General features: G+C 44.8%; 1 protein-coding gene across 3 annotated transcripts; it reads right to left on the minus strand.

Annotated features, from left to right (window-relative positions):
- Positions 1 to 47,033: 47,033 nt before the first annotated feature.
- Positions 47,034 to 107,564, minus strand: LOC138497865 (zinc finger MYM-type protein 1-like). Of its 3 annotated transcripts, none has more exons than XR_011278655.1 (3): positions 107,448 to 107,564; positions 47,841 to 51,210; positions 47,034 to 47,391 (listed from the first exon to the last, which is right to left on the minus strand). XR_011278655.1 is itself a non-coding variant. In XM_069621567.1 (2 exons), exon 2 carries the CDS (start codon positions 50,003 to 50,005, stop codon positions 48,506 to 48,508), a length of 1,500 nt encoding a protein of 499 aa, XP_069477668.1. In that variant the 5' UTR covers positions 50,006 to 51,210; positions 107,448 to 107,564; the 3' UTR covers positions 47,034 to 48,505. The 3 variants fall into 2 exon arrangements, 1 of the variants encoding a protein (XP_069477668.1); XM_069621567.1 differs by having other exon boundaries at positions 47,034 to 51,210.
- Between the last annotated feature and the right edge of the window lie 36,615 nt (positions 107,565 to 144,179).

The raw sequence follows: 144,179 nt of genomic DNA on the forward strand, positions 1-144,179 counted from the left end.
TTTGAACTTTAAAATTTCAAATCTGAAAAACGACCTTTATTTAATCGCTCATATCTCCGTGACCGTTTGTGCTAGAGACTTGCGGTAACTTTCCTCAGAAAGCTGGGAATCGTGGATTTTCTAGGAACCTACCCCATATAGTTTTGCCGCAATCGTGAAAAACGCACTCGCAAATTTTGCCGCGATTTGCAAATTTCTCAACGTGTGAAACAGCAGTTTTCTTGCTTTCATTTGCCAAAAATTCGTTTAACCTACCAATTACTCCTAGATCCTTGCTAAAGTGAGCCTGGACTAATATTAACTTGATTTCACTCACCCTGAACCTCCTAGAGGGAATTAAAAGCATTTTAGCATATTTTTTTCTACATTGCCAGCACATTTAAAAGCATTTGGGCCTGTGTTTTCAACGTCTGTAGTCTAAGTTGCTGGGTGAACTGAATCACATTTGATTGCATTTCTGAGAACTGTGTGCCTTCCTTCCATTTCCTTGCATAGCATAAAAGGGGGGGGGGGTGAATTGTCCAAGAAAGTGATTACATTGTCTTTTGCTGAAATCCTATCAAGTTATTTTCTGTACTGCATTTCATTCCACATTGCATCCATTTGAAACCATAAAAGTATTGTTGCTATCTTATCCATTTCATGTCAACTCCTTAGTGATTATCAAGAAGTATGCTAGTGCCAGATTCTCCGTTGTTAATCTTTATCATATCAGATTAAGTGTGCTATTCAATTATTAATTTATTCTAAAGTGTGATATATATACCTATTGTTGAAACTATCAATTAAACCTTTTAACTTGCAAAACAGAACTACTTCTTGGCTCAGTGGGGTCAGGAGGATTCCAAGAGATGGATGTTATATAGGGGTAGTCATCCAGAACGCATGAACTGGACATAAAGATATATCAATAAGGGTTTCCATTCAGTATTCTAGACTAGGCGTTGACTTGGCTGTAGTGCTGAATTGAATCCTCTTACAGCCCTAAGGGTTCAGAGTCCTCCTGCAGAAGCAGCTGTCCAAGCCTCAAGGGTCCAGAGACATGCAGTGGAAACAGCTGTTGCAGGCCCAAGGGTCAAGATATGTGGAACAAAAGCAGCTGTCCCAGCCCAGAAGGGTAGGGACCATGCAACAGAAGCAGCTGTCCCAGCCCAAAAGGGTAAGCGAGGTGCAGCAGAAGCAGCTGCCCCAGTCCCAGGGTGTAATGCTATAACCCTGACCACTAGTGGTCTGGCATCTGGAGCCCAGAGTGGTCCTTGCCACACAGGGGCAACACCAACACCTCATGGCAAGAAGGCAAAGCCTGCACAGCAGGAACAGGATCAACCCCATGACACATCACTGGACACTGGCATGTTGAGGAACAGAAACTTCCATGATGAAGAACTCCAGATCCTCATGGACTACGTGATATGACCATGCACCACCGTGACATGTGCCAGCAACCGGGAAGCCCACATAGACCTGCTCATCATATGGTGCATTAGCAGCATGTCACGGATGAGATCAACACCTTAGGGTTTGAGAAGCGCACTGCTGCACAGGTAGTGAAGCGATAGAATTACCTCACCCATTGCACCAAGTCCAAGCTGGGTGCCAACCTGGGCTCTGCTCTGGCAACTGGAGGGGCGTTAACAGAGGAGGAGGAGCTGACCCAGCATGAAGAGGCTATGAGCTAATGCATTCTAATGGAGCAGGTGCAAGGCGTGGGAGGCCTGGAAAATTACAAGGACAAGTCCAGGTAGTTGCCAAGATTGTGCATCCTGAGTATGTGTAATAAAGCATCATCAAGATGTATGATTGCGGTGCACATCTGACTGCATTTGAATGACTGCCCATGTCGTGGTGTACTGAATCCTTTCCAGTGTACACGAGAGTGGATACAACCCATCTGTTGTCCATCAGTTGAACATGGCCGTGTGACAGTACTCATCCCCCACTAGCATACCCACCCGTCTGCAACATGATACTACAACGTGCCCTCTTGTTAGCTGCATCCTTGATGTCAGTGACTCTGCTCTGCTAGACATGTGCTTGTGTCTGAAATAAGAGTTACACTTCATGCCCTACAGGGTATAGATTCTCTTCTCACACATGCACTTACGTGCTTCCATGCTACATAGAACATCCAACATCCAACATCCAAGATGAAAACCAACATGCCTTACGCGTGCCCTGAGTGAGTGTGAATATGTCTAGACTGTGCACATCCATGCTGACGCTATGGCAATGACTCCTGAGTCAAATCGTTGTGAGGCCTGATCCCTGTTACCCTCCCACTCTCAGCATACACTCCATGCATCCATGCCCCTCTCCCTCTTGCGGATCACTGTACCTTGTTTCTATCAACAACTCCAACTTTACTTACTCTCTCCAATTCACAGACCTTGGCTAGGTGGTACTCTTACAGTCATACATCAACAGAGACTGTTTCCTTGTTCACACAATTACAGCATGGTCCCATTGTGTACAGTCCCTGTACCATGTCAACACTGGTGCTAATGGTGTGGCATGTGATGGATGCAGACTTGGATGTGGATAGGTGTGTCTGCCTGTTGCCATGTCATGTAATTGCACATCATAGAGCCACATGGCCATGACCATTTCTTTGGTATTAGTCAAAGGTTAGATGTGCCATGTGTCATAGCGTGCTTGTTAACGACCCTGTTTGTTGACAATGTGTCCACTGGCAGCATGGCCTTGAGTAGGGAATGTTGTTGCCAGTCTGCATACATCATGATCAGATAGCTTCCTGTAAATGGTGTGTGGATTCTGTTTCCCTTATGATGACATGATCTTGTTGCATGGCAGCAATGTGATACACATGTTTACTGTAGACACGTTGCACATTACTCCACATGTCTTTTTCTGTGCAGGTGAGGAGGAACCAGATGGAGTGGAGGAGGAGCAAGAGGAGGAAGAAGAGTCTGTGGTGCTTCAGACCAGCAGCGGCAGGCTGTGAGAATCCACTGGTGCTACAGACCCTCCTGAGCCTTGCTGCAGACAATTCAGTCTCTTTGGACTCCAGTAGCTCTGATGCTGAACAGCATGTGCAGTCCTCAATGCTGGTGGAGGTGAGTGCACAAATGGGTGGAGCAGTTGGGGCCTGTGAGTCTGCAGGGCGTCAGGGACCTTCACAAGTCCAGTCAGTGGTGTCATGCCCATCTGTGGTGGTTACGGCTGCAAGGCCACTCTCCCATGTATTGGGTTCTGGTCCTGGGGCAGATGTCCAAGGGATGGTTGCAGTACTGCAGCCAGAGACAGTGGCATTACAGCAAGGTCCTTGCTCCATTGGGCCAGGTAGAGGTGGGTCCGGCACACGTGGGGGACATGTGCAGGCTGGGCAGACAGTGTGGGATCAGCAAATGTTGCGTTCTGCACACTGAAAGAGTGCTGCCTGTGAGAGTTTGGCTGAGGGCATGGATAGGGTGGCCAGTTCCATGAACCACCAGCAAGACAGGTAGAGCAACAGCTGCAGGTCATGCGGTCCACATGTTGCTCCCACAGGCTGCACATGGAGGCAAACATCAGGGGCCAATGGGCAGATCTGCAGTCTCTGCATGCATCCCTGCTTGCAGAAGGTTGGGCACACAGGGAAAACCGGAGGCATGAGTTGTTGGCCCACACAGTTGCAATTGGTGAGGAAGAGGCAGCCACCTGAAGGCTGTCTGCCAGGAGATGCTATCATTGAGGCAGACTATCGCAGTCGGCTGGTGCATTCATCATTGTCACGCAATTCTGCTGCCACTGAGGACCAGGCAAGGGCCTCCAGTAACAATTCCACCTTTTCGGATTCAATGCATGATGGTGGTGCCAGAAGAGACATGCCTCCCGGTCCACTGTAGCTGTGCGGTCTGCGAGCCCATGGAGGGGAATATATATATAGATACATTTTTTTTAACACCCACCCATTGGAAGATGACATGTACCCTACCACTTCCCCCTCCTGAGTGGACCCACCCAGGTCCGTAATGGACATTTTTGTTACATTTTTGATACTTTAGCTGACCCAGGCCTGGATATTGGGATTTTATTTTTGAGTTGCCCTTTCCAGGTTTTATTTTTATTATTTTACTTATTTTTTCCTTGAGTTGTGCTGTTAACCTCTCACGTGCATGACGTTTGCATTGGTGGACATGTAGGCATGCATAGTGAGGTCAACTTTCATGTTTGCATGCTGGTGTTTAGGATGGCATGTGCAGGTAACTATGGGTTCAGTGTTTCCTCGCACGTGTGCTGTGTGAATGGTACTTCACTATACCTTCTGTAATGTCTTCTCCAATGTTGTTTCAGTAATACAGGATCTGGCTGTAACTGCTGTCCCGGGCGAGACACCCTGCACCCTTTGACATCCATGCTCCCCATATCCTCCACCAGGCATTGTCCCTCCTGTCCACAATTTGGAGACACAGTTCCGGGTGAAGGTGATGCAGGATTCACCCCATGCCGGTGCAGTCAGCGGGTAAGCATGATCACTGTCTTGCATTGTGAGCATTCATTATTGGTCACCATGTTTGCTGCATGTGTAACTTAACTTATATGTGCTTTGCATGCTACCATGCCGGCATGGTTATTTAAGTTGTACTCATGTCACAGTTTTACCTCCCTCGGTCAATTAATCAATGGCTTTGCCTACTGTTCTGTAGTGCATGTCATTGGCCATCTCCAATCCAGGCAGTGTACTCCTTGATGTGGCTTTTACTTTCCCTTCCCTCTCAGTGTCACTTTCTCACCCTCTCTCTGTTATGCTGCACTCATGGGCAGATCACAATCTATGTGTTGTCACCCTATTGCACCCAGTGGTGCTTCTGCAGTGGGTGCTCTCTGTATACTTTGTGATCAATTCATGTGTTGTCTTGGATGTTCATGTTCTTTCTTTTGTTACTTTTCATGTCATTGATTTAGGGGATGTGTCTCGCAATGGGGTGCATTGTGTACACTGTGCAGGTAGGTGAAGGGCATTTCAAGACGCTTGTGTGGTGTTTAGCTGGGAGTCTTTCACTGTGTGTGATCACTTTGGATTTACTTGTCTGGTGGGGCACCGGTACTACTACATGGGTGCATGTTTCACAGGGTGTGGTTCTGTTGATAAGTCTGGGCATGGTATTGTTTGTATGGATTGGTGGGGAAACTTTTTGTTTGCATCCTACATTTAGCATGCTTTTATCCTTGCTTGCTTTATCACATTGCTTTGTGTTGTATGCTTATGTCTTCCATGGCAGTTGCTTCGGTGGCCAGCCTTCCATTCTGACATCGCTCTCTGTCAATTGATGTGTCAAGCATGATCCTGCCACGAGTGCAAGAAGTGAGTATTCGTGTACTTGGATTTGTGTGCTTTGCATCACGGCTAACTCTATAAAATGTGCAGGGAACTTGCCATCTCATCCACAGTATGTTCTGCCCCTACTCATTCACATTACCTTTGAAATGCACTCGCCTCTCACTTCTTTTAAAAAACCCTGGACAAACTGAACATCTGTGTCACACACTCTTCCAACACAACCCTCACCCTTATCCCTCCTACCACTCACCCTCCTCCTTCTTCCTTCACCTTCTTTGCTCCTGTCTCCCCTGAGGAAGTCACCAGAGTTGTCAACTCCATGAGGGTCTCTTCCAAACAGGTTGGCCCATAATACTCCAGGACATCAAGGTCAACATCTCCTCTCTCGCCCCTGCTCTTGATGATCTCTGCAACCACTCCTTTGCTAGTGGTTCTTTTCCATCCTCCCTCAAGCACTCCCTTGTGCACCCCATCCTTAAAATACCATTTGCAGGCCCTTCCTACCCAGCCAACTACTGCCCCATTTCCATCACCCCCTTCCTGGCAAAACTGTTCAAGAAGTTGGCCCTCCCCCAACTCAACACTCATACCAAACATGTTGGCGGTCTACATGGCCATCAGTGTGGATTCCAAGCTTCCTGAGCCATGGACACTGCTCTCCTGAACACCTCTGAAGAACAGCTCACATCCCTCAAATCAAAATCCCCTGCTCTCCTCATCCTCCTTGAGCTCTCTTCTGCATTTCACACAGTGAACCATTCCATACTCATAAAAATGCTCCTTGATACACTTGGTATCTTGGAGTGGGCACTGGGCTGTCTTAGCTCATTCCTAACCAATCACTCCTCCCAAACCATTCTGGGCCCTTTCTCCTCCCCTACTTCCTCCTCTACCTGTGACGACCCCGGGCCCCATTCTTTGGACCTGCCTTTTTAACATATACAATTCCCTGCTGGAACATGTAATTGCCTCCTTCTCTCACAACTTCCAGTGCTATGCGGACGGCACACAACTCTTCTTCAAACCTCCTACTGATGAACTTGCACCTTCATTCATCCCTGACTCCCTCTCCACCATCCAGGCCTCATGCACAACAAATGACCTCTGCTTCTACGCCAGCAAATCTGAGAGTCTCCCCATTGGATCCTCTGCACCCTACTTCTTCCCTTCCCTATAGCCTTCCTCCATGGGAACCCCCCCTGCACCTACTCTGAAGCCAGGAATCTTGGAGTCATCTTCGACTCCACCCTTTCCTTCATCCATCATATTCATGACTTTTTGAAGTAGCTGTACCCTTCCACACCTTTCCCTAGAGACTCAATGTTACCTGTGTTCTGGTTCTCTCCAGGCTAGACTACTGCAATAGCCTGCTCCTTAATCTTCATTTGTCCACCCTGTGACCCCTCCAGCTCACCGAGAATAGGGCAGCAAGACTTATCCTTGGCCTCAGGCCTAGGGACTGCAGCTCTCCTGCCCTACAAAGCCTTCACTGTCTCAGCACAGATTACATTCAAATCCCTCTGTATCATCCACAAGACTATCTGGGGCAAGGGACCACTGTATCTTCAATGCTTCCTGACCAAATACTCCCCTTGTAGATTCCTGCATTCCTCTGGCACCAACTGCCTGTGTGTGAAGCGGTTTGCTAAACAGAGGGCTGGTGTTCGATTAGTTTCCTCTGCTGGCTGTCTTCTGGGTAATAGCCTCCCTCTCGCTCTGCGTCTTGAGAAGGACCACCTTATGTTCCGAAAAAGCCTCACAACCTTTCTCTTCTCCTCCTCTCTTCCCTGCTAATCATACAGTAGCATGACTGATATGCAGGGCCCTTATGTATTCTCAGGCCCCTACCCCCCACATCTCTCATCCAAGCCACTGTCTATATAATGCACTTGGTCAGGCTCAGCCTCACCACGGGAGGTTGGACTTAAGTTTTTCATTTCTTTTCTTAACACTTCACCCCGTGCACTTCTCCATGTGCACGTCAGCACCTTTTCCCTTACCCCCTCCCCTCTACACTTGCACTTTCTGAACACACACAAGGCATACTAGGTGTGTCTCCCCTCCCAGTCAATCTCATGATTTTTTTGTATGATATGTTTGTACATATGATGCACGATTGGAAAAGCGCCAGGTAGTCATTTTATTATGTTTACGAATCGGGGGTGACCGAGGCAGTCCTCTTTCATTTTCCATGAAAACGCAAGTTTAAATAAAGAAGCGACGCACGATGGACAAAGCTCCGGAAGGCAACGCAGGGACGGTGTACAGACGGGCTTCTGAAAGAAAGCAAAATAAGGTAAGTAAGAGATGCCGGTGTGATGCGTGGGAAATAAAGAGGAATAGGAGGAAAGAAAAAGACTAGGCTCAGGGTTCGAGCTAGAAGAACCAGTGCTAATACACTTTGAAATAAGGCAAAATGTACTATGATAACTATGTTTGCGCTATGGGGTACAGAGTGAAATGGAAACATCTATAGGAAGGTAGACGATCGTGATATAGGGTAAACCATTAATGATAATTTCGGAGAGGAAAGTTGTAAGGAAAGAGGGTGAGATTTATCAGGTATGATGTGAATTTGGAGGCTTATATTTTTTAGCCTTTTTCCTAATCTGTTTACAGATATGGTTTAAGGAAATCCATTACGGCTGAATTATACGGCTGCAGGCTGACATTAAGAAAACATTATATGTAGGATACCATCAGATACAGATGTAAGTATTTGGTCAGCTTCCCCCGAAATAGATCCCCTTTATATATATATTTCTTATATGTCTTATTTAAGGTGTTCTGATGAAAGGTGTTCCCCTCTTCCTAGGAGGTAATCTGAACCACTGGTGCCTTGAAAGTGCATTTATTGAAGAACTTCTCTTGAAGAAATAGATTGAGCGTCCTACAAAAATTCACTTATTTATTTATTCGAATTCGGTTAAGTATTATGTTGAAATGATTTATTAGGCATGTTGGTTTGCATCTTGGGTGTGGGCAGATGGAGGTGGCCACAATTTAGAGATGGAGACAGGATTAATCCAAAAAGCAATGGGAAATGGATGTGAAATATGATCACTCATGAACATTGATATAATGATTACTGTTAAGAATCATTCTTTCACATTGACTGTGGTATTAAATAAAAGGGAATGGCTAATGGTTATAGATGTTAATCATTGAGTTATATTGAGAGCTTTCTGATATATTTGTATTGTGTTCTAGGTGGTATGACTCACCCTACTTGGTGCTTAGAGGAGTAAGGAACTCCCTACATTTTGTCCTGAAGAAGGTTGTATAAACAAAGGGCGATGAGTGTTGACGTCCCGCAGAGACAACCGAAACACGTGTAGACTTAGGTCTATGTGATTAGGAGCAAATAGACGGAATCATCAGACAATTTGAGGGAGGACTTTTTTTCATTGTGTTAATAGAATTGGAGGCTGATTAAGATGAGGCCATGAAGATATATATGCCATTGATGTGGTTGATAAAGAAGCAAAAAGTGGAATGAATGATAGGAGTGAATCGGTATGCGTGAAATTGGTAGATAATTTGTATTTTATGAGTATTTTATATGAATTTTGATATGAAAATAAAAGTTTTTATAAAATGTTAATTGAGCATTTATTGGTATTTATAAATAGATAAATGTGTTGAGCGGCTATTCCCGGTTCCGTTGGTCCAATTTATATTGATTACTGAGTTGTTTTTAGCACATAGACTGAGTTCCAACAGGTTGTAAGCCTATTACAATAGGCTTACCACCTTAGAATAGGCCCATAGGGGTTTCTGTATTTTCGCATGGTTTTTCGTGTGCCAGTGTTCCCTGTTCAATTCCATGAATACATTTGTTTTACACGCAGATGGGCTGTGCAATTGTTTGATGATGGAATGTCCCTCATAATGCCCACATTTTTGCTTGTTCTTCCTCATTCCATGTGTTCCGTCCCCTTTTTAGGTGGCTGTGCAGGCCTGGCAAGCCCTTCTCTTGGAGCCTTGTGCAAGGCATTCGTCGGGTCGCAGTGACATGGTGGACCGGACCCGGCTAAGCCAAACGCATTGTGTTCCATGAATCGACGAACACAGACTTGCGAGCGATTTCGTGAGCAAGACCTGTTTTTTCACTGCAGAATATTCCATGAATCGGACCCTGTGTTCTCTGATGGACGTGTAGTTGCTTTTGAACTAGAGGGTTTTGGCGTTGTACTATTTGATGGAGCATCAGTGGTTCTTTGTTTTTTAGTGGTATTTCTGGGAGAAATGGTATTGTTTCTGTTTGTATTCGTTTTATTTTTAAAGGTTTTATTTTTTGAGGTATAGGGTACATATCTAGAAGGTGGGTTTACAGTACACATAGCCTGTTGTTTTCTTGGATGCAAGGAATGTCTGCATTGACTTTGTTTGCGTCAATTAACTAGGAATAGACCATTAAGTGTATGAAGACGTGAACGTACTATGTAAATCATACCTTCTTTGAAGACTGTACTGCCAATGTCAATCAATGCATGAACTAGTGAACTAGAGTTAGAGCCTGTTATTTGTGAATAGTGACAGCATATGCAAGAGATAGAGAGAATTGATCTATGAAGACATACATGTTTTGGAAAAGAAGGAAACATGCTGTTGTGTGGCCTAATTCGTTAACTTCTGCAAGTTTGTCAAAGTGGATGCAGACAAACTGAATTTTGTTGCCATGTGGATATGTTTGGAAGCCAACAACTCTACCAATTGCTCCATTGACTAATCTGTGTTCTATGTCAAGGTTAAGTTTTAGAATTACTCTGCAGTTTAGCCAGTTTTTCTAATCCAGCTGTCTTGGAGATACATTTTGCTAAGCTATTTAGTCATGCTCTTGCTTGTTGACACATATGACATCCAGTTCTAGTTTGTCTGTGGTGGTGATATGCACTATGGGCTGCATTTCATTTTTCAACATTGTATTGTTGAATTGACTACAGCTTGCAAGGGTTGGCATTAAGGACATGCATTTTATATTTGTATGCAGTAAATGTTGCATGACATCAGAGGAAGATGTATTTTGCCCATATAGCTCATTGATTAGTCTAGTTTTTAAGATGGATTTTGCATCTTTAGTAAGCAGACCAGTTTGAATGCTTTTTGAAATGTTGGCATAGGTGATATCTGCAAACTGATGCATGTTTAGTGTTAGTTCTGTGTAGCGAAAATGTTGCCAGAGATTTACATTTACAATGCTGCAAGTGTGTTACAGCATTGTTTATGTCCTAATGTTTTGAAAATAGGTTGACCTTTTGCTGGTGTTAACTATAGGATGTCTCCAAAAACAATAATGTGTTTCCCTAACTGTGTTTTCCTAATGATAATTAACAGTTTTAGAAAGATGTTTTTTTTAGCACTTCTTGCATTCTGAGATAAATGAAAGCCAACATGAGGTTGGAAAACATCTTACTTCATCTATCAGGATGACTTCCATTTGTTCAGAATTCTGAATACTTCAGTGGCAGCTTCTGTTGATAATTTGTATTATTCAGTGCAGTGTTACACCTTCCATGTTGCAGGCAGCTAGGCCAGTGGGGGTTGTTACAACAGCTGAACAGTTGTTGTTTGTTTGGTCTTGTAGAAATGTGGTGATTATTTTAAGTAAGATAGTTTTCCCAGAACCAACTTCATCATGTTTACAGCTACATGTTTTGGTTGCATGTTTAAAACCATGTTCAATTTCTTTAGTGACGTCTAAATAAATGGTGAGTTGTTCATCATTTAGCTCTGATTTGAGCACTGACAAATCTTCTTCAGATTGTTCAGAGTGATACATTGTATTTTCTACGTCAGTCATGACTATTTCTGCTTCATTTAGAGTTAGTGGTTTCGGCTTCCTTTAAAAGAATGTTGATTGTCTTCAGGAGTGTCTTTATCTAGTAGAAGTTCAATTTCTTCTTCTTGATGGCATTCATTGTCCAACATTTGTTTAAATTTACATTTGTTATACTGATTTCAGTTGCATTGAATTCGGTTTCAAATTAGTCATGGTCACCTAATAATTCTTCTTCTTTACTCCAAGGTCTGAAAAGTTGATGTTGGGCCTTGTAATATAGTTCTCTATGATGCAGAGATTTACATGATAACTTTATTTGATTTATTAGGCTGGGTTTCATAGGTTTTTCTAGGCTTCCTTCAGAAGTTCAGACTGAATATTTGCCGGTTGTCTCATCTGGCTTGACACTGTTTTTGTAGGAGTTCTCTTTGGCTATGTAGTACAGGTGCATATTTTCCAAAGCAGTACTTCTGTTTGGTTAGTATGCATCAATTAAATTGTTTTTTAAAATGTCCTATCTGTTGGGATAATTTGTGGCCATTGTTTCTATCTCTTGGTAGGATTTTAGTACCCTTTTTTCGTAATGATGTTAGACCCAGGTTTACATATCCCATATAAGGGTGTTGTTAAACGGTCTGCATCTTTGTAGCACTCACATTCACTATGTGAGAGGATGTTTATACTGAAGCTGTACACGTTTCTGAGAGTGTTTAGTCAGATAATATGTCATCCCAGAGGTCTTTTATGTGTCTTCTCAACTTTGGTAAGATAGGCTGTGACATATCTAGCAACTGCTGTGAAATTGTCTGCAATGTATTGTATGTCTATATATGCATTACACAAGTTGACAATGATTGTACGGCAGTCATTGATTTACTTGCAGGCATTGTCAGTTTTATTGTTGTATGTGTTTTTAGGCTATTTACTTCTCTTTTTGTGCAAACTGGTCTAGCGAAGCCAAAGTGACATTTGGTATAGTATATACCTTTGATATTATATCAGTGTCAGCAGTATTTCCCACACTTGGTTTTTGGAACTGTAAGATTTGTGTACGTAGGTCACTATGTGTGGTTTCTGAAGGGATGTCACAGGTAATGTCTTTTTCAATAATCTGTAAAACAGTGGTATCACTGTCAGGGCCAAATTTGGGAGCATCTTCTATACACAAAAGCATGAAAGCATGTGGATGTGTGGTGCTCCTATAGATTGATATTCTTTTCTCCAAAAGAAGTGTTCCTCTTCTCTGAGTGGTGGGGTAGTTTTATTGTAGATGAGTGCAACCTGGCAATGAAGAGATGGTAAAGGTAACATAATACATTCACAGGGTCAAATGAACAGAGGTCTCCTGGTGTGTTTATTTCTATTCCTTCTTTATTTTGGTTTGCAGGGCATAAGAAGTCATACAGGTCACACCATGCATATTCTGCTCAAATTAAAGTAACAAGCCGTGTTGGTGAGCCAAGGTTCTCAGCATACAATGTATATCAGCATGATGTTGGAACCAGTAATCTTTTGTACCACGCATGTTTGCCAAGAGCTTTGTGATACTTTACTGCAAAACTTCATTTTTGTCTTTTATCTTTTGAAGCAGTTGGGTAGCGGATATGTTCAAGAAATGAGAGCCTGTTTTTAATGTGTGTGCAACTCCAGAACATAGAGTTAATAGTTAACTTTCGAAGAGGAGGAGAAAATATATTCTACATCTTGGTTATTGAGAATACATTCTAAAACGCGATATTCTGATACACTAATTTGTGTGGATCTTTCATCATATCTTCCTCCTTTTCCTGTAGGAAAGAGTAGAGGAAAAGAATGTGCTTCTACACTTTTATCCAATGTGCTCATTGGGGATCCTTTGTCTTGATGCATTTGATATATTTCTAATTATAATTGTTCTTTTATAACGCGATTAATACAAGCGAGTGGTGGCTAAACGCGGGATCGCAATACAAAGCTGTTTTGCACTGTGTTTACTTGCTTCCAAGACAAGCACATTGCTCCTGAGCTATCCTTCCTCACCAATGCATCTTCTATCGTTTCCTTGGAATGTAGTGGGTGAATTGTACACTGGTCTAAAATGTTGGCTGCAGTAACAGGATATACACCTTTAAATTGGCCAGTTTGCAGTGAATCTTCAATTATTTGTGTGGTTTCTCTCGGGAGATTACAACTCTGGCATCCCAGAAATTCAGGCGCTGGTAAAATGTAAGTCCCCATTCCCATTGAGTCCCATAGGACGATGCTTCCGTAACCAGTCTGCCTAGCATGGCCGCTGCCCCTGGCAGGGTCAGACCTGTTAGGCATAGCAGCCATGGCAGGCAGACTTGGAGTTTGCCGATCCGGAAAAAAGGGTGCCTTTGAGATTACAGACACCCTTGTTTCCGGACTGGCAAACTCCTAATTAAATCCATTGTTTTCTTTGAGATATTGTAGGACTTTTCTAACTTTGTTAAATGTTTCCACATGTATTTGTCTTTTGTTGGTACACCATTAAGTAGTACAATCACAGATTGTTCTATTGGCTGTTATACTCCTAGAGTTTCTACATTTTCTTTAAGATCTATTGGCAAATATACTACTTTGCCATGAATGCCTTTTAGTAGTTTTTGGTTATATGCACATTATAGCTTGACATAGGTGTTCTGTTTGGATTATAATGCTCTTATACAAGTTAAGTTGGTGGAAGTGGGAAGATTTTTAAGTTATTAGTAATAGCACATGATGGCATTTAGTTATTGTCAAGCTTTGTTTTGCATTATGTGCAATCTATTGAAGAGTCAGTTACTTTGTATTTATTTTCTGCTGTTAGATATAAAGCTAGTTGGAGCCATTGGGAGTCCTCATTGTCCTCTATTTTGTAGGCCATATCTTCTATTTGTGTGCTCTTTTTATAACAAGTTATGCAACAACAGACACAGACTTTGGTATTTCAGCAGATGTGTTTTGAAACTTTACTAACAATTGTTTGTATGTGTTTGTAAGGAGGTTGGTGTTTGGGAGGTTTTTGCTATTGTTTTCTAAAGTTACTGAATTAACTTCAGTTCCAAAATATTTTCTTTGGATGTGCTCTATTTCTTGAAATAGTTTGTTGGCTGTTCCATGTAGGAGAATGTTATTTACATTTGGCATTTCTAGAGCAGGACTTTTTGCATAGTAGAGTCTATGCACAAGATTTTGTATAGCGGAACGGTGTGTTGCTAACATTTTGATGTGGTGGAAGGTGCTTTTTCAAGCGGTTCCTGAAATGATGGCTAATGCATGTCCTTGCAGTGCACATTGGATGCGCACTGGGCAGGAGTCTCTGGTTTGTCAAGTTTTAATTCTACCTTTGTCTTTTATTTTCACATAGTGATTGAGGAATTGTTGTAAAGATATTAAGGATTGTTGGTGTATGTTACATATTGAGCTACACAGCCATTTGTACACTGGACAGTTTGCTTGGGAAAAAGGATCATTTGGTTGAAAGTGTGCTGGTAAAGTATTTTTCTATGAGGGTGTCTTGTCCATAATGGTGTCTCCTACCAGTTGAGAGCCTCGGCTATTAACGTCTCTGGCAATCGTTTTTTGTTCTTGTTTATAAGCCTCTTCATTGAAATATGGTTCTGTGCTATTGTTGTGAATCCTTTCACCTTAACAGAATCTTGAAAATGTATCTATATTGACATTGCATGTTTCGAAGTACTTTCTGCAATGTACCAATTAATTTAGTTAATGGTTTGAGTCTGTTTAAATTAATATAAACAACTTTTTTTCTTTAGTAGAAGTGCCCTGTCAATTAGAGCTTTGAGGATTCATTTTCTGCAGTAATTTTTTAAGAGAAGATCATGACTTTTTAAGCTGTCTTCATAAGATTTTTAAGAACTCACAGTGACATCTTTTTGTAAAATTTATTTTTTTAATGCTTTACTGTGGCTATGTTAACATTGATAGATATAGTGTTATGAAGATTAGCAGGGCTGCTTTTGTTTGCACATCTTTTTTAACTTTTAGTTTTTGCAAGAGGGGCCTGGTTGGTTTCGTTTTGTTGAGTGAGGTTACTAGCTGCTATGTTTTAATGCTTTCTATACATTTATTTAGAAGTGGAATATGGCTTGTTTTTATTTTTATCTGCTCTATATTTTCTTTGTTTTCTACAGAGTTTGTTTTAGTAAGCATTCTGTTCTGTCTTTTTGGGAAAATAGAAAGTTTGAGTTTTAACATTTTTGAATGTGTATGCATGTATTATGCATGGGTGTGTGGGTGTTATTATACAGATGAATAGAGTAGTGTGCAATTGTGTAGTGGGATTATAGGTGTGGTTGGAAAGGTTGTACGAGTAAGCGGCTGTAGAGGTTTGATGGGCTTGGGTAAATATGAGATTAAAATCGAGTGGTGTTGTATAAAGTGAGCATATTTATGTGATGGGGAATGGGTTATAAACTATTGATAGTAGAATGTGTTGAGCATTACTGTGTTATTGAGTAAGTGAATCATGGTGTGATTGAATAAGTACGAATATTATGAGGTTTTGAGGAAAAGTGTAATGGTGTGAATTAGTGCATAGGTATTTAGGGTTGAGTGGGTATAATTGAAAAGGCGTGAGAAGTGTATGTATGTGTGCAAATGTGTGTTACTGATTTGGAATGCAATGAGTGTGAGCGTTGTTGGGCTGGAATTAAGGACCTCACATGGGTAGGGGCATGGAGGAGTAAGGAAAGAAATGTGATATAGAAGTTGATGAGAGATGGATGTGTTTTTAGCCAGTAAGGGATTGTGTATTGAATAAAGAAAAATGTTTAGATATGAAAAGAAACAGTGTGAATGCCGCAATAGGATGAGTAAGAGTGAAATAAAATATTGTTGAGCAGAAAAGAATACTCTAGGCTAATATATTGTGGAAGTACAATTTTACAATTAGAGAGAATATACATGGTATATTAATCATCTTATTTTGTAGGATGTGAAGAGTGTTCTTTCTTCGGTAGCTGTCTTTGTCAATCTTCTTTTTTCCTGTAATTGTAAAATAAAGTTATGTTGAAGTAGTTTTACTAAGAGAGCTTATTCATTAAGGTAGGAGGAGTTGTTGGGAAAATGAGTAAATAAAGTTGTGTAATGGGTGTAGAAGCCAAGCATGTTAACAATGTTTTTATAACAACTGGACTATGACTTCTGCTGTTAGGGACATTATAAGGAACAGGGAAAACAATTGTGTGTAGTAAAGATGCATATCTAGGTTATTTTTGCAGCACAGGAAAGTTATGTAGGGATAACATGTAATGGTATTAGTTGCACAGCAAAGTGTGGCTTCATGTAAACATGCATGAAAAGTGTTTGGTTTTGTTGTAAGGCAACTTTTGTGTTGGTGCTTTTAATGAGAAAAGTGCTGTGTTTGTGTTGCAATGTGTTTGTACTGTGCTGTCGTGTTTTTAAAGAATATGGAAACAGTGCCCTAGTGGTAATGCAATGGCAGTCTGTAGTTGGAGCAGTGCATGGTATCTTATAGTAGTGGTTGGAAAAGAACAGTATTTTGTATGTATGGAGAAGTGTTGCATATAGAAACTTTGGCAGTGTACACATATGTGTGATCAGGTGAAGAATGGTGGCCCTGTAAATGATGTGATGAGAAAGGTTGGACATATGACATTTATACATAAAGAAAAATGCTAAATATTGTTTGTTTAAAAATGATTCTTTTTAGGAGCATTCTGTTGGAAGTTAAAATATGCATATGTACAATTACAGCAGCACTCTGTGAAACGTGTTTCTATAAGTAATGGAAATGCAGTTGCAAGATAGTTGTAGAAGACTGTTAATTGGCAGTTTGTGTGTCGAAGTTTGATATGTTGGCAGTACAGGTAAGTTACTGTAACTTGAAGTGATAAGGTGCAGAATGTTGCAATACATGTCATTTGATAGCAGTGGTTAAAAGAGAGAATATGCTTATTGAGATGCGTATTACAGGGTTTGTGGTAGCTACCCTGTAAATATATTTATAGAGGTGTTTTAAAAAATGACTTTAAAAATAAAGCGTCTGAATCACATCCCAAGTCTTCTTCTTTTTTTTTATAATGATTTTTTTCTCTTCTCCTCACACTTTCATATCACAACAAAGCCAATTGAAAGTGATTAAAACGTTTGTAACCAAACTAAAACATCCAAATAAATAAATAAATAATCATACTATGTACTATGTTTTGTTAGATGTTGATATTGTTGAATATGCAAATAGAAATCTCGGAGTTTACCAAAGTAGTTTGTGATGCAGGAGGCTGTGAGTAACAGGAGACATTAACTCTCAGAGTTGAAATGCACATCAGAAGTGTTGAAGTGGGGTGACAGGGTTAGATGGAGAGTTTTTGGATGTCATTGGTGGCCATATGTGTTACTGTTTGAAAATAGCCATAAAAGTAAAAAGGCTATAAGGGCTGCCCTGTGTTATGCTATCCACAGAAATCTGCAATAGCTCACAGACCCGAGACCTGCTGTCTGGGTCTTTTAAGGATGGAGCAAAAACAAAGAGGTGATAGCTGGAAGGTTTAGAATGAATCTTAATGACTGGCATTGTTCTGGGCAACCCTCCGGACCATCGTTCTTCGCCTGCCAAGCCATTACAGAAGGGGAAAGGCCATATGCAAATCAGGCTTGATCCCACCGAAAAGGGGCAGTCCAGCCCGAACTGCTAGGTCACATCCCTTCTGCATGAGAACACAAGCATCCCCAAACATGTTGATGCCTTGTCATTTAAGGATGGGACTGTGGAGACTGCAGGCAGTTGCGAACGGCGGTGGACTTTGGGGGATTAGCCAATCAGGTGTTGTGGTTGTTGTGTACAGGAATACAGATAGCAAGTGTTTTCTTTGTTGTGTGTAGTGAAGATGGCTATTGCTATGGCTATGAAGAAGCAGAATGTCTGGATCATGGGACATTCTTGGATCGTTTGGTTAAAGATGTACTCAGAGCAGTGTGGATTATATGTGAATCTTGCATTAGAAGAATTTGATGTTTCTTAGTATGCAGTTCGAGGATTGAAACGGGAGGAATTTCTACCATTTTGCGAGAGTATGGTTACTTTGAAGCATCAAGACCTCCTTATAGCTTACTGTGGAGGCAACAGTTTGGTCTATATGACTGGAATATCATTACAGTTTGCCATGAATGATACATTTACAAAGTTAAAGGTACTGATTTCAGGTTCAGAGATTATTTGTTCTCAGACAGCTCAAAGGCAAATGTGGAAACATTCTAACTTGTTTTGTCCACAAATCTAAAAAGCCAACCAGAATGTAAATAAAGCTGTATGTGTTTTTTTACAGGATGTTGGAATTACATCTTTCCACAAGTTTGATGGCGTGAATATTTTTCTAAGCAATGGAGTTCGTTTGAGTGATGTTGTAAATCAGATTTTTCATTTGAATTTTTAGAATGCATTGAAACAGTGTATGTGAATGCGTATAATATATTTTGAAGTATTTTTTGGTATCTGTAGTAAATAAAAGCACAAACAGAAAAAAAGTTAGAAGCAGTTCTTGTGAAAGTTTCAAAAACAATATAGTACATTAGAACATTCATATGTAAACATCCCTAGAATTTGTTTTAAAACATATTTTTTTAAGAGCCACCATTTTTGAACCAAAAGCAAGTTCATTGATTTTAACCCCCTTCCCCTGTAATTTTGCAGGGGTCTGCTGGCTCTTTTACTGTCCGTGGACTATGCAGGCTTCGAAAGGTGCTTAGGAAGTTATGGTCCTTATTGTATGCTAGAGAAAAGTATTTGGGAAAGAATATTGTTATCCTTTTTTTCTTTATCTCGAGTATACAATTGTGCATTATTTACATTAGCATAGAACAAAAAGCTAACAGAAATGCTGTGGAATCTTATTGAGTCTAACCACTTTACCAAAAAATGTAAAGCAGATGGAGTCTATTAGAATATTTGATTTTAGTTCTATTTTTTAACTATGAAAGGTGGCTCTAAATTGAACCTTTTTTGTTATTTTTTAATTTTGTATTGTTTTCTTTTTTTTCCAGGAGAGACAAGGAGGTAAGATGGGGGAGGGAAGGGAGTAGAGGAGCATCAACCACAGATATGGAGGGGAACGTGGACAGGGGAAGATGTTGGGACTGCCTTAAATCTAATGTAGGGGGCCGTGTTTCTCATGTTCCTTGACCGCAGCCTCAAACGCACTTCGAAACTGATCCCCCCTAACAGAGTACTGCTGTTCTAGAAAGGTAAGGATCAACAGCCTCTAGTATGGCCTGCGAGGCAGCCATTGAAATCTTCTTCCCCACAGGCGTGGAGTGTGTGGTGGCAGGAGCGGTTGAGAAAGATGGGGTAAAGTAGGACAGCCTACTCCCTGAGAAAGGAACATCCTTTCTTATAGCACCCTGGTGGTTTGAACGCGTGTGGCGGTGCATGAAGGTGGTACCGAAGGAGCACTGCCCATGGAGTCCATGACTGATTTTGACTCCACACCCAGTACATTTAACATCGGCAGCCAGAGCCTTTGGTACCCCTCCACAAGTTGTAAAAAGGTAGGTATTTCCTCTACCTCCTCTTCCTCGTCTTCTTGAACTTCCTCTGCATCAGCATGCTTGTTCCCCTGTCCAGGCCCTCCTGCTGGTGGTAGTGGTACCTGGGGAAGAGGGATGGCCATGAGTGATACCAGTTCAAGGTAAATAGTAGTGTTGTTAATAGTCTATAAGAAGTTGTTTCTGCAGATGCTCTCTGCTGGATTGCCAGAATGAGAATGACTAAAAGTAATGGGTGGGTCCCTTCAGAGGAACCGTCTGCAGACCGTTTTTCTGCTGGCAGACTACTGAGTTCAAAATAGGTCTTGGAAAGTTGTGAAAACTTGAGAGATCAACTGAGAAAGGGTGTAGGAGCTCTGTAAGGGTATTTTTTCAACTTCAAACTTCCAAGATCGTCCGAAAATGCAGTTTCAAAATGTCTGAGGAGCACAGACAGTGATCGCTGACACGTCATCACGTCGCATGGGTGTGGTCACATGACACTGTCCGAGGACACACGCGATGCCATCAGATGATCATGAAGGTCGGCGACCAAAATACACTGTAAACAGTTGTATAAAGTTGATTGAAGTGCTAAGGATGTTGTTGGGAGGTAGGGAATGGCAACGTTTTCACTTGAAATTTCATAGATCAGCTGAAATGCAGTTTCAAAATGTCTGAAAAGCATGGGTGCAGTCACATGGTGACGTCTGTGGACTTCTGCGACGCTGCAGTGATGGCGATGGGAATAGCCAGGTGCATGCGCAGTGACATCCGCGACGGGCATGTTCATTCACAGACTAATTAAAAGTGAGCCATGTGTGAGCGGACTTGCCCAGACTAGGTGCGACATTCATTTTGTAAGTGGTCCCAGACATTCGTATAGTCAGCGGACAATCAATCAGAGTTTAAAAACAAATGTATGACACAATATAAAAGTTATTCAAAGTATAGAAAACACATGTATTCATCAAAGGGATGGGTATCGGAATGGGAAACACAAATGGGAGAATTTGGAGGTTCTATAAAGTCATGATCAGGAGAGGGAGGGAGAGAAGTTTAATCAAATCATCTCTGATTTATGTTTTCTGAATTTGGGGGAAAGGGTGACTGGTACAAGTAGGGCAGTGAAAATCAAGATAACTGATGCCATGATGTTTAACATAAATTAGCAGTTCTTTCAAATCATTGCTAAGTTCATCCAATTTTGAAGACACGTTCATGATTTTACTCTGTACATTTGGGGATTGGGATTGTGTTTCTGATTGTTGGGATTCTCCATAATGAATCTGTGGTGTAGTTTCTTTGTGTAGACTATGTACTACAAGTTAAGAAGAAATTATTAGTTAAATGAGCTCTGTATTAGTTACATTATTTGTTTGTATTGAAAGATGTATTGTTTACCATTAGAGATTGCCTCATCACTCATTATTTCTTTGGGATTGTTTTCTTCTGGCCAATCAAGTGTGTTTTCCATTTCTGTCAACATAAAAAAGTGACATTTGCTTATGAGAAATGTTTATCTTGAAAATTGGTACAATCACAGCTCTCTTCCAGGAATTCAGACAAACAGCACTCTTAACAGTCTGTGAAAACAACCTAAACAATGTATCAGCCCACAAAGTCGGATTTTCTTTATAGATACTGTTGGAGACCCCCTCCAGACCACTAGCTTTTTTGATGGTTATCTACGGGCGATGCCTCACCATCCATGTCCGCTTTCAATTTTGTAGTCAGGTAATCAACCCAATGTTTCTCAGAAACACAACAGCTCTGAGTGGTAGCTTAATTCTCTCCTATTCTATTTAAGGTTTTCCATATTTCATGTGTATATATTGATAATATTGTTAAAGAGGGCCTGATTTTTCTAATGCATGCGTCCAATCTGTAGACTGTCAACCATCTTCTATAAGATTGTCTGAGGAACTTTGATTTGTGTATCACTCATCTCTTGATTGAGTCTTTTTGTTACTTACAAGTGCTTTAATTGCCTTCCACAGTATATTTTTATTCTCATTTATTATCTTATCAAACGGATTACAATGGCAACGTATCAGTGCCCCCTTAAGTTTAATTTTTCCCTGTTCTGCTTTATCAGTCTTCCCAGCACCAATTTGAATTTAGTTGGATTTGTGACATCCTCCTTGTGCTCATCAAATAAAGAAGACCACCACTTTGCCAAATTCTTGGTAGCTCCTCAGAATCAGCCAACATGACAGATAAAAAATGACTGCATGCGTGATTTGGCCGAATTTCGGGCGTTTGAAAATTCAGAACGGCCGAAAAGTTTGACCAGATCACGCATTTGGTGCTATATTGTGAGCTGGGGTTGCAGGGGTGCTATATTGTGAGCTGGGGTTTCAGGGGTGTCCCCTGCAGCCATCCTGAAAAATGAAGAAGGAAAGGACCCTGTTGCGCCGGTTCCCAATCACAGAAGTGAAAGGGAACAGGCATTGCAGGGACACAGCGAGTCGGAAGCAAGGTAAGTAGGGGGTTGGGGTGTGTTGGGGGTGTGGGTAGGTGTTCGGGGGTGGGCAAGTCAGAAATGTTCTGGGGAGAAAAGACCAAAGGTTATTCAGAAAAATTATCTTCGCTCTTTTCTCCCTCAAACATTTGTACCTCGGTCTTTCAACCCCGATCCAGCTGCTCTGCCGTTTTCCACTTGCCCAACTCCGTTTTTCTTTCCCTTTACAGCAAGTTTAGTTGGACCACCCTGAACTTCATTCTTGTGCTTTTCCAGATCAAGTAATAGTTGGAGCATTTTATGGTCACTCTACTTGAGTGGACTATTTCAAATATTTTTGAAACAGACACATTACACACAGATAGTCAATAATAGAAGCTCTACCTTCATTATGCCATTTTGGTGTGATTATACATTTCTCATCAAATAGTCCAGTCTCTCTCAGTCGCTCTATGAGTTGGTCGCAGTAATGGATTGTGCTTGCCTACGTGCTTCAGGAGATCACTGTGTTATTAAGCCTTGCTGCTTTAAGAGACTAAGGAGAAAAACAACTGCAGCCTCCTATATCAACCACCAGGGGGTGTGTAGCGCTGGTGCGTGAGTCCAGTGAGAATCCAGTCCCTCCCAGTCCCCCTACGAGTTGGTCACAGTACTGGATTGTGCTTGCCTACCTGCTGGAGGAGAACGCTGTGTTATTAAACCTTGCTACTTTAAGAGGCTTTGGAGAAAAACAACTACAGCCTCCTATATCTACCACCAGGGGAAGTGTAGCGCGGGCATGTGAGTCCGGCGAGAGTCCAGTCTCTCCAGTCCACCTACTAGTTGGTCACAGTATTGGATTGTGCTTGCCTATCTGCTGGAGGAGAACTCTTGTGTTATTCCGCCTTTCTGCTTTAAGAGACTTTGGAGAAAAACAATTGCAGCCTCCTATATCCACCACCAGGGGGCGTGTAGCACTGGCGTGTGAGTCCGGCATGAGTCCAGTCTCTCCCAGTCCCCATACGAGTTGGTCACAGTATTGGATTGTGCTTGCCTAGCTGCTGGAGGAGAATGCTGTGTTACTAAGACTTGCTGCTTTAAAAGACTTTGGAGAAAAAAAAAACTGCAGCCTGCTGTATCTACCACCAGGGGGCATGTAGAACTCTCCCAGTCCCCATATGAGTTGGTTGCAGTATTGGATTGTGCTTGCCTACTTGCTGGAGGAGAACACTGTGTTTTTAAGCCTTGCTGCTTTAATAGACTTTGGAGAAAAACAACTGCAGCCTCCTATATCTACCACCAGGGGGCATGTAGCACCGGTGTGTGAGTCCGGCGAGAGTCCAGTCTCTCCCAGTCCCCCTACGAGTTGGTTGCAGTATTGGATTGTGCTTGCCTAGCTGCCGGAGGAGAACAAAGTGTTATTAAGCATTGCTGCTTTAAGAGACTGGGGAAACACAACTGCACCCTCCTATATCTACCACCAGGGGGTGCATAGCACTGGTGCGTGAGTCCGGCAAGAGTCCAGTCCCTCCCAGTCCCACCTTGAGTTGGTTGCAGCATTGGAATGTGCTTGCCCAGCTGCTGGAGAACACTGTGTTATTAAGACTTGCTGCTTAAAGAGACTTTGGAGAAACACAACTGCACCCTCCTATATCTACCACCAGGGGGTGCGTAGCACTGGTGCATGAGTCCAACAAGAGCCCGGTCTCTCCCAGTCTCTCCTGAGTCACGACTGGATCTCTGTGTGTAGAGATGGCTGTCCTCTCTGCTTCGCCAAGCTGTGTTCATGGGCGACTCAACGCCTGTCAGAAACAACAGTTGCTTGATGTAAGTGTCATCTCCTATGAGGAACGTCTCACTGCATCCACAACGGTTTTACAAGTGAGTGATGCAAGCGAGGCAAGTCATGTTACTACCATAGCAAACATATTCAATAAACGCAATTGTGTTCCCAGATGCCAGCTGCAAGCAGCGACACAAATTCTTAATCTAGACCTAACAGACGCTGAACTGCTCGAGGCAGAGACGCCGTGAGCGGAGCTTGCCTACGGAAAGTCAGCATCTGAGTCAGAAGCTACGATTGAGCAGGTGCCTATGGAGGTTGAGATGGCCGGGCACACTGCAGACTGCGAGATGCGATCAGGTCTTTGGTGAAACAGATGAATTATACTCAGTTACTATTACGGCATGATGCGTGGGCTGAAGTGTCCACCAATCCTTCGGATGTGAACATACAGCGGCCAGACAATCAAAATGATCCCTTCAGTGAGGTACCGGCAGCAACAGCGAGGTCTCCATGGAGACTCCACTTGAAATCAACTGTAAACATGGCTTCCCAAAAACAGGCAGTGTTGCAGGCCTAGAAGCAATGTGAGATTGAATGTGAGACCGAATGCACACACCTGACGCAGTCATTGGTATCTGACCTAATAATTAATCCGATATCTAGAAAAATGTCTAAGCCATCTTTGGATGAAAATAAAAAGGGGCGGCGCAACAATCATAACGAATTGTCACTCACAGACGCGTTCAAAGAGTACGAATTCCGTACTAACTTCATTGAGAGTATGAAAGCCGCGTGTGTTTGACAACAAAAAGCAACGCCGAAGAAAGACATTAATTATAACAAGCAGAAAGTGAATGATATGGATACTTTTGCGAAGGGTAATGTCAACAACGAAAATCAATAGTTTCAGGCTTTGCACAAGGTCACTCAGCTGGCCCTACAAGTAAGTCAGGAAAAACATGCGCCGGCATGCGACACAGCTACTGAAAAACCTATAAACCTGGGGAAAACCAAAGTCTTCCGGGTGACAATGGGCAGGATGAGGACTAACATTTGCAAAGTCTGGCATGCAAATACATAACAACATGATGCAGCACTGACAATATCAATGGCCCCATTCACCAAGTTGTATGAGCATAAAGGATAATGCCACACTGCTGGCTATGATACAGTGCTTACATCGAATCCGATATGGTAAATACACATACCTCGAGTATTCTATAACGAAAACCTTTATAGTGAATGCGTTTTGGGGTGGGGTAAAGGGGTTACATTTTTTCGGGAAACGTTTTGGGTGGGTTTTTAGGGGTGGTAAACAGGGGTTTTGGGGGAATCCGCCCAAAAAATTACAAAAATTAAATAAAAGCATTCCATATAAAGGTTTTTTTTATAAAATATTCGAGAAATGTGCATTCACTAACAGGGATTTCAAAATAAAGACAAGTAACCATTCAAAACTAGTATATTTGGAAGCCTTTATAATGAAAGTACAAGAGAGCCTGAACCATGAAGCTGAAAGTTCCGCAACATGGCAACGATGGTTGTGTGAGTTAGCGAGTGGAGAACAAGTGGAAAAATCCACAATGATGTCAGCTCTCTTGGAAACAACAAAGTGGATGAGAACCTTGGTAAATGACAGAGAGAGAGAATCTGCAAAGAACAGAAAGGAACGCATGGCTAGGGGGTGCACAGCAACAGAGAGAGGTGGTATTCATTACAAGGACCGTTAAGCTGAGTGCAGGTGGATGTCTGTTATAAACTAAAAACTAGAGTCACAGGAATCAAGCGCCAGGGAGGCACAGATTATTATCACAAAAGTTGCCCCTATCAACAAGACTGGCAGTAGGAGACTCTGACCCAAACAAATCTCCTGCAGAAAGACAAATGATAAAGGAGCCAACACGAGCAAGTCAAGAGCAAAGACAGCGGGGACCAGTGACAGGTAAAACGATCATCTTAATAGACGTTTGTCAAGGTCACGACATACAAAAGGAAAACTTATACCCAATATTTCAACACAATACCAGACCTGCAGATGAAGTCCAAATAGCGGACCTAGAAAACTGTGCAACACACCCAAAAGAAAAAACAAGGAGAAAACGCATAGTGATAAGAAAACACAAAACATCAAAAACAAAGAAAATGGGTTGCATGCCTTTTTACGAAACTTAACAACACTGCTGCAGTGAGTAACAACAAAAACTGAGAGGCAGGGTGGCACGGATCAGGCCACGACCCAAGGAGCGGCCTTAAACCATCACAAAACGAGGGTAAGTGAAGCTTTAAGTAGCACAGTGACACAACATGATATATCGACGGCCTCTAGCGGAGTGGACATCGAAGCTGAGTCAGACTGTGATGGGCCGGATCTAATTGACGATATCTCATTCTACATTGACGAGAATGAGGACGTCTTGAAAAGAACGTCCAAACGGAGTTGCCAGGTTCCACATGAAAGGCAAAGTAAAGATCAGGGCAAGTTGTTGCCTGGCACCACAGTAAGAGAAGCAAGGTCAAAAAGAAACTCATCCACACCACTATTTATAACCCTGTCACAAAAATGAAGAAACAAAAAACCTCATGTTGATGTAAGGCCCCTAGAATGCAGCACTTCGATGGCCGTTAGAACATGTGAGTGGAATCCAAAAGGCCCTGGAGCCCTCAACGATGGGAGAACGACCTAACAGACCTCGGCTACACTGGAGGGAGATGAGGTCAGGAAAATGGGGAAGATTGAGCTAGAGAACATATTCTCTGATAGAAATGAGGTAAACTTGTATCGCACAAATGTGCTGCATCTAATACACTGTGTCCCTTCATTACAGACCATCACCTCACATGACATCGCAATAGTGGAGTATGTTGATGAATTTAGAGCTCATCAGGTAATCCTGCATCTAAAATCTAAAACGGTCAAGGAAACTTTACTAAAGGAAGCCCAGAGATGCTGCCACTTGGCTTTGATTCACAAGAACATGGGACAGTGAAGGCAACAAGGGACAATATCCAACAAGAGGGGTGGTCAGGGCAGGACAGAGTTAAAGAGGCGTTGAATAAAGCGAAACTTGTCAATGAGATGGACGCCGACATGTTAGCACATATAAAAGTTGCATTTGTTAAAACAAAAAAGGTGCCAAAGTAAGACAGGCATGTTTACAAAGATGCAGCCAAACCAGATCTTGTCAATGACTGGTCATAGTTAGCTCATGCCCTGACCAAATCAAGTAATGAATAGCAAGAAAACACATTAGAAAACTGAGCAAATATTCTAATGTCATGGAACACCAGGGGGTTTAAACACCTGTTTAATCAGTTGGCCCACCAATTGAAAGGAGCACAGATAATCTGCCTACCAGAGACCTGGATATGCACAATGCCACTTTGCGAGGGTTATAAAATACTCATAAATCCGGCCAGAAAAGGAATAAACGGCAGACCTCACACAGGGCTCTTAACACTGGTAAAGCTTGACAGTAATCTGAAGGTGATTAACACAGGAAACACAAACCCATATACCCAATGGTCTCTGCTACAACATGACAAGTGAGAAGTTCCTGAACCAATGCATGTGGTCATCTTAAACCATTACTGGAACTCAGCGAAAATGAGGACTAACAGCTTTTTAGGCGTTGTGGCCACCATAATAGACAACGCATATAGAAATCTTTGCAGACCACTCATTTTTAGCTGTGGCGACCTGAACATCAAGTGTCTAGACAAAGACGGCCAGTTTATCATGGATCAACCTGGTGATGGAGATTAGATGCCAACTGACCAAATTAAGTGGACACAACTGACAAAATCACGAAACATCTCTATGTTAAATGGGCAAATCCAGTGAGATATTCGAGGGAAAAAGACCTGGACAGTCATCAGCAATTGATTACACGTAGATCTCTAGAAACTATCTACATAAAAAAACGTGGCTAGACGTGATATTCCAAAAAAGTAGTGATCACAACTTGCTGAGGTTGACCTGGAACTCGAGATGTGGCAAGGAGAAAGTGCCCACCCAGCAGCTAATCGCAATAAATCAAGGAGGGAATCGACAGAAAATCAAAAAAAGACATCGGCCTTCATTCCAAGGGTGCTGCTAGTCATGGCTCCGTTAGCTGTTAGCGCCATGACTAGCACCAATACCGGTACCGCCACCGACTTGGTGGTATAGGGACTTACCAGTCTATTCCGACCTTTGCAGGACCAATAAGTCCCCATTTGAAAAGCCATTCCCCATTCCCATTTGAGCCCCCATAGGGCTCAATGGGAAGGGGGAAGGCGTCAATAACGTCAATTTGCGGTACCGTTATTGACCCCGGTATCCCTTTGCGGGTCCCATCCATAACGCCTGGTTTACCAGGCGTCAAGGGAGGGACCAGCAAAGGGACCTCGGAATAGGGCGCAAAGGGATTACCGGCACCGGTGTCATTACCAGTGCCCGCTATCCCTTTGCGCCCAGGTTTTAATGACACCATCACCTCAATAACAAATAAATATCTTCACCTGGTAGACAATGGTACGACCGACACTTCATATGACCCACCTCTGGCAATATATAGAGCAGTGAAAACAGATCTGAGACAACCTCTATTAAAACCTAGACAATTATATAGTAGAGCCGTGGTCGGGAAGCAAAACATTCTTCGACGCGACCTAGCAAAGCTCAAATAAGATCACACATTGCTCACTGATACCAATTGAAAACAAACTGGGAAAACTGGGAAACAGCGGTACAACAACTGGCTGATTAGCTTTAAAAAGGAACGCGACCAGGAACAAGGTGAAATGATGCTGAGAGCAATGTACAACTCTTCATCGCAAGACATGTGGACTATCATCAATCGCACCACCGTAAATCAGCAAAGTCAATTAAGCAGATGGGTAGAACACTACTCAAGAGTATTTGCCAGTAACGCGCCAGAAACTGCAGCCCTAAGGGATGCCCCGTCAAAGCACTGAAAACCTGGAATTCTCAGAGAGCGACATTGAAGGGATGATAAGGAAACTAAAGAACTCATCCGCAGCTGGGCCAGACGGTTTAACTAATCTAATGCTAAAAGCAGACCCAGAGGCTTGGGCAAGATTCATAGTGGCACAATTTATAAAATCATGACATGTGGAAGACTACCAATTTTGTGGACCTCGGGAATGATTGTCCGCATTTTTGAAAAAGGCCCAAGAGAAGAGCTAGCCAACTATAGACTGATAGCCCTTTTAGACGTAATTGGGGAAATATTTGCTTCCAACCTGCAAGACAGATTATCTTGATGGGCAGAATGTGTAACTACTGGTTCTCTATTTTAAGTTATCCCTCGATGTTTAATAATACTTTGTCACTGTTTATGATCATCTGGTCATTCATAGAGGAATAGATGCCAGTATGAGGTAACATTGGGACCTCGTATGCACTGTCGCGTTCTAGGGCATCTAGCCTGACTTTACAGTTACACTGGATTCTCATAATTAGATCTACTATACTATGGGCCTCATCACGACTTGGGCGGTAACGCCGGCGGTATTACCGCCAGCAGTATTAGCCCTACAGTCGAACTCCCCGGCGCTAATAGCGCCGGATCACGAGTTCGGCGGTAATGTCAATCCCCATTCCCCATTGAGCCCATTCGGGAATGCCCCATTCCCAATTGGGCTCAATGGGGAAATTTCGCGCTAATACTGCCGGCGGATTTCCCGCCGGCGGTAATAGCGCGAATTTTTGGCAGATTTCCACCCTGCTCAGAACAATCTGCCGAAGTCCTGCTTTGGCGGACCTGCTTTGGCAGACCCTTAAATCCGGCGGTAATAGCGCTACCGCCGGATTTAAGGGTTACCGCCAAAGTCGTGATGAGGCACTATGTCTAGTGTTCGTAGTATTAGTGAAGTCCCAGGCTATCCATACTTGTTTAAAGGTGAGGGTCCTAAAGATGTATCTTGCAGCACTGCACACGCACCTCACAAGAACCGGCACAAAAAGGCTTAGACACACTGGCTTAGACGTGCCGGCTTAGACGTGCCTGACAACGTCTAGAAGGGGGGACGGGACAACAAAGCGTATAGGGACGGTTGTGTAGTTGATTCATACACAATGGAAGCATAGACAGAAATCAATATTATAAATCAAATCATACAATTTAAAATTAATACAATCGAGAGGCTGACCTAAAATAGATTCTAAGAAGCTAATATATTTAAAAAAAATAGCACAGCAGTCTATCACGACTAAGCTAGTATAAGGGATGTAGCAGCAATTCTTTTTATAATGGGAATAGCAAGAAAGCAAGTTACAAAAAGCAGAATTTCTACACGATGACAAGAAAATATCGCTTTAAACTCGCCTGATGTGAGTGCTTCTGTTTATATGGTCCCATGTAATAATGTCCCCACAAAAATATCGCCATGCAAAAATATCGCCGAAAAATGGCCGTTTTTTGTGGAGACATTATTGCATGGAACATGCGGGGGACACTGCATGTTGGCTGCCCCTATCCCCATATATATGGTCACCCATATAATATCGCCACAACCTTTTCCCGGCGATATTATGTACGGCGACCATATATATGGGGATAATATTACCTGATACCGTTTATATATCACTTGCACAAACCGGCTTAGACGTGCCGGCGCTGACGCACCTGACAACATCTAAAAAGAGGTGGGGGGGCAACAAAGCTTATGGGAACTGTAGTGCAGGTGATTTACACACAATGGAAGCACAGACACAAATCAGTATTATAAATCAAATCCTATGATTTAAAATACATTAAATAGAGAGGCTGACCTCCTAAAATAGATTCTAAGAAGCTAATATATTTTTCAAAATAGCAAAGCAGTCTATCACGACTAAGCTAGTATAAGGGATGGAGCAGCAATGAATTTATAATGGTAATAGCAAAAACGCACGTTACGAAAAGCAGAGTTTGTACATGATGACAAGAAAATAGTATTCATATGATATGATAAGTCATTTATAACGTGCCTGTACTCAAGTGCTTCTAGGTGCGACAAGACAAGCAGGGGGTAACAGAGAGAGAGAACAAACAACAATCTTACTTACTAGTGTCATTCAGGTCGCGCAAGTGCCGGGTAGCAAAAAAGGTCCAGGTTGAATGTGTCAAAAACAAGAATGGTGTAAGGAGGGCCGAGTTAAGTCAGGCAAGATCCATACATAAAATGGTTATAGCAAAGAAAAAGAAAGAACATGAATATAAAATATGGGAAGAAATAATAATGGCTTCACAGGTAAAGATTCAGAAACATGTTGTAATTGGTTTCTTCAGGCCAGGGAGTTTCAGAAAACAGCATTCATGGGAGTGCCAAGTGCTGGGAGGAACACTTTAGCAAACTCTACGGAGAGAAGCGAGTGATATTGCCAGCCGATACGCTTAAGCAGGACTGTGAGGCACAGTTCCCATTAACATTTTCTCTCCAAGAAGTAACTGAAGTGATTTTGTACACTTTTGTGAACAAGGGTGCCTCTAGTTTGGACATTATTGTTCAACAGCAAGCAGCTTTTTTTTTTTTTTTTTTTACATTTATAAGCGTTCAGAAACACACAGGCATCGTTTAGAGAACTTGTCAGTACAATGGACCAGTGTTTTCCACTATTTTTTTTATTTGACAAGTCTGCAACTGTTTTCAGAATTTAGTAGTGAAAAGGTTCTTTCAATAAACAGTAATACCCAATCTATGACCTTTTAAAATAAAGGAAGCAATCTGTTTGCAGTCTGTCCATTGATGATGAGCACATAGGGTAAGTAAGGTGTCATGATTACCTGGGTGTACGGTCTACTGGTACCTGCAAATGGGGCCAATACATGTCCAAAACAGAGGGAATGCTTCATTTATATAGGGGGGCACTAAATTCTCTTATGTTTATGGAGATGGGGCAATGACCCCTCTATTGCAAGTGTAAAGGGTACAAGCCATGCAAGCTGCTCTCTATGGTGGGGAGTTCTGGGGCATGTGAATTGCAGTAAACTCAGTACAATTGAAAATGGTTTCCTAAAGAATAATCTGGGGCTCCCAATCGGGTCATCTACAATTCTGTTTCATGAGAAGATAGGAATACCACCCATAGGGGACATTGTGGTCCTTCTGCCTATTTTATACTGGTTAGGGTTTTGGAGTAATACTGAACTATACAAATTTAGAGAGGCTGCTATGGATGTATCCAGGCACCCAGGAGGGTGTTCCTTACAGTGGTTCCTCTCACATGCTAGCAATGTATTAGGTGAGATAGAGCACAATGAGTTCTGGGCAGGCCCAGGACGATTCGAGAGGTGCGCCAAACACATTCTTAAATTAGATTATTAGCTGAAGCAGGAACAGGATTTATTGTGGCAATAAGTCCCTCGGTGGCAGGCCAATACCGCCCCAGGTAATGACCCCGGGGCCCCTTAACGATGCCCCAGAGGCATTACCATGGGCGGTATTGACCTGCCGCCGAGGGTCTTATAGCCATTAGTACCCTGGCCCGCTAGACTGGGGTACTAATGGCATTTTTTTCTGTTTCGAAACGCTGCGTTTAAAATTTTAAAAAAAAATGAAGAAAGCGGCCGCCGGGAAAGGGAAAACGTAGTCCATTTTCCCTTTCCATGGTGGCCATCGGGAGCGGATGCGCTGGGAACAGAAGTGTTTCCAGCACGTTCGCTCCCAGGTAAAGAAGCAAAAAGAAGGTAAGTGGGGTTGGGAGGGTGGTGAGGGGCTAGTTTGCGGGGCAGAGATGTGGAGGAAAAATAAACGTACCTGAGTCCCCGGCGGGGGATGAAGGCAGCCTCCAGCCATGGGCAGGCTCGGAGCGGGGATTTCCCCGTTTTGAGCCTCCTCATTGGCTAAGGGGCTGCCACACCCCTCGCCGGGAACAGAGTACCCAGCAAGCACGGGACGCACAAACGTTCACAGGAATACCGTGTGGTATGGCTCAGAAAAGAGCCAATCTACACGTAGTATTCCGGGTGTACAGTGCGCGCCTGGTACAAATGAGGCTTATACCCAGCTCCTCCAAACTGCTAATATACTGGGAGAACACATGTGAAAGAGGGTGCAAACCCTATTTGGACTGTATGAAACCTAGGTATTTGCCTTGATTGTACATCAAACTGAGGTTCAATATTCCTCGGGTGGCTGAAATAAGGAACAAATGTAATGCCTCTAAAACAAATACATGTCGATATTGCCAGGATGGGGTACAATCACTTAAACATGTTTTACTAGCCTGTACTTTGTATATCCCCTATTATTTATTATTATTTTTTTTTATTTATAGTTGTTTTGGCTGATGAAAAAAATAAATAATTCCCAGCCTTTCAATATTTCACAAAATGTTTAAGTACAAATTAATTTCTTGTTTCTTATTTACAACACATTTAAATTAACATAACATGCATTATCACCACTACAAAAATGTTGTCCTTTAAAAACCAGATTCCTAAACAGTTCCTACATTACATTACCTTTTTCATAATTATAAAACTTAATCAATTTTGATTCCTAAATTAAAAATAACACAAAAAGGATTCAAAAAGTAAATCCTCCTGCACATTAAATTGTTTCATATTTACAGTATGTGACATGTCCTCTTTGTTCACTTCTCTACAATTTTAGTGCATTTAGATAATTGATTGTCGCATAGTGCACGGATTTCTTATTCGTATGGAATATAGTAAGCCATAACTGTTCATGTTTAACGTTTACATGTCCTTCGAAAAAAGGTTTGAACAATTTACATCTCAATGTCAACCACTTTGCACAATCAACTAGTAAGTGTCTCAATGTCTCTGTTACCGTGTGACAGAATTGACAACATGTTTTTTCTTGGGGCAACAGATTACGCTTGCATAATAGATCTGCAGTTAAGTATAGATGGAGGCTGAAGCGCAAAAATGCTGAACGGTGCTGTGGACCGGGTGATACTAATAAATAACGTGCCAGTTGTCCGTATTTTTTCATCTCAAAAGGATTTTCTTTACATTTCTTATACCGTAGGCACTGGGCATGTGTTAGGTTCCAATCATGCTCCCACATTTTCTGTTTGGCTTTGTCTGGATTATTAAGTAGCAGTTTTGTTGATATATCTGCTTCGTGCAGCAATTTAAGCATCTCAGCCTCCATGCTTTTATGAAATTATCATGCAGTTCATGAACCATGTATGTTGCCATCATTCGCATTAAACCATTTTTATGGTCACCCATCAACAGTTTGCGGTACACCATGCACCATTTCCATTTATATCTGCCGTGTAGCGAAATCAGGCCAAACTCATATCGAATCAGCAGAAGTGGCTCCACTTTGGGTAATTGCAGTATTTTTCTCCAATAGGCACCCTCAATATTAGCCCAGTATGTATAAGAGCACCATCTTTTAGTCTGCGTACCATATAGTAATATTGTCGTCATCTTCTGTTCGTAATAAACTATTAGAGGATGTATGGAGAATTTGCAAAATGTGGCTTTAATAATCCTAGCTTGGGATATGGCTGTGTGTAGTTTGATATATTTGCTTTCTTCATATGGTGTATCGGATGGTTGATTGTTTATTAGAACTCCTAGATAGAGGTAACTTTATACCACACTCAGATTGCCATTCTGCACTATCCATGAGTATGTACGATATCTCTGTTTTGGGTTGCCGAATTGTATGATCTGGGTCTTGGTCCTATTGATGGATATGCAATTGCTTTGTGCATAGTCATCTAGTGCTTGCAGCATTGTTTTAAGACCCTGCAGTGTTTTTTGACAAGAGGACCATATCGTCGGCATACAACAGCCAATTTATAGGAATCCCCATGAGTCTCGGCGCATCAGTTTTCAATCCCTTAAAATTGCAGCCTATATCGGAGATGAAGAGTTTAAATACTGCAGAGGCTAGTAAGCACCCTTGTTTTAAGCCTCGCTCTGTTTTTATATCTTTAGATAGTAGGCCATCTCCGCATAGTCGAATTTGGATGCTTGTATCAGTGTGCAACTGCACAATCCACTTCAATATTGACCAGGGACAACCCTTGTCCATTAGTTTTTTATAAAGTAACTCTCGAGGTACAGCATCGAACGCAGTTCGAAAATCAATAAACGCAGCAGATTGGCTGTTTGTTTTGCTTGCTCACCTCTATGACTGTGTTAAGGGTGATTAAATTAATCGTTGTGCCGAGTCCCGCTATGAATCCAGTTTGGAATTCATCCCTAAGATGTCCTTCTGTTAGCCAAGTATTGAATACAGCTAATAATAGACGTGCAAAGATTTTACCAGGGTAGTCTAGCAAGGCAATAGGTCGATAAGACCTAGATTAGTCCTAACTTCTTTTTTGTAAACTGGTACTATTATGGACTTCTTCCAGGACCAAGGAATTTAACCTATTTGTAGGATATGTTTGAAGATCTTAAACAAAATGGATGCCCATATCGAAGGGTTCTGCTTCATCATCAGGTTATGGAGGCCATCAGGCCCAGGTGCTATGGATCTGCTGAGCTTCGAAATACAGTCCATTATATCATCCTTATCAAATTCAAAATGATGGTTCATCTTTAGGGCTGACCAATCAAACTCAATTTGTGGGAAGGGAGTCTGATAGTTACCAGCGTAATACTACGACCACTTTGCTTCCGATATGGGGTTTGTTTGTAAGGCCATTTGTGTTGAAGACGTGGCCTCATTGAGTAGTGACGAAATACCACCTGATGACTTTAGTATAATGTGACTCATCATTCTCTCACTATCTAGCTGGTATTGAGCAGATTTTCATGCTTGTTGCCTTTTTCTATTTGTCTGCTTCAAACGTTTGATCCCTTCGATGTTCTTTTTGGTTAAGTCTTTCGATAACTGTCGTATGTCTTTTCTTAACTGCGTTTTTCTTGTTTTTAAGTCCAGATAAAATGCATGGGTGTGTCTGCATTTATGCTGATGGCCAGCGGACCCCCCATCAACAAACATCTGCATGGATTCTGTGAAGCAACCTCCCTGTTTAGGATTCTGACCTCCGAAATCGCTTTCTATCACACGTTCGAGCATCAATAGCTTACGATTTGTCCATTTTATGCGATTACCCACTTGATTGATTTCAATGTGTTTTAATTCCTGCTGAATGCTCGAGATATTAGAATCATAAAGGCATGGTCATCTTCATGACAAACACAATTGACTGTGAGCACTCAGCTTGGTTTCTCGCACAAATTGTGATGTAACCAGATCTAAAAATGTATCATCAGAATAGATGTAAAGTAGACGTGCAGGCAGTGATTCTCTATGCCAGGTTGCCTTAGCCGGGATGTCCCCTCTCTCTTGTGGTACAATTTAACATTACATAATTTCTTTCTCTCATCATCTCTAACCAGCATGTTTCATCATGCCAATGTCCCTTGGGCTTACACGTAAGCAGGTGAAGGCTAAGGTCGCCCATTATTACCGTATGACTTATTGTTTTATCCAAGATCAGGGAATTCAGCATATTGCTGAGGTGTGAAAAGAACTGCTCCGACGCTGGTTGTTGTTTAAGCCCAGTATAGGTTCATTATGGAGATCGTAAGCGGGGCCTTGTGAATTTTTATCAACTGAATATAAGGGGAAGGAGAGGCACATGAAGTTATGCTACGGTTTATGGATTTTCTGCCCTCTATCAAGAGACCTGCCATACGCCGACCAAACATGTTCTTGATAGCTGGTGTCATAAAGATGTAAAATGGTTCCCATATGGGTTAATTGGTGAGCCAAGATAATGTCAAAGGCATTAAATTCCTTGTTTTTCGTATTTCTGAAATGCTTATGTCCTCGGGTGTTCCAGGAGAGTAGTTTGACACTTTCATCTGCCTCGCATTGTTATGACCTATTTGCATGAGATTTCCAATCATCATGAAAATCCTTGTTCATATGGTTTCTCTGGGACATGTGAGTCGTGTTAGGATATATCATATTTGGCCTTGCCGTTGTCACCGTTGTCACCGGGTACGTCTCTCTTGATATATCTTGTGTAAATAGGAAGCCTAGACTGTAGAATTCTGTTCTTTCTTGCCAAAGAGCATTCAGTGTGATTCCAGATCTCATGAATAGTCTCACCTTAGATAGGTCATTATGATCGAGAAACTCAACTAGATCAATATCTGAACTTCTTAGGTCCTGTAAGGTTGAGATTTTGGCACATGCATTCAGAATGCTCAGGCGGTTTAGGTCATATTTTTGAAATGGGTGTTCATGACATGTCATTATCAACTGATGGCTGTGTTTGTATTCACCATGATCAAAGATCTGCCAGTCTCGTGCCATTGTATCTATGCTTCTGGCTATATTTGCAGTTTGTGGCTTTTCCACCGGTAGTATCAAACCCGTATAGTCACTAGTGGGACCCCTTAATAAAAAGGACAGATTTGGCATCAGAGGTTGCGATTTATGAGTCATTATATCAGTTCCTAAAGCACCTTTGGACTGTGCAGTGTAATGAGCTATTGATTCCCTGATCTCATCTCGTAGTTCTTGTCTGGGGAGTGTTTGCCTTTCCATTTTTTGCTGATTGCTATCTACTTGGCGCGACAGAGCTTCTTTAGCTTGTGTTGTATTAGATGTTTTTGCTTCTGCAATGTATTGACTTATGGAGTTGCTAATTTCATTTAGAAATTCCTCTATTGTAGAGCAACTTTGCTTACTTGCTTCTTATTGATCTAAATTAAAAGGTTTGATTATCTTTTTCTGTCACAGCCATTGTGTTTGTTGAATTAGATATCATCGCCACTAGGATATTTAGAGGCTCGTGATCTTGCGGAGAAGATACATTCTGTGATTGTTCACCGCTGGACTGATTAGACTGTGCTAGCTTAGCATCTTTTGTTTTTACAGTGTTTAAACAAGTTTTTGTTTCTGCCAGTTTCTTTGCCTGTGAACTTTTAGGGGCTCTTCGTTTAATTGGTATACCAGGCTTGGATCTTTTTGATTGATGACATGTCATCGTTTTCCCCCAGAAGGAGAATGGATTGACCTGTTTTGGGTTATGACATTTCCCCATTGATTGTATTTTTTCACTGTCAGAACCTGCCATATTGTTCAACCTATCTGAACTAGGGATTTCTCTAGCTTCGTCCGCATTGATGGACGTTAACAATGTTGTGATTTGGAACTTTTTGGTGACAACCCTGTCACCTTCCATGCTGACTGCCCTTAAACATGGCTTAGGTTGTGTTTTACTATTAGCTACAGTTCTTCCATTCGATATGTCATCGTTACAAGTCACTGGCTGATCTTTGGTCTGTATTATTTCAGCCTCTGAGATTCTATTAGGTGCCTTTCTGAAGTTACGGAAGATGACACACTAGGTCTCTCCGGCACTCACTGAGGATGGCATTCCTAGTAATAGCTTGGTTATGTCAGTGGTCTTCGCACTCTCTCTTATTATTTGCTCTAACATTTTCATTTGGTTATTCATTTTGCCCTCAGGGGCTTCATATAGTCTTGCTATGGGCATCAAAGCCGTGTTCATGGCACTTATAGTGTTATTCAGGGCTGGTGCCTCAGGAAAAGATGGAAGACCGTATTGGCGCCCATGTCTAAAAAATGTGTGCTCTAAAAGCGCCTCATCAAATCGAGTGCCTCGTGGTGTAGGTGCTATGAATGAAACCGAGTCATTTGGTGAATGACCTAATGACTTGTCAAACATAATCAGTGATTTAGACAGCTCATGAGATGGATTTTTTGTCTCGTTTTCCCCCACTGGTTGTCTGAAGGGAGTTACTTGTCTGACGGGTGTTCTCTTTTGCGATTCTGATGATGTATTCATTCGACTCAGCTGAGTTAGATCACCAGTGTTGGAACATATGTACAATACATCAGCAGTGTCAACACAAGTATTATTGGATGTATTCATAAAGCTTATCATGTCTTCGTCAATCTCACCTGCAACTATCAGTGCCTCATGAGCTGCACGCAACTTCTGCTGTGCAAGAACTGTGCATGGTTCGATCGGCAAGTCAGGCAATCGAGTCTCTTGTAAGGGGTATCGAGAAGATGGAGTTATGATGGGCTGCGTATTCAATAACTCACCACTATTATTTGCAGTGAGCATTGTAATATCAGATATTTCTGGGCCTGCAGTGGGTTAAAATCATTCAGATCAATCATTTGAGTGCCAGTTTGTTCTATAGAATTTGCAGGTATGACATCAACCATGTTTGATGATGCCCTATCCACCATTTCTTGTATTTCTTGTACGATTTCTGGAGCGGAACTCAGCGTCTCCTCGGATGATTTTTCAAGTTCAGGTGTTAAATTACGTACTTGGTTCGGTTGATTTGCATTTATGTTTAAACTATCAGCTGTTACCGTTAAGCTAGATGCCTCTGCCGGCTTTTGCATGATAGGATTTTGTACCCGTATATCCAACATTTTTGGGTCAGTTGACTTTAGATCACTTGTACAGAATTGTCGAATGTCGGATGCCAATGATGCTGAACGCTGGGCTATTTTTTTTAGGTATCCTATTTTAGGTTTCATTGGGAGTTTGTTTTTTTCCTCCTGTCTACACTAGATGCTTGGTTACCACAAGCTATATCCCGTTCGTATGGCATGCTTGTTTTCAGAGTGTATACATATCAAGCCGTTTCGTATTTTTACAATAAGGTTCCACACTTAACAGGGTCACCCCAATATGATATTATATAATACCAATAGCTCATTATCGCAATTATTGTTACCTGCAGCCCAAGTATGTCACTTAATACATTAGCCGACCCACATCTGGGCACATGGATTCATAAAACATCAAGCTGAAAGCCTCCTCTATTGCACTCTCATCTTTTATCCACGTGCTAATCTAGATAGATCTTCGTGCAATTATAGTTCAATGATTCCCAGTGCAATTGGATTCAAGGGGCGGGGTCACCTTCCTGGAGGAAACAGTAAGCACAAAAGAGGGACTTGACTCTCAGCTCGTAAAAACACCAGACAATCTGTACAATCCGTATTATCCACGTACTCGTTTACTTCCTTAAGGGGCCAGCTGCACTCCGGTGTTGCTGCAAATGCAGTCCTCGTTGTATGGAACCGGCTGCCTGGCTGTATCAATGTCCAACAAAAGAGCGCAAGATGACGCTCACGAAGTACGTCCAAACAGTCAACAGTACTTCAATGTACTTCCACGGTATATCCCCTACAGAAAGATGTATTGGAGGCCAAGATTTCTTTGGGCGGGCATTAACACGAGACCATGTTCTTTTGAATAGCATCGAAAGACCCCACAAATATGTGTTTGCAGTAGCAAAATATGCACATGGATGTTGGCTAAAAATAACCGTTTTTTTTAAACTTCTAACCTGAGTCATATTATTTAGAAGAGAACATGTTAACATCATATGAAGCCCTTTGATGAGATATATGTTTTTTAGTGTTAATAGATAGCAAATTAAGCATAAAAAATGCTTACAATGCACATACACTGAATATGCTCGGATACTGGAGGTTTAGACATGTAGTTAGATGTAATCATTTAGTGATCTTGTGTGATTTTAAGGTGAATCATATTTTATTCTAATACCAATAAATGGTAAAGTATGTGTCAAAATTGGGAACCCAACCCCAGATTTTATAATGCATATGTGCCTTGTATGATCTACTTCCTAGAATGTTGGAATTTTAGCATACAGTCATATGTAATTAATTCATGAATGTGTTATTTAAGGGTGTCCCTTTACAAGGTCTAAGATGTTGGATTTTTAAGCATATGGTATCAAGTTATAATATATATTACTTCTTGATCCCTGTATAATGCTGATTTTATAATGCTGATATATTTTGATTGTTGCTTTTACGGAGCTCAGCCAGAATACATTATTTTGAATTACTGGAATCATTTACTAGTAACACAGGATAAATGAAACATGAAGTGTTAATATTGTGTCTATAGTAGCCTACAGTGGTGATGCCAGTCTGTATATACTTTGATTCTGTGGCATGGCATTTTTCACTACTGGGAATCAAAGGTAAAGCAAACATGATAAGAGTTATTACTTGGCTAGACTGGCCTATATTTGTGCAGCTAGTCTGGATAACTTTTTTTATGGCAGCATCACGTTTGTTTCTGGGCCAAGATAGGTGTTATTAGGTGGCCTAAAGTGGCATATATTGGCGAAGGCAGACGGGATATATTTGTTTAGTGTGTCATGACATGTCTTACTGGGTATTTAGGGTGAATCAAACTTGATGAGTGTTATTATGTGGCTAGACTTACTGCTAAAGTTATGTAATTGCATATTAGAGAGCATTCAATTTCAGACCCCACTACCAAAGTGTAGTCCTACTTTTGTATTGGCAGCCACTGTCCATTTGTAGTTCTTTTCTTAAGTTAGTGACCGTTCCCAGTTTTTAACGGAATGCCTTGTCACCCCACATATCCAGCTCCTTCTACTCCAAGCCACCCCTTCTTCCGAAATAAATTCCACTTTCCACACAACAGATGATTACTAAAACACTGCGAGACTTTCAGGCAGAGGCCTCCTGGGGGACGGGGGCAGGGTTAGGGGGTTATAGCCCCAGGTCTTTTGTGTGTAGCCCAGGATAGAAGCTCAGGGGCTACAACCAAAAGGCTAGCTAGGCCCGAGTCTCGACAATCCTGACATTATCTTAGTCCTGGATCTTTCCAGACCTAGCAACACCCCAGGACAGTTAGAGCCCTAGTCCCATGGTCAATCCTTCGTTCCTTCTCATTTCAGAATGCCGTTTTGTAGGGGGTGGGCTCAGAGCGCTAAAGCATAGACAGTGGGAGACGTACCAATAAGGCGAATGGCTGAGAGGGAGAGAGAGAGGGAAGGGGCGAGACAGAGCAAGGAGACTATATCACTGTATGATATGCCACTAACAGCTAGTTGCTTCCTATAATTCATAATAGTACTATAACTTGACTATATGCTATATACCTATCAAATAAGAATTCCTCTCTCTAGTTCCATTATATTTAAATGATTATATTCAAATTCCACACCAGGGCTGCTCTACCCCGCCCAATGGCCCCCAGTATCCGTCATGCAGCTTGGCTGCTTCAATAAACCTCGCCACCCCTGTGACCTTACCATTTTTAGTTTGGGCTATTAGGTTGCGCTCAAGCACCACCTATAAACCGACACTATTGCATTAGAGTGTGGCTAGGGAGAATGGCATTTGAGGAGGAACACCAAGCTTTTAGTTGTTTGGTTATTTGCCCACCCATTGAAAGACCATGACATTCTAAACCCTATGGCCATTGTCACCCAGTTCCTGCCCCTCCCCACCTAAAACACCTCCACATGGGAACTCTTTGAGCTTGCTTTAAGCAAGTCTTACCATAACACTTTGCACTCGAGGGCCTGTCAGTGTTTTTACAAAGCAGTCTTCTGAAGTTAATGACTTAATGGGAGTTGTAAACATGCTACTGGTGTAATACAAACGTCTTAATCATGTCTGCCTACAGCCACTCGATTTATAAGCACAACGCGTGTCTTTTACTGAAGTCTTGACAAAAAACAAACATTGGTAGAGTCAACTGTTTTTGCTTGTGTAGAAGCCTGTTCCATGCCTACACAAAAGCCCAAACTATTGGCATTGCCAATGCTTGTTGTCATGGTTTCCTCCATGGCAATACTTTTGCAGTCATTTCATGCAATGGATGGTCCCAGTGAACTTTGTGCCATACTGTTTGGCACTGCACATAAAAAGTGAGCATCCACCTCCCTATGGTTCTCCGTATTATGTGTATACGGCATTTCTTAAAGGCGATTGGAGAGTGCGTTTAAGTTGGGACCCAGCAGGTTTTTCTTGTCTGTAAACATGGCACTTGGGTGGTCAGGCTCACTGCTGATAGCTTGCAGATGTGGGCTTCATCAGCTGGTAAATGTGGTTACCCATCACTAGCAGCCATCAAACCTTTGGAACTGCAGCTGTGGGCTATGAGAGCTGCATTACTCACGGCATCGTTGTGCAGTACTGTAGAAGAAATGCTCTATCATCGTGCTATGCTTCGAATGTTTAACAATAATGGGACAACATTTTTCTTAGGGTGATGGGGTAACATTCATGTAATAATGATTCTAATATAAATAATATTAATTGTAATAATAATAATAATCATATAGCTTAAACCACACTAATAATTCTACTGAATTCACAATATGGGAAAGTTGAATACCTACCCCAGGCTTCTCTGCGTCCAGGAACATAAGCACATGAGCCTCCCCAGAATGCTTTACACTTCAGTGCGCTAACACATACCCGATCCATCCCACAGGGATGCCACAGGATCCATGTATGCCCACCACAAAGGCATGCACCACCCCCAACCTCCCCAAACACCCTATACAGTCCCACCACCATCGATTCCCAGCAACCAAATTACCTAACATTTGGGCTAATTGTAAAATGAAACATATACATGTATTACCAGGTTTGCTCTTTAGGTAATACGGATTGGAGCAACAGATTTTGCTCCACTCTGAAAGAAATAATGATTTTTCTCCGGGGAAAAAATATAAAAATATAGCAGTTTGATTTGTTTACTATGTTTGCTATGTACTATATATGTATATATATAAAAATATGTTAATAACAATTTTCGTATTGGAAAAGTCCCTTGTTCTATAAACAGTAAACCATGAGAAATCATTCTGTGGTTTATGGCAAAGCGGTGTGCAAAAGTAAAGAGTATACGCTTTGTAAAATATACTGCTGCCTGCAAAACATGCTTTACAGAAAGCGTTACAATGTTTTCCCATGGAATACCGCTGTTTAATTTAGTTAAAGCACAGGCAGATTTCAAAAGCATCCTTTCATGCAGGCATGAAATGACGACCAACTGCTGGTGGAGCAGGAAGGACGAGGAGTAAACAGATTTTTCCTCCCATCTGCCACCCCGCAGATGTCACGACAATAACCCTCCCAGGTATAACCCTCCCCAAACCCCCTCCCCAGTCTTTAATCTGAAATAGAATCTCTGGGGGGAGGAATACTTTCGCGCCCCATGCAAAATGAATTCTCCCCCTCTCTGCGTGCTGCAGGATCCCATTCAATCCCTTGTAACTTTTTTGCTACATGAAATATCAAAGACAAATGTGGCTCCTTTTCTTCCCACATGTAATCGGTCATAACGCCACCAAGGAATCCTAGTTTGCTGTATGGGGGTGAGAGAAAATAATAAAAAAGAGAGCACATTTTGTGTTTTTTCAGAAAATGACAAATAAAATGATGTACAAAGAACTTTTTACCTTTTAAGAGCTAGGAACAAATGGTTTGCTTTTCTGAAATCACAATTTTCCAGGCTTTCAAGAACAGGTTGAGTGGAAACAAAAAAAAAACATATTTGTATAAGGTTACCATCAGTTTTGTTAGAGGTAGGCAATTTTTCTCTTTTTTGACAATAGGAAATGTGTGGACGGAATGGAAGAGGAGTGTAGGAAAGCTGAATGGGAAAACAGAAAGGCATACATTTCTGAAAAGTAGACATTTCAAGTTTAGGAAGGGGTCATTTGTGCAGGTGAGGCGGCCCGATTCGTAAAATCGGGCATAGAAATGGCGCAAGGGATGCGCGCTGAGATGGAACCTGCGCGAGCCGTGGTGCAGAAAAAATATTCCACGCCCTGTGCACGTAAAAACAAGCTGGTGAGGAACACTCACAACACGGCCACTTGCACACCAAAAAGCTAGCTAAAAGCTAAACCAGGCACACGCATCTGCATCAACCCCTGACCCACATCCAGTACCCCTGAGAGAAGGCGCGCCCTCCACTGCCAGCCCAGGCTGCACCCCAGCTAAATCGTGCACCTCACCTCGCAAGCCCAGGCTCCACAACTGGGACAATGCATGCCCTCCCTTGCAAGACCAGGCTGCATCCCTGCGAAAACACGCACCTCACCTCGCAAGCCCCTGCTGCACCCCTGCAAAAATGTGTGCTCTCCCTCGTAAGGCCAGGCTGCACCCCTGCGAAAAGGTGTGCCTCACCTCGCAAGCCCAGTCTGCACCCCTGCAAAAATGTGGGCCATCCCTCACAAGGCCGGACTGCACCGCAGCAAAATCACATGCCTCAACTCACAAGCACAGGCTGCACCCCTACAAAAAGGCGTGGCCTCCCTCGCAAGGCCAAACTGCACCCCAGCGAAATCACGCGTCTCACCCTGCAAGCTCAGGCTCCACCCCTGCAGAACCGCGGGCCCTCCCTCGCAAGGCCAGACTGCACCCCAGCACAATCGCACGCCTCACCTTGCAAGCCCAGGCTGCACCCCTGCAAAAACGCAGGCCCTCCGTAGCAAGACCAGACTGCACCCCAGGGAAATCATGCACCTCACCTCGCAAACCCGGGCTGCACCCCTGCAAAACCATGGGCCCTCCCTCGTAAGGCCACACTGCACCCCATCGAAAGCGTGTGCCTCACCTCACAAGAACCGGCTGCACCCCAGAAAAAAAGGGGCCCTCCTTCCCAAGGCCAGAATGCATCCCAGTGAAATCGCACGCCTCACCTCGCAAGGCCAGACTGCACCCCAGCACAATCGCACATCTCTTCTCGCAAGCCCAGGCTGCACTCCTGCAAAACCAATGTGCCTCTCTCGCAAGGCCAGACTGCAACCCTGCAAAAATGTTAGCCATCCCTAGCAAGACCAGACTGCACCACAGCAAAATCATGTGCCTCACCTCGCAAACCCAGGCTGCAGCCCTGCGAAAACACAGGCCCTCGTTAACAAGGCCAGACTGCACTCCAGCAAAGTCGCATGCCTCATCTCACAAGCCCAGTTTGCACCCCTGCGAAAATGTGGGCCCTCCCTCACAAGGCAAGAATGCACCCCAGCAAACTCGCGCAGCTTACCTCGCAAGCCCAGGCTGCATGCCTGCAAAAAAAAACAGCCTCTCCCTCACATGGCCAGACTGCACCCCAGCAAAATCGCCTCACCTTGCAAGCCCTGGCTGCACCCCTAGGAAAAAACAGGCTCTCCCACACAAGGCCAGACTACACACCAGCGCAATCGTGCGCCCTCCCTTGCATGGCCAGACCAAACCCCCCTATACCCTTGCCACCCATTCTGGCTGCATACCCTCGTACTGCACATCAACCACTCTAGCCCAGACACCACACACCAGGCCCCTCCAGACCGGACCCCACTCACCACCACTTCACTTGTGACACCGCCCAGGCATCCCCCTCCAGTCTGGACACCAATCACCAGCCCCCCTCACCTATGATACACCCCTCACCAGCCCCCTCAAGTCTTGACACCACCCAACAGCCCCCACCAGTCTGAACACCACCCACCAACCCCCCTCACCTGTGATACTCCCCCAGTCAGCCCCCTCCAGTCTGGATAACCCCCAGCAGCCCCCCTCACCTGTGATACCCCCCCAGTCTGCCCCCTCCAGTCTGGACACCACCCACCAGCCCCCCCTGACCTGTGATACCCCCCAGACAGCCCCCTCTAGTCTGGCCACCAGCCACCAGAGCACCTCACATGTGAACCCCCCAGACAGCCCACTCTAGTGTGGAGGCCCCCTCACCTGTGATACCCCCCCAGGCAGCCCCCTCCAGTATTGACACCACCCACCAGCCCCCTCCAGTCTGGGCACCACCCACCAACCCCTCTCACCTGTCACACCATCATATGCAAGGCAGGTGGGTACCGTGTGCAGGTAAGTGAAGGGCATTTTCAGATACTTGTGCAGTGTTTGGCTGGGAGTCTTGCACTGTGTGTGATCACTTTGGATTGACTGGTCTTGTGGACCACCGGTACTACTTCATGGGTGAATGTGTCACATGGTGTGGTTCTGGTCATAGGTCTGGGCATGGTGTGGTTTCTATGGGTTAATGGGGCCATGTGTTGCAGATTCCAAATTGTGGGCGTTCCAGCTGTGTGGGTCTTCCTTGGGTGGTGGGGAGTGGGTAGCAGTGCCAGATGTTTGTTGCCTGTTGCAGGTGTTGATGGTTGTGCTGGTGTGTGTTTCATTGCACTTTGCACATGTGTATTAAGTGGCACTTCTCATTCCATGCAATGTTTGCGGGGTGATGGTTCTATGGCACATTTGGCCTCTCTTGCTCAGGGTTCCACATATATGGTGTTCAGCCCCAGTTACGATTCACAAACATGTAATCATTGATGCACATTTTTGGGATGCTATGTTTGTGGCTTCCTCCCTTTAAGCTATAAGTCTGTCTATGGCAATTGCCTGACACATACACAAACTACCCTTTCAAAATGTTGGTAGGCACACAAGATTCTTCAAAAAATATACATATTTTAATGTCTATCAATTCATAAAACACAATCATAAAAAAGATCAAATACATTTTTTTATATAAAAAACCCTAATGGTTCACAAAAATTGCATCATTCCACTATGAACACCATTTCATTACAGTGAGTATGCATCAAAACACATTTTCGCCATGTTTGTAAATCAAAACATAACATGTACCCACAATCAATTATGTGTTTTCAGTGAAACGTTCCCTTTTCAAGGGGGACATAAGTGTGTCGACACTAGACATGTGTTTCTGGAACGGTATGTCATTTTGTAATACAATCAAATTCATTTTTCTTTGTATTTTCCATAGATTCTGTCTTCAGGACACTTTCTCTTTTCATCACGCAGTCCTATTACACGTGTTGCATACTAGGAAAAAAATGTGCTCCCAAACAGATCTAAAAAGTTAAAACAAACAGACATTCATATACATATCATGTGTGACTTTGTGTATTATGTCAACAAAGCAGAAATACCAAATACATATTCTACAATTTCTTTTAAGCCTAAGGGATATCTTTAAGTAATACTCTAGTCACAACTGAATCAGAGCAACTTAACCACCAAAACAACATGTATTCGGTGTCCATTATCACTATTTCTGTGCTAATTCAGAAATTTGCTTTTGACTTGCACACTGCACTTTATGCCAACATTTCTACGCATATTATTGGTGTATAAAGCAATTTTATATGATAATACAGTCATAGTTTATATGATTGCAGAAGACAACATTTGCTAATCTTTGGCTCCTGGATTATATTCATTATTCACTTTGGCAGCCGTGGTTGTCTCACCAATCGCAATTTCACTCACTAGCAAGCAACAAAAAGTCCTATCTAGGTACCTCTTATTTTCGTTTTTGGTGCACCCATCTGGATCATATAGAAAGGTCGAATCAGCACTGTGTTCAAAAGCCGCTATACCTCAAAGTTATGCGAGCGGCAACATGTCTAAAGTGAAACAACAGAGAAAAAACGCAGAGTTACCGACCAATAGTTCTCAACCAGGCCCGTCTCTCCTATCCCTTGTTTGATTGATTTTACCAAGAGGTGGGAAAACAAACATCCGCATCCTCTTCTAGTGGTGTTAAATACGCTGTGCTATTTCCTGCTGTTCAATTTTCACGGCAGAGTTATGTACGTTCTAGAACCTGCGGAAGCAACGTACCTCGGGTCAGTGACACTATCTGTGTTTAAAGCCAGCCCCTCCCCTCTTTCCTACAGGGCTGGCACATGGTTAGGTGAGGCCCGAGGCAAATAATTTGGTGAGGCCCCTTCCATTTTTGCACTTGGCCAGTGGAAATCTCTATTTGAGTTTATATATGGAAGAACTTGAATATGGTTTATTTTTAAGACTGCAAATCAACTAAAGCAAAGCCATGTTTCTAAGCGGAAGAATGGTTTATTCCAGACTATGTATTGTAGCATATGCATTAAATATAGATTTGCATGCATTTTATTTTTAAAAGAGACTTTCTGAAATAACTTGAATTACAATTCAATATATCTGTCAAAACTTGAATATATGAACACATGCCACCCAGCTTTCACCGCAACTTCCACTTTCGAACTTTCTTCTCTGCAAATGAAGAAATAATTCTTTTGTAGTCAATTTTGGAAGCCAGTGCATTTTCAAATGACAAAATAGATAGCTATTTAATCTCTCCTGGCCCATTGGCGACCGTAGGTAGATTTTGATTAATGACAGTTTGCTAAAGGAACGTTCCCCTGTAGCAACACTAACTGGGATTGTTAGAAAAATCCGAAGTCCTATACACAGCTGTGGAAATACATTTTCCACATTTTCCTTGTACATTGTGTTCAATACATTTAGAGGATCAGGTTCTGTACAATCTTTGAGGTTGAGAAGTGTTTTCCCCACACTGCACAGATGGTCACGTTGATCTAAGAGCTTTCCAGAAAAATCCTCCTTATAAAATTCTAGCAAATTGGTGGCTTTGCTGTGAATAGATTCTGGATCCATTTGGTCAAAGTTCCACAATACACAAAATTTGTTATCAATCTGTTCTGCTGACTTTGAGCGCTTGCTCATTTCTTCAACCAAATTATCAACCACTCTGTAGAACACATTTCTGCGGAAAGTGGTTTCTTCAAGTGTTTCAAGTCTGTCTCCAGGCGGTAATGGCTCTTCTGGTGTTTCATCAAACATTGTTTTCCGTTTCTTTATCCGTTGAGCTGGAAATTCTGGTGGGATGGTTAGATTTATTGCAATTAATGTTGCTTCATGCAGTATTTTTGGCCATGAATCATGAAGATTTCTAAGATCAGACACAAGTTGCTTACCTAGCTGCACTGACTTGGAAAGGGAGAGCTGCTTTTGCTGTAACACTCTGTTCACATGATCTATAGACAGAAGAATTTTAAACCATATGCAAGACATCAAGATTGAAGGAAATGAAGAAAAGTAAAGCTGCAGCGATTTTGCTTCAGCCTTCGCATCTTGTGTTAAATTGATTTCTGCCTGAACTCTCTCAAGTGCTTTAATAACAGATGGCAAGTGTTTGGCGACTGGTTTTACAGCATCAAGTCTTTCACTCCACCTAGTTTGAGACTGTGACTTGAAGGTAATCTTCATTTCTTCATTAACAATTTTCCATCTTGCTGGACTACAGCTGAAAAGTGTATATAACTTTTGGATGCTTCCAAAATATGTCCCACATTCAGAACATATTTCGGCAGCATGGACTCCACAGAGGTTGAGACAATGTGCTGCACAAGGAGAGAAAAGTGCACATGTGTTTTTACAAAGAATTTCAGCCTGAACGTCTTTGTAAATTCCAGCCATGTTTGACCCATTGTCATACCCCTGTGCTCTACAGTCTGCAAGACTAACTTTGTGTTTCTCTAAAACGGAGCACAAGAATGAGGCAATCTCAACACCAGTTTTCTTTTCATTCTCCAGAAACTCAATGAATCTTTCTTCAATTGTCCAACTTTTTGAGGGCATGTCAAATTCTGTGTATCTCAAAATTATGGTTGTTTGCTCCATATGGCTTATGTCTGGAGTAGCATCACAGATCAATGCATACTACTTTGCTTTTGTTACTCTTTTCATAATTTCTCTGCTGACTTGTTCACTGCACAGTGATAACAATTCATTTTGAGAAGTCCCTGAAGGATAATGTACTGTCTTTTCTCCAGCTTCCTGAGACTGCTGAATGTTTTTTAGATGGTCTCCTAATAAGTTGTCATACTTGCCTAAAAGTTCCAGAAGACCAAGAAAGTTTCCGTTTTCTGAACTACCAATTAAAGAACTACTGCCTCTAAATGACAGGTTCTTGCGTGCCAAAAACAGAGTCACATCAAGGTAACGTTCCAGCAATCCTTTCCATTTCTGGACCTCATCAACCACTGCTGTTTGCATAGCAGCATCGATGCCTTTTCCCTTTAAACTGCTCCGTCTATTTTGCCACTGTAGAAATGAAAACAAATGAGGTTTGCTTTGCTCATGTAGTTCTATTTTTTCACATTTTTTTATAAGCACCAAATCTGCGAACCATGTATCCATCTGGAAGACACAAGCTTGATCTTTGTGACGGATGTTCGTTAGAAAACAAGTGACATGGAAAAAAAATAAAGCTTGTTTCTTCTCACTCCAGCAGAGATAGTTTCTAAAACATTGTTCGCCATTGGGGAGAACACTGAAGAGTACAGGTTTAGGAAACTTTCTATTATCACCATCTCTTGGGAGACCACTAGCCTTAATCACTGGTGGTCCTTCTTTAATGAGAAAGTCAATTTCACCTTGTGTAAGAATCTCTCCCCATGTTCCTGGATCAGAAGAAATGTTTGTGGCTGTTTGTCTTACATATACAGCAGCAACAGCTATGTTAAGACATTCTTCTGTATCACTGTCAGGTTGTAATTGAGGATGAGGTTGCAATTCTGATAATTGGGCCAATGGAAGGTGATTAGTTGAACATGTAGGTTCCTGATCTTCAGCTGCAGGTTCTTTTACGCTGTCCTGGTGGATACGCTCTTCCTCATGTGATTGATCAGCTTCTGGTATCTGCTCCTCTGCTTGGGAGATGGGTGCCTTCTTTGCAGTCTTTGTGATACCAAATTCAAGTAGAGTCCTTCTTCCTTCTGTCAGGGCCTTTTCACGTTGCAATTTTCTTTGTCTTTTCACAGACCCACTTTCATGCTTTCTTCCGATATCACGTGTACGGCCCATGTCCTCCCAGGCAAATAATTCTATATAAAAGGCAAATGGAAATAGATCTTTAAAAGTAAAATATTCATCCATCCTTAGAGAAAGTACATCTTTGGTCATAGGGAAGTTGAGGTATTGGGTATTGGCTAAGCAACATTTCTGAAACAATTTCTAAGCACTGAAAGAGTAAAACTAGATATTATTGAATGGTACTTCATTTATCAACCTCAGAAAGATGAAAGGCTAATTAGCCCCGCCGACACTTGAAAAGTACAGGTATGCCATAAAATGATTAGCATTACTTTTAGTTATTGAGTAGTAATAAAAACTCAGTGCGAAGAGACAGAACTGCACTGCACCTTTCTGGGCTGGGCCAGTTTGATGAGTTACTTTACTATGCGGCTAGTAGTTTTGACCATTGTGGCTGGATAAATATTGTTTATATTGCACAATTTGCATCATATTTCATCAGAAAACTCCCTCTTGGGTTCTATTCAAACAATCTGTCACAAAATGAATGAACTGCAGTTTGCTACTATGGCCACTTTTCCATTGGTGCCCAAGACAATTACTTGCCCCAGTCCTACCCTCATGACAGCCCTGCCTGGGAGACAGGTGTACCATGTTCCCCTCCTTAAATGTTCCTCCTCCAATCGTCTAATGTTGCACAATGCTTTTTAAAATCCTACAGAGGCAGCCACTGCACAGTCTCCATGTTTGCCCTAGTGATGCGTATGGCAGGGCACCCAATCCCTATCCTTTCCCCAAGTGCCTCACTGCCTCCATTACAAACATTGCTCCAAAAGACAGAGAAAACCTCTTCAAGCCAATGTAATTTAGAATGAATTTGGTTAATGCAGCCATGATTATTCAGGCCTGCAATAAGTCCAGCAGGTGAATTGTAAAAAGATTGCATTTAAGAGAGACTTGAAAGGGGGAGCCCCAAATACAGAGCATTGTCATAGTCAAGACGCACGTGTCACAGCCAAGCATTTGCACTGTTGAAAGTAGTGAATGCATTATCTTCAAGCGCTTATTAGAAATAAATATGTATATCAACTAAACCTGTGAAGATGTGCTCAGTTGCTTAAATTGTCCACATCTCGGTTTCACCATTTAACCAAAGTGTGTGATCCTGGGCAGATCATTTAATGACACTGTGGGCCTCATTACACGGACGGCGGTAAGGGTTAACGGTCACCGTTAATGGCAACGGTGACCGTTAACCCTTACCGCCGTACTACGAGGTCCCTTTGCGGGTTGGAGGATTTAACGCCTGCTTCTTGCAGGCGTTAAAATCCAACCCGCTAAGGGACCTCGGAGCTAATTACGGCACCGCAAAATTGCGGTGCCGTAATTAGCGCCTTCCCCATTTCCATAGAGCCCTATGGGGCAGAAATGGGAATGGGGAAGGGCAATGGCGGAAAGGGGATTTACCGCCCCTCCAACCTTGGAATGGGGCAGTAAATCCCCTTTCCGCCAAGGCGGTGCCGGTATTTTACCGGCATGAGCCATGGCGCTAACAGCGCCATGCCTCACCGCCTACCGTGTAATGAGGGCCTGTGTCTTATCTGCAGCTCTCTGCTTCACTTCAGAGCTAGTTTAATGGTTTACAGCACGTGGCAGGCACCAAAGTGTGCAGGCTAGCGTTCTCACGTTTTGTTAAAGCAAATAAAAAATGTATACTGCTCCTAATATGGTGACTGGAAGCACAATGAAGTCTTATTTTATTATCTATAAACATGCATCAGGCATTAAAGCAAGTACTATGGCGTGTGTGCGTCTCACAAAACCAAAAGAAATGCCAACGCTACCAGATATTTGAACAAATTAAAAATATTTAATAGTACCTTAATAATTGCCAAACATAAGGATGTTTTTTAAAAACTTACTTCAAGATAACAAAAAGGTATATGAAGTATCTACTGCTCCTCTCCTGTTGTCCCTCTCATTTCCACTTCCTCCACTCCCGTCTTCTGCTTTCCACCCCTTTGCTCTTTCACTTTCCCACCTCCACCATTCTGGCTTTCACTTCCTTCACTCCTCACCACACCAACTTAGCCCTCTATCTATGCTGCTCGGCATTCAGTTTCCTTGCATCCACACACACCCTATCCTGCTTGCATCTTCCATGGGCCTCCCTGCACAGGTCTGCAGTGTGCCACTGTTTTGATGGGCTTCAGCTACCGGTGCAGTAGCTTGTTTAATTTCAGCACAGGGAATAAAAGCTAGAATGGGGAGTGCTAATTGGCCCACTGAGATAATGTGCAAGCTTTAACAGTGGGTATTGATTTATCAAATTCAGCAGTGGGAGGGGGACGTGTGGCCTAAAGGTTCATACATTTGCTTTGGAACCTGCTGGATTCAAAAGCAGATTTTCCAAACGTGCTGGGTCAATGGCTGTCTTAATGAGTCAAACTGGCTATTTGGTTCATAAATGAGCCAAAGGCTGCCGGGAAGAGGGAGGGATAGATCATAGATGAGACACAGGTGACTGGGGCTGTATAGCGCACAGATGCCCCCCAGCCCCTCGTGACAGCCCTGAGAAGAGAAGGAAAAAGGGATTTTGAATAAGGCAAAGGAGTGTCCCCTGTTGCAGTACACACTTGACCTCTTGGCTCCGGTGACACTGATCTAGTTACTCATCTCGTTCTGTGCTGAAACCAGGACTGCATTGTGAGAGCGGATTTGAACTGCCTTGCCAGCACCCTGGGACCATCCAAAGTCACTCACTGCACACTGGTGTGACGTCCAATCAGCACTGAGTCTGGACATGCACCCACTGGGCCCCGCCGCTTCTTGCAGGACTCAGTCCCTTCACATCAAATTGGACACTGACACCCCTCAATGACTTCTGGGCCACTGTAACAGCAGCCACCCTCGTTAAAATGGGCAGCCGTCACTGTTTTAGGGAAACAGGCGCTTCAAGTGACAGCAGACAGCAGGTCCACCCTTGATGTCTGTGTTGTCACTTGACATAGCTGTCAGAAAACGTCTGCCTAGCTGATCGCTGCCCATCTACATGCATGTCAACATGACCCATTCCAGCTGGGAGATGGTAGTCCAGTTCTGGTTTTACCATAGCACTCTTGGATTTGTAGTCGTAAATCCTTGGATTATGATGGGGTAAATCCGGGACTACAAGTCTTAGAATGCAAACTTAAAACCAGGACTAGACTAGCATCTCCCAACTGGAATAGAGACTGGAATAGGGCGTGTTGGCAGGTATGCATGTACACTGCTGTACAGCTCACTGCGAATTAGCAAGGCAAGAGCTTTGTTTTGATAAATTGCCCCTCCCTCAGGGCAGGTATCTCTCCCTGGTAGTACGGACATCACTTTGTAAAAGTTTTCATTTGTATTATTTGTAACTTAGTCATGCATATTTCTTACACGCCTGTAACTAATGCGCATAGCGAGGCGCTCAGCAGGCCAGGGCCAGGCACATCACCTTACTGAAAGGCCAGGAAAGGCTGGTAGTGGAGGAAACGGGTTGGAAAAGTCTCAACTTGGAAGCGTGCAAACTTTGAATGCAAGTTCGGCAATGCAGACGCTCCAAGAGAACTTCTTCTGATCCTACACAAGTCCTTTGGGAACAAACATATTGCTAGACTTTCAAATGCTTCCGCAGATTTCGGGACATTGCCATTCTCTGCTGCTAGTCCACCCGTGCCTGTGCTCCGACGCCGGGGTACATGGAGAAAAAAGGTACTGCAAGGGCAGGGCAAATAACAGACATTTTGGAAAGAGCCCTAACAGCTCTGTCCGTGGCTTGGGAGAAAATGTACACTGCTGATGCTTTCATGGATGTAGTGTGCTGGCAGACCCGGTGTGCAGAACTAAAGACAGCCAGGGCATTACACAGAAAGGCAGTGTGCTGAGCGCACCCAACATCAGGGCTCTGCTGTAAATGGCCTTTCACGTGCTGGCACTTTTCCTCCAGATAATGTCAGGCAGGGCCCTGCCCACAGCCTTTTACAAGTATAAGCAAGTCAACCTGTTCACAGTACGTTAATCTAAACACTACAACACACAGTTGCTGAGCCCTCATGGAACGGAAGATATAGCTATTGAGGGGCTATCGAGTATGATTAAAAATGCGTCAAAGAACTTCATTTCCTACTGCTCCAACTGATGGGAACCTGAAGAAGAAAGCATTGATTCGCTCGTCTTTATTTAGGATGTGCTTTCCCTGTGGAGCCGTGCCGTGGAGATGTGACCAACGACAGACAGGCCAAAGAAATACAATAAAGGTGTCCCAAAGAGAAACGCACCAACCAGAAAATAAATGACAGATCATGGTAAATGTGTGCCAATTGAGCTATTTGTAGGCCTGCCAGTGCCAAATTCCCTGAGGTATGCTTGCACACTTACAAAGTCTCCAGGCCGCGAGATGCTTCTTGCTATAGATCACTATAGATATAGATCACTCAAAAAAGCTGTGCATCAGCAGCGCTGCATTTCTTCCACTGCCGCGGTCATCATCACTCCTGGCCTCCTGCTCCTTCACCAACAACAGCCATGCACACCGATTCAACCACAATACATGCAAATGATAAACCAACATGCTAGACGCTACATGCATGAATCCTCTGTGATGCATCTCTTTCTGGCCACTGCTACAACGGGGGGAGGGCTTCGTTAGTTCTCCTTAAGTGTCAACTCGCACTCGCGTGGTGTTGTGTGACTGCAGAGTTGAGGGTGAGAAATTCAACACAAGACGTCACTCCTGCTAACCTAAACTCAACATATTTTATAATGGATAAGTAGAATCTAAAGCAGTGACCAGTACTACTTGCTGGTCCCTTACCTTGAGTCGACATGTATTTCAGAAGGAATATTTTCTGACTCTGACATACACAACCTTATAGAGCAGAGCTTACATGCAATGATGGTGTAGGCAAGGATTCCATAACAAGATACAATTAACTAGAGATGGGTAAATAATATTGCCGAATGCAGGAACTGAACAGAGTTCATTGGAATTAATAACAATAAATTAAGACTTCATTATTATGAAAGAACCTCAGACCCAATAGATTGCTACGTGCAAAGGCGCCAAATTGAATTTGCACCTGCAAATGGGCAAATGCAGCACCTTGTTTCAGTCTCCCGTTCACACATTCGCAGCTACGGCATAATGGATTTCTTGAATGAGTGTTTCACAGCAATACTGGTTAGACAGGAGTACATGCAGTACAGAATGACCACAGCAGCAGTCGAGGAAACACGCATGAAGACAACATTCTGTCTCTTTCTTAAGAGGGTGTACCCCCTCCCCCTTTGGTGTTTTGGTGTGGTCCGGTGTAAAAATAAAATGACTGGGCTCGCTTTAATCGAGTTAACAAGTTGGTGCTTATTCAGTCTAACCTCGCCACAAACAGGGCAAGAATGGAAGCCAATGCATGCTCAAAATAACAGTGGCAGCACTGCACTTTAGTTACTTACTTGTGCAGCAGGGGCAATCGGATGAGTCTGTCTGTCTCTCTCTGTACTCCAGCGAGTCGCAGCTCCTGCCCTCTCACGGCTCGCCTCGCCAACTAGTGCCCTGGCCTGGAGTCCAAGAAGCAAGTAGCCAGCAGCAGCAGGGCAGGCACGAGGCACCCAGCTCCAAAAACAATGGGGTGAGCCTACAGCCTCTCTACTCTCGGACCGTTCTCCGCTTGCACTATGAGGCCAGCCAGGTCCGGTACCAGTCGTCAGCCTCCCAGCCAGGCAGCATATGCCTAGTGTGGTGTAGGTGGCACCTCACCTGACCCACCCAGCCAGCTGCTGCCAGACCAATGCGCATGGGCGGCCTGGGATGGCGCCGGGTTGGCGGGACATAAAATGTCACCAATTGGCTGCTGGGCCTGGCTGGGCTGAGAGAGCTCACACATCCAGGGCAGGCGGCAGTGAGGCCAGGCCAGCCCTTTGTTCATGGTGTGATTCACACCTTGGAAATTGACTTCAGTGCTCGTTGCGGGGCCTGCACTGCAGACCCCCCACCTCCCACTTAACTTTTGTTTTGTTGTGCGTGAATGCCTGCAGGCTGGCGCTGCCTCTGCAGCCAGCAAATCATCAATGGCACAAACACCTGACCTCGCACGAATCTTTCTTTTCTCTCGTGACAACGTGACATGATGACACCCGCAACCGCTTGAGGCCCCCCTGAGCGCGAGGCCCGGGGCAGTTTGCCCCCCCTCACCCTCTCTTGTGACGGCCCTGCTTTCCTATGGGTCTCCCAGGTTTACTTCAAGCAGCCCGTTGTATCCAGCTGTCTTGCTCTCCTTCAGAGTGGGTGTCCGTTCTCTTCAAAAGTGGTCACGCATCTGCAAACTCGTCACGTGACCTTTGAAGGCCCTGTGTGCGTGCTGACGTCATTACGTTGTTATATTCTTATTGGTTGACCGCATCTGAGTCTACTCACCCGAAGATATTCATGGGTATTGCAGTGTTTTATGTAGACGTGTAATTGTATCCCCAGCGTTGTGCCGGACACTTAGGGTAAAAGCAATCCCTGATTTTTCACAATCTTATTTTTTGGACATTCATATTCAACACAGTCTGCAGCTTTAAATTTTACTGATGTACCTGAATGTCGTATATCTAGCATTTCTAAATGCGAAACTGCTGACATGGAAGAGACCAAAACGATAAAAAATTGAAAATTAAAATTTAAAATAGTTTAATTACCTATCTATATGGAGTTGTTGTATTGCCTTATTTTTAATTGCACAAGTTACAAAGTGGCAAACAGTATGTAACAGCCGCCATATTGGAATAGTGTTGGCTAATCCACAAAGTCAAATAACAGAGTACACCTAACAGGCAAAGTGGATGATGTATTTTGTCCTCAAAAAAGTACAGTTTTTCAATGTACAAACAACCCCCACTCTATGGCAATGTTGAGGCCATCTTTAACTGTGTTAAGATCAAAAATCAATTTTTGTTCTATTTGTTAGGAAAGATTTCGTAATTGTAGGTAATTTTCCTTCCATGTGGCAACCCCTAAACTTTTTGCTGTTGTTTTTCACCTTGTTCTTGACTTTGCCAGAGAAGTGCAGCCTTCTGCCGCACTCCTCTGGGCTTTCGCTCCTTTCTTATGGGGAAACTGACATGCCCTTAAGACAGTCAGTACCGGGGAACGCTGTTTCCCGTAGTTTCTTTTATCATGTTGCGGCTTTCGTGCAACATGACACAAGAGGGCACTGTAAGCTAAGTTACAGGTCTCTTGGGTCTCTAGCCTTCTACAGCGCCTAGATACTCGTTTAGGATAGTATCTGATCGGTGCAAGTGATTCAGGGACGGGAATGGTGGCAGCGATCGTTTCTTGTGTTTTGAGCTCCTTTTGCCGTTCTAAGCGCGTTTTCCGCGCTTAACCCAAAATGGTGGCCTGGCTCCCAAAATGGCCGGACCATGAGGCTCCTTTGTCCTGTCCGCTGACCGTCTTGCTCCCTTCACCTTCCCCAGGTCGAGCCGACCCGGGGCCTTCCTTATTTGAGCATGTACTTTCCCGCGAAACATGGATGCTTTCGCGGGCTTCTACATGTCTTTTGTGTGCCTCCAGGATGTGGGCTGGGATGTCTGGTCCCAATACACATCCTGGGTGCCAGAGAGTCTAGGGTGGTGTGAATGCCTGGGACCACCGTGGTCCGTGATTGGTCCACGAATGGTGTGAGTGTTGATGAGCGGATCTCCCATTGGGTCCCCTCCGTTTTGGCGCGAAGGAAACCGTGGATAAGAGGGGGCTGGAAACACCACTACCATGTCGATCTCCTGAGTTCTCACGAACGAAGGAATACAGGAGCCAAGTATCCTGCAACCAAGAGGCTGGACCGAGGAATCGCTGGTGACCCGCTGAAGGACTCCTCCTCTGCACTGCTGTCACCTTGTGAAACCCTTTTCACCTTTGATCGAACCAGAAGGCCTGTACTGGTACTTCGACCCTTGGACTAGCGGGAACAGCTATTCTCGGCATCTTCACCATCTCCTGCCAGTAAGCCTTCGGAAGCGTCTCTGGGCCATCCAGTTGACTGACCAGCTTACACGGGAGTCTTGCTCTGTAACCGCCGCCAGGTTGTGTAGTATTTCGAGTCCTTGTCACTCTCACACGCTTCGTACACTTGGCGTTCCCAGGTCTGAAGTGAGTAGTGTACATTTGGCTCAGATACACACAGCCGCTCCGTTGCCCTGCTGTGGTAACAAACTGTGCAGGTTTCTTCGATTGGGACGTCTTTTTACTCAACACTACGACGAGGCGTTCCCTGCTCTTCTGAACCTGCCAGCTGCTGAAACTGACGCGGAGAAGCCTGGGTCTGCTTGCATCGGGGACCGGTGAGTAGCATAGCTAGGATCTGGTCGCCCTCCTGCAGGAGCCCATTGCTTTTCCCCGCTGTGTTAAACAGCACCCTTTTCCGTACTCGCGCTCTGCTTCTGCCCACTGTGGAGGCTGCGCTTGAGTCGCGGAACTTGTTCTCCTTCATTTGTGCACTGAACGGAACTGCCTGATTTCCTTAGAAGAGACTCCCCTTTTGCCCGTTGTCACCAGCGTGTGCAGGTACTTTTGAGCACAAGGCTCCACTCTTCGCAGGGCTCGGACTTCCATCTAGTTAGGTGCCTCTGAAGGCGAACTGGGTCTAAGCATTGTTTTGCACTGCCTGTTTTCCTTCCCTTTTAGGTGGACTACATATTTCGTGCATATAACGCTTGATACTTGTTGTATTTGTATATATATTGTGTTGATATGGTATGTGTTGGTTTAATATTGTGATATTGTGATTTTCTCGCTACGATCATTGTTTTAAAGGCCTTAAAATAAATGTGTATATATTTTTTATATAACACCTGTTTGGAGTAGTTTGTAAGTGATCTTGCTTTGTGTGCTCATTGCGGGCTTTCAGTCACCCTCACCCCTCTTGAGACCTAGTCTTGACCGCCGCGATCGCTACCTTGATTGGTCTGGCTCGTCCAGAGGTTACCCTGTTCCAAGTAATTAGGTTGGCCTTCTGAACTTCTGCGCCACCAGGACAGAGTTCAGAAATCCGTCTTAACACTATTTTTCTCCATTTTAAATCCCTGTCCCCCCCCTCTTGGGTGGGGTCCAATTGTCTGAATAATACACCAATGGATGTCCTCATGGGTATGTTTGGCTAAATTGAAGTGTGCCACTAATGGTTTGTCGGGTACATTGTTCTTGACACAGGACCTGTGTTCGCAGATCCTTTGCCGTATGGGTATGTTTGTTTTACCAACATATAAAAGACCACACGGAAATTTGATCACATAAATGGCTCATTTTGTGTTGCAATTAGAAAGAATTCTCAATGTCCACTTCCTGCCTTCTTTCATATTCGATGTAAGACTACATACAGAACATCTGCCACATTTAATGTGGCCTACAACCGGTTGTGTATTCCATAAAGTCGACTGTGTGTGACTCATTTTGGGATCCACGGTTTTATATGTGTGGACCAATTTGTCTCGCAAGTTCATCATGCGCTTAAAAGCAAATCGTGGTTTACTTATTGTGAAATCTTCTGTATTAATCATCTCCCAATTTTTGAGTATACTACGCCGCAATGCATTACTAATGGGCGAAAAAGTTGACACACAGGCAATTTTATCTTCTTTTGTCTTTGGCTGTTTCCTAAGGCAATCCTGTCTATTAGTATTTCTGGCTCCTTTAAAAGATCTCCGTATTACATGTGGAGGATAACCCCGTGCTTTCAATCTTGGGGATAGGTCTTTACTATTTCTGTCGAAATCTTCTCTAAGGGTGCAGTTTCTTCTAATGCGCAAGAATTGGCCAAATGGCAAATTCTCACGCAGACTTGCTGGATGTTAACTTTTAAACAATAACCGACCTTACTATATGATCCAGATGGGTGCACCAAAAACGAAAATAAGAGGTACCTAGATAGGACTTTTTGTTGCTTGCTAGTGAGTGAAATTGCGATTGGTGAGACAACCACGGCTGCCAAAGTGAATAATGAATATAATCCAGGAGCCAAAGATAAGCAAATGTTGTCTTCTGCAATCATATAAACTATAACTGTATTATCATATAAAACTGCTTTATACACCAATAATATGTGTAGAAATGTCGGCATAAAGTGCAGTGTGCAAGTCAAAAGCAAATTTCTGAATTAGCACAGAAATAGTAATAATGGACACCGAATACATGTTGTTTTGGTGGTTAAGTTGCTCTGATTCAGTTGTGACTAGAGTATTACTTAAAGATATCCCTTAGGCTTAAAAGAAATAGAATATGTATTTGGTATTTCTGCTTGGTTGACATACTACACAAAGTCACACATGATATGTATATGAATGTCTGTTTGTTTTAACTTTTTAGATCTGTTTGGGAGCACATTTTGTTCCTAGTATGCAACACGTGTAATAGGACTGCGTGATGAAAAGAGAAAGTGTCCTGAAGACAGAATCTATGGAAAATACAATTAATTTGATTGTATTACAAAATTACATATAGGTTCCAGAAACACATGTCTAGTGTTGACACACTTATGTCCCCCTTGAAAAGGGAACGTTTCACTGAAAACACATAATTGGTTGCATGTACATGTTATGATTTACAAACATGGCGAAATGTGTTTTGATGCATACTCACTGTAATGAAATGGTGTTCATAGATGAATGATGCAATTTTTGTGAACCATTAGGGTTTTTTTATATAAAAAAAATGTATTTGATCATTTTTATGATTGTGTTTTAAGAATTGATAGACATTAAAATATGTATATTTTTTTAAGAATCTTGTGTGCCTACCTACATTTTGAAAGGGTAGTTTGTGTATGTGTCAGGCCGTTGCCATAGACAGACTTATAGCTTAAAGGGAGGAAGCTGTTTTTATGGGATTAGTTGTGTTTGATATAGTGTAGTCCTTACCCATACAGCCCCTAAAAAGAGGACAATACAGCTCTTGTTAGCTGATGCTATGTTTGTGTACAGGCACACTACATTGTGCAGTATTGGTGTTTTCACATGCATGTCCCATGCATGCTGCACCATGGTGTTTGCAGCTTCAAGTTGAATGCAGCTGGGTGCATGGTGCAGATGCATTCAAAAGAAAGCACAATTGAACCAATTGGATGCTGTCACAAAGATGTCTGCATTTGTAAGAGGATTCAATTCAGCACTACAGCCAAGTCAACGCCTAGTCTAGAATACTGAATGAAAACCCTTATTGATATATCTTTATGTCCAGTTCATGCGTTCTGGATGACTACCCCTATATAACACTCCTCTCTTGGAATCCTCCTGACCCCACTGAGCCAAGAAGTAGTTCTGTTTTGCAAGTTAAAAGGTTTAATTGATAATTTAAACAATATATATATATATATATCACGCTTTATAATAAATTAATAATTGAATAGCACACTTAATCTGATATGATAAAGATTAACAACGGAGAATCTGGCACTAGCACACTTCTTGATAATCACTAAGGAGTTGACATGAAATGGATAAGATAGCAACAATACTTTTATGGTTTCCAATGGATGCAATGTGGAATGAAATGCATTACAGAAAATAACTTGATAGGATTTCAGCAAAAGACAATGTAATCACTTTCTTGGACAATTCACCCCCACCTTTTATGCAATGCAGGGAAATGGAAGGAAGGCACACAATTCTCAGAAATGCAATTCAAATGTAATTCAGTTCACCCAGCAACTTAGACTACAGAAGTTGAAAACACAGGCAAAATGCTTTTATATGTGCTGGCAATAAAGTGAAAAATATGCTAAAATGCTTTTAATTCCCTCTAGAGGTTCAGGGTGAGTGGTATCTAGTTAATATTAGTCCAGGCTCACTCTTGCAATGATTCAGGGATAGTTTTTATGAGGCAAACGATTTTTTTCAGAGGAAAGCAAAAGCAGCTATCTTTTTGCAAGTGGAGAAATTTTCGAATCGCTGCAAAATTCGCGAATGCGTCTGGCGCGATTACATAGGAAATACAAGAGCTAGCAATAACACTTTGGGGTGCTAGGAAAGCCTAGGATCTCAGCTTCCAGATGAAAGTTACTGCAAGTCTCTAGCACAAACGGTCACGGAGATATGAGCGATTAAATAAAGGTCGTTTTTCAGATTTGAAATTTTAAAGTTCAAAAAGACAAGTGACAGCTAGCAACTAGAAAATCACAGGTGACAGCTTTACAAATGACAGGTGACAGTTAGGAGGCAGTTCTACTTAGATTAAAATAGCTTGAACTATATTATTTTAACTAAGAGATTGGTTCTGCACAGTTTTCTAGGTACTCACACTATATTCTTGAATTAGAATGGGCCTCGCCACGGATCTGGTCAGGTTTTGGACTGGACTCCGGTTCAGCTCTTTGGTTCTGCTAACATTGGCCTGGGTCAGCTCTGCTCTCTCTCTGGGTACAGCACTGCTTCTGGATTCTGGAGATTGAGGGATTTGAAGTCTGGATCTCTGGATGTTGATGGAGGTAAAGTATGGAATTTTGGCAGAGCTTCCAGCTGCAAGTGGAAAATGAATCTCTATTTGGCTTGCATTCTCTGCTTTTATCTGTTTAGAATGTGGGTGTGTTCTAGCATCACTGACCCTACCTCTCTCTCTCTCTTCTAATTGGTCAAATTTCCATTTCTCACTTGATTGGGGAAGGAAGTGTGTGTCAGCGTGATGTCATTTTATGGCTTGCAGAGAGGACACTCCCCTGTCAAATTGCACACAATCTATATTTGATAAAAAAAGACATATTTGCACAGGTAAACATTGGTTTAAAATTACATGCACCCCTCACATATCACAGGAGGTATCCCCTGTTCAAACTTTGCTCTTCCTGGGGGCTTGCATTCAGAAATGGCAATATTTTGTACTTTTTAACTGGTTTGCAATACCGGACATTAACCCAAATTTACACACATGTGCGCAAGGAGTATGGACATTAGTTGATGAAGTGTCAGATTTTTCACATGCACACATTTTGAGTAATATCCTCTTAACTGCTAAAACCCCCCTGAACATACCACCGGTTCTAAAAACCTCTTAAAATGTGGGCAGAAAAATCACAAGAATTATGGTATCATTTAAATAATTTTCACAAGTCCGTACTATGAGTTATTCATCTTTTTAGAGTTATGTTCTGGCCCCAAAGGGGTGTGGTTTCCCCCCAGCACAAGGTTGAATTTCTGGTTTTTCCAGTTCTGCCAAGCCAGCTTGCTCTCACAGGCAGTGCTCCTCCCCTTTGCTTCAGGAGGAAGCTACTTTTACAGCCCCCGTAATAAAACCTTTGCCTGAGCCAGGACAGGGCTTTGTTCAGAGCTCCTGTATTCTGTGGGGGCTCCCCTTAATTCAATTATCAGAGAGATGGCATATCCTTAGTGTGGCCAGCAAAAGGCAGATAGGCCTGGGAACACAGCTGTGACTCAAGTTTCACTCCTGATGGGGGGTAGTTGCCAGGCAGAATTCAGTTCCTTAAGCCAGGTTTCAGATAAAATGTCACTTTTTGTTACCCAGTTTAAGTCAAGACAATGTGTACATATGCAGCTAGAATGCTGATTCTAAGTTTAAAACTATGACATTTAAACAATTAAAAACCTATGTGAAACTCTAAGTAGGTCACTCATTTCTTTTAAACATTTAGATTTTTAGTGTCTTTCAGTCCACATTTACTTAAACTGCTGAAATCCACAGCTCAGCCAGTCTTGTTATAAACCTTCAAGTCACTTCAGAATATAACTTTACATTGGATCCACCTCTCAGTAAGTCTTTCTTGGGCATGTTTTGGGTTCATTTATTCAGTTTTCTACAAAAAAGTAAAATCTGGTGTTGTTTTAAAACGCCGGCTTTTGGATAGTGGTGAGTACTGGTACTGCACCCCTTTTTGGGATTTAAGAAAAAAAAATGAATTCCCAACAGTTATGGGTTTGCTTTTGGCAATCAGCATTGCCACTCCCAAGGGTTTCAGACTACTGTGTGGGTAGTCCAATGGTGGTTTTAGGCAGTGTCCTTCTGTGCCCATAACATCGGCAAAAATGGGTGGCAGCCTATTCTTCATGCATTTCCCTGTGCATTTTCTGGGAAGCTCTGGCCATCATGATGTTTTCCATGTCAGTACTGCACAGTTTTGAGGTAGGGCTTGGATACGTGGATAAAAACATCCCACAAGCCCCCCTCTTGCGATGGCCATTCTGTTTCACTGATGGGACTCGCAAGACCTGGGATGTTTGCTCATCTTCTTCCAATAGATGGCACAGTTCAGCATCTTTTTCTCCATCCGGTCGGATCGATCGGTTCTCCTCGCCGGTCCTGATGGGAATATTGGGCGGTACACTGGGCCCCCTTGCGTCATCCTCCCAGTCTCCGGATCGTCCTCCTTGTCCCGTCTCCAGGTTTTCTTTCTCCTAGGACGACAAAGGAAGAGCGGCAATACCTATTCATAGACATTTTTCCACCACTGTTGAGATAGTGGGGCAGCATATGCATTTCATCATAACAAAACATTACATTCTTATTTTGAAGAAAAAAAAAACAGTATAACTAAGAGACAGTTTCATGCAAATCACAATATTTTAGAGACTAGATGTGGTATGTTTTATGGTTGGAACTGAATTAGTCTGAGACAGTACCCGCTAGGGTTCCAGAGGATTCCTCCAGTTGTTGCAGAGTGTGCCTGGGATGGCAACATTTCAACTGGTTTATGTGAACCCACTTGTCTTCCCCCGCTGCCAAAGGACCTTTGGGGATGTGGATTTTGTAGGCCACAGGGGAGATCTTGTCGATGATCTCAAAGGGTCCCTTCCATGTAGGCAAAAATTTGCGCTGCTTGGCCTGGTTCCTTTGGAAGTTGTATAGATAGACCCGGTCTCCCACCTGATATTCCTTCCTGGAAGTTTTCAGGTCATAATGGGTCTTCATGCTATCAGCCGATCTTTCTAGATTCCGATGAGCATAAGCAAAAGCATGTTGAAGGTGTTTCCTTAAATTCTCCACATACTCATGAGTAGTGGAGGCATTTATCAGTGTCTGCTCTTGGGTCCTGTAGAGCAAATGCTGCGGAAGCACCATCTTGCGCCCAGTCATCAACAAATGGTGACATTTTGGTTGCAGATGAAGGGGTAGATCTGATGGCCATTAGGACCAGAGGTAATCGGATATCCCAACTTGGCCCAGAATCTGCCACAAACTTCTTTAATATGCTCACAATGGTTCGGTTATATCTCTCTACTGCCCCAGAAGAAGCTGGCCTGTAAGCAATATGCAACTTCCTTTTGACCCCCAGTATCTCCCACATCTTTGTCATTACTTCACTGGTGAAGTGGCTACCCCTGTCTGACTCAATCCTTTGAGGTAGACCAAAACGGGAAAAGATGTGGTTAATCATCAGGGCAGCTGCCGTTTCTGCCTTGCAATTTGGGGCTGGGAGACATTCGACCCACTTGGTAAACAAGCATGTCACAGTCAACATGTACTTATTCCCCCTAGCAGAGCGAATCACGGGGCCTACAAAGTCGATTTGTAAATCTGACCATGGCAGTGTCATCCCCCGCTTTTGGAGAGGCGCATGGTGTGTGAGGGATGATGGCTGAAATTGTGCACACACAAGACACCCCTTCAAGTATTGGTCGAGGTCCTGCCCCATGTGTGGCCAGTATGCAACCTCTCTTAAGATTTCCAATGTTGTGTGGAACCCCCTATGACCGGCGGTGGCCGCATCATGGGCGTGACTTAACATCAGGCTTCGGAATGAGGTAGGAACCACCCACTGATCGTGGCCAGCTTTGGATTTCCTTACCAGCAAACCGTCTTGGATTCGGAACATTTTTGGACATTTCATCAACACTCTTAGGTCCTCTTTCCCAATGTAATCGGTATCCGTCAGGGGAAAGTTCTCAGGGTCCTCAATGTGCTGGTAAAATTTACCAATTGTTGGATCCCCCTTCTGAGCGGTAATCAAATCAGCATCAGGGGTCTCCTTGCTCCATTGGGCAATTGAAAGGTCATTGTGAGCATTTGTCTGGGACCTAGTGATAGCAGTGACCTGGATTTCCCCCAACAGGGACTCAATCTCAATTAGATCCCCTTGGATGGCCCCGGTTTTGGCCAGCTGATCAGCTAAGTCATTTCCAGTTTTGTCTGGTCCCTCTACTTTGGAATGACCCTTGATCTTCTTCCAATAGATGGTCATTCCCTTCGAGGTGACCAGATCATCAATGTTTTGAATCAACTTCCCATGTTTCAAGGGTTTGTTGTTAGCACATAACATGCCTCTGGTTTTCCAATTAACTAGTTGCTCCACGAACCCGTTCCGTACATAATCCGAATCTGTGATTATGACCAGTTCGTGGAGTTGATGCTGGACAGCAGTGAGGATGGCCTGATGCACAGCCATCAATTCTGCCACCTGACTACTTCGGGGACCAATTTTGTATCCAGCGGAGGGTTCTGGGGACTCATTCACCCATGCATTCCCTACGCCGGCCACCAGTTCTTTCTCCCCGTTGTTGTCAACATGGTACGAGCATCCATCCACATAGACAGTGGGCATTCCCTCACACTTGTCCTCTTCAAAGACTTTGTGGGGGGAATTAAGGTATGCCTCCATGTTGTCCTTGATTTTCAGACTTTCGTCCTCGAGACAGTTTTCTCTGGCACAATCATGCAAGTCAGCCAGACCTTGCGCGAGGGGACTCTTCTTGTTTTGGCCATATCTGACCTCCACAGGAAAGCCTTGCATTGACAGAATCCAGGAAGTAATTCGGGAATTACTCACATTTCCGGCCCGGATTCTGTCACTTTGGAGATATTGCAGAGGCTGGTGTGGAGTCTCCACTATGATGTGTTCCCCCTGGATAAACGGGCGGTAATTCTTCAATGCCCACACCGTTGCCAGGAGTGCCTTCTCACAATCGTTGAATTTTTCCTCCACAGAGGATAAAGTTTTGCTCGCATAGGAGATTACTTTATTGACCTTGTCATGCTTTTGGTATAATACTGCCGTCAAGCACGTATTAGAGAACCCTGTCTCCAGGAAGAACTCCTTGTTTCTGACAGGGTAAGCTAGGCAAGGCGCTTGTGAGAGGCTTCTCTTGAGTTGTCTTACTGCCTCGGCTTATTCTGGACCCCATTCCCACTTGACCCCCCCTTTCAGGAGATGAATCAGGGGTCTGGTGATCTCTGCGTAGCCCTCAATGAACTTTCTGCTGTAATTAGTCAGTCCAAGGAGGATCCTTAGTTCCCGCAGAGTTGTGGGGTCTTTCAGTTTCTGAAGTGCTTCCACTTTCTTTTCCTGGGGACAGAGACCCTGAGGAGTAATCTCATGCCCCAAGAAATTAACACAGGTTCTACACCACTGTGCTTTCTGAAAGGAAAGTTTTGCTCCGGCGGCCCTCAACTGTGTCAGAACATAACGGATCTCCGCTATGTGTTCCTCCACGGATGAACTTTTGATGAGGACATCATCTACATAAGCCAGGTTACCCCTTGCACCCAAGTCGGGCATGGCCTTGTGTAGAAAAATGTTGAATTCATTGCCGGAGTTGAGGTATCCGAAGGGAGTCCGGGTCCATGTATACTGCTGGCCCCCAAAGGTAAAAGCCAGCTTGTATTGGTCCTCCCTGCTGACAGGCACGGTCCAGTATCCATTGGTCAGGTCTATTGCAGTGAATACCTGTGACCCCTGGATCTGGGCCAGCCCTTGGTCAATGTAGGGCAGAGGCCATCGGGAAGTATGGACCCGTTTTTTGAGCTCCCTGAGGTCGGCGCTGTAAGAGGATTCAATTCAGCACTACAGCTAAGTTAACGCCTAGTCTAGAATACTGAATGAAAACCCTTATTGATATATCTTTAGGTCCAGTTCATGCGTTCTGGATGACTACCCCTATATAACACCCCTCTCTTGGAATCCCCCTGACCCCACTGAGCCAAGAAGTAGTTCTGTTTTGCAAGTTTAAAAGGTTTATTTGATAATTTAAACAATAGATATATATGACCCTTTATAGTAAATTAATAATTGAATATCACACTTAATCTGATATGATAAATATCAACAACGGAGAATCTGGCACTAACACGCTTCTCTATAATCAATAAGGAGTTGACATGAAATGGATAAGGTAGCACACTGGTAAATAGGTACAGAAGTATAATGTGGTAGAGAATGCTTTATAAGGTTCAAGGAAATGCAAGGTTGAATGAATGAAATGCAGTATAGAAAACAACTTGATATGATTTCAGCAAAACAATGTAATCACTTTTCTCTGGCTATTCACTCCCCCCCTCTTTATGCAATGCAAGGGAATGGGAGGAAAGCACACAGTTCTCAGAAATGCAATCAATGTAATCAGTTCAATCCCCCCCAAGCTTAGACAACAGAAAACAGGTAGGAGTTTTGAAATCACTGGCCCAAATTGCTTTGATATGTGCTGGCAATGAATGAGAAATATGCTGGAAACGCTTTTAATTCCCTTTTAGAGGTTCAGGGTGAGTGGTATCTAGTTAATATTAGTCCAGGCTCACACTAGCAATGATGCAGGGATAGTTAGCAGGTTAAACGAATTTCTGGCAAATGAAATCAGGCAGCAGCAGTTTTTTTTTTACATGTGAAGAAATTGCAAATCGCGGCAAAATTCGCGGATGCGCCGAGCGCTATTACAAAGGAACCGTTTTGGGGTCCTAGGAAAGCCTGGGATCTTCAGCTTCCAAATGAAAGTTATTGCAAGTCTCTAGCCCAAACGGTTGCGGAGATATGAGTAATTTAGTAAAGGTCGTTTTTGGTTTTGTAAATTTTAAACGCACACTTTTTCAAAATGATAAATTTTACTAGAAATGACAGGTGACAGATAGGAGGCAGTTCTACTTAGGTTAAATAGATTGAATTAGATGAATTTAAACTAAGAGATGTGTTCTGAGTTTTGCTAAGTACTCACAAGAGATTTTGAACAGGAAAGCGACTTGGTCACGATCTTCAGTCTGGTCAGGTCTTTCCGGATTCTGCTCACAGCGCCTGGTCTGGTCTCGGCTAGGCACAGCACTGCTTTCTCTCTGGTCTGGTCTCTGCTAGGCACAGCACTGCTTTCTCTCTGGTCTGGTCTCTGCTCTGGATAGATTGAAGTCTCTAGTTTGGCTTTCTGGAGTTTGATGGAGGTAAGTATGGATTTTTCCGGCAGGGCTTCCAGCGGCAGATGAAATTGAATGTCTCTGTGTCCTGACTCTCTGCTTTTATCTGTTTCTTGAGAATGGGTGTGTGTGTTGCATCACTAGACTTGCCCCTCTCATTCGTCATTGGTCAGGCTTCCATTCCTCCGCTTGATTGGCAAACTGAACTGTGAGTCAGATTGATGTCATTTTATGATCTCTTGAAACAACCTCCCTTATCATCTGTGCACCCAAATATATATATGATCAAAATCCATACTTCAGAGTTACACAGTTGTTTGAAATTTACTTATACATGGTGTGGCTGAATTTAGCCATGTCTCTGTCCAAATCTGCTCATTCTAGGAGCTTGCATTCAGGGAGGGTACATAATTGACTTTTTAACTGCTTTTTCAATTTCTGACATGGACCCAACTTTACATACATGTGTGCAGGGGGTAGGGACATTAACTGATGAAGTTTCAGATTTTTAACATGCACACATTTAGAGTAATATCCACTTTTCCGCTAAAACCCCCCTGAACATACCACCGGTTCCTACCACGTCTTAAACTGTGGGCAGAAAAATCACAAGAATTATGGTATCATTTATAAAATTTTCACATGTCCGCACTATGAATTATCCCCCTTTTTATAAAACCATATCCTTGCTGCAGGGGTGTGTCTTTTCAGGTCACATGGTACAGAAACCAGTCTTTCCAGTTTCTGCCAAGCCAGCTTGCTTCTCACAGGCAGTGCCCCTCCCAGCTTCTCCAGGAGGAAGCCACTTTTTACGACGTCTGTAATAAAAACCTTTGCCTGAGTGGAGAGGGCTTTGTTCACTCTCTGGCAGAGCACAGGAAATTCAATTATCAGATAGATGGCATATCCTTAGTGTGGGCAGCAAAAGGAACATTGGCCTGGGAACATAGTTGTGACTCAAGTTTCACTCCTGATGGGATCCGTTGCTAGGCAAAATCAAGTTCCTTAAGCCAGACCTTCAGCTAACTTTTTGTTGCTTTTAAAATAACTTGTAATTTTACACATGCAGCTAGAATGCTGATTCTAAGTGCAAAACTATGACATTTCAACAGTTACAAAGGCATGTGACACCAAACATAGGTCACTCATTTAATTTAACATTTTCGATTTTGGTGGTTTTAAATCCAGTTGCAGTTAGGCTTAAGCTGCTGACTCCATAGCATTTTTGTTATAAGCATTGTTTTTGGGCTCTTCATTTCCCAGATTTTGTAGGCACACAAAACTCCATTCTGCCAAATGTCTGCTGGTGTTCAGTGAATATTTTGCACATGTTGCAAGGTTTGAAATAGGCATTTTGCTTGCCTTCAGAAAAACACACAGTGGGTTTTAAAACGCCGGCTTTTGGATAGTGGTGAGTACTGGTACTGCACCCATTTTTGGGATTTTCTTGGATTAATGCATTCTAAACAGGAATGGTTCTTACATGGTAGTAAATCCTTGCTTAACATTGTTTTGATGGGGCTCCTTACAGTAAGATGGTTATGTGGAACCCCACAAAAAGGGTTGAATCTTTAAAGTGGTCCAATGAGTCACGATTTCAGCAACTTTTTGACATCAGTAAAAGTGGATTTTGTTAACAAAGACCTTTCTTTACCCTGGTGGGTGGCAAGTTAGGTAACCATTTTGGTGTGCGCACAACTGCGCAGCTTTCCTGGATTTCGGCGCACATGTGGGTTTTCCGCCATCTTGAATTTCCTAAGCCCACAGCACCAAATGTTGTAGCAGGGTAGCTTAAACGTGGGTCAGGACACCCTACAGCGCAGAGTCTCCACTGGCCGTTTGGCTTCAATATTCCCAGCACCGGATTATTGAAGGTGCTGTGGACTGGACGGATTATTCCCCGGGACTCAAGGTTCTTAATTATTTCAGTAAGGGACTCCATTGATGCGAGAGGCAAGCGATATTGCTTCACAAACACTGGAGTCATGCCGGGGTCCGTGGGGATTGTTGTTGTGTGGATGTCAGTGCGACCGCAGTCATATGAGTCTACCGCAAAGAGATCTTGGAAATCCAAGAAAACTTGTTTCAACTTTTGCTTTTGTTCCAGAGTCACACAGGCATCAGCTAGGTTGACTCTCTCTTCCACCATCTGCCTGAAGCCTGGAAAGACTTCTGGTTTGGCTATCTCCGCGGCCTCCTCCAGCTGGGTGGAGAAGTCCCTGGTCAGAGTGCTGATTTGGACCGGAGGCTTCAGGTGGGAAAGGCAGCCCTCATGGACCTGGAAAATCACCTCATCCCTCCTGAAGTCACAAGTCACATCTTCCTTACCATAAGGGCAAGAAGTGTACACCAGGAAGTTCCCCCCATGCCGGGTAAAAATCCTGTCTGGTGTTGTATTGTCCTCACTGTCACTGTCAAAACAGTCCTTGGGGATTGGTCCTAACAGTTCATTTACTAAGTCGATGGAAAAATGTCGGTCATCAACCGCCATTCCAATAATGGTGCCTGCGGCTAGAGTAATACTCTTTAAGTCGCTGTTATCCACCTCTATTAGAATGGTGTCATGTTCTATGTTGACTAATGGTGTTGGGTTTACCCCCAACCCTTGCTGTTGGAGAGAAGCATTTAGATGTATGTAAGCATCAGGGTTTTTCAACTCTTGTCCCCTTTTAACTTTCACTTCCAGGGAGAATTGTCGGGTCCTTTCTGGGATGGTGACTTCCTCTTTAACCTGAATTTCAACTGCATAAGGTAGCAATTGAGCTGACCTAAATGCTTTTTCTGGATCATCAAAACCCATGGGATTATCCGCTAATCGGGACCAAGCTTTGAAGTTTATTAGGTCCAAACTAATGGCAAAGCGATTGAGAATGTCACTGCCTAAGTAAAAGGCGGCAGTGACGTCTCGCACGACCCAACAATTATGGACTATGCTCTTGTTGCCAATGGAGATTTTGAGCATACACCTGCTTGGCAGGAGCTGTTTGGAATTAGGTGCTTCCAAGTCCATTTCCCATTTGTCTATCAGTTTGAATGTGGGAATGGCTGGATCTTTTGGGAGTTGGCGGAACATGGCTTCGCTGATGAAGCTCTTAGCGTTGTTCACACACACTCGAGCGAGAACAGAGTCCTTCCCATCATTTAACTGGACAGGGATGAACAACTGCTCTCCAATTTGCTGAATATCAGCCAGGCTCTGAGCTGATTTCACATCTTCCTGGACTATAGGAGTGGTAATATCTGATTGTGGATTTGTAAAGAATTTCAGAGTGTTTCCTTCCAGCGTGGAGTACCACTTTAAACTGGAAGGAAGGTTGATTTTCAGAAATAGAGAGGACCTCCCATCACCAGTCTGTTGTCCTACTGCTATTACTGTCACGTCTGGAATTTGGCTATTCTGGAAGTGAAATTCTACTTGGTCAGGTTTTTGTTCAACCATGTGGCAGGTGCCGTTTAAACTAACATGGTTGACACTCTGTTTTAATTTTATTGGTCGGCTAGTCTGGGTCCAGAGGACCTTGTTCACGCAACCTATTAGGGGTGACAACCTTCTCAGGAGGTCATTCCCTAGTAAACAAGGGGTGCCCTCTGGAGACACAACTATGACTGGGTGTTTCAACTTGTGTCGCCCGATCTTAATGTCCAAGTCTGCAGTCCCCTCAACGGGAATTTCCTTCCCGTCAAAGTTCTGCAGTTGTCCATGAAGAGAGGTGAGAGGAATTTGGTAATTCTCTCCCCTTCCTGCATTCAGTTCGTCAAAGGCCCTTCTGGACAGAAGGGTAGCTTGAGATCCCGTGTCCACCAGCGCTGAAATTGTACCCTGCCCCTGTACTTGTACCGGGGCATAGTATCTTCCCTCCTTCTCCTCAAGGGGGCACAGATAATGCACATTTTTGGACAACTGGTGGGCTAACTTTTTGGTTTTGGACATCGCTAGCGAAGAGATTTGGGCGGAATTCTGCGGAGAGCCTTGGGAATCTGAAAGAAAAAGTTGGCAACTGGAGATCAGAGCCATTGTGGGTTCCCCTGGCTCCGGTTCTGGGCCGCCCCCCCCTTTTTGGAGGCAGTCACCAGGATGGGTTTGAACCAGGGGATTTTCTTGCTGTTGGTTCTGGGATGAGATGGTGGGCGGCGGTAGCTCAGTCTCCACATCTCCCCAGTCTGGATTTGCATCCCTAGGGACCCATTTTTCTTTGGGAGGAGTTCCCCCCTCTCTGAAGGAGAAGATCCTTTTCCCAGGATCCTCTGAGGATCCCTCTCCCTCAAATTGGAAGATCTGTACCTCCTCCTCAAACTGTGTCTGTTTGGGTCTTTTGTTTCTCCTACCACCCCTCTGCTCCTTAGGAGGCAGACTTTCAGGGGCAAGAGATTTTGTTTCCGGTTCCTGGGTTTCCAGGGGCTGTTTACAAGTGAGGAAGGAAGCTTCCTCCAAGGCTTTACACCCCCTTTCCCTTTGTGCCTCCTCCCTGGGAACCGGTGAGTTATCGGGGTGCTGCCCCCGTCATTGTTCTGGGGCACCAGGTCCAGAGTTGGGTGCGTGCTGCGCCGGCATGCCGATCTGAGGGTTCTGCTGAGCCCTCAGTATGTGACCCAGATCCCGCGCCATGTTTTGAACCTGGCGCTCTAACTGGGAAACCCGCTCAGGCTGATACGGGGCCCTGTTTTCTCCCCTGGGCTGATCCCGGGAAGGGTAGCTGTCCCTCCTCTGGTAATACCCCGGGTTGGGAAGATTTGGGTACCCCTCCACCCTTGGCCTCCCCTCTCCCGGATTAGGTTGTCTGGGCTCAGGGAATTGGGGAAAGAAGGGTGGAGGATTTTGGGGCTGGAAATTGGATGGATACCTGGGGAAAAAGTTCTGCCCAGGGTTTGGAGAATTTCTGCCCTCCTGTGGGAAGTTAGGAGGGAAGTTCCCTGGGTTAGGTGCTTGGCTGGATCCCCCCCCTTGGGCTGGAGGAGTCCACACATAACCCAGGATGGGTCGATTTCCCTTGTAACGGGGACTTACATAATCAGGAGAGCGAGGGACCCCATTTGTGGGGCTGCCTCCCTGGCTCCCTGTCTGTGACTGGCCCGAGGACCTTCTGGGCCTAGCATTATTAGGTGCAGGTAGGTTTTTAGGCCCCCCCATCTCCAAATCCAAAACGGGGGTGACCTTTACCTCTGCCACCTTGGCAGCAGCAGGGGTGCTGTTGGCTTTGGGGTTTTTCTGGGCATTACTTTTGCTATCTACCGGTTTCTGCACCTCATAGATCCGGGTAGCCTGTTCAATGACCCAGTCTAAAGATCTTTTCTCGTGAAAATCCCTCACGAGCTGGGTCATTATGTATTTGGGCAAGGCATGAAAAAATGTATTAATGAATTCTCTACTGTCTGTGCGCACCCTTCTGGTGGTCTGCGCAAAAGCACGTTTCAGTTCTTGCACAAATTCTTGTGGGGCCTGATCCTCCCCACATTGCAAATTGTAGGCTGCCTTGCGAGCCTCTTGAGGATTTCTGTGAACAGAAAAATGTTTCAAGATGGCCGCCTTATAGGTGGACCATCTTAAATGATTTTGGTCCTCCAGCCCCGCAAAGAAACTGGAGTATTCCGGGGAGAAGGTCCACTTTACATATTGAATACAGCTTTGGCTGTCCTTCAAATGGAAAGTCTCCATCATTTGCTCAAACAACTCTAAGTGCTCCCAAACAGAATACTTAGCGTTCTTATGGTAAGGCGTGATGACGCTCCTGATCGCCTTAATCTGCTTTAAGGGGTCCTTAAGCAAGGCCCTTTTTGCCTTATTGGCCTTTTTGGTTCGGGTAACCCTTGTCCATTCATCCTCTGACTCAGAGGCACTGCTCCCAGAGGTTCCTGTCTGCTCTTCCAGGTTTTCCCGGATTCTGCGAGCCTGGGAATGGCTGGCCGAATGTGGGGACCTGGTCTCCTGTGTCCTGCGCAGTTCAGAGGAGTCTTCAGATTCCTCCTTGCTGCCAGGATTTGATGGGTACCCCCCCCACTGACCTAACTGGGCAGAGGTTTTCAGGATGCCCTTAATGGGCCTACTCTCCTGGGGTTCCCCATTAAATTGCACTGTGCTGGGGTGCCCATACCCGGATGCCCGCCCCTCCATTCCTGGGTGGTACTGGCCTATGAGCCCCATGCTTCTGGCTGGATAGTAATCTGCCATTCCTGTGGCCCTGTGCTCATGTGCGCCAGGGGACATGGGGGTGGCAGAGTCCAGGGACCGAGAGAGATAAAGGCCTCTGGTACTAGGGCTCCTGGGGTTATGCTCAGGAGTTTCTCTTTCCCAGCGAACCTCATCTCTATCCGCCCCTGCTCCCTGTTGCAATGCAAGAGCCTGCGCCTTCAGTTCCTCAGTTAAGGCCTTATTAGACTCTATCAGTCTCTCCTGCATCGCTACCTGTTGTTGGAGCCTATCATTGTGCTGGCAGAGAGCCTCATTCTCTCTCTGTGTTTCTTGATTGGTCCTGGAGCACTGGGCCAGTCTTTGCTGCAGGAGGGTTACCTCCTGAGCTGTGTCCCTATTGGCCTGCTCCTTTCTTGCTAGAGCATCCTCCACCCTCCTGGTGTGCTCTAACTAGTTCTGGTGTTCTTTTTGGAGGTCACCCAGTCCCTGGTGGGCCAGGTGATTTTCTTCCATTTTTCTTTTTAAATGGCAGACTTCCTGGCCTAAGGCGTCTCTTTCCTGACTAAGAGCGTGCATTTGTGCCGCCAGGTCGTCCCTCTGCCTTTGAAAGGCACCAGCTTTCTGGCGTTCTTCATCAAACTCTGCCTGGGTATCCAGGTCTTTCGAAATCAGCTTGTTGCTCTCTACCTTCACTCTATCTAGATGACTTTGCAGAGTGGCTACCTGCTCCGTGCATGCCCTGTTAAAGTCTAATTGTTGCTCCAGCTTTTTCTGGCTCTGCAGTAAGGAGTCCAAACTGTCTCGGTGCTCCTTCTGCAGGGCCAGAAATCTAGTATCCTGGTCAGCCTTTTCCTGTTGCAGTATATCCATGTCCTCTTTTATTTTAATGATATACTGCCTACTGTCATTTTCTGACTCCTGGCTCCTGAGCAGCCTCTGCTCAGAAGAGTCCAGCTCAGATTGGGCCTTCTGTAATGCCAGCAGTTGCCTACTCGCCAGATCTTGGCCTTCAGCACATTTGTCCTGCATGGCTCCCATATGTAAATATAAATATGCCGCTACCCTGGCAATCTTGTTGTGCTCATCCTTGGCCTTAGAGGACATATATAGTTCACTCAGGGCCACATGTAAGGAACCCTGGTCTCTCCATGTATCTGACCCTGTTTCCGTGATTTGGGGTGTGATGGCCTGCAACCAGACTGTTTGGTCCTGGTGAGTCCACTCACCTCTCACAAATAACTTATGTAAGAAGTGCTCTCTGGCTATTTTCATGTCTACTAAGGTCGTCATTCTAGAGATTGGTCTCTGTCCTGACTTACAGAAGTTTGTATTTTATTTTTGCAAAACAGACCTTTTTCTTAGAGCGTTCCTTTGAGAAGTGCTTTACAGCGTAACACAGCGTGTGCTCCGACCGGATATGTGTATCTGGTCAGCTGGCACGCTGTATTAATCTGCACAAGTGATAGATCTAATCCAAACGTCCGGCACGAGCCCCCAATTTGTAAGAGGATTCAATTCAGCACTACAGCCAAGTCAACGCCTAGTCTAGAATACTGAATGAAAACCCTTATTGATATATCTTTATGTCCAGTTCATGCGTTCTGGATGACTACCCCTATATAACACTCCTCTCTTGGAATCCTCCTGACCCCACTGAGCCAAGAAGTAGTTCTGTTTTGCAAGTTAAAAGGTTTAATTGATAATTTAAACAATATATATATATATCACGCTTTATAATAAATTAATAATTGAATAGCACACTTAATCTGATATGATAAAGATTAACAACGGAGAATCTGGCACTAGCACACTTCTTGATAATCACTAAGGAGTTGACATGAAATGGATAAGATAGCAACAATACTTTTATGGTTTCCAATGGATGCAATGTGGAATGAAATGCAGTACAGAAAATAACTTGATAGGATTTCAGCAAATGACAATGTAATCACTTTCTTGGACAATTCACCCCCCCCTTTTATGCAATGCAGGGAAATGGAAGGAAGGCACACAATTCTCAGAAATGCAATTCAAATGTAATTTAGTTCACCCAGCAACTTAGACTACAGAAGTTGAAAACACAGGCAAAATGCTTTTATATGTGCTGGCAATAAAGTGAAAAATATGCTAAAATGCTTTTAATTCCCTCTAGAGGTTCAGGGTGAGTGGTATCTAGTTAATATTAGTCCAGGCTCACTCTTGCAATGATTCAGGGATAGTTTTTATGAGGCAAACGATTTTTTTCAGAGGAAAGCAAAAGCAGCTATCTTTTTGCAAGTGGAGAAATGTTCAAATCGCGGCAAAATTCGCGAATGCGTCTGGCGCGATTACAGAGGAAATACAAGAGCTAGCAATATCGTTTTGGGGTCGTAGGAAAGCCTAGGATCTCAGCTTCCAGATGAAAGTTACTGCAAGTCTCTAGCACAAACGGTCACGGAGATATGAGCGATTAAATAAAGGTCGTTTTTGACATCTCTCTGGAGGCCTACCCGGGCTGCGGCGGTCACTCGAGGCCTCGCCACTCTTTCGCGGCCCGCCCGCCCCTGTCTCCCACCTTGGGGGGCCCCGCGGGGCGGATCACTGCCGGACGGGGGGCTGGGACCGAACCGACGGCTGCGGCGGCCTGTGGGGTGCCCCGCCACATCGACACTCGCCTGGCGGAGGACTGCGCTGTCGAGGTGAGGAGCGGAGGGGTGACGCATCCGGACGGGGCACGGTGGGCCCGGCCTTCACCTCGCGCTGCCCCTGGACCTGCCCTGTGGGCGCCCCTGCCCCCTCCCCCCTGGTGCGCCCCGCTCTGTATTGCCAGCGCGATCCACGTCCACATCGGTGAGGATCCCCCCGGGCTTGACTCGACTCCTGGACCCTGTGCCCACCACCTCCACGTGGCTGACGCTTGATAATCACGGCGGCCGTCGCTACTCTTCGTCATGCCAAGTAAATCGAAAGGAAACTGCAGGGGAGGATCGATGGATAGATTCGCTAGAGCGGTTCCGAGATCCGACGCTTGCTCATCCCCACCCCAGCCGGAGGAGTCCGGGGTGGAGTCGCAGGCCGGGCCGCCGGGACCTGACCTCACGGTTATCATGGAGTCGATGGCCAAAAATTTCGCTTCCTTCCACGAGAAGTTGGACGATATACATGCCAATGTTGCCTCGCTCAAGACACGTGTAGACCAAGCCGGGACCCGAATAGCGGAGGCTGAAGGCAGGATCTCTACTAACGAGGACGAACTACACGTGCTGCAGTCCACGGTCGCGGCCCTGTCCCGGGACATGAAGGCGGTTAAATCCAAATGCGATGACTTGGAGTCCCGCTCTCGCAGGAATAATCTACGCATCATCGGTGTCCCCGAGAACGCACTCAAGGGGCGCATGGAGGATGCGATCGAGAGCTTGCTTAGGGAACTGCTCGACAACCCGACCCTGTCTCCGCACTTTACGGTCGAGCGCGCACATCGGGCCCTGTCCTCTCGCCCTAGACCGGGTGATCTTCCGAGACCCATCATTGCCAGGATCCTGAACTATCGGGACAGGGACCTCATCCTACGCTTGGCACGGGAGAAGGGAGAGCTGCGCCTGGAGGCCAACACCGTTAGGATCTTCCCCGACTTTTCCGTAGCGGTCCAGCAGGAAAGGCGCCAATTTCTCGGGGTCAAAAAGCTGCTCAGGGAACGCAATGTCCCATACGCCATCCTCTTCCCGGCGCGATTGAAATTGACCCACAACGGCAAACTCTACTTTTTCACGGTCCCCGAGGAGGCAGTGAAGTTCATCGAGCTGGAGATACCATTACCTAATCCGATAAATGCTCCCGTGGCCGCTGAGTGAGCACTCCCTGTAGTGCCCCACTCTCCTCGCCAGCTCTCTCCGCTCATTTTGGATGTGTTGTTGGCAATGCTGTTCTTTACCCCAGCGACTTGAACCCCGTGGATGGCCATCCGGCCTGGGGTTTTGCCCTGGGCCCTTGGACACTACTCAATACTCCTCGTACACTGTATGCTCATGCGTTAGATCGCCTATTGTTTTCCTGTTATCATCCGACCTCAATTCCTGGGTTCGAACTTGGATCCTTCACCGCAGAACTTGACTTGATGGCCCATGTTGGCCTACATGATGTTTAAGATGCCGTCCGCACGGCTACAGCGCCCCCACTGCGTTTGCAATGTTTGTGTTTGTGCTTGGTTTGCTGTTAGGGCTGGGTGGCCACTGTTGGGCCGAATCGTGGGCGCATCCCCGTTGGGTGGTGCCCTCTGTTCCTCCCCGGTTGGGGAGACCCTGTCACTCCCCTGGCTTAGCTGGGTACCTTGGGTTTGGGTGGGGGACGATACCTACTGCAAGTTGCGGGTGGGCAGTGTGGGTGGTGGGTGGTGATGTTGGGGGTGTGTGGGATTGTATTATAAAAGACGGAGGTAGTGTGGCAGAATGCATGACATCGGGGCACCATTGTGGGGCCCATTTTAAACTACTGGCTGGCTCTAGGCAGAGAGTGTGGGATGTACCCTAGTTCGATGCAATGACAACTGTTGTGCTGTCTTGGAATGTACGGGGCCTTAGTAACTACACCAAGGCTCGTAAAATTATGGCTTACGCCAACAGACATTGTTGTAAAATTTTGTTCCTGCAGGAGACCCACTCTGGGGGCCACCTGGCCAGATGCATGGCCCCTTCCTGGGGCCCCAATAGATATTTTACCTCCTACTCCTCCCGGGCTAGGGGGGTCCTGACGATGGTTCATAGATCGCTCAAGTTTTCTCTACATAAGAATTATGTTGACCCTGAAGGGAGGTATGTTATCCTGCATTGTTCTTTGGCGAATAGGGAATACTTGCTGGTCAATACCTATGGCCCTAATGTGGACTCTCCTGATTTCGTTGACCGGGTGGCGGCGATACTGCTGGGTTATGTGGGGGTACAGATTATCTGGGGGGGGGGACATGAATTTCATAATGGATACCACGTTGGACAGAACGGGCACTGCCCCCAGATTGCTCTCGGGCGCAGCGCGTAGACTATTAGCACACGGGGTGACACTAGATGTTCGAGACGCATGGCGGGCGATGCACCCGTTGACGCGCGAATATACCCATTATTCCTCGGTACACGACAGCTCCTCGAGGATTGACATGTTTTTCGTGTCCAGTACGCTTCTGGGCAGGGTGGCTGAAACTCAGATCTTGGCGCGTACCCTGTCGGACCATTCTCCTGTCCGGATGTCCGTGGATCTGGGAGCCCCGGTTCCCACTATTAATACTTGGCGCTTCAAGTCTGCCGCCCTGCAAGACATAGTATTCAAGGCGGATATTCTTGCTGATATACAGTCCTACTTTGAGTTTAACTTGTCCCGGTCCACCTCCCTGGGGGTCCGATGGGAGGCCTTCAAAGTCTTCATCAGGGGAATGTCCATAGCGAGGGAGGCGGGAGTGCTCAAGGCTATACGTGCTGCTCTTGCCCGTTCCGAAACCAAATTACGCGACCTGGAAAGAGCGCATCCCACTTCGGTTGACCCAGCCACCCTCTCCCAGATTAGTGAGGAGCTCCAAGCTTTTAATGACCAGGCCATCAGGGAAGTTCGATATTTCAGTCGCCCCCAGGCGGCTCGCAAGTATGGTGAGGGGGACAGGCCGGGCAGGACGCTGGCTGCTGTGGCCAGGGGCGAGTGGGGTCATTCACAGATCTCCTGTATCAGGGACAGGTTAGGGCTGAGTCAAACGTCTGACCAACGAATCTTGGAAGTCTTTGCGGACTTCTACGCTGACCTATACTCCCAGCCCCCTGAACATAGCGAGTTCCAAATGCGCGATCTCCTCAGCCAGATCCCCACGACACTCATTTCCCCCACAACCAAAGACTCACTGGACTCCCCCATTCTGCTGGACGAAATTGTCGGGGCAATCTCCAATCTACCCAAAGGAAAAGCTCCCGGTCCGGATGGGCTAACGGCAGAATTTTATCAGGCCCCCAGGCTGCTGGAGGTCTGGAATGAGTCGCTCCGGCTGGGCACCCTCCCCCCATCATTGCGGGAGGCCGCCATTACGGTCCTTCTTAAACCTGGGAAACCTGCTGATGAGTGTGGATCATATAGGCCCCTCTCGCTAATGAATCTAGATACCAAAATATTCGCTAAGGTGATTGCCAACCGCTTCCTCCCGGTCATGTCCTATATGGTGCATGATGACCAATCAGGGTTCGTCCCTGGGAGGTCGACGTCCCACAATATTAGACGGCTATTCAATGTCATGGCCCGCATGGATCAGGGAGTTGGCGCCGTGGCGGTTACGCTGGATGCCCAGAAGGCTTTTGACATGGTCTCCTGGAAATATACCTGGTTGGTGCTGGAGACTATGGGTGTAGGGCCTAACATGATAGCGTACATTAAGTTGCTATACACTTCCCCGGTGGCTAGGGTGCGGGTTAATTCCCAGACGTCAGCTCTGTTCCCACTCTCTAGGGGCACCCGTCAAGGTTGCCCGTTTTCTCCGATCTTATTCGCCCTGGCAATAGAGCCGATGGCCGACTATATCAGGGCCCGGCACGCCCACCAGGGGATTCGCCTGAAGGACGTTCCCGAAATCGTCTCGCTCTATGCAGATGATGTTTTACTTTTCGTAAGAGACCCGGATGTGCACCTGGACCCGATTATACGCGGTATCACCCGGATTGGCACTCACTCCGGGTTCACCATTAACTATACCAAATCCGAAATTTTCCCTCTTACTAGCTCCACCGCCCAACCGCTCACGGAGTACCCGCTACGCTGGTCCCCAATGGGGATTAAATATTTGGGGGTCTGGGTGTCTCGGTCTAGGGAAACACTGCTAGCGGATAACTACCGAGCGGTGGCGGAACAAGCTGAGGCTAAAATCACGCGCTGGCGCGCTCTCCCGCTGTCGCTGGCCGGTAGACTCTCGCTGGTGAAAATGATCCTGCTTCCTAAGTTCTTGTATATCTTCTCTAACGTCCCTGTCTGGCCGGGTGGGAGATACTTTACAGACCTTCATAAAGCACTTGCACAATTTCTCTGGCACTCTGGTGCGGTGCGTAAGAAATGGTCGGACATGTGCCTCCCATATGACAAAGGGGGCTTCACGGCCCCGGACCTGCTTAGATACTGGACGGCTGCACAGGCGCAATTCGCCTCGTACTGGTACCCCGGACCCCCACCTCGCCCCCACGTCAAATTGGAGACTCTGGCGGGGGCACCCTGTAACATAATGTCCCTGATTCTAAATAGGAAGTATGTCCCGGACTCGCTTATCGATCCAGTCCGCGCCACTGTACAGGCCTGGGGCCGGCTGTTTAACACGTGTGCCGAACAACACCCATACTACAGGTGGCTTCCCGCCTGGAACTTTCCCGGGCTTGAACCCACGTGTGACATTGCACTGGCGCGGCACTGGGAGGCGCTGGGTTACCGTGCCCTCACTGACTTTTACCCAGATGGGCGGTTTATAACACTGCAGACGTTGAAGCCGGGGCACTCCGGTTCAGTCATGGAGCTGCTGCAATTCTACAGGCTGCGCGCTGCCTTCCGCAGCGAGTGGCCTGACTTCCCAGCTGAGCCTCCGGACTCCCCCGGGATCGCATACATCGCCAATTCGGGAGGGGCGCGGGGTGTGGTCTCCTCATTATATGGATTGTTACTGACCGGCCCCTCTCCCCGCCCGTCCAGGGCACGGGAGGACTGGGCCGCGGAACTGGGGACGGACCTTACAGACCAATTGTGGGGGAAAATGTGCTCTCATACAAGTGGGGTGTCCTTGAACTTTCGCTACCGCACCATACAGTATAAATTGCTCAATAGGCTGTATTTTACACCGGGTAGAATTTCGAGATTTGCACGCTCTGCTCCCCGGCCCTGCCTTCGCTGCGGAACCGATGGGGCTGACCATCTACACATGTTCTGGGCCTGCCCGGAGCTGGCCACATTCTGGTCCAAGATCATGCAGACGTTGTCGACAATTATTGATGTTGATGTTGACCTCGACCCGTTGGGGGCACTGTTTGGGGTGTGGGGCCTCAGGGAGCCTAGAGATGTGGTCAAGTTCCTAAATGTAAGTTGTGTGGTGGCCAAGAAATGCATCTTGCTGGATTGGAAAAGCTCGACCCCCCCTACATACCAGAAATGGTTGAACCTGCTCACATGGTCTAGGAATTGCGAGGAGGGGTTTTTGGATATGCTCCCGGCCCGGTCCCGCCCCCGTAATATCTGGTCTGCCTTTAATAGTTATTTGAACGGTTTGGATGACATCTCCACGGTGGGCGGATCTCCCCGGCCTTCTACTAGTGTTGTCTAAAGTGTTGGTGTCTCATGTTATGTTGCTGATGGTCCCTGACAGCTTATGTTCCGCAGAAAAGCCCTTGCATTAATGTACCTATGTACTGTATTTGCTCTTGCTGTCCTGATGTAAGTGTGTATGCTACCTGCCTCTGTCAACAAAAATAAAAGTTTAAAAAAAAAAATAAATAAAGGTCGTTTTTCAGATTTGAAATTTTAAAGTTCAAAAAGACAAGTGACAGCTAGCAACTAGAAAATCACAGGTGACAGCTTTACAAATGACAGGTGACAGTTAGGAGGCAGTTCTACTTAGATTAAAATAGCTTGAACTATATTATTTTAACTAAGAGATTGGTTCTGCACAGTTTTCTAGGTACTCACACTATATTCTTGAATTAGAATGGGCCTCACCACGGATCTGGTCAGGTTTTGGACTGGACTCCGGTTCAGCTCTTTGGTTCTGCTAACATTGGCCTGGGTCAGCTCTGCTCTCTCTCTGGGTACAGCACTGCTTCTGGATTCTGGAGATTGAGGGATTTGAAGTCTGGATCTCTGGATGTTGATGGAGGTAAAGTATGGAATTTTGGCAGAGCTTCCAGCTGCAAGTGGAAAATGAATCTCTATGTGGCTTGCATTCTCTGCTTTTATCTGTTTAGAATGTGGGTGTGTTCTAGCATCACTGACCCTACCTCTCTCTCTCTCTTCTAATTGGTCAAATTTCCATTTCTCACTTGATTGGGGAAGGAAGTGTGTGTCAGCGTGATGTCATTTTATGGCTTGCAGAGAGGACACTCCCCTGTCAAATTGCACACAATCTATATTTGATAAAAAAAGACATATTTGCACAGGTAAACATTGGTTTAAAATTACATGCACCCCTCACATATCACAGGAGGTATCCCCTCTGTTCAAACTTTGCTCTTCATGGGGGCTTGCATTCAGAAATGGCAATATTTTGCACTTTTTAACTGGTTTGCAATACCGGACATTAACCCAAATTTACACACATGTGCGCAAGGAGTATGGACATTAGTTGATGAAGTGTCAGATTTTTCACATGCACACATTTTGAGTAATATCCTCTTAACTGCTAAAACCCCCCTGAACATACCACCGGTTCTAAAACCCTCTTAAAATGTGGGCAGAAAAATCACAAGAATTATGGTATCATTTAAATAATTTTCACAAGTCCGTACTATGAGTTATTCATCTTTTTAGAGTTATGTTCTGGCCCCAAAGGGGTGTGGTTTCCCCCCAGCACAAGGTTGAATTTCTGGTTTTTCCAGTTCTGCCAAGCCAGCTTGCTCTCACAGGCAGTGCTCCTCCCCTTTGCTTCAGGAGGAAGCTACTTTTACAGCCCCCGTAATAAAACCTTTGCCTGAGCCAGGACAGGGCTTTGTTCAGAGCCCCTGTATTCTGTGGGGGCTCCCCTTAATTCAATTATCAGAGAGATGGCATATCCTTAGTGTGGCCAGCAAAAGGCAGATAGGCCTGGGAACACAGCTGTGACTCAAGTTTCACTCCTGATGGGGGGTAGTTGCCAGGCAGAATTCAGTTCCTTAAGCCAGGTTTCAGATAAAATGTCACTTTTTGTTACCCAGTTTAAGTCAAGACAATGTGTACATATGCAGCTAGAATGCTGATTCTAAGTTTAAAACTATGACATTTAAACAATTAAAAACCTATGTGAAACTCTAAGTAGGTCACTCATTTCTTTTAAACATTTAGATTTTTAGTGTCTTTCAGTCCAAATTTACTTAAACTGCTGAAATCCACAGCTCAGCAAGTCTTGTTATAAACCTTCAAGTCACTTCAGAATATAACTTTACATTGGATCCACCTCTCAGTAAGTCTTTCTTGGGCATGTTTTGGGTTCATTTATTCAGTTTTCTACAAAAAAGTAAAATCTGGTGTTGTTTTAAAACGCCGGCTTTTGGATAGTGGTGAGTACTGGTACTGCACCCCTTTTTGGGATTTAAGAAAAAAAAATGAATTCCCAACAGTTATGGGTTTGCTTTTGGCAATCAGCATTGCCACTCCCAAGGGTTTCAGACTACTGTGTGGGTAGTCCAATGGTGGTTTTAGGCAGTGTCCTTCTGTGCCCATAACATCGGCAAAAATGGGTGGCAGCCTATTCTTCATGCATTTCCCTGTGCATTTTCTGGGAAGCTCTGGCCATCATGATGTTTTCCATGTCAGTACTGCACAGTTTTGAGGTAGGGCTTGGATGCGTGGATAAAAACATCCCACACATTGACCTCGCACTTTTCCCTTGCATCCTACCTTTTGCATGCATTTATCCTTGTTGGCAGTTTCACATTGCTTTGTCATGTCTGCTTATGTCTTCCATGGCAGTTGCATCAGTGGCCAGCCTTCCAATCGGACATTGGCCTCTGTGAAATGCTGCCTACATCATTGTCCAGCATGGAGTGCAAGAGGTGAGTATCTGTTCTGGACTTCTTGTGCTTTGCATCATGTGCTCCCATGACTGTGTTCACTGCAGTGTCCCACTACTACACTGGTGATGGCATGCATTGTCATGTCATTGCTTGTCTTTCAAGGAGGTCCCTGCTTGTTTGGGTGTTCAATTGTCTGCATTGCTGATATCTTCTCATTTTCAAGCAGCATGTTGACTTATGCGTGTGTTGTGAAGGTGCCATCGGCTTGGAAATGGGGATATGTGACATGCACATTTGCTGCAAGTCATTCAGGTGGTCAGGCAGTGTGGAGGTTGTGGTTGTGTGTGTGTTTTGTGTGTTTGAATTGCATGCAGTGTGCAGGTGTTGCTGCATGTGTGCTCGGACACATGTTGATAGTTGTCTTGTGAGTTGTTGTTTGCATGTGTTGCTGAGGGGGGGCGTGGGTCTGTGCTTTTTGGGTGCATGGATGTATTGGCTGCACTCAGTTTGTATTTTTTCATTGTCTGCAGATCCTTCCATCAGGGAATGATTGGGATGAATTGTGACTGTCGACTGCATGTGCACGGGACAGGTAAGATGTGCATTTATCTTGATTCTTATTGAATGGCTACATTAATTGCTGCATGTCTGGATGTGGCCATTCTGATGTGTCGCCTTCTTTGTCACAATTGTGAATTACCTCTAGTTGAGTGGTTCATTTGGGATGGGGTTTATTGTGCTCATGCTGCCATAATCTGTCACTTGTGGATCCCTACAGCACTGCTTTTCCACACCCCACAATAGGGACATGTTTGTGCACATCATGCACATTCTCGGACATGTGTGCAGCAATATGCCATTATGCTTCTTGTATTTTGTGGACATGTTTCTTTTGGAGGCCGTATATGGCTTGCAGCTCAGACATGATGCTTGATGAGTTTCAGGAGTTATTGGTGTTTACACATCTGACGGGTATGTTAGTTAGTCATATGGGATGTTGTTTGTGCCTAAGGGACGATTTCATTCAATGGTTGTACTCCCTCTTCAATGTGTTTCTTTTGGAAACAAGACATGTAATGTCTTTTTAATTCGAATAGACGCACACAAATTTGCACTTCCAAGAGCACTTTCTCAAAGATGTTTTGTGGGCACAGTGGATTGGCCCATTATCATCATTGAATGGCACCTGGGATTTGGCTGGATCGTATGCACTCCACAGGGGAAGAATGACAGGTGAAAAAAGATTGCCCAAGCTGGGTGCATGCAGCCGCTCCACGTGCCCTTTGCCGTTTGCCCAGCCATATGAAAGTGGTGTGCCTGTGTATGTGGATGGTGTGCATATAGCAACACACCACCAGAGTGGTCAAGGGAGCGGAAACGTCACTTGAGCATTCTGAATTTGTGCTCCACTATGCTCTGTTTCACAATATGGGCAGTGTTGTTCCTTACCTTGGCAGGTGTGTTGGGGTTGTGTATGGATGTCATCATGTATGTGCTCAGAGGGTAGACACTGTCCCCTGTCAATGTGAGCATGGTTGTCATTGGCATTTGTTTACAGTGTCTATTGGTCTGTGTGCAACATGCAAGCATGTGCATGGCCATTCATACTCACCAATGAGCAATGTGTTGCCATACTTCCCAGCTTCCAGGACCCGGTGTAGCGGGGACATCCTCAAGATGTAACTTATGTGTGCTTCCAGAATAGTTGGCATACAATTCAGTAATGATGCCCTTGGCATCAGACACAAGCTGAACATTGATGGAGTGCCAATTTTTCCGGTTGCGGTAGATGTGCTCTGTTGGTCTAGGTGGACCTAGTACAACATGAGTGCAATCAATATTACCTAGCACTTTTGAAAAGTGTGCCACTGCTTGCCTTTCTGCCGTTGTTCTGGGCATTTAGATATGCCGGTGGACAGAAGGCTGTTCAGTTATAATTTCCAACACCTGGTGTAGGCAGCGAGACTGAGTGGCCTGGGAGATACCACCTACTATGGCTGTGGTCTGCTGGAATGACCCAGTGGCCAAAAAATGCAGAGCAATGAGCACCTTTAGCAAGGGGCTCAGTGCTTAGGAGCACATGGTGGGTGATGTGAGGTCAACTTCCCACTCGCTGACCAGGTCTAGGATGATATGGGGGGAACCTATACCTGCCATTGACCTCGTCATCAGGCATCCCAAAAAGGCTGCCGCGTGGTTGAAAGATCCGGCCTCTGGCCATCCTCCTCCTCCTCCTGCGGTGTCCATGGATGATTGCTGCAACAAATGGTGCATTTATTGTGGCTGTATCCATCGGTGTGTTGTGCTTGTGTGCTTTATATGCAAGGTGTGCATTGACGTTTACACCTGATATCACATAGCGTAGGTGTTCTGAGATTTGTGCATGTTTTTTCGCAACCTGACGTTCCCTGTTCAGTTCCATGAATATATTTATTTAGCGCGCATATGGGTGGTGAGATTGTTTCACGGAGGAACGTCCCTCGTAACAACCACATTTTCCCTTGTTCTCCCTCATTCAGCATGTTTTGCCCCCTTTTTAGGTGGCTGCGCAGGCCTGGCCCACCCTCTACTTGAAGTATTGTGCAAGGCGTGACTCGAGTCACAGTGACATGGCGGACAGGCTCAGATTCCTCGCAAGTCCCAGGTAAGCCCAGTGCATTGCTTTCCATGAATCAACAAACAGGCATTTGCGCGCAATGTCACACGCAAGTCCCTAATTTTCCCTGTCGAATATTCCATGAATTAGGCCCATTTGTAGGTAAAATTCCCATAGTCTGGAAAAAGAATTGAAAAATGAGAGAAAAAAAAGGTATGTGCTGGACAAGTTTGGGTAAATATTGAGAAAAGGAATGCACTGCTATATTCCCCCAACTCTTCTAGTTAGGAAATCATACACTTTTGATAATGTTTCACAAAAGAAGCAATACCACAAGCCAAAAAGTGACCCATTGGCACAGGATTTTTATGCTGATGACCGAAAAAGACTTACTTAGCATGTGAAAATAAAGAAAACAAATGTGTTGAGGAATGGCAAGCATACATTTTTAGAAAGAGTACAAGCAGACCTTTTGAAGGATAGGTGACTTGTGCAGGTTACAAAGGTGCACAGTGCCTAAAGCAGCGACTAAATGTAGGTTACATTTGGGAATCGAAAGGGTTGTGTAACAAAGTGAAGTAGCTAATGTATGAAAATGTTATCAAAAATAAGAGAAAACAACAAATGTCATACCTTTCCCCATTCCCACAGGTGTCCCGGCGAAAATGGTCCCTCAAATGTGTGGGAGTACCTTCCTGGGCGCAAAGGGAAATGGCTAACCATTGCTATCCCAAAGGCTTTGGGGAGAGGACCTTTTTAGGATGTTGGTCTTGTGGACAATCTACAGATTTGGGCCTGGGGTATCTGAGCCACCAGGGAAAACAGGGAACCCCATGCATTTCTGAAAGGAGGTACCTGTGAAAATCCACAGAGGACTGACTTGCACGACTCGCCCTAGAATGTATTACCCACAAGGCCCGGCAAAGTCCAATATGTAGGGGATAAAACACAATTTTCAGACATTTGCCACCAGGAAACCTCTGAAACACGCCACCAACAACACATGTCCTACCTTCCCACATTCCCAGAAGTGTTGCAATGAAAACAGTACCTCACATATGTTGGTGCACCTACCTGGGCGGAAAAGGAAAAGTGTTGACCACACACAAGGCCTTGGACATCACCCCTGACCATCCTGGACCTTTTTGCTGGGTTGCGTTATAACTCCTCAACTCTGCCCGTGTATTCGCGCTAAAAGAGGTTTTGCTCTCTCAACTACATATCCCGACTTGTCAACAAGATCTGTTCTTTAAAACTCAAGTATCATTAGACACCCTTCCTATCTCCCACTGCAATAAACAACAGTGGGATCGAATAATACTGAAAGTGCGACCAGCCTTTACCTTTATTAGACCTAGAGCCTTAAAACCACCCGCTCCTTATACTTTTTTTTTTTTTCCCCCAATTTCCATCCGTCGCTGGGCTTTCAGGGTTATAGACCAAGCTACCGAAGTCAATCCCTTTGGCAGAATCTGACTCAGAAGAATCAAACAACTTTGAAACTTTATACAAGGGAGTCGGGACCTGTTTTTTCTGATTCAGAAAAAAACACAGAAGGAACCCTTACCCCTCCAGAAGAAATGTCCGGACTGGCTAATGTCATAGCCCAGTTGGTGGCCATCAAATCCAGGCTGAAGCTAGAATCCAAGAAAATCTACAAAAATTGGTTGAGTTGCAAATTAGATCCCTACTACCATACCTGGAAGCCGACGATCTAGGGATTTTATTCTTGAATTTTGAATGCCTAGTCGAACAACGAGGATGGGAAGAGAACCTTAAAAAGTGCAATTTGGCTCCTCTCTTGAAAGGTGAACTACAAACTGCCTATCGACTACTTAATCTTGCACAGGGAGCCACCTTTGAATCCATTAAAGAAGTATTGTTGAAAAGAATGGGTGAAAAACACAGTAGCCCTTTGGATCAATAACAAATCCCTAGAGCAGTTCACCAGTTCCTTGCCCCCTTTTTTTAGGAAAAGCCGGCTTACAGTTAGGTCGACCATGACCATTGAAACTGCAAAAAACCACTCAGATGCAGCTGAGCACTTCCACTCAGCACATCTAGGGGAGAAATGGAAAGATTACAAACCTATCCACTGACCTCAACCTCAGGGAGTAGACAAACAAGGTGGGTCATGTAGAATCAAGCAAGGGATACGAAAAGAAATCAAGAGATCAGACCCTAAAACCAAAGATGAAAGCAGAAGAGAGGAAACTAAAGGAAGCAGACCATGCCCTCTTATCTGCTTTTCCTGCAGAGAAATTGGGCCTTTTGCTAGACACTGCCCGAAGAGTTTAAGGGATGAACCTATGGAAATAGTCTGTTTAAAGGGGGAAGAGTGGGAAGAAACCAAAGAGGATTTAGAGACCTTTAGCATATGTTTATGTCAGTCTTCTGCTGACTTCACATATGAAAAGGCTTGGATGAATGGGAAGCAAGTAAAGGTATTAATTGACTTGGTTAGCAAACAAACTGCTATACGAGCTGACTTGATCACAACAAAAGACATTGAGAACAAAGCCCTAGTTAGAGTTACCTGTGTACATGGAGACAATGAAGTATACCCCAAAATACTGTACACATGAAAATCTGGGGAGGGTCCGGTTTATTATCTTCAGCCATAATTCCGGGACTCCCCGAGGAAGTTATTCTGGGTCAGGATTTCCCTACCTTTTCTACTCTCTTGCAGGAAATCCCACCTTCATTTGGAGAATTTTAACCCCAGAATTGCTGGCAGTCAACCTACTACTCCCAAAACTCTCTCTAATATGGGACAGGGAAATATCAGAACCCCACGAAACCCCTTCAAGATATAAAGAACGTATGAAACCTGAGTCAACCCTTAGAGGCCAGTTCATAGGTTACTTTAGAGTGAGCAATAAACCCACTCCACCCGTAGCTACATCGACAAAAGAAAATGAATGGAATATGCGAGAGTTCTTGGACATATCTCATCACTGTTCTCTTCCAGGTCTTAACAACAAAGAACCTGGACAAAAACAGGCATATCCACCTCGCATAGGGGAAGGGTATGTGAGAAACCTGAAGGTGTCTTCCTGCTAGTCCCTGGGGATCTGTCATTGAGGTGGCCAGGATACAGCCATACCATTTACTGGGGGTAGACCAGTGCGGGAGAATCACCTGGATGAGGGGACCTTCAGGAGTGGAAGTTGGGCACCGAAGGTTGAGATGCGGCATCCCCTTCCTAATAACCTCTTTTCCCCATCCTACTAAGAAGTATACCTAGGAACTCAGCCTCCCCCCCGCCCCCTTCCCAACATGAACACTTTTTCACAGACAGTCGAACTTGAAAGAAAATTGACTAACACCGGAGCCATATACCTGACATGTTCCAAAACAAGGGTCAGGCAGAGTCAAGCAATTACTGATAATTACAAACACCTGACTTACATAACACTTCCCCACATGGATAAAAGGCGTAATACAGAGGCACACTCTGAGCAAGCCAATCACCAGAGGAAGCAGCAGTTCTGAGATGGCGGTCTAACACGTGGAGTATTGCCCTTGGCCTTTTCATTGAAAGGAAACTGTTACTTTCAAGAGCCCTCGAGGATAAGAAATATAAGACTGGGAACTAATGCTGAAGAAAGGCGCAGTGTGCGTCGAAGGTACACAGGGCTCTGCCGCATCGATAGCCGAGGTAGGGCGGAAAGATTGCCACTGTGATACTGTCCTTGGCACCTGCAACAATGCTGCTGCAGTAAAGTAAGCACAGCCGGAGAGTCCGGGAGACTGATAGCAGACTGGCCTGTGTTAGACCCAAGGTTGCAAGAGACAATGGTGTAAGAAGAAAGCTCCAAGGATCAAAGCATAAGGCATATGTAATGAGCAACCCAAATATAAATGAATATTCAAGGAGGGAGTGAACCTTTGAAACATAATAGATACCACACAGAGTGGTGCAGCACCACATTGGTGCTCATTCGAAAGTCTCTGTTAGGTATCCAATGGAGAGTGTACAATTGTGAACTGTGAATCCAAAAAGACAAGTGTGAACCCAACAGGGATGCCGAGAGAAAGCTAGGAGAAGGGGACCTCACTTTCTGATGAGTGTAATTGTAAATTGTGAATTAGAAGTGGCCCTGCATCAGGTCAAGCTAAATCCTGTGCACATTTGAAAGTCTTCGATAGCAAAATTGTAGTTGAGATTAGTCCGAGCCCGGTTGAGGGAGACTCATTGCAAAAAGGGATCTGATCCTGACAGAGGGGCATCCGGTATGAACCGTGAGTCACCCGAGACCTAATTGTAAAAAGGGATCTGAGCCCGACAGAGTGGATCCAAGTGAACCGTGAATCACTGAAGAACTAATTATAAAAAGGGATCTGAGACCAACAGAGCGGGATCCGGGGTGAACCATGAGGGTGTCCGGACATTTTGTCGAAAGACATTTCGTCGAAAGACATTTGGTCGATGGAATTTGGTCGAAAACCAAATGGTCAAATTTTTTTTTTATTTATATATATATATATATATATATATATATATATATATATATATATTTTAGGTTTTAGTTTAGAGAAAAAAAGGGTTTTTTAGAGAATAAAGGGGGTTGTGGCGGGGACCTCCCCCCCAAAAAAAAAAGTGGAAAAAAAAAAAAAATCGACCATTTGTCTTTCGACCAAATGGTTTCGACCAAATGTCTTGTCGACCATTTTTTTTCGACGGAATGTCTGGTAACCGAACCATGAGTCACCCGAGAATTACCCATAAAAAGGGGGATCTGAGCCGAGAAGAGGGGAATCCAGGATGAAGAGTGAATCATCTGAATTGAATACTTGTGAGAGGAAAATCACTGTGTTTTGTTTTGATACATCAGGCCCTCTGATTCAAGAGACTGATAAGTAAAGATTCTTGGTCCCTGATGATGGTACTGGAACTGTATTCTCATGTCCAAGAAGCCAGAGTGTGTGCTATGCTCGAGTGAACTACCTTGTCCCGTGCTGAAAACACGTGGATGGGAGGCCCACACCCTGAACATCCTGACTTATTCTTTGTGAACATTCTTTATTTTTCATTAACATTATCCCACACTATTTGTAAATTAGCTGTAAGGATTGGCAATCATTTATTTTTTTAATATCGGCCCTTTTTCTGTTGACGAACTCCACTAGGACTGTGTTATTATTATTTGATGGCCGTAGCTTGCTCCCATCTGAGATTTAGGTTTAGATAGGCGTTTATCACACCCTTGTTAAAAGTTTAGTATACACCCTTGAACTGTCTGTCACGATTCGACACATGCTTTCCTTACAGGGGTGAGTATATTCTGATACAGAGTCTCCCCCATCAAGGGGGAGAGTTTATTCTGAAACTGTGTATGCCCCATCAAGGTGGGAGTTTATTTTTCTCCAGTGTCTATCCTACAAAGGGGAAAAATATTCTGATATAGAGCCACCCCCATCAAAGGGGAGAGCTTATTCTGCAACAGAGTCGCCCATTCAAGGGGTAGTGCTGAGTCTGGTACAGAGTCTCCCTGTTCAATGGGGTGAGTTTATTATGGTACAGTGTCTCCCACCTTTAGTGGGAGAGTTTATTCTGATATAGAGTCTTCACTTTAAGGGGGAGAGTTTATTCTGAAACAGAATCTCGCCCGTCAAGTCAAGGAGTTTATTCTGATGCATAGTCTCCTCTTCATGGGGGAAGAGTTTATTCTGGTACAGAGTCTCCCCCACCAAGTGGGAGTGTTTATTCTGCAACAGAATCTCCCCCTTCAATGGGGAGAGTTTATTCTGACACAGAGTCTCCTCTTCAAGGGGCAGAGTTTATTTTGACACAGCATCTTCCCTTGAAGGGGTAGAGTTTATTATGGTACAGAGTCTCTCCTTTCAAGAGGGAGAGTTTATTCTGCTACATAATCTCCCCCATCAAGGGGTGATTTTATTCTGATACAGAGTCTCCCCTTCAAGGGGGTGAGTGTATTCTGGTATAGAGTCTCCCCTTTCAAGAGGGAGAGTTTATTCTGCTACAGCATCTCCCCCATCAAGGGGTGATTTTATTGTGATGCAGAGTCTTCCCTTTAAGGGGGAGAGTTTATTCTGGTACACAGTCTCCCCGTTCAAGGGGTAGAGTTTATTTTGCTACAACGTCCCCCCCATCAATGGGAAAATGTATTCTGATACAGAACCTCCCCCATCAAGGGGGTACGTTTATTCTGACCCCTTTAAGGGGGAGAGTTTACCCTGGGCCAGAGTGTCACATTTCAAGTTATAGAGTTTATTCTGCTACAGAGTCTCCCCCATCAATGGTTAGGGTGTATTCTGCTACAGAATCTCCACATCAAGGGGAGAGATTATTCTGATACAGAACCTCCCCCATTAAGGGGAGAGTTTATTCTGATACAGAGTCTCCCCTTGAAGGGGGAAAGTCTATTCTGGTACAGAGTCTCCCCCACCAAGGGGGAGAGTTTATTCTGCTACAGAATCTCCCCATCAAGGGGATAGTTTATTCTGATACAGTTTCCCCTTTAACAAGGGGGAGAGTGTATTCTGCTACAGAATGTCTTGCTTCAATGGGGAGAGTTTATTCTGACACAGTATCTCCCCTTCAAGGGGCAGAGTTTATTCTGGTACATAATCTCCCCCATCAAGAAGAGAGTTTATTCTGGTACAGAGTCTCCCCTTTCAAGGGGGAGAGCTTATTATGTTAGAGTGTCTCACCATTAACGTGACGGCTCAACAATATTTCAACAGAGACTCCCCTGACTGGATTTTTCCAAAACCCTCCCTAGAAGGGTAAAGGCACAGTTTAAAAGAAATTCCAGATGTTGAAGGGTTAAAAATGAGAGGAAATAAATTTCTTTGTCACAGGGGAGAATTGTTTCACAGGGGAAGATTCCATTTTGGAATAAATTCTCCTGGGGGAGACTTTATTACGGGGGAGGGTTTATTTCATGACACCGGTAAAGGTTTCTTAAAATGCTGCGAGCGGTAAAGTAGCAGAGTAATAAAACACAGTACAATGAAGGTGCAGATTCAGATAATGTTGTGAACCCGACCTCCGGCTGGGGTTGGATCGATGATAAAGGTTCACTACTTTGTTTGCGCACTCGCCGCACGCAATCAAATAATGTACACCACACACACAGCTGGCAGTGTCTAACTGAGGTCCCCCCTTCCGGGCAACCCTCTCTTTATTTCCATTCCTCTCCCTTCTTACGTGAGGCAGGCTCCACCTCGCTCACGTGACTCTGGGTTAGAGTGTACACCACATTCCTAGCAAACTTAGGTCTTTTCCAATACAAAGTTATTCATTTGCTGACAGCACTTGCCTGTTGTTTCACTTGTTGATCGCAGTCTTCTGTCTTCGGTGGTAAACCCCATGTAAGATGTACCCTTGCAGTCTAGTCAATGGTTGGGGTTTTTCTCACATTCTGTACCTGGCATTGGCTCTTCCTGGAGCTTCTGCTTCATGTTTTTGCTGTTAATAATCATCAGTGGTACTGAGTGAGATGGGTGCTACTCTTTGAAGGTACACAGCATCATTGGTTTCTGGGTATCCTTCGGATAGTTTGGGCATATCTCCCCCTTCTCCTTCTGGGGTGCTTCGTTCTTTCCATAGTGTTGGGGGCATTTTGCTGGAAGTCCGATATGTTTTGTGTTACTACTTCCTGTCGGTCAATATGCTGTGGTTGGAATTGAGTGTAGTCCAGAGATGTGATTCATAGGATAGTGTCATCTTCTTTGGATATGCATGGTTTTTCACTAGCACTGGGTCTCCTGCATGAAGCTCCCTTTGGTGCGCCAGACGTGTTACGCTCTCTTTGTTATTTTGTTGCTCTCTCCTCTCTTCAATGGTTGCGGTGTCCGGTTCGGGCACTGTCCAGCTTGAGTTTATTGGCAGTTCTGCCTGGATGGACACTCCAAACATTAGTGCGGCTGGGCTAATTCTTGTGGAGGTATGTGGGGTCTGTCTGTGAGATGGCAGAAAATGATATACCGCTGGTAGCCATGGTTGTCGTTGATCTTTGGCAATACTTATTTTTATGTTTAGGGATCCCATAAACCTTTCTGCATCTCCGTTCGCTTGCGGCCAGCATGAGGTGATTCTTCGGTGTTTGAGGTTGAGGCTGCTTAGGAATTTTTTCAGTTTGTGGCAAGTTAATGGAGGCCCGTTATCACTCTTCACCTTTCTGGGTATGCCATGTATGGCAAATAACTTCTCTAACGCCATTATAAAAGATGGTGCGTCTGTGGACTTGATGTGCTCAACTTCTGGGTATCTGCTGAATTCATCAACCAGGACCAATAGGTACCCCTCTCCGGCAATGGTGCAAAAGTCCACACAGACTGATTCCCATATTGTGTTACTTCTGTGTACAGTAATTATCGGCTCCGCGCTCCATCTGTCTTCCCACAGACTGGCACACTGTGCAGGTTTCAACTAGCTCTGTGACTCTGTTTTGTATTTTTAGCATCCACACTCTAGACCTCAGGTATGTCTGGGTTTTCACAACCCCTCAATGTCTTGTGTGTGCTAGTCTTAGGGCTCTCTCCTCTATTGCTTCTGTCAATACGATTCTGTGTCCTTTAAAAATTACTCCTTCCTCTGATACAGTGAGCTCATGTCTGATTTCAAATAGGGCGTTTAGCTTCTCTTGCGCTGTTGTGGTGCGGTGTGCTACCGCCGCTGTGAAGTTCTTCCAGGGACCTGACCGGGTGGAGTGTTTAGTGCGCTGTAGACAAGCATCCATTGCAGATTCATCCGCTATTTCTTGCAGAGTCATTGCTCTTGGCCTCACGCAGGTGATCACTTGACAGATGTGTTCGTCGGTTTCTACTGCATGTTCTTTCTCTTGCGTGGTGGCTGGCCGGGTGTGCCGGGACACGTAGTACGCCGGGTTGTCTGTTCTGGCTCTGAATGATACTTTAATGCTGAAAGAATGCAGTTGCAGCATCAATTTTTCCAGGTGTGCTGGGGGTGAGGAGCTGAGTCCTTAAAGATTGGTAACAAAGGCTTATGGTCTGTGAATACTCTTGATGGTTGTCCCAGGAGGTAGACCTGGAAATGTTCACATCCCCACAGTATCGCTAAGGCTTCCATTTCTATTTGTTCTGTTCTGTTGTGTTTTTGTGAGAGCCCGGCTGGCAAAAGCGAATGGGTACACCGTGCCCTCCTGGTCGATTTGTGTGAGCAGAGCCCCTATTCCCACTGGACTGGCGTTCACAAGTAGTTCGGTGGTAATGTCTGTGTCCAAGAATGTCATCTTGGTGGCGCGTGATAGGCAGTCTTTGATTTGCGGGAATGCTTGTTTGTGGTATTCAGCCCATTCCGACAGTGTTTCTTTTTGGGTCATCTGTCTCAGGGGTGCAGCGATTGTTGCTAGGTCTGGGATAAACCTGGTGCAGTAAGTGGCAATTCCCATAAAGCTCCTGACTTCTGTTGCTGGCGTGGAGGCTTTGGCTTCCTTAATATCTGACACCTTGGTGGTGTTGGGTGACACCCTTTCTGCATTGAACACGTAGCCGAAGAAACTTAGTTTGCTCTTGTCAAACTCACATTTTTCTGCATGCAAGGTAAGGCCGGACTCTTCCAGACATTGCAGGACGGCAGCTAACCGTTCTTGGTGTTCCTCTGTCATTGTTCCATAGATGAGAATGTCGTCACTGATGTGGGTAGCACTTTCCTTATCTCATTCTGAAATACCTTAATGGCCGAGGATATTCTGAAGTTTAATCTCTTGTACCTCTGGAGTTCTAGGTGAGATGAGAAAGTCGTTATGTAGCGTTACTCTCGGCCCAGGCGTATTCGGTGGTAGCCGGAGAATAAGTCTAGCTTTCAGAATATTTTTGCTTCGGTTAGGTCCACAATTAGCTCGTCTATTGGGGGGTCACGTGGCCCTCGCTCCCTATGCCCACATTGGGCAGCAGCATGTCGATACAGATCCTTACTGCGTTTGGTTGCTGCGGTTTTTGGGCGACCACCATGGGGGACACCCACTGTATTGGACCTGATGTCTTCTCGATGAGTCCTTGTTCTTCTAGTTTTGCTAGCTCTTTCTCTACAGCGTTGCGCATGTGGAAAGGAATTTGGCGGTGCCTCACCACCTTGGGCTCGATCGTTGGGTCAATATGTAGCTTGACTGTTCATCCTTTGAGTCATCCTATGCCTCAGAACACTTTCAGACAGGGTAGAGAACGTAGGGAGAGAGGGCGAGCATTCGAGTGCATAGAAGCAAGTAGAGAGAAGGAGCGAAAGCGAGAGGAAGCACAAGGGGGTCGAGGGACAATCAGATGTTTTTGCCCTCTTCCGTATTAACGGTCAGAACAAAACCTGTTTGCTACTTTACCGTTTATCTCAGCAGTAAAACCGCTGCTAAGTGAATTTTAGCAGTCTGGACCTTGATGTCTCCCATCCCTTCTGCTCGGTCAGCTTCACTGGGCGTGCTTGTTGCATGAATTTATAATCTGAAGCTGTGCAGCAAGTGGTGCAGAAGCAAAGGGACATTTTCCCAGCGGGCTCTTTCAAGGCTATGCTGCTGCTTAACTTGTTTCTGCAGGCAGTCACATGTCAAGCTTCTGTTTCTGCAACTCAGCCTAGGTTAGGTAGCAGAAACTGCACAATTTAGATCTTTCTTCATTTCATAGGAATTCTGCTAAATCAGGGGTTTTCATGTGAACTCTTAAACCACAGAAATAGCCAGTTCCATCAATTCTGTGGAAGGCTTTGGGTCTAAGCTGGACAAAGGATTTGGAATATAGACCCTCTACATTCCAGCACCCACATGCTCGCCCCAGCACGCATATGCAGGAACCAGGAAGCTCTTGCTTCCCGATTTCTGTTCATGATGCAGGAGCTAGAGCGCTGGGGAGGAAACTTTCAGGACTGGGGCGCAGAAGGTAAGTTTATCTTCATTTGTTTTTTATTTGAATATGGGTATGGATGCATGGATGCTTATGTTATGAGTGAGTGTATGATGATGGGTGCTCGTGTGAATGATAAAGTGCTTGCTGTGTGAATGTTTGTGTGTTTGTGTTTGTATTGGTCAATGGAGCTGATTTTGGTGAGTGGGGCACGGGGGGTTGTACAATAAAGGCATTTTAAAAATGCCTTTATTGCACAATCCCCCTACACGCCTGCCAAAATCAGCCCTCCTTCTGAGACGCTATGGATCCCAGGGGACAGGGATGGTATTTCTTTTACTAGACATCTATCATAGATGTCCAGTCAAAAACACCATGCTTTCCCCCTTTTCCCCCCCAGCACCTTGCATACACAATAATTATGTTGATGGTGTTGGGCACTTTGGGGACCAGGGGACTGGGATGGAATGGTTTTACTGTACATATATTATAGCTGTTCAGTAAAAAATATCATGCCAGCCCTTTTGTTCTCCCATAGCCAATTGAAACTGTATGGCTTTTCGATAATTTATTTTTTAAAGTATGCTCTAAAATGCAGCATTTTAACGCATTATTTAAAAGACATTCCCCGGTGGTGGGGGGGCTCCCAAATCCCCCTTAATTGGTTTGGGCTCCCTCACTGCGCTCAGTCGCTATGGTATATCTGGGGGAAATATGTATGCCCCTCCAAAAACATGAGCCACCATTGGCCCTGGGACTGTGCTGGGAGTAGGGTGGGCTAGAGCCATGGGATAGTGGTGGGAGCAGGGTGGGGAGAGCCGAGGGACTGGGTAGGAGTGGGATGAGCAGACGAGAGACTGTGATGGGAGCCCAGGGACTATACTGGGAGTATGGGACTGTGACAGCGCGCAATAGTTCAGAGCCATTTGGACTTACTGTCCATTTGGCATTTTTTGGGGGGCCCGGCCTGCTCACATTTTTCTTAGGGGGGCAGGTATAAAAGGTTTGAAGACCACTGTTCTACGGTCACCTCCATATAGATGCAGCATGGTCATGTTGGCGGTGCTCCGGGACGCTTCTTCCACTTCTGGGATAGAAAAGAGGTATTTTTCACTGGTTGCAGCTGTCTTTCGTTATCACCCAGATGTGGAAAGAGAAACACTCATTATGATTGAGTGAGGGTTGTGCATTTATCCAAAATGGGACTTTTCAAGTGCAAACTGATTTTGTGTGCAAGTCGTTTGCAATCCCAAACACAACTTTAATGATTGCCCAGGTGGAAAATGTGAATAAGATTAATATTTTTTTCTCCAACTTTAGTAACATAACTAATGGAGATATTTGATTACATAATGGCAACCTATGGATTCTAAGAGGGAAATATAGTTCTATGAAACTCACCCAAAACAAGTTTTGGGGGATATTTACCGGAATACTTTTGCATTGTAATAAAAACAAATAGCACATCATTTTTATCATATCCAGAAACTGTGTTTCGCCTGAAAGGCTGTAATCTCCCAGTGTGACGTGGTATCTGTGCACCAGATGTGCCCCCCTGCAGGAGAACATACGTGTGCACATGAGAAGCAACATCTGGCTCCAATAGCTGGGCACACAACCCCAGATAACAAACCCACGCGGCTCTAGAGCACAGCTGCCTGTGGCGAAATGTTTAATGTGCCCCAGGAAGGCCCCATCGGAATCCTCCTTGCTTTTTAATGACTGATTTCGGCTAAGAAAGCTAAGCTCAACGTAATATAAAAATAAGTCATGGTTAATGTTTGATAGACCAAAGGAAACGGGATATGTAAAACATTGAACGCTTCAATAAAGAACCCAAAAGGCCTTGCATCTCATCTGCTGCACGTGCAGCGCTGCTCTGAGAACATGGGGCGTTCTATGTAGTGGCATAATGAGGCTCCTATGCGGCTGCCAGTCTTTGCTCAATTATGCACTGTGGTTCGTTATAACAGTCTTTCGCTCATCAATGGCTTCTCTTCGCGCCTTGGTCTTCTGATATCATTGCACGACACGCATGACAACGGGGCACATTCGACCCCTGATTCTGAGATTGGCCTTAACATTGGCTTTGCATATGTGAATTTGCATGCAGCGTTGTAGCAGCTCAGGAAGTCCGTTGTGTGCCTTAAATCCGGGTTTGATTCTGGTGGCTATATGGAAGTTGGGCCACAATGTCATGCTACAAACAGAGGTTGAAGTGTGTGGTGGCACGCCACCGGTCACTGCGGCGGGCCACACCAAGCGCCAGGATCACCTGGCAGGACAGTTACGCTGCGGGCACGCAGAAACCACAGGGCAGGGATCACCCTGCTGGATCCGGAGCACCGGATCAGGACACACTGGCGGGGAGCACCCAGCAGACCGCCGCCTCGGCTTGGGGGCACCCAGGCTGGGGCTGCTACAATAGGCCGTGATCACACAGCAGTCGGATCACCCAAGAAATGACACAGACAAGAGATGCCGCTTCCTGGCGCTCTGCTGCACTGATTCTCACGTGCTAGCAGAGCCCCTTTTATTAGGTAGTGTCATTAAGTCATGACGCTCTTTCTTAAAGGGGCAATGGGCCATACAGTGTACCAAAAAAAGTGGTGGACCTGTGACTGGGCGGGTGCAACATATTGTTCAAGGTTTGCAGCCATGATGCTTGAGAGCCAATTGAGTGAAACAAATTTCAGTTTTGCTGTAACTGCCATTGGGTGGTAGGCTGAGGAACTGTGCTTTAAATGTGCCTTAACTTAAGTACAGTCCTGGAATGGGGAAAATGGTTGCAAAACGTTGTGGAACGGTGACCTTTCCTGCTAACTTGGACCACTGACTACAAATGGTGGGAAAGGTTCCTGAAGTTCTTTCCCAATGTAATTTGGATGAGTGGCATTTAGAGGTGCCGATTTTTATGGTTTCAGAGGCATTAGCAACGGCTTTCCGAGGGCTGGTCCCTCTGTATTTTGAGGTCAACACTCCGGAAATCAATAAATTGTCATAAGCAAAGTCGCATTCTCCCAGCAACCACCTGAAGAATCTGGTGAATTGGCGTTTTTGAATTTCAACGGTAGTGAGTCGGCTTCCGACAAGTCAGTAGCAAGGGTGTGAATGTGGAAGCACAGCTGCGCATGGAGGAACGTCATGGGGCGGCTGTCAGCATCATGTGATGGGCGAGGCCGAAAGCCTTGCGTGGTACACCAGGTCCAACTAAGCATGACTGGACTTTGCAAATCACAGCAGCAGACTTCATAACTTTCAGAGGAGGAACGACATATTTTGGTGGAGGAAGTAAATGAAAGAGTGTTTTTGGAGCCAAAACCCATCACACCCAGACCAGCTTCAAGAAAGCTGCATGGAACAAAATAGTTCTGCAGATCAATGGTGCGTTAGCTGCTAGGTGCACCACACTCATTGCAAAGACCCACACGTATGACCTATTCAAGAAAGTGGGTAAAAAGTACTCCTATACCAAGATGTTTTGAAAGAAGGCAAAGGGGAGGACCACTCTGCAAGTTGGACTTGACACACAAAGTTGAAAATGTTTGAAACAATGAATGCCAGCAGTTCCAGTTGCCGTGAATGGAAAATGATAAGAGAGTAGACATCACTTACAGGTAGAAACATTGGCAGGACATGATACTGGACTACACAGGTGAGAATCATTTCAGCAAAGTGTTAGTGACTACCACTGTTCTGTTAGACTTGTATCTTGAGGTTGCCCTTGCCTCTGACAATGCTGATAGCAAGGACACACCTGCCCACAGTGGCAATTTGGAGCCATCCGAAGGTGAACAGCCACATATTGGGTGGGGCAGCCAGTGCTAAAGAATCTGTAAAGGGGCAGGAGCAATTTAGTGCAGTGTACTATCAAACAAACACAGCCAGACAGCGACATTGGGGGTCATTATGGGTTTGCCTGTATCTCGCCGGTAATTCACGCGGGATACCGGCAAACCGACCTACCATTACCAGCGCCTGATATCCCAGTACTACCAGGATATTCCAGGTGCCAGCAACGTCAGTCATTCCCCATTCCATGGAGGAATTGCTGGTATTACCGTCACCGGTCAGAAATTAGTTGCTGGTGGAGCCCAATTTACATCCAGCTCTCAGGTAACCCCCACCAGCAAACCTGTAGTTTGGTGGTTTGGGAAAAGTGGCAGTAATGGAATTACCGGCACTTTTTCCCAGGTGCTTGTCCTGCACATCCAAACTTCGAATGACCAACAGCGTTTTTATTTTGTCAGGCAAGATATACTTTTCCAGCCATGTGCGAGAGTGTGTACTGTCCATGAATTGACGATTGCAAAGTTGCACTGATTACCCTAAAGACACCATTTCACCTTTTAGGTTCACACCAACATTTTCTTTGTGGGTAACATTGTCTTGAGCAATCCTAATAAATGTTGTGGAAAAATAACTAGATTATATTGGAATTGCTAACAAAAATTTCACCTACTACATAGCTTCAACAAAATTTGCCTGTACACAAAAGGCAAATAACCAGAGAACATACATCTGCTGACATTCCCATACTGAGTGACTTGACTTTGTCAATGGAAATGTTAATGGGGTTGTTGTGCCAGCCTGTTGTGCCAGGATTTACCGAAGAGGTTTGCCAACAGAGTCGTTTGTACTTGCCTTCCTTAACTGTCATGTTCGACACCATTATGTGGCAAATAGGTTTATTGGGGTGAGGACCATCCTCACTATCTGCACCATTTTCTGGGAGGGGGTGTTGTGACTAGTTCTCATCATATTCTGCATCCTGAATACAGCAATCTAGCACACCTAGTGTAGAATAGACAGGAGATCTCTACCTTGTGTGAAGACAGGACAGTGCTACCCGTTCTCAAGGAGCCTAAACAGGCCTTTACTGTTGTTCTATGCCCTGATGTGGACTGCATTATATCTACCTGGGCATCATTCTTAGGTTGCAGTATAGGGGCAATTTACCATGTCCCCAGGGAGTAAGCACTGCCACCTGAACAAAAAACATTGTTAGGCACAAGGTAGGGCATGGCCTGGGTTGTTCTCAATTGGCACACACATCCTTCCACTAATCAGACTGGCATGTGCATGCACTTGAAAGCTGCAGTGCACTTAAAATGCATGTCTTCTGGCAGATTCTTCTAAAGCCCAAAAAAACCTACACGTGTGTCAGTGGTCCCTCATGCAACAATAATCCATTGTGTAGATCGGCAACCTTCGAAGGGGATCATTGAAGAAGACAGTGTCCTGTTCAAAGATCAAAAGAATCCCCAAATCATGAATGAAAATAGACCATATTCACAGTGGGTTGGTTACCTACAGAGATGCATTGTCCTTTCAGGCAGAATATCTATAATGGCCTCTGGCAAGACATTGCTCTGCAGCATGAAAGAATAACAAGCTGACCTTGGAAATTTTACTTTTTGATGAATGATCAACAGTTTGGAAGAACACCTTTACTGGACTGGGCAGAAATATCATCTCATTTGCCCCCTGGGGGTTTCATTTTGGTTTGAGTGCAATCAATGGCTCCTACCACATTCGAATAACGACCTATTCCATAAAGAACACTCTTCACATGTAGCAGATCACAGTGTCTTTCTGAAATGAGATGATCTGAAGAACAGGTTTCATCATATCTTATGTTATGCAATGTTATTTGGCTATTATATAGCACTCTATATAATGACATACATGCCATGTCCTGCATTATAACTTTAGAAAATGTCGAATGAGAAGAAAGCAGTCACCATTGCAATTGTCACCTGACAAGCAATCAATGAGTGGAAATGTAAAATGCAAGAACAAAGTGTGTACTTTATAGACACTCCCATCCCCTGCACATCATCAACGCTGAATAAATCAGTCAAGAAAACATTCAAGGTAATCCAAAAATAAATATATTTACTATTTCGTAATACAAATTATTCAAATGTGCATTTCAATGATACTCATACAATAATTCATTAACACAAAAATCTAAATATAGATACACTGATACATAAATCAGACATCGAAAGTGTGTAGTCTGTGTCTCCTATAATTCTTCAGTATAGGAAATTAAAGTTTCAGATTCAATGCTGATAGCTCTAGTTCACATGAAGAATTAATAATCAATGATTATTACAGTTTCACAACTTAAAATTCCATATACAAATATTTAAATGTACAATGCTTTTTCACCAGCCTTCCATTCTACCATTGACTCAACGATGGTCGTGGAATCATCATTCAAAACTCTACATCTACCTTGTCTTCAATGTACAAAGCTTGGCCCAGCCAACCTGGACAAGGCTGTCAACATCAAACAACTGTACCTAAACCCCTAAACATTTTTTTATAAAGATATGTACTATGTCAAGAAGTTCTACCCATTCTCAGACATATTAAAGAAAATGACCCTACCTGATTGTTAGATGTATGAAAGTTGCAGTTCTATTCAATCTACTAGTCATCTGTTCCCGGTGAGAATTCCTAACTTATCCACGCTTGGATGATTACTCAATGTGGCAGCCAGTGTTCTAATAAAATCATTAACGGACAATGTAATATTGTTATACAGATTTATTCCCTCTATTTTTCATTGGATTATACTCAAAAGCATCAAGTCCATCTCACCTATTATTTAAGCCTTGACTGTGGTTCAGTAACGAGGAAAACGTTTCCCGCCTGTCAATGGATCATCTTGTAAGTGCGATTTCACATAGGGTACCTATTTCTTAAAAAAATAAGATGCCAGTACAAGTACGTCAGGGACAAATCCTCATCTATATTTCAATATCAGTTTAGGTTTTCAATATTCATATGCCATTAAGCCACAGAACCAATTCACAACATATACATGACTCAGATAACTCGCTGAGTTTCTGATCCACCTCTTAACGGTATTCAGGTAGGAGAACAAAGCCCTCTCATATAATATAGAATACATTCACTGACTCAACCACTCTACAAATAGTTAAAGCTAGTATGCTGCTTACCTAGAATCTATTTGAAATGTTCTTAAGAGAAAAGGAGAAGCTGGCATAACCCGCTGTGTTAAGCCTCTCGTCTCACGTCTCCACTGTAATGGTACCCACAGGGAAAGACGTCCACTCGGTTCTAGTGTACTGTCACGTGACAGTACAAGTCACATGATTTTATACACACTAACGAATGACGTGCTGACGTCATTTACGCTACGCTGGTACCTCTAGTAAGCATCGATTTGTTGCGTGTTAAGTCAACATGATGAACATTGCTGGTACGGTACGGATACGGCTTCCAAACTATTCGCCCCTCAACTTAAACAAAGAATTCAACAAAGACTCCCATGGGACCATACATGGCATGTTAGTCTTTGTAGGTCCACTGTGTTAACATTTTGGACAATTATTAAAAATGCTAGAGTTAATCTAAATAGGATCTAACAACGGGCTGATCCACCCTTATCCAAAATGCATGGTGCTTCTGGTCTTTCTCTAATAAATGTCAATAATGACATCGCATATGGTAGCACATGTATGCAAGTATTTCAAGCACTATCTCTAGTCAATCATTCACATAGATACCAGTTCACTCATCTTAATCATATGCTCAAGGCTATATAGAGGGTTGATAGTCACACATATTCATGCTGTCTAAATAAAACAGTTCAATGAAAACTCTTAATTATTGAGGCCTTTGGGGTGAACCGTGTCCAAGAGGTGGATCCAAAACATCTCACGTTGAGTCAACAGTCTTACTATAATCACCTCCTCGTGAGGGTTTCTTTACACATTCTAAGATTTGAAATTGAATTTGTGACAAATTATGTCGGAATGATGTAAAATGTCTTGCAACAGGTGATTTTTCATTTTTGCAACTGTAAGTGATTTCAATCCGGCACTTCACCTAAGTCACGCCTAGCATGTAATGCACAACTGAAATCCTTATTTAATTTGTGTCTAAAAGTTATTTTATTCTGAACAATGTACCACTCATATCACGCCCCTCTCCTGGATCCCCCTGCCCCCGGGTAACACTGAACCAGGAATCTGGCTGGTTTGCAAGTTAAAATATTTATTTATGTAGTTCACAATATAATCACCCTGGGCCTCATTACGAGTTATGCCGGTAAGGGAAAAATGATGCCGGTATGTAAATACCGGCATCATTTAACGTTCCGTAGCATTCTGACCCACAAACCCGGTATTAACGGCACCGTTATTTACGGTGCCGCTAATAGCGGCATAGGCGCTTACACGCTCCTCCTCAGGTAGTAAATACCGGCATGCTGGTAATAGGGGGCAATCACAACCCACGCAAACATGCAAATACCGGCATCGCGAACACGATAATAACGGGCTGCATGATGCCGGAAATACAGGCATCGCGGACCACCCGCAAACAGCAACCAATATACAAGGCAGCTGCCACAGGTGCACACAATCCCCACAGGTGGAGTCAAAGGAGACTGTGCCAGTATGAACTGAGCACACCCACACACCACAACCCCCCACAGGTGTAGGCAATGCAGAGTGGCCCAGTACAAAAGGAGCACACCTACACACCACACCCCATCCTACACCAAAATGCTACCACTAGCATTTGCAATCATGGCGCAGGAGGACATGCCTATACTGCTACAACTACAGCAACAACAGTAACAACAGCAACAACAACAACAACAACTACAGCAGCAAGAACAGGCAGCACAGAGGAGACGCAGGAGGAGAAGGAGGGTGAGACAGGCCCAGCAATTACCACAAGCGCAGCCACCAGCGCCTCGTAGGCAGCCACCAATCCCTCGCACCAGACCCAGCCCATTCAACCTAACCCCTGAGCAGATCCACACCCTGTACCGGTTGGACCGTGACACCATCACCACCATAGTGGACATGATACACAACAACATTGCCAGCCATATACAAATACGCACTGCCATCCCCCCACTAATGAAGGTGGTGTCTGTGCTACACTTCCTGGCCACAGGCACCTACCAACACACAGTGGGCCAGCTGCATGGCATTTCACAACCACTATTCTCACGCATGCTGAACCAAGTGCTGGATCCCCTCCTGAAGCACGCAAACACCCACATATCCCTACAACGGACTGGCCAGGAGATAGCCGAAACCAAAGTAGGCTTCCATGCACTGGCCAGCATGCCCAATTGTGTTGGTGCCATCGACTGCACCCATGTGGAATTGGTAGTCCCCCATGCCATAGAGGCGGTGTACCGCAATCGCAAGCAATACCACTCCATCAATGTGCAAATGGTATGTGACTCCAGCAAAATCATCACCCATTGCTCCGCCAGATTTCCTGGATCCACACATGATGCCATGGTACTGCACAACTCCACGCTACCCCGTCACATGGAGCGACATGCTGGACCACGTGCCTGGCTGCTCGGTGAGTTGCACAACAGGCCCATGGCCATGCTGTGGGGTACTCATGTGTGCGGATGCAGAAGGGGGGATAGTACACCTGGGTGGGAAAGGGGGGGGATAGTTCACCAGGGTGGGAAAGGGGGGGGTAGTTTACCAGGGTGGGAAAGGGGGGGTTAAAAGTTCACCTGGGTGGCAATAGCCAGTGAGTGGAGAATGAATGCAGAGCTAAACACTCCTCATCTGACACAGCCAAACGGAAAATGACACATCACTGGGCCACATATCACAAATAATGCAAATGGATGACAACAAGTAAGAGGCACAACCGGGGCACCATGGTGATGGCAAGCAATGAATGACTGAATAGGATGGCAACTGTGCCAATGCGGCCAGTGTGACCATGCAAAGTAAAGAGTACACAGCATGAATTGGAGGCTAAACATTGTTGCACTGCCACAGCACATCTGCCTCAGCATGCATGATTACACCCTGCATCATCTATTCAACCCCATCCAGTGTTCCACACCTCTTTCCAGTATACATCCCATATAGGTGACTATTTGGTACACGTACAGGGACATGTGCATGCTCACACCTAATAGCTGCTGCAATGACCGTGCTCCCTGAAGGTGTCAGTTCAGAGTGACACACACCTATTTGTATCTGCTTGCAGGTGATGTAGGATATCCCTTGAGGCCGTGGCTACTTACCCCTGTGCGGAACCCGCAGAACAGCCATGAAGAGGAGTACAATCGTGTGCACACTCGTACCCGTGTCGTGATTGAGCAGACCTTTGGCCTGTTGAAGGCGCGGTTCCGCTGCCTAAGCAGGTCTGGTGGGGCACTCCTATATAGGCCTGAGAAGGTGGCAAAGATCACCATGGCCTGTGTCATGCTGCACAACATGTGCGTCCGAAGGAATGTACCACTGCCACCTGACATTGACATGCATGGCCCGGGTGAGGATGAAGGGGATGGAGACGGAGGCGAAGGAGCCCCCCTGCCAGTACGTGATGCACGGGACGGCCATGCTGTACGCCAAGCACTAATTGACGAATACTTTTAAGACACAGGAACCCTGAATGACTTTTGTCAGTCAGACACTGGGCCAATGTGAAAATGCACAAAGGGAATGTTGTAATTTTGAGACTGAACACCGTAACACATTGAATGGATGCACACCAAAAATGACAATGTCCAGCCATGGATTGTTCTCCAGAAAACTTGTGTATTATATGAAAGTGTAAAACTGTGCCCACTCCCCCCTCCCACGATCCCCCAACAAACTCCCTCACCCACCCCACAGACCCCAGTGAACAGCCCAACAAACTCCCTCACCCACCCCACAGACCCCAGTGAACAGCCCAACAAACTCCCTCACCCACCACACAGATCCCAGATGTCCCCATGTGTGCAACAAACAGTGTTGCCTTCAACAATCCTACTCCTCACATTTCTTCCATTTTTCAAAAAGTCACTTTTTGGCGACCTTCAGGTCTGGGGGTGCCATGGCCATGCACCGTGCACTCCTGCGTGTTAAGCGCACGGGGCTTGATTGGACAGAGGTGGAAGGTGTTGACGTGGTCGAGGTGTCAATTGTCAATCCTCTGTCAGACCCATGGTGTGGCTGCTGCACTTGCCTGATGTTGGCTAGTAGGGCCTCGGTCAGTGACCCCAGGCACTGCCTGAATGCAGACGTGGACGCCTCCATGGCTGCTGTATTTGCGGCAATAGCCGTGGCTATGGCCTTTGTGGTCTCATTACCGGCAAGGACCTGTTGCCGCATTATCTGCAGCATCTCGTCTTGACGGGCCTCCACCCTTGCCAGACGGACCTCAAAGGGGGTTTCTGTCGCAGGTGTACCGGTGGAGGGCTGGGTGGTTTAGGGCTGGGTGGTGGAGGGCTGGGTGGCAGAGGGCTGGGTGGTAGAGGGCTGGGTGGTGGAGGGCTGGGTTGCGGAGGGCTGGGTGGTAGAGGGCTGGGTGGTGGCAGGCACCTGCGTGGGGCCCTCGTCCTGGGCACTGTCGTCCTCAAATATGCCGATGTCCGAGTCCCCTAGGTCGGAGTCATGGAGACATGGGTCATCCAGGCTCTCTGTCTCCGAAGGGGGCAGGGGGGGGCCAATGGGTGTTGGGCTGGGCGATCCCGAAAATTCTTCGGCCCCTTCAACCACCTCTGTGGAAAGGACGTCCGTGGTGGCCGGCGGTACAGCTGTCACTGTTGCAGCAGGTGCCCCCTGCAGAGATGATGCCTTGCGTGGGGCACTGGGAGTGATCACAGGAAATTTTTTGGAGGAGGGGGTTGCGGTGTCCCTGGTCCCCTTGATTGCACTGGATGTGCCTGACCCTCTGTCCTGGGTTCCACCTTCCTCATCGGTGCCTGGGGGATAGAAGAGATGCAGGTCATCAGTGAGATTGCCAAATGGCAGCTGTGATTTGTGGCAGTGTTATATCTTGATACATTCAGGCATGATTTCATTTCTGTTGTGTGGCATTTGGTGTACTGAGGGGACATGTTGGCAATGATTGCATGGCTGGTGGCAATGGATTGTCTAGGTGTGGGGGGACATGGGCATGGATGGGTTTACAGATTTCACGCAGCATGCGTGTGGTGCAGGGGGTGGCAATCAATATTCTGTTGGTGAGTTGATGTTGCCTTGGGTATGGGAATTGCCTTGCCTATTCTGACTCCCACCTCACTTGTGTCACATCATGTTTTGTTATAGGTGGATGTGATGGTTCACTCACCTTCCTCTGTTGTAGTAGCTGCCCCGTATTCCTGCTCTCCAATCCCCTCGATGGATTCTGGATCGATGAATCCACTTGCAATCTCCTCCCTTGTGGTGAGCTTAACAGGGGAGTGTGTGCCACCGCCTGTCGCCATTGCAGCCATCCGGTTCTCCGCAAGGATCTTCCGCACACGGAGTTGGAGGTCGTCCCAGCGCTTTCTGCAATCCCGGACACTCCTTGGGGTAACCCCCACTGCTGTTACCCTCTGCGCAACCTCCTGCCACACCTGTTTTTTATGCGTTTGGGCCGCATGCTTCAGGTCCGTGCTTCGGTTAATGTCAGCATGCTGTTGTAGGGTGTCCGCTAGCATTGTCAATTCTGCATCTGAGAAGCACTGCTTCCTCTTCCTTTGTTTGCTTTGTTTGCTTTTTCCGGTGGCCTTTGACATCCTGGTTCTGTTTTGGCACTCAACAACACGGGTGTAGTGGTAGTAATGGAGGATGGCAATGGATTGTGTTTTTAAAGATGGCCGCCGGCCCATTTCCCGTTCCTGCGCGAGGACGTAATTTCGGGGTCTGTTTTTTGCGAACACGGTAATACCATGGTGGTATAACCGTGCCGGTATTTACGGGTTAGTGTGAGGCGATAGCGCAATGGGCGGACCCTCGATGCCGGTATAGGGGGCTTGGAGGCCATTTACCGGCATGGCGGTGTTGCCACTACCGGCATGGGGGAACGCGCGTGCTTGCGCACTCGTAATGACCCGCTATTAGCGGGTTCATACGTGCACGGACCCGCTCATTCCGGCATGCCGGTAATGAACACGGTTTTACCGGCATACTCGTAATGAGGCCCACTATGTTTAATGGGTATACAATAATCATCAATGGGGTGATGCAGCACTAAGCAATCTCTTTAATCACAAGGAGCAATAGTGAGCAAAACAATTCAGCACAGAAATAATACTTTTGGGTGTGTGTTCAAATCAAATAGCAATGTGGTTACTATTTCCCTCTGCACACCCCTCAATCCCCCAATAGGCAATGGAAAGAGATAGGAGGAGAGAGAGCAGGTATTCAGGAATGCAGAATTCAAACAAAATTTCAATCCCAGTTTCCCCCCCAGCAAACACAAGAGAGAAACAGAATTGATTGGCAAACTGTCCATATGGTTTTAAAGTTATCTGAGAATGGATTGGGTAAAATACTAAATATGGTTTAAATTGCTGAAATGGTTTAAATTCTTATGGGAGCCACCTTAGATAGTTGCAGACAAACACTAGCAATGAGTTGATACTAATAAGCAATGTGACAACTTAAAACTGATGTTGGGTGCAATCAAAAGCTGTTTCACACGCGTACTATTTTGCCAAAATAAAAATTCATTGCAAACTTTTCCTCGTGCGGTAATTGCGATCGTGGGAGAACTATATGGATTTGGATATGCAGTTTTTGGTTCTATGGAAAGCTGAGTATGTTAGCTACAAGCAGAAGTTGTTTCTAGGATTTCATTTACACTAGGTTATGACCATAGAAAATGAGAATGCCACGCATGAATCTCCGTCAATCCTGGCAAGGGACCCTTCACGTGGGAGATAATCAATTTCTTTCTGGGATTCAATTTATTTATTCACAACACTATTGATTTATGATTTTAGAATACAAATAAGAGAACTCAAGAAACGCTCTGACAATTCAAACTACTACTAACAATATCAGGTTCTAAATACAAGAGACGATGGGTTTAGGTAGGGATTGGATTATGGATAGTACATGTGCTAGTGACACAGTCCTATCTAAAGATACTCACTATATATATGTTTCAAATGCAACCGTCAGGGATTCAGGTCAGGGATTCTGGTTCTGGGACAGACTGCTGGGCACACTGGACTAGACTGGGTCTGCAATCAGTAAGGCACTCTGGTCACCACACGACAGGACTGGACAGGATCGGCACGGCACAGCACGGCACAGGATTGGGTTTAATCTGCCCTTCTTGGTTCTGAAGATAATTATTTAGCAGGCAAGCAGTGACAGCACAGCCCGGCTGTTTCTTTGGTTCCCCTAAGGTCTCGTGGGATTCTTTCTGGTTCTGAAAATTCAAGGCCTAGTTGAAAATGGTTCAACTAATGGAATAGGCATTTCTGCTTCACACGTTTCTGGAGTCTGGAGCAAGGGTGCTCCACCAGCAATCGGTTAGCGGGTGAATTTCTGTGTCTAAGTCCTCAGCTGTCTCTTATTTATGCTTATGATAAAGGGTGTGTGTGCTGGTTTATCCTAAGCGCGCCCCCTTATGCAGGCGATTGGCTAGAGTCTCTTCTCTCCCTTGATTGGAGGAGAAAACAGGGTGTCACCATGATGGTGTGAGTTTATGAGTCAGAGAATCCTCCCCTTGTCCCTTGAACATAAAATCTACTTTTGGTACAATACATATTTACAGGTGTGCAATCTTTATAACAATAACATATATAAATCCCATATTTTGTGCAGCAGATACTCCTTCGAACCTCGTCGCTGTAAGACCTTCTGTCTGCTTTTGACAGAATTTCGCCTTTTTTGACCGGAACACAATGTCCAGTTTATCCGAAAAATTGTACAAATATGCACATTTAACATGGGCATAAGGGTGTAGCATTTCATACTTCTGGCACAAATACATTTGGTGTAAAACCCCCTTTTTCGCCGTTTCCTTCTAGAACAAGATACGTGGTTTTGCTGCCTCTTAAAATGTACAGTCAGAATTTAGATACACAAATATGTGATTTTTGTAATTTAAGCAATTTTAAGTGGTAAATTATATGTCTTTAACAAAATGTTTCTTTGTGACTGTCCAGCCCCAAATGGCTGTTTGTCTCCACCTCCTTCTGGCTCTCTGCAGTTAGAAGTAGTCTCCTCCCATTTCCTCCAGAGGCCCAGGCCATTTTATAGTCTTCACACTTAGCCTTCCTTTGACTGGAGGAAGTCCACTGTCTTCTTCCCCTGGTATACCAAATGCTTTCCCCTAATCTAATCATCACAGAGGTGTGATTTCATGGTGGAGTGAGCAGAAGGGAGATGCCTGGCCCCCGTGGGGGAAGCTGTTGGACTGGTCAAATTGCTTTAGGCAGGCTTAAATTCAATGTCATTCTGTTCCATTTTTTTCTTGGTTTAAAACAAACTTGTAATTTCAAAACAATCAGCTAGAACACTTATTCCAGATTCTAAACCATGGGATTTAAGTAGTTACAACCTAGGTTACTCTCAATAACAGGTCACTTAGTTTTAAGTTTCAGTTGTACAAGTTTACAGTTTAATGCAATCTACTGACAGCTGTCATGCAGGCGGCCATGGGTACTGCGCCCAGATTTTGACAGATTTCACAGGCAGGCACATTTTTGCTGTGAATGTTTTGATGACAAATTCAGCTTTTCAGGACATTGTCTGTTCATAAGGATTCCTTCAATGAAATGAATTGTAGCACCCAGGAAGAATATTGGATGTTTGGTGGTGTTTTGTACCGGCATTCTGCAGTTTCGGAAACCATGAAAAAGATTTAAACAAGATTCTGGATTTCTTTCAGCAAAGCACTGCTTTTCATGCAGGCTCCATTTTTGGGTGGCCCAGTGACATGTTTCAGGAGTGTGCTCTCTGTTCCACCACTGACAACATGCATGGTAGATTTGGCAGCCATCTTTTTATGTTGTAAAGCGCGATTTACATAGGTTGTGGTGCGCACAGGGGTTTTGCAGCCTTTTTGATCATTCTGGCACCACCGGAACACAGTGATGCCGCAGGGCAGAGCATAAGTGGGTTAATACATCCCACAAACCCCGCCCTTACGACTTGAATTTGACCGCCCGTCAAGGGGAAGTCGGGAGATTGGGATGTCATTCTTTCTTTTTAGTCCAAGTGGAAACATTTCTCTGCTTCTCCCATCAGTGCTGGATCGACAGGTTCTCCTTGCCGGTTACGGATGGGAGTCCGGAGCGATACTCCGGGGGCCCTTTGGCTCTTTCCTCCTGGTCCCCGAGTGGTCCTCCTTGGTGCTTAGGATCCATGGTTTCAGTCCTATGATGACAGAACAGAGCATGGTTATGGACATTTCCCTGCCACTATTCATGTAGTGGGGCATATGAATTCATTGGACATACAATTGACAGTCTTGCCCGCCTATAATTACTACTGATTTTAACAGGTGGAATGGTTTTTAATAGTTGTAATTTTCTAGGGGTCCGGAATGTCCCCCTCTGGGTTTCCAGACGGCTCCTCTAGTTTCTGCAGAGTATGCCTAGGGTGGCAAGGCTTCAGCTGGTTGATGTAGACCCACTTATCTTCCCCTTCTGTAAAACTGCCTTTGGGGATATGGATTTTGTAGGCGACCGGTGAGATTCTGTCTACAATTTCAAAAGGACCCCGCCAGATAGGAAGATATTTGCGCCTGGTTCCTTTGGAAATTGTACAAGTAGACCCGGTCTCCTACTTGGTATTCTTTTCCAGTTGTCTTAAGATCATAGTGGGTCTTCATACTGTCTGCAGATCTTTCAAGATTCCGCTGAGCCTAGGCAAAAGCATGTTGAAGGTGTTTTCTCAGATTCTCAACATATTCATGAGTTGTGGAGGCATTTATCAAGGTCTTCTCTTGGGTTCTGTAGAGCAGATGCTGGGGAAGCACCATCCTTCGCCCAGTCATCAGCTCAAGCAGTGACATTTTTGTTGCAGAAGGAGGGGTAGATCTGATGGCCATCAGGACAAGAGGTAATCGAATGTCCCAACTTGGCCCAGAATCCAACACAAACATTTTTAATATGCTCACAATTGTCTTGTTGTATCTCTCAACTCCACCACTAGAGGCTAGCCAGTAGGCAATGTGTAGTTTCCTTTTTACCCCAAGTATCTCCCACATCTTTGTCATAACTTTACTAGTGAAGTGACTACCTTGGTCTGACTCAATCCTTTGCGGTAGTCCAAAACGCGAAGATGTGGTTGATCATCAGGGCAGCTGCTGTTTCTGCCTTGCAATTTGGGGCCGGGATACATTCCACCCATTCAGTGAACAAGCATGTCACAGTCAACATGTTTTATGTAACTAATTGCAGTCCTTGTCGGCTTTTTCTTCCTAATTTTGCGATTTCTGAGTGCAAAATTTTGCTATTAGTTCACCTGCACCCTTAAGTGTATATTGCGGCTGCTGCAATATTTTATTAAATTTTTCTTTTTAGAAAACACTTATATGGAGTGCGCTTCTGGCAAAAACAATATCGTCACACCAACAAGATTATTTCTTGAGTAGTATTTATTTTTTGCATTAATGTCATGCTCTTTCCTTCTTCATACATTGGTTCACATACTGATATTTATTTCCTCTCAACACGTGTTTCCCCACGTCTTGTGCACGTGGTTCATCAGGAGAGATACTAAATTCTTTGTTTTGTAGTCATATTTCTAATTTATTATTCCTTTTTCATTTTTATCTCTCTTATTTATGGAAGTGTTTTTTGGCAGGTTTCTTCTGTTCACCTCGGTACGATTGCCTCCATTCTGCCAAGATCTGCGCAGTCAACATGTACTTGTTCCCCCTAGAGGAGCGAATCATGGGCCTGATAAAATCGACTTGTAAATCTGACCACGGCAGTGTCATCCCCCTCTTTTGCAGGGGAGCACGTTGTGTGAGTGATGTTGGCTGAAATTGTGCACACACAAGACACACCTTCAAGTATTGGTTGAGGTCCTGCCCCATGTGTGGCCAGTATGCAACCTCTCGCAAGATTTCTAGTGTCATATGAAACTCCCGATGACCGGTTGTGGCCGCATCATGGGGGTGACTTAGCATCAGGCTTCGGAATGAGGTACGGGCCACCCACTGGTCATGGCCAGCTAGGGATCTCCTCACCAACAAACCGTCTTGGATTCAGAACATTTTTGGACATTTCATCAACACTCTGATGTCCTCTCTCCCTATGTAATCGTTATCCGTCAGGGGAAAGTTCTCAGGGTCCTCAATGTGTTGATAAAACTTACCAATTATTGGATCCCCTTTTTGAGCCGTAATCAAATCAGCATCTGGGGTCTACTTACTCCATTGTGCAGTTGAGAGTTCATTGTGAGCATTTGTCTGGGACCTTGTGATAGCAGTGACCTGGATTTCCCCAACAGGGACTCAATCTGACGTAGAACGCCTTGGATGGCTCCGGTTTTGGCCAGCTGATCAGCTAGGTCATTTCCAGTTTGTCTGGTCCCTCTACTTTAGAATGACCCTTGATCTTTTTCCAGTAGATGGTCATCCCATTCAAGGTGACCAGATCATCAATATTTTGGATTAATTTTTCATGTTTCAATGGTTTATTATTAGCACACAGCATGCCTCTGGTTTTCCAGTTAACCAGGTGCTCCACGAACCCGTTCCATACATAATCCGTATCTGGATTATTGACCTTATCATGCTTTTTGATATATTACTGCAGTGAAGCATGTATTTGAGAACCCTGTCTCCAAGAAGAACCCCTTGTTTTTGACAGGCTAAGCTAGGCAAGGCGCTTGTGAGAGGCTTCTTTTGAGTTGTCTTACTGCCTCAGCTTGTTCTGGACCCCACTCCCACTTGACCCCCCCTTCAAAAGATGGATAAGGGGTCTTGTGATCTCTGCGTAGTCCTCAATGAACTTTCTGCTGTAATTAGCTAGTCCAAGGAGGCTCCTTAGTTCCAGCAGAGTTGCAACTTCAACAGGTGGGGAAGGCAGTCCTCGTGGACTTGGAAGATCACCTTATCCCTCCTGAAGTCACAGGTCACATCTTCCTTACCATAAGGGCAGGAAGAGTACACCAGGACATTCCCCCCATGCCGGGTGAAGATCCTGTCTGGTGTTGCGTCATCGTCGCTATCACTATCAAAACAGTCCTTGGGGATTGGTCCTAACAGTCCATTACCTAAATCTATGAAAAAATGTCGGTCATCAACCGCCATTCCAACAATGGTGCCTGAGGCCAGAGTGATACTCTTTAGGTCACTGTTATCTCCCTCTATTGGAATGGTGTTGTGTTTTATGTTGACTAGTGGTGTTGGGTTTTGCCCCAACCCTTGCTGTTGGAAATTAGCACTAAGATAAATATAGGCGTCAGGGTTTTTCAGTTTCTGTCCTCTTTTAATTTTTACTTCCAGTGAGACTTGTCGGATCCATTCTGGGATGGTGACTTCCTCTCCAATCTGAATTTCAACTGGATATGGCAGCAGTTGTGCTGACCGAAATGCTTTCTCTGGGTCATCAAAGTCCATGGGATTACCCGCTAATCGGGACCAGGCTTTGAAGTTTATTAGGTCCAAACTAATGGCAAAGCGATTGTGAATGTCACTGCATAAGTAAAATGCAGCAGGGACATCTCGCACGACCCAACAATTATGGACTATGCTCGTGTTGCCTATGGAAATTTTGAGCATACACCTGCTAGGTGGAGATGTTTGGAATTGGGCATTTCCAGGTCCATTTCCCATTTGTCTATCAGTTTAAATGTGAGAATGGCTGGATCTTTTGGGAGTTTGCGGAACATGGCTTCGCTGATGAAGCTCTTAGCGTTGTTCACACACACTCGGGCGAGAACAGAGTCCTTCCCTTCATTTAACTGAATAGGGATGAACAACTGCTCTCCAATTTTCTGAATATCAGGCAAGCTTTGAGCTGATGTCTCATCCTTCTGGACTATAGGAATGGGATTTTCTGATTGTGGATTGGTATAGAATTTCAGAGTGTTTCCTTCCAGTGTGGAATGACACCTTAGACTGGAAGTAAGGTTGATTTTCAGAAAAAGAGAGGAATCCACATCACCAGTTTGTTGTCCTACTGCAATTACTGTCACATCTGGGATTTGATTATTCTGGAAGTGAAATTCTATTTGGTCAGGTGTTTGTTCAACCATGTGGCATGTGCCGTTTAAACTAACATGGTTGACACTCGGTTTTAATTTTATTGGTCGGTTAGTCTGGGTCCAGAGGACCTTGTTTACACAATCTATGAGGGGAGACAACCTACGCAGGATGTCATTCCCTAGTAAACAAGGGGTGCCCTCTGGAGTCACAACTATGATTAGGTGCTTCACCTTGTGTCGCCCAATTTTAATGTCAAAAAACCACAGTCCCTCGACAGGAATTTCCTTCCCGTCAAAGTTCTGAAGTTGTCCAGGAAGAGGGGTGAGAGGAATTTGGTACCTCTCCCCCCCCTTCCCGAATTCAGTTGATCAAAGGCCCTTTTTGAAAGAAGGGTAGCTTGGGATCCAGGGTCCACCAGTTCCCAAAATTGTACATTTCCCCTGTATTTGGACCGGGGCATAATATCTTCCGTCCTTTTCCTCAAGGGGGCACAGGTTATGCACATTTTTGGCCAACTGGTTGGTTAGTTTCTTTACTTTGGACACTGACAAAGAAGTGATTTGGGCAGGATTCTGTTTCGGCTCTTGGGAATCTGCAAGAAAAATGTGACAACTAGATATGGGAAAAGTTTTGGGTTCCCCTGGTTCTGATTCTGGGCTGCCCCCACCCCTTTTTGGAGGCAGTCACCAGGATGGGTTTGAACCAGGGGATTTTCGTGCTGGTGATTCTGAGTACTGATGATCGGCGGTTCTAACACGGTCCCCACATCTACCCAGTCTGGATTTGGATCCTTTGGGACCCATTTTTCTTTGGGAGGAGTTCCCCCATCCCTGAAGGAGAAGATCCTTTTCCCAGAATCCTCTGAGGATCCCTCTCCTTCATACTGGAAGATTTGTACCTCCTCCTCAAAATGGGTCTTTTTGGGCTCTTTATTTCTCCTACCCACCCTCTGCTCCTTGGGTGGCAGACTTTCGGAGGCAGGAGATTTTGGTTCCGGTTCCTGGGTTCCAGGGGCTTTCTACAAGTGGGGAGGGAAGCTTCCTCCAAGGCTTTGCACCCCCCCCATCCCCTTGTGCCTGCCCCCTGGGAAACGGTGAGTTGTCGGGGCTCTTCCACCATCATTGCTCTGGAGCACCAGATCCTGAATTTCAGGCATTCTGAGCCGCCATGCTCATCTGAGGGTTCTGTCGAGCACTCAGCATGCGACCGAGATCCTGTGCCATGTTCTGGGCCTGGCACTCTAGTTGTGGCACCCGCTCTGGCTGGTACGAGGTCCTCATGTCTCCGCTTGGTTGATCCCAGGAAGGGTAGCTGTCCCGTCTCACAAAATACCCTGGGTTAGGGAAGTTTGGGTATCCCTCCACCCTTGGCCTCCCCTCTCCTGGATTGGGCTGTCTGGGCTCAGGAAAGTGGGGATAGAAAGATGGGTTGTTTTGGGGTTGAAATTTGGTGGGTACCTAGGAAAGAAATTGTGTACGGTATTTGGGGGATTACTGCCCTCCTGGGGAAAGCGAGGAGGGAAGTTCCCTGGGTTTCCTGTTGTCTGGTTGGAACCCCCCCCCTTGGGCTGGAGGAGTCCACACATAACCCAGGATGGGTCTATTTCCCTTGTAGCATGGGCTGATGTAGTCAGGGGAGTTAGGGGTCCCATTTGTGGGGTTGCCTCCCTGGCTCCCTGTTTGTGATTGGCCCAAGGGCCTTCTGGGTTTGGGGTTGTTTGGATTCTGTTTGGGAAGGTTTTTAGGCCCCCCATCTCCAGATCTAAAATGGGGCAACCTTCACCACTGCCACTTTAGCAGCAGCAGGGGTGTTGGTTGTTTTGGGGCTTTTCCCACTATTTTTATTTTCCAATGGCTTCTGCACCTCATAAAACCGCGTGGCTTGTTCAATGACCCAGTCTAGTGATCTTTTCTCGTGAAAGTCCCTCACTAGCTGGGTCATGATATACTTAGGGAGAGCAGGAAAGAAGGTGTTTACACATTTTTTACTGTCAATGCGCACCCTTCTAGTGGTCTGTGCAAAGGCGCGTTTTAATTCCTGAACAAATTCCTTTGCGGCCTGATCTTTCCCACATTGTAAATTGTAGGCTGCCTTGCGAGCCTCTTGAGGGTTCCTGTGAATGGAAAAATGTTTCAGGATGGCCGCCCTGTAGGTGGACCATCTGGAAAGATTCTGATCCTCCAGCCCCGCAAAGAAGCTGGAGTACTCAGGAGAAAATGTCCACTTCACATACTGAATACAGCTTTGGCTGTCCTTCAGATGGAAAGTGTCCATCATCTGTTCAAATAGCTCAAGGTGCTCCCAAACCGAATATTTTGCATTCTTGAGGTAGGGCGTAATGACTCTCCTAATGGCTTTTATTTGTTTCAGGGGATCCTTGAGCAAGGCCGTTTTGACTTTGTTGGCTTTTTTAGTTCGGGTCACCCTGGTCCACTCATCCTCTGACTCAGAGACACTGCTACCAGAGGTGGCTGACTGGTCTTCAAGGCTCTCCCGGATTCTGCAAGCTTGGCTGGAAGAATGTGGGGGCCTAGTTTCTTTGGTCCTGGGGTGCTCAGAAAAGTCTTCTGACTCTTCCTTGCTCCCAGGATTGGCTGAGTACCCCCCACCCACTGTCCTAGCTGGGAAGAGGTTTTGAATATACTCTTAGTGGGCCTGCCCTCATGGAATCACCCACTAATTTTTACTGTCTGATCTCTGGATAAGTGATATTTCTGAGGATCTGTTTCTCTGATTCTCCCCTCATTGGAGTCCCCCTGATCAGAGAAGATGGCCCTAGCACTTGGGAACCCATACATCGATGCCCGCCCATCGATTTCTGGGAGGCACTGACCTATTGGCCCCATATTTCCCCTTGGGTTGAAGTCTACCATCCCCATGGTCCTTGGCTCATGTGAGCCAGTGGACGTGGAGGTGGCAGAGTCCATGGAACTGAAGAGATGAAAGTCTCTGGTGCCAGTGTTCCTGAGGTTGTGCTCAGGTGTTTCCTACACCCAACCGATCTCATCTCTCTCAGCCCATACACCCTGTTGGCATGCAAGAATCTGATCCTTTTGCTCTTCTACTGGTCTCTATTAATTGTTCCTGCATAGCCACCTGTCTATGGAGCCTGTCATTTTTCTCACAGAGAGCCTCATTGTCTCTGTGTGCTTCCTGTCTAATTTTGGAGTATTGGGCCAATTTTGGTCCATCGTGTTTTTTAAATAACTGACTTCCTGAACTAGAGTGTCCCTTTCCTGAATTAGAATACTCCTCTGTGCAGCCAGGTCGTCCCTTTGTTTTTTGAATGCACCAGCTTTCTGGCGCTCTTCATCAAATTCTGTTTGAGATTCAAGGTCTCTAAGAATGAATGTATTATTTTCTTCTTTTACTTGGTCTTTCTGGTCTTGTAAGACAACCACCCGTTCTGTGCACACTCTATTAAAACGTTAATTGTTGTGACAGTTTTTGTTGGCTCTGTTTTAAAGATTCCAATCTTTCCCGGCACTCTTTTTTCAATGTCAGTAATTTGGCATCCTGCTCTACCTTCTCTTGCTGCTAGATATCCAGCTCTCCTTTTACTTTCATCGGGTACTGTCTGGTTTCATTCTCTGATTCTTGGCTCTTTTGTAGCCTTTGCTCTGCAGAGTCCAAATCAGTTTGGGTTTTTTCTAGTGATTGTACTTGCCTTTTTGCAAGATCTAGGTTTTCGGCATATTTTTCCTGTATTTCTCCAATGTGTAGGTACAGGTATGCCGCTATTTTGGCAATTTTACATTGCTCTTCTTTTACCTTAGGGGCAATGTACAATTCACTAAGTGCCATGTGTAATCGACCCTGATCCAGCCATATATCTAATTCTGTGGCTTGTTTTTTGATTTCCTGCAGCCAGACATTGGCCCTCATTCCGAGTTTGGAGGTAAGTACCAGTATTTTCCGGCATGGCGTAAAGTACAACACCGCCCTGGCGTCAGACCACTAATTGCGGCCCATTCCGACCTCGCGGACACGCGCTTTTCGCCATGCTGGAAAAGTTCCAAGCGGCAGGCAGCTAAACGACCCGCAAACCCCCTACCGGCATGCTGCGATATATAAATAACAACACCGCCTTGGAAGCAGTAGCGTCTGTACATAACGGTGACCGTAAATTACGGATACCGTAAATTACGGTCACCGAAAAAAAAGGAACCGGAAATTACATCAATGCACAGGAACGGGAAGGAGGGTGGCGGCCATCTTTAAAAAGACAATCCATTGCCATCCTCATCAGCCAGCACCCTTGGGAGCAAATTGAAGTTGGGAAAAGGACCAGACGACTACGAACATGCCGAAAGCTCCAAAGAAGGCTGCAGACCACCTCTGCAAGAAGAAATTCAGCCCTGAGGAACTCCAGGCCATGGTGGACTACCTGGCTGATCATGCAGATGTTGTTTTCAGCCCTGACATGCGGAGGGAGTCTATCATCCGCAAAAAGAACATCTTCTCTGGGCTCAACTTGCCCAGAGGGTGAGCGCTGTAGGCACCACCCCCCGCATCCCCAGGTACTGCCGCAAGCGGTGGAATGACCTGCGGGTGCGGGGCCTTCTCTCCAGCAACCGGAGTCAGGCCATGCAGACAGGAGGTGGTCCAAGTACCCCTCTGCAACTAGAGCCATGGGAGGAGACATGTGTGGCTCTGATTGGCACAGAATCAAAGGAGGGCGTGGGCGACATGGAGTGCGGGGCAACGTCGTCTGCCGAAGGAGTTGAGTGTCCACAGTGTACACTGCCAATGTCCATTGCATGATTAAAACTTCCCCAAGGGTCATCGAAGGCACCTTCTCATGTTGCCATCCCCCCATCCAACTCTTCCCCCCATCCAAATAATGCAGAGGCAAGTCCCACGCAATCAAGGGCCAAGTGCGAGTACATAACGCACATCAACCATAGTGCATTAACCTTCACATCCCATCATGCACACTGTGCAGCCGGCTCGGCATTGTGCCAGCCAAACTGCACATAACCAGGCCACGATGAGTCACTCCCAAACATGCGTACACGACATACTCATGCACATGTACCACTGCCGTTGCTTCACCCAAAAGGCCACAAACCGCAATTGACTGAAATGTGAATGCAGCCATGTATGTAACTAGGACATCATACAATCGCTCATGTTGTCCCTCTCTTCTACCCCCACAGGCACTGATCATGCCAGCACCGAGCCACATTCAAGCCGGCCAAGCACCTCCATGGGTAGTGGCAGGGTCAGGTGAATTCCTGCACCAAAAAGAACAGCCCCCCGGCTCCGGAAAGTCCACTGGATGCTGCACCACCACAATCCATCCCAGCATTGGCGCCTGCCACAATGCCAACCCCAACATCGGCATAGTCGAGCATCTCTGGGGAGGTTGCTGCTACCGGCCCTGACGAGTATGTGGACAGCCCATCATCCATCTGTGGGGCATCCGAGGAGGAGGGCCATCACACATTCCACACCCCGGAGCCCTGCATTGTCCCCCTGGCCCCGTGCAGTGACTCTGGAGATGCACAAACACCTGCCCGTAGTCCTCCTATGGACATGCAGGGTTCTGATGATGTTGGCCCAAGGTCACCGGTACATTCCTTGCCCGAGCATGCAGGGGCAAGTAGTTACAGCGATGGATTTCCATAATTCGGCACACGGCGAGCAAATCAGTTCGCTGATCTCATAACAGGGTTCATGGAGGACAACTGCCAGGCCCGGGTTGAATGGCATAATGAACTAAGGGAAATGCGGCAGACAATCAACAACAGCACCGACAGGTTGTGTGACACTGTCACTAACAGCACCACCCGTCTGTGTCACATCCTTGGCAGCATAGCCAATGCCCTTGAGGCAGCCCAATCACATCCCCAGCCTCAGCAGGCGGACACGCCCGCATCCAGTGAGGCCACACCAGCCAGCCCAACAAGATGCACTCTGCGTTCCATGCGGCGCAGGGACATGCCTCCCCCGGGCCCTGGGAGCAACAATCAATAGTCATCGCCGACACATGTGGCCTTTACGTCCTACATGGGACCACTGTTGTGGAGTTGGGGGGGGAGCGGGGTTGGGGGTGAGGGTTTGTTGTGGAGTTGGGGGGGAGGAGGTGGGGGGTGAGGGTTTGTTGTGGAGTTCGGGGAGGGGGGTGGCTGGAGAGAATGTTCACACTTATTCCTTTTAGTCAATACACTATTGGTGTTGCAAAGTTTACCCGTTGTGGACATTCATCATTGAGCATGTGTATAATGACGTCTGACAGTGCATGGTCTACAAGTAGACACACATCCAGTGCCCTGTGTGCTCATGTAATGCCACCCTCTACGGACTTGTATTCTGGTCATCCTGTCCACTCATTGTTTGGCGCATGACATGTCCCTCAAGTGCACCGCCTACATGATGCTTTCTTGCCACTTCCTCCTCCACCTTCACCAAATCGTCATGTGGTAGTAGCAGTCCCATGTCAGGGGACAGAGACGCAATTCTAGGGATGCACATTTTGTTCAGCTACACATATGACATGGGGATTCTGGACACCACATAGCAGTAGATGGGTCCCCCACCAGTCCTGCTTCACCAACTCATATGTGCCTTACGCAAGCCAGGTGACTGCTTCATCTCCATGCATGCACGTGTATGGCCAGTGTTTTAGTGCTCCCTGGGCCTGTTCTGTGGGTTACTGACAGGGGTCAAGTACCATGGTGTCAAGGGACAGTCACTACCACCTGCATGTCTAGCCAATTAAGGTGAGTGTTTGAACTGTCATGGTGGAGAACTGAACTTGGCTGACATGGCAGGGTTTCACTGATGGCCATACGTACATGTCCATGGATGCATTTTGCCCATTCATGGCCACATTATGTGTCCAATTCAATGGAATGCTGTCGGGGGGTGCGCCTACAAGATGGTCCGTGAACAATGGCATGGACATCTCATGGTACATGCTTCGTTGATGCATGCTGCAGTCCTGATGTTAGATTCATGTGGTTCTGTGTATTATGTACATTCGTACTTGGGTGTGATAGATGTAGTTAGTGGCTCATGGTCATCGGCCTGCTCTGATCCATACTATGGTGAATTCCAACACTCCTATGGGTGTGCCATGCTGGTGAGGTGGTGTGGTATCCCTGCTGCCCTCAGTTCAATACACTCCCAAGGATGGGTCTCCGATGTGGTGCCATGCTGGGGGCAGCCACATTGTGCATATGCAGTGTGTCTTCCTATATCCGCTTACGGTTGTGGTGGCCGCCAATGAGTGGTGCATGTGTAGTGGGATTTGGCCTTGTCAGATGGTGGAAATGTAGTGTATTGTGAGTTCCTTACTCCATCAATGTGGGAATCTGTACTGATGTGCCGTTGCACTGGTTCTGTGGCAGGTTGGTTGGTGGGGTGAACATCGTACAATGGCTTCATCATTTCGACCCAGTTGGTTCATGCAGGCACCCACTTCACGGCACCAATGCACTGGCATGACACAGTCAGACGACTCACCAGGCAGCCAGGCACGTCATCCTGCATATCGCCTCCAGGTGGCACGGTAGCGTGGTGATCATCTGGCCCATTGAGTCATGAGTTGTTCATTGATGTCGGGCCCACCCATGTGTGATGTTCTTGGTTGCGTTGCATTCCATCAGCACGTAGGGGGAGTGGTATTGTTTGCAGTTGCTATCCGCCACCTGCATGCCATGCTGGTCCACCTACGTCACGTGGGTGCTGGCAGGGGCACCAATGTCATTTGGCATGCCTGCAAATGCATGGGGGCCAACTTTACTGTTGTGAGTCTCCTGGGTGGTCCATGTTGGGGATTGGTAGGCCATTGTGTGGTTGGGGAGGTGAGACAGCACTTTTTATGTGTCCGTGTAATGGACGGTTGTGACATGCCATGCATGGGCACCACTGTGTGCTGGTAGGTGCCTGTGGCATGGGTGTGGGGCACAGGCAACACCATCACTTGTGCCAGGATAGCAGTGTGTATTTGTATGCTGCTCGCTTGTCTTGTTATGTCTCGGGCCAAATATGGTGGTGACGGTGTCACAGTCAAGGTGGTCAGGGGTGTCTATCTGCTCAGGGGTTTCCTTGAGTGACCGATATGCTGCGTGGGAATGGGGGCTGCTGCGGTGGTGACGGAGGCTGCACTGGTGCTGCATGCAGGGCCTGTCTCCCCCTCCTTCTCCCCCTGTTTCTCCCCAATGGGGGGGGCCTGGTGTTGTTGGTGAAGTTTTTGTGGTTGTGCCCTTGCTGGTTCTATTGGTCTCATCTTGGTGTGGAAGGGGGTGTGGTGTGTGGGTGAGTTCCTTTTCTGCTGTGGCAGACTCCATTGCCTCCATCTTTGCTGATTTTGTGCACCTGTGGCTCTGGGAACCACTGCTCAGGGTCCTTTACTCCTTCTCTGAGATACCTGTATGTACTCCATGCCAGTAAGGTACTTTACGGGCTTGAGGAGGCCGTAATTTACGTTTGCTCCTTACTTGTGATCAGCTCCGGTTTACGCCATGCCGCTAATTTCGCCATGGTGGGGCGCACGCAAGGCCCAAGACCGATAATTATGGCATCGTAGTTTACGGTGCCGTAATTAGCGGTCTGAGGGGTCCGAATAGCATGTAGCGGTAAACGATGCCGGTAAATCATTACTGGCATGGTTTTTACCTTACCTCCAGGCTCGGAATGACCCCCATTCTCATCCTGCTCTGTCCATTCACCCCTGACAAATAATGTGTGCAGTATGTGTTCTTGTGCCATATTAATTTCTACTGGGGTTGCCATTCCGGAAATATTAACTTCCTTCTGATTTACAGGAGTTATTTTATTTTTGCAAAATAGGCCAAACTCATTAGAGTGTTTCTATTGAAGGGTGTTTTTACAGTGTAACACAGTTTGGTAGCCCAACAGGGTTTATGTAGCCCGTCAGTTAGCACACTGTATTAGACTGTCACAAGTGGTATGTCTAATTCAGAAATCTCGTGACAAGCCCCCAATCTGTAAGTGATTTCAATCCGGCACTTCACCTAAATCAACACCTAGCGTGTACTGCACAACTGAAATCCTTATTTATTTTGGGTCTGAAAGTTATTTTATTCTGAACGATGTGCCAATCATATCACGCCCCTCGCCGGAACCCCTCCACCCCCCCCAGTCACATTGAACCAGGAATCAGGCTGGTTTGCAAAGTTGAAATATTTATTTATGTAGTTCACAATATAATCACACTATTTTTAATGGGTATACAATAGTCACCAATGGGGTGATGTAGCACTAAGCAATCTTTTTAATCACAAGGAGCAATAGTGACCAAAACAATTAAGCACAGAAATAATTCTTTTGGGTGTTTGTTCAAATCAAATAGCAATGTGGTTACTATTTCCCCCTGCACACCCCTCAATACCGCCAATAGGCAATGGAAACAGATAAGAGGAATGAGAGCAGGTATTCAGGAATGCAGAATTCAAACAAACTGTCAATCCCAATTCCCCCCCAGCAAACACAAGAGAGAAACAGAATTGATTGGCAAACTGCAAAAATGGTTTTAAAGTTATCCGAGAATGGATTGGGTAAAACCCTAAATATGTTTTAAATTGCTGAAATTGTTTAAATTCTTATGGAAGCCATTTTAGATAATTGCAGACAAACATTAGCAATGATTTGATGCTAATAAGCAATGTGAAAACTTAAAACTGATGTCGGGTGCAATAAAACGCTGTTTCACACGTGTACTATTTTGCCAAAATTCACGGCAAACTTTTCCGTGCGCGGTAATCACAATTGCGGGAGAACTATATGGATTTGGATTTTGGTTCTATGGAAGGCTGAGGATGTTGGCTACAAGCAGAAGTTGACATTTTGTTTCTAGCATAAAAATGGAGAAAGGTATGAACGTTTTGGTGGAGGTAATTTTTCTGAGACAGGCGCAAGAATGGGAAAACAGGGGTACACTTTTAAAAGACAAATGGGATTTCGTTTACACTAGGTTATGACTATAGAAAAAGAGAATGCCACACATGAATCTTTATCAATCCTGGCCAGGGACCCTTCACATGGTGGATAATCAATTTCTTTCTGGGATTCAATTTATTTATTCACAACACTATTGATTTATGATTCTAGAATACAAATAAGAGAACTCAGCGCAAGAAACGCTCTGACAATTCAAACTACTCCTAACAATATCAGCTTCTAAATACAAGAGAGGATGGGTTTAGATTATGGACAGTACATATGCTAGTGACATAGTCCTATCTATAGATATTCACTATATATGTTTCAAACTGAACCGTCAGGGATTCTGGTCAGGGATTCTGGTTCCAGGACAGACTGCTGGGCACACCGGACTGGACTGGGTCTGCAATCAGCAAGGCGCTCTGGTCACCACACGACAGGACTGGACAGGATCAGCACAGCACGGCACAGGATTGGGTTTAATCTGCCCTTCTTGGTTCTGAAGATAATTATTTAGCAGGCAAGCAGTGACAGCACAGCCCGACTGTTTTTTTTCTCGTGGGATTCTTTCTGGTTCTGGAAATTCAAGGCCTAGTTGAAAATGGTTCAACTAATGGAATGGGCCTTTCTGCTCGCCAAGTTTCTGGAGTCTGGAGCAAGGACAATAGATGGTTTTCTCGCAGGGTGCTCTGCCAGCAATCGGTTAATGGGTGAATCTGTGTGTCTTAGTCCTCAGCTGTCTCTTATTTATGCTTATGATAAAGGGGGTGTGTGCTGGTTTATCCTAAGCGCGCCCCCTTTGGCAGGCGATTGGCTAGAGTCTCTTCTCGCCCTTGATTGTTGGAGAAAACAGGGTGTCACCATGATGGTGTGAGTTTATGGGTCAGAGAATCCTCCCCTTGTCCCTTGAACATAAAATCTACTTTTGGTACAATACATATTTACAGGTGTGCAATCTTTATAACAATAACATATATAAATCACATATTTTGTGCAGCAGATACTCCTTCGAAACTCGTCGCTGTAGGATCTTGTGTCTGCTTTTGACAGAATTTTGCCCTTTTTGACTGGAACAGTTTATCCGAAATTTGTACAAATATGCGTGTTGAACATGGGCATAAGGGTATAACGTTTCATACTTATGGCACAAATACATTTGGTGTAAAACCACCTTTTCTGCCATTTCCTTCTAGAACATGTCACACAGTTTTGCTGCCTCTTAAAATGTACAGTCAGAATTTAGATACACAAATATGTGATTTTTGTAATTTAAACAATTTGAAGTGGTAAGGTATATGTCCTTAACAAAATGCCCCAAATGGCTGTTTGCCTCTGCCTCCTTCTGGCTCTCTGCAGTTAGAAGCAGTCTCCTCCCATTTCCTCCAGAGGCCCAGTCCATTTTACACTCTTCACAGTTAGCCTTCCTTTGACTGGAGGAAGTCCATTGTCTTCTTCCCCTGGCAGACCAAATTCTCCTTCCCTAATCTAATCATCACAGAGGTGTGATTTCCTGGTGGAGTGAGCAGAAGGGAGATGCCTGGCCCCGTGGGGGAAGCTGTTGGAATGGTTAAATTGCTTTAGGCAGGCTTACATTCAATGTGATTCTGTTACATTTTTTTCTTGGTTTAAAACAAACTTGTAATTTCAAAACAAGCAGCTAGAACACTTATTCCAGATTCTAAACCATGGGATTTCAATAGTTACAACCTAGGTTACTCTCAATAACAGGTCACTTAGTTTTCCGACATTAGACTTCAGTTGTACAAGTTTACAGTTTCAATGCAATCTACTGACAGCTGTCATGCATGCGGCCATGGGTACTGCGTCCAGATTTTGACAGATTTCACAGGCAGGCACATTTTTGCTGTGAATGTTTGGATGACAAATTCAGCTTTTCAGGACATTGTCTGTTCATAATGATTTCTTGAATTAAATGAATTGTAGCACCCAGGAAGAATATTGGATGTTTGGTGGTGTTTTGTACCGGCATTCTGCAGTTTCAGCAAGCAAGAAAAAGATTTAAACAAGATTCTGGATTTCTTTCAGCAAAGCACTGCTTTTCATGCAGGCTCCATTTTTACTTGGGGGCAGCCCAGTGACATGTTTCAGGAGTGTGCTCTCTGTTCCGCCACTGACAAGATGCATGGTAGATTTGGCAGCCATCCTTTCATGTTGTAAAGCGTGATTTCCATAGGATTTGGTGTGCACAGGGGTTTTGCTGCCATTTTGATAATTCTGGCACCACCGCAACACAGTGATGATGCAGGGCAGAGCATAAGTGGGTTAATACATCCTACACAACGTACATTAGATTTGTGTTCCATCCACCTTTCACAGGCTGAATGGGTTGTTTAGCCAATATATAGAAGTGCACAAGGACATTTGATATTGTAGATGATTTCCTTCATTCTGCAAGTAGCAAAATGCTTCAATCTGATCTTTTTTCCAGTGCACGATGCATGATGCAATCCCCCTTGATTTTATTTTTACAGTGGTTGAATGATAAACAAGCAAATGTGCCCTTCTTTTTGGATGCTAACATCACCTGATCTTGTCTCGGTCCACTCTCAGCTTTGATAAGTGTATCTCTCAAGTTAGTTCCCCGCCTATACACCATCATGGGTGGTTGTGGTAATAATTTTAAGAGCATCGGGTCATGATTTAAAGTTGGCCAATGTTTCGTATAATTTTCTTAATCTGTACACTCTGTCTTGAACATTTTGAAATATGTAAAATTGAGTTAACCTTTCTTGGGCTTTGGGGTAAGTAATTGTTTTTTGTTGATCTGTGTCGATTTTAATAAAGCATCCTCTATCACTTTCTCAGGGTAACCTCATGTGGCAAATGTATGGGTAAGAAGGTTACATTCAGTTTCAAAATCTTCCTTATCTGAAATGATCCTCTTCAATCGTAAAGCCTGGCTGAATTGGAGGCTGGACACCATGGTTCTTGGATGTAAACTAGCAAAGTGCACAAGGTTGTTAACATCTGTTGGTTTATGGTATAATGATGTTTTAATGGCATTGTTCACAATAGACAATTGTACATCAAGAAAATGCAACAATGGTTCACTGATCTACAGAGTGAATTTTATGCATTGATGTACCCTATTTAAGTAAAGACAGAAATCATTCAGTTCAGCTTTGCATCCGCATCAGATACCGAAAATATCGTGGATACATCTTTTCCAAATAACGATTCTTTATGACCTTTCCAACTTATCTAGCACGTGTTACATAGGCAAGGGCCATTGCTGACCCCATTGATGTGCTGGAGACCTGCGCACATTTTCTTTCTTGATATCTGAAAAAACTATTGTATAGAATGATCGTTATCAATTTGATGATGAATTGTCGTTCACAGTTGACATCCTGTGTTTGGAATAATATCCATTTCACTGCTTCATTCCCTCATTATGAGGGATTGATGTATAGAGGCCGCAACGGCAATAACTTGACGGGAGGGGACTAACTGTTTAAATACTGCTGTTGGGTACCAGCTCACGCCGTACCATGTCCCATACAGACATGAGTTGAACTCAGCACCCTGGCATAGCTCAGCTCAAATAAATGTACCCTTAACCTGTATATCTGCTCCTTATATGACCTCCTTGGCCAGCGATGTGGATCTACATGACCAGACAACTGAATAGGAAGGACAGGAGCTGGTGGGTGCAGAGTCACATAGGATGAGAGGCACTGAGCTGGCATCCTTGAACATAGCTGCACACAACAGGGCACGAGCGACAGCCATCTAGCAGGAGGCAAATTAACTTTTGTTGGGGTTTCCAGAAACACTATGGGCACACATCTAAAGGACTGACCGGAGACAGAAACATTTTCATTGCTGAAAGTTCCTGCAAACATAACTCCAGAAATGTGTCTTTGTTTGTTTGTTTGTTTTATTATTTATAATGCGCACATAACCACAAGGATAACAAGGCGCGAACATAGTAAGAGGGTTGTATAGCTTAGTTACATACAGCAAATTAAATAACGTCCCGTGGAGTTACAATAGGGATACAGTGGTAACATGGGTAAACAGATATCAAAGACATTTTATCTAGTGCAGTTTATATAGTAGCAGGAGGTAGCGGGGGTACACTGAACAATAATACAAATGGTAATGGCACTGATAATGGCATGAGGAGCCACCAGGGAGTATTATTTGTCATGGTCCTTCATCCATTGTATAATGTATGTCCTGAACTGAAAGTAAGGGATGTCTTTCCTTAGAGGTGGTGGTAGTGAGTTCCAGTGAGTAGCTGCTTTAACAGGGAAGCTGTTCCCTCCAGTCAGGGACCGTTTGAATCTTGGGACTAGTAGTAGATTGGCGTTGGCACTTCTGGAGGGGCGGTATGAAACCTGTCTAGAGAATCTTGTTATCAGATATTTCGGGGCCATGTCATGAAGGCATTTGTGTGTCAGTGAGACAGACTTAAGGAAAATTTTGTCTTTCGTGGAAAGCCAGTTAACAGATCTTCTGGTATCTGAGATGTGGGCTTTCTTGGGGATACTTAGAGCTGCTCTTAGAGCATTATTTTGAAGGATTTGGATCTTGTTTATGATATGTTTGTTACTGCCTACGTTAAGGGCATTACAGTAATCCAGCTTAGATAGGATCAATGCTCTGGCCAAGGTAGTGCAGTTATTAGGTGTTAGGAGTGGTTTGGCAGCTCGGATGAGTTTACAAGTATAAGCAGTAGCGGAGGCCATTGCGTTTACCTGTTTGTTAAATGATAGTGAGGAGTCTAGGTAAAAACCCAAAGTTTTTACCTCCTTGGCCACAGTGATGGTGTTGTTATCAATTACGAATGATGAGTAAATTTGGCCGAGTTTGTTGATATTGGCTGAGGTACCAAGAATTAGGAGTTCTGTTTTGTCATCATTCAGGCATAGTCCGTGTGAGGCCATCCATGCCTGAATGATGAGGTACACTCTGTTTACAAAGGCCAAATCCTTGTCATAATCCCCCGACAACGGGATGAGGATCTGAGTATCATCTGCATAGTTTGTGTAGGTGATACCCAGACCGTCGAGATCATCAAAAAGGGGCTTTGTAAAGATGTTGTACAATGTAGGTGAGACGCAGGAGCCCTGAGGCATGCCACAGGCGATGGGTGTGGGGTCAGCAGCCGCTAATGGTGAGAAGACGCGCATTGTTCTATCACTGAGGAAGGACTGAATCCAGCCTATAGCCTCATGGGAGAAGTGTGCGGCCGACTCGAGATGTTTGCACAGAATCTCGTGGTCGACTAAATCGAAAGCTGCTGAGAGGTCAAGGAGTAGCAGCAGTGCGGTTTTGCCCTGGTCTCTCAACTCGTCAATTTGTATCTTAAGGTCAACCAAAGCGGTTTCGGTTCCGTGTTGGGGTCTGAAACCAGATTGTCGGATTCCTAGAAGGTGGTTATATTCTAGGTGTTGTTGGATTTGTAAATATGCCAATTTGTCGATGATTTTAAGCAAGTATGGTACTGTGGTGATAGGACGATAGTTTGTGGGTATGGCGGGGTCTAAGTTTTGTTTTTTGAGGAGTGGGAGGACCCATGATTGTTTCAGGTTATTGGGTATTATGCCTGAGTTGAAGGATGCATTTATTAGTTTAGTGATGAAAGGTGATAATTCACGAGCTGCATCTTTTATAAGTTGTGCTGGGAATAAGTCCCCATGGCAGTTGTTAGGATGGAAGGTGTCACTGTCACATCGTTAATATTGGATTTCGTAATGGCGAGAAGGGTAGCCTTTTTATGGTGGATCTTCGTTTGCAAGGTGGTGATTTTATTAGACAGGGCATTTTGAATGTTTGTACACCAGTTTTTATCCTTAGTGCAGGAGTCTGGGGTTTGGATAGGAGATTCTAACTCCTTCAGAATTGTAAAGAGCTCTTTAGTATTGGACTTAGCTTGGTGATTCGGAGGTTGTAGGAAGTTTGTTTGGCGGAAATTATTTCTTTTTTGTAGAGGGCTGATTGCTTACTTAGGTTGCGCTTATTGGTCTCTGAAGGATCAAGTCTCCATATTTTCTCACAACGACGTTTCTCACATCTGAGTTTTTTTAGTTGTGGGGAGAACCAGGAGTTCACATGTTTACGTTGTTTGCTTTTTCTAATCTTTAAGGGAGCTATGGCATCAAGGGATGATAGCATCACTTTATTGTACACGTCTACCATGGTAAATGGGTCAGTGTTGTCTGGTATAGAATTGAGGGTGGGTATGATCAGCGGGATGAGGTTTTCTGGCGTGATGTTTCTTTTATTTCTAGTGGGGACTGCTGGGGCTACATTATCAATGAGTAGCGCAGGTGGGGCCTCTAAGGCGAATGTGATCAGATAGTGGTCTGACCAAAGCTGAGGTAGTGTGGATAGTACCGAGATGGGGCAATTGTGCACAGCAATCCAATCAAGGGTTCTGCCTTTAGTATGAGTAGGGCATGCAATCTTTTGGGTGAAACCTAGTTCCTCTAGGGAGTTATTGATTAGTGTGGCATATGTGTCAGTAACAAGCATCAAAACCCACAGAGAACATACCGACAACTGTAGTTATTTGAGATGCATTCTGTCCGAAGAAGTGGAACCCTGTCACTATATTGTTAGTGATAGTGTCAGTTACAAAAATAACAAGTGAAAAAATGTAGTAACCCACACCAATCTGACTCATCACATAGGCACTCAAGTCTTGGGTACTTCTGACTTGCAATAAACAACGTGTGATTTCCATTTGCCGCTCCCCCTTCTTTTTTGCAGAGTCATGTATAGCAAGGTTAAGATGGGTGGTTGTTGTCAGTTGGGCCATGCTATGCTAACAGGAAACATAAGCAATTGGATCACAACACCTGAGCATTAATCTCATCAAGGCATCTAATTGTACTCCTGCTAAAACTGATTTGATGAAAACAGCAGCTAACTTACTGGTGACTAGGAGTAAAGACACCCAGAGAAGAGTTTTCTAACTAGCACTTACAGATGGCAGGGAGAGTATCGATATAGGCTGGGGGAGCCACAAAAACATGCTGCCATTGATGCTGTGAGGGGCTCTGATAAAGGTGAAAGGGAAGAACGTGGCATTCCCAACTTCTCGTTGGAATTGTCTCATGAAGCAGCCCCACATGTCTTCATTTTGGCAATTGTCCCGAGGTTAGATACTCTGAGTACTGAAGATACAATTTCCTTGATGGACAAGGTGACATATTTTATTAAGAATATATGTGGTTTGACACTGCTTAGGGAGATTGACATGCTAATGGCAAAAACATCAACATGGGTGGGATCTAGCTTCCACCCCTGTTTTTTGTTTTTATAGACCACCAGAGGTTGCAGATAGAAGACAGACTGGAACTAGTCCATCTATATTTCAGCCCAATATAAATGCTTTGCTGACAGAGTCAGCTGGCTGGCTTGTGAAACCTTAAAACCAATATTGCAATTCATTATCTGCTACCCTGAATAGATTCTCATGTCTGGGGCATACAGAGGAGCTAGATTGACCAGAGGGTTCCAGCATTAACATCCTTGTTGATTCAGAAAAAACTTGTAGTACGAACAACAATTACAGCAAGGAGCTAAGTGTTTTAGGGCCTGGAGACAATTCAGGATCTACTACTCTGGGGAGCAGTCACGGCCCTATGAACAGCGATGCCAATATCACAATTCAGCAGACTAATCTCTTTGCTGTAACTATCAATCTTACTTGTTATGGAATATCTCTGGTTTAAAAACTAAGCTTTCGAGCGCTGATTGGAGTACATATAAAAATACGATATACCAATGTTTCAGGAAACCTGGCAAGTCGACCCAATTCACATTTAAGTTCTCACCTTATAGTCTCATTCAGAGACAACTGCCTGTATTAGATGAAGGCCCTCTAGGGAGTCTTGCCATTTGTTTGTTAGTAAGTTTAGATCTGGTCACAACTCAACTGTTGAAGTCCAGCCCCAATGTTCTATTCTTACTCCTAAAATTGTGCAGAGGAAAAGGTTTTGGTTTGGTACATTTTACAGTAATAACATGTTGATGGTGTTTAGGATTTCAATCAGGCGACCCACACTTTGGTTTCGGCCTAGTATGCAGCGCACAACTGGAATGCTTATCTTTTTATATTAGATTCAATATTGAGATGGTACACCACTCATATCACACCCCCTGTTCAAATACCCTGGGTCACAATGCACCATGAACCAGGCTGGTTGGAAAATCGAATATTTATTTATTTATTAGAAAATTAAAAGAAATCATGCACTTTTTAATATGGGGGAGCCATCACCAATGGGCTGATAATGACAATGAGAATGTGAGCAATGCACTGGGTTTAACCTACTAGTGGAACATATACACAGCACAGCAGAATAGGAGCACTTTTGGTTTAGGTAAAATAGCACAGCACTTAAGTTAGAATTTCCCCCTGCAATGTTTCCTCAACCCACAAGAACTCAATTCTGAGTGGATAAACAAAAGCAGCAGGTAATCAGGACTGACAAATAGGAAACAGAATTCAAAATTGACATTCCCTTCCCAATAAGAGAGAAAAACAGATTTTAAATCCCTTGCAATGTTATAAAATGGCACTCGGAAATGAACAATTAAATAATGAATGTGTGTGAAAAACCTTGAAGCAAATATAATTCCTCACTAAAGCCACAATACAAATACACTAACAGTCACAAATAATGGACTACCAAAAGCTTACAGTTTGAAATTGAGTGGTAGGGTTAAAACAGATTGTGGAAAAATGACATGTGTGAAACTTTGCAAACTTTGCAATTCTCGCCTGAAATTACCCAAACGGTTTTTAATAAAAATGGGTGAAATACTTGATTTGGAGTTTTTTGGTTGAGCTATAGCTATAGATCACAGGTACAATATGGAAGTGAAAGTAAGTCTCTAGCTAGTAATTTGAGAAAGATATGGAAGGTAGAGTGAGGTTCGTTTTTAGGAAAATAGAGCAGTGAAAAGGGGAATCGGTTTTAAAATTGAAAGGCAAATCTTACTTAAACTAAATTTAATGGCTAATAAAAGAAGAACGCCACCCGTGAATATCTAAAGTTACGCTGCAGTTGTAACCCTTCATGCAGTGTACCCCTTTTCTTAAGGAAAAATTAATTTATTTAAACACAATATCGCTAATGACTTGGATCTATGCAAGACAGAAATGAAGAGAAATGTGGCACTAACACTAGAAATCAAAGGCAGGGTTGCAAGAATGATTTTGACGGTTTGAATAAGGTATCAGGATAAGGTAAGGATGACTTAAAGAGTGGGATGAGGACAACAACAAGATAGGCTATAGGTTTAGATGGGGTGGCAATTGATACTCAAAGTCCACTTTTTAATTTTTGGATTTAGGACATGCAACGGTTCTGATCACTACATGACAGGGTTCCTGGCAAACAGCTGGGCAGTTCTGGTTGATGGGTAGCACTTCTGGACTGGCAATTCTGGTCACTGGATACTACAGTTCATCTGGATGGCACAGGTACCTCTGGATGCAGTTAGTGGGATCAGGATGCTTCCCAAAAACACCACAGCTTTCCCCTTAGTTATTTGGGAATTTTAGTGGTTTTCAGAATTTAGACCTTGCTAGTACAGGATCAGCACTGCTTGGGTTTTGTAGGGTACCCTGGACTAGGGTCAGCAATTCTTGGGCCTTGTAGTTGTGATCTGGAGTCTGGATGGATGGAACAGGAACACAACCACTGCGCTGGAAATTCAGGAAGAGTGTGTGTCTCTGTGTGTCTAGAGTCTTGTCAGGTATTTATAATGCCCAGTGACATCATCCAAGTATATGACTGGGACAGGTTTAACTAAACCTGCCTCTAAAAACAAGATTGGACAGGGGTGATAGTCTCTGCCTCACTCTCAGCTGGTTGGATTTCAGGAAAAAGATGTCAGATTTATGGTGTGAGCTTTACAATGTCCAAAAACCTCCCACCGTTCCTTTAACCAAAATCCAATTTTGGCAAAAACATACATGTATACAATTTCACTCTCTTAGCAAATTATATACACAGGTGACATGTTTTGTGCAGCACATTGCAGTCTAATCCTCCAGTCTGTGAGACCTTGCTTCACCTGTCTACCAGTTTCTTATGCTTTTCAATAGGATTTATGTTCCTCAACATTCCATAACTTTATACATGGATGTGGAGGATCATCAGGGTTGTATGTACAAAAATACACATTTGCAAAATGGATGCTTTTCTTGTGATTCGCCATATTCTCCCATCTCTTTCCCCAAGGTGTCAGTGAATTCTACCAAGTCGTAAAAGAAAGCCCAAAAATTCACTTTTACACTGTGAAAATTCTACATATTAACAGAGTCTTGCTGTTGAGATAAAGGTCTTGTTATGCTCATCTGGTCTCTGTGAGGATGTTGGGGCACTGTTGAGCCCTCCCTTGGCTTGGCTCCCTTGGATAGACTTTCTCCCCCAGCTGCTGCTGAGCCTGCTGTTCATCACACTCGTATTGCCCCTGGGAGAAGATGAGAGGCAATGAGAATGGCGTGGTGGTGTTGTGAATTCCCTCAACCCACTTGTGCCAAAATGAAGTGTGCAAGCGTTTTCCCATGCAAGCTCACCTGTGGGTTTGTAACAATGAGCTCTCCATCCTGCTTCTTGTAGCAGGGGCATGTAGAGTGGAACTAGTTGCTTCACTAGTCCGTGGAAGTGGTGATCCAGACCAGTTGCGACCAATCCACTTAGAAGGTAAGTCTTTTGATTATGATTAATGTTCATTTTCTTATAATGTCTTTTGCCTTGATTATTAATAGTAATTCTTGCAATGTCTTATCTCTTTCCCAATAGGTGTGAAGATGGCCAATTGGAGTTGTGGAGCGAGTCCGGGGTTCCCTTGAGGATGATGGAGCTCCCGAATTAGCTGGTAAGTTGGCCTTAATAATGGATTCAGGTTTGCCACAGCCAAGTGTTCGTTATTTATATGGTTTCTAACCTGTTGTGTTCTTCTTCCCTTGCAGGAGAAGACTGCCGGCATAGAGCGGAGTTTGGAGGCTCGGGAGCAGCTCCGTGGCTGCAGGATGAAGGTACCATGAAGATGAAGAAAAGAAGTGCAGCTCTGCATTGTTGGAAGTCCGGATCAGGTGAGGAAAGGCTGCGACTCCGATAGCAATGGGATGCAGGTAAGATGTGCGCCCAGCGATGGATTGGTTGGAATCAGGTAAGGAGCACCTTCAGCGATGGAGTGGCTGAAAACAGGTAAGGAGCGCCTTCAGCGGTGGAGTAGCTGGATTCAGGTAATAGGCGCCTTCAGCGATGGAGTAGCTGGAATCAGGTAAACTGGTCTTCAGTGATGGAGCAACTGGAATCAAGTGGATGCACGACGAGATGAAGAACAGGTAAGGACAGCGGTAAGCGTTACGCTGCTGAAAGCAGAATAACTTGATATGGAGGCATGTGGGTGGGCTGGCCTTAAACAGGCTGGCCCCTCCCTTTGGCCCCGCCTTGTGGCTCCACCTTGCCCCTCCCATGGACTCTTGCACGTGCCTTCCAATGATAGTCTATGGCCACACCGGCCTTGATGCACGTGCCCTAGGCACAGAGTGCGCAAAGCACACTTTTCCATGGACTGGGTTTATTTGGGCCCTGGAGGTGATGAAGGCCTAGACCCTTGTCCACTGGCCATGACAAGTCTTTAAAGTTTATTTATGAAACAGTCTTTGGAACCAAAAGGCAGTCCATTGTCACTAGATCGTTTTTTTCTTCCTTCAACTGCAACCAACTGTCATTTCCTTCAAGGCAAAGTGGGGGTTTCTCATCTTGATTTGCCGTTTTATTACCCTTTCACACTTCCAACTTCCTTGCCCTGGGAGTCCCATTGTCAGTGGGTTTCTGTAGACTAGATTCTTTGCCCCCCTGTAATTGTCAGTGGGTTGTTAGTGTCTGCTGAGAGTTTATGGTGTGATTCCCTTCCTCAGGGGGAAGTTTCAGGACTGACAACTGGAATAACTGGTTTTTGAGAGCTTGCAAATTCAGCCCATGTGTTTTAAAGTCTTTATTTTCTTATTTTGGGTCCTGAATTAAAACAAACCTGTGAAAGAAACTGCCCCATGTATGTATTTTCACCAGCAACAAAACCCCTTTACATTGCTAAGTAAGCAGGCTTTCATTCAACAATGTATTTTTAAACAGGCCATTTTCTTTTCAGTCAGCAAAGCCCATTTTTACACGTGTTGAAAACTGCTAGCATTTCTTTCTTTAAATTCGGTTTGGCAGCTCCCTCAGATTCCCACACTGTCTTTGCAGCTATAGCCATTTCCTTCAATGCAGGAGTTTTATCGGAAGCATAAATACATTGACACTGACCTGGCTAAGAGAGTTAAAGTCTCTTTCAACTGCTGAGCCTGGATACTTTTGGAAAGAAATAAACGTGTTTTCCCTTGTTAGTGATAGTGAAGTTGCTTATTGATTTCTCTCAGAGTTGGTTTGACTGGGCCTGTCACTCAGGAATTACGCCGGGTCTTGGTGAAGCATAGTGAAATATCCTGGGCATGACAGGGCCTTTTAAATCACAGTGGTTTCAGAATGAACAGATGGAATTAGCATCAAAGCAGCATTTTTAAAGGGTGAAAAGTTTAATTTTGAAGGGGAATTTTCGGTTTTCAGAAAAGCAGTGCTACCTTTCCACTTAATTCCATTGATTTGTTTTAGAACACACTGGCACGCTCCTTCAGTGTGTCACTTGTTCCATCCTGCCTGAAGTGTGCTTGGCAGGACGGTGCAGCCATTTTTTGTTGCTGCCTAAACAGTTTTGAGGTCCTTGTGCGCACAGGAGCCAGCGCAGCCATGTTGCTGTTTCTTGCGCAAATGCAGCTTGGTGATGTGGGGAAATGCTGTTGAGTGGGTCAATATATCCCACACATCCCCCCGACTTCTTCTGAACTTCCAAGTTGAGGGAGAATCGGGATTTCTTCATGGGCCAATGCAGGATCAGTCAGGTATGAGTCCATCTTCCATCAGAGAAAGGTGCATCACGCTCCTCTTGCTGTCTCTGGTTGGAACGTGGAACGACACCCCCAGCTTTCTATTGTATCTTCCTTCATGGTGTTGAACACCAACCCCGTATTTCCTTGTGTTTCTTCTATCCAGGTCCCCGAGGAGGTCCTCCTTGGTAGTGACGGTTCTACCAGTGCAAATCTATGAAAGACAACACAAACCGGTTACCACCATTTCCCACTAACTGCCCTCCAATTGGGTTGACAGCAGTTGCATACGCAGGCATTCAATAATAACAATTGATAATGAAGAAAAATACTCCGTTACATATTTATACCAAACTCTAGCTGTTCCCTTTTGGTTCTTGTTTTTCTTATTCTCATGTTTCATATGTCTCCTCTATTTGATTCTCTCTGGGCTCCTCAATTTGTTGCAAAGTGTGCCGAGGGTGACAACTCTTTAGCTGATTAATATGGACCCATTTCTCTTCTGTCAATTCGTCTTTGGGGATGCAGATTCTGTAGGCTTGGCCTGTGATGGGGACCTCTTCTCTATTTTTGAAAATCAATTTCCAATGGTAGCACTTCGGATGACCGTAAGGCTTTCTTTAGGACTGCCAGGCCCTGAGATTTACTCTCCAGTTGGCACCGGGCTTGGCAACAACTGGGATACAAATTAATCTCGAGTCAGTTGAGGATGTGACTGCCCATGTAAAAACCGGAAAGAACACCTTGCACGACCCAACAATTCAACAATTGTGTTCTCTGCTTTTGTCACCTCTTGACATTTTTATCATACAACTGCTAAGCAGAAGATGTTTGGAACAGGGAATTTCTAGGCCCCATCCACATTGATAAACTGACTCAACAGCGGGCAGGTTCTGGTCTTTTGGGAGTTTCCTGAATAATACTTCGCTGATGAAGCTTTCATCTCTATTCAAGTCAGCTC

Source organism: Ambystoma mexicanum, chromosome 5q (assembly GCF_040938575.1).
Source record: "Ambystoma mexicanum isolate Mex_15411 chromosome 5q, UKY_AmexF1_1, whole genome shotgun sequence".
Lineage (NCBI taxonomy): Eukaryota > Metazoa > Chordata > Amphibia > Caudata > Ambystomatidae > Ambystoma > Ambystoma mexicanum.

What these genes read in the sequence shown, in the direction of transcription:
- LOC138497865 (XM_069621567.1), bottom strand. Translation starts at nt 50,005, where the DNA reads ATGGAGCAAACAACCATAATTTTGAGATACACAGAATTTGACATGCCC.